The 144179-nt window shown below is 42.3% G+C and overlaps 1 protein-coding gene across 3 annotated transcripts; it reads left to right on the top strand.

Annotated features, from left to right (window-relative positions):
• Positions 1-40527: 40527 nt before the first annotated feature.
• On the top strand, positions 40528-122713 carry NPY (neuropeptide Y). Of its 3 annotated transcripts, none has more exons than XM_069960456.1 (4): positions 40528-40609; positions 41100-41287; positions 45631-45711; positions 122627-122713. In XM_069960456.1, exons 2-4 carry the CDS (start codon positions 41100-41102, stop codon positions 122658-122660), a joined length of 303 nt encoding a protein of 100 aa, XP_069816557.1. In that variant the 5' UTR covers positions 40528-40609; the 3' UTR covers positions 122661-122713. The 3 variants fall into 3 exon arrangements, with proteins under 3 accessions (XP_069816557.1, XP_069816558.1, XP_069816559.1); XM_069960457.1 differs by lacking the exon at positions 122627-122713 and adding an exon at positions 66655-68688; XM_069960458.1 differs by lacking the exon at positions 122627-122713 and having other exon boundaries at positions 45631-45715.
• The last annotated feature ends 21466 nt before the right edge of the window (positions 122714-144179 follow it).

The raw sequence follows: 144179 nt of genomic DNA, 5'->3' as shown, positions 1-144179 counted from the left end.
AAATTGTCCATAAGGGACAGCATGTTTGACATGTGGGGGGTGGTAACTAGTGTATTCAAGTAAAGTGTTAGTAGCCGTTGGCTTACGATAGCCACTTATTTCTAACCCATTCTCCGTGATCTCTATATGGGTATCCAGGAAGTCAAGCGTCTTACCACCATAATGAGCTGTAAAGGTCATATTAAACACATTATTATTAAGGTATGTAATAAACTCAAAAAAATCTGATTCATGTCCAGACCATACAATTAGTATATCATCAATATACCGTAAAAATAAAGCTATCTTGGAAATAAATCGGTTACTCATGTTAAACACTTTGTTGTCCTCTAATTCAGCCAGATAAAAGTTTGCGAATGTCGGGGCTACTGGCGTCCCCATCGCAGTCCCAGCCCGCTGACAATACCATTCGTCAGCGAGCTGTAACGCATTATGTCCCAAGACAAACTGCAATAGTTCACAAATATATTCAATAAACGGGGTTCACAGGTACCACAATTCTGCAATCGACGTCTAACAGCCTGTACACCGGCATCCTGCGGGATGCAGGTGTACAGGCTCTCAACGTTGATGCTCGTCAGGGACAAGTCCTTTCTCCACTCCAAACTTTCCAACACCTGTAATAATTCCTTGGTGTGACGTAACACTGAGGGTACATTTTTCAACAGAGGTTGTAAAATCCAATCAAGGTATTTGGATATTGGTTCCGTGACCGATCCACAACCCGCCACTATGGGGCGTCTTGGCGGATGCTCCATACATTTGTGGACTTTGGGAATCCAATACCAATGGGGACGTTTGGGGCACTCAATTATAAGCTTCTCAGCAAACCTTTTAGAAAAAAACCCGGCCTCTACTCCTCTGCATAATAAGGAACGGATACCAGACAAATACCCTGATGTGGGATCACCACGTAATTTTTCATATGTATTAGAATCGCCCAATTGGCGCATCGCCTCCCACATATAAAACTCACGTGTTAATAGTACTATATTTCCCTCCTTGTCTACCGGTCGCACGATAACATCAGATCTGGACTTGAGCCATTGTAAGGCTTTCCACTCAGAACAAGACAAATTTTTGTCTGCCTGAGGGTCCCAAACAACCGCCTGTTCAAACAAATCCAGATGTGACCTGGCAGGCAAAGGGGGATTAAAAGTGGAAGGCCCCCGCCCCTGAAAAATGGTTCCCACCTGTGTCTGACCCTCCTCACTAGTCACAACCTTTAATTCCATAAGGGATTGCAATATGTCACGGTTTTCTGCAGTAAAATGTGGACTCCTAAATCCAAGTATGCCTACATCTCTTTGCTTCTTACCTGTAAGTGTTTGCTTACTATCCCTAGATGGTCTTTGGTTAAAGAAACGCTTCAAAATCAATTTCCTGATACCCTTGTGTAAGTCAAACCTAAATTAAACATAGTTGATAGTCCGAGGCTCATAGTTGATAGTCCAAGGCTCATCTCACATGTGCGTCAAGTCCACAGAGGCGCTACTACTGACTTACGCTTCATGGGTCTGAAACAACTGCAATATGGAGGCAACAGACATGATTTGTTATTAAAAAAAAAAAGAAACAGAATTAATTTTAAAAACTGAAGCCTTGGGCTTGTTGGGACTTAACAATAGACTGGATCTTCACGGTATACATCTGTAATCACATGCTTTGTTTTTAATGATGCGTTTTTAAAATGTATGTCATAATATGTGTTTTTGCATTATTGATTGTTACACCTGTGTTGTGGTATTTAAGGGTTGGACATACTTGTGACGTGTAGGGCCTTGAGGAAGCGCGCTGCACATGTGCGTGAAACAGCTGTAGCCCAGTCACTTGTCAGCGTCTTCACCGAGCCGCTATACATTAAAGGCTTTTTAACTGCTATATGGGTGAGTGCCACAATTCTTCTATGGATATTATAAAACTGTTTATACTGTCCATGAGTATGAGGTCCTATCTATAAAAGATTTACAGATTCTCCTCCAAAATATATGCACAGATTAGTCTTCTTTACATAATTAGGAAGGAAAAGAAGCCGGCAACATATAGGCTATATATTTATACGTTTTTTTCAGCTCTGTTTTAAATGACGTCCCTCATTTTGAGTCTAAAATGACGGATGTTATTTAGCTGTCTGGCCTCCCCTTAGTGCAATAACAGCTGTTGGTACATTATTCTAGTTTGGGGTTACTAAATGGCCTTTGGGTGTGTCTTTAATTAAAAAGTCAATTAAATTTAATAGTAAAAACAGTGAAAGGACGGTAAAAAAAGAAAAAGTGACGTCCGAAAATAATTGACATGATCCTGTGGAATCTGTGAACCTATGAAAATCTTCTCTTCTTCTATCCTATCACCTCTCTCTTTACTTCTTCTACTGCACTCTTCACCCACTCACAGCGCACCTTAGATACGCTGAGGAGGGAAGTCACATGGTTAGAGGAAGTGCATGAGTCTTTTGTGTTGGACATTGTAGAGGAAGGACGCAAGCTAGAAAGCTCTCTACAGTATTCCTCTCTGGGCCCTGGCCCTCTGCCAGGTCCCCCTACTCTCAAGAAGTGCAGTATTAGTCAGGTCCCCGTATGGGTAGAAAGCAAGACAAGACACAGCTAACAGTTTCTCCTCTGTTTATTATACACAACACTATGCAGGGTTAAGCCCTCACAGGAGAGAACAAGTCAGAGACAACCCCAACCCAAGCCTTGGAATAGGATAGTAACACAGCAGTAAGCTAGGAAGTGATCCGGATAGAGCAAAGTTGCTAAGAGCCTAGGAACTCTATCTCACAGCGCGGTTGTCAGCAGGGAACCCTCAGCATTCCACTCATCCCAGGTAACAAGGTCTGGAACCTTGTGTCACCCTCATAGGACGGGTCGCCCGACTCTGGTGGGCATTAGGTGGTGTGAAGAACCAAAGGTCAATACACGGGCACACGTATTTTCTTCTTCTTCTAAGTATTGTTTCACTTCATCCTCCAACATCCCGGCAGAGCACAGTACTACTTGGGTTGGGACTCTCACAACATCCTCCTCTCTGCTACTCTGATTCTTTGTATCTCTCAACATGCTGCTCATTTAGCACAACTGTACTCCTCACTGTATTTCTATCACAGATCTGGTTGCTGTATTGTCAAGTGTCTTATCAAGTGTTTTATCAAGGGAACTATCAAGTGCTGTCAAGTCACAGCTGTATAACTTGCTGCACACAAGTACTTTTCAAATAAAACAAGATTATTTATGATAAAGAGACTCGGTGATTCTTCACCTTATACCGACACAGTGTACACCACAACCTTGGGACATTTCTCCTTTCTTTGCGTGGCATTTCCGATAGTCCGGGAGGGTCACTACACCACTGTGGCCAACCGTGACTACACTAACCCAAGGGACCCCGTAGCAGCCCTGCAGGACACTGTCCACAGGGGAACAAGGTACAACTGTCCTTCTAAACTAAAAGCAGGCATACCATCACACCTGTGTTACCAACCGGCACTGGCGTCACGACATAACATCTTAAGGCCCGGCTGTATCTTGGCCAACCACCACAGGAGTGGCATCACATTTGACCACCTAGCAAGTGACCGGCCGATCCTCCAAAGTAACACCCCGGGGGAATCCCACAGAATTTTTGTGCATTGGATGTCCATCAACTCATTGACTTCAATGCATTGCACGGCAAAAACTAACATCTTTTAAATAGAAAAATCAGGTGCCTTTTCTCTTTTTTTGACGTTGTTTCACATAAATAGCTTGAAACATTAAAAAAAATGCTACTACCATTACTTATTGAGTGGGAAGGAAAGGGAGAAGGTCCAAAGACACCTTCAGGGCAGGGGGCATTACACCAGCAGATATCTGACAGATTTTTGAAGCCAAAGCCAGAAATGGATTTAAAAAGAGGAGAAATCTCAGTCTTTCCTTTATGACCTGTTCTCTGTTTATAGTCTGTTCTTGACTTTGGTTACAAAAATCTGTCAAATGATGACAGATGATGAATAAAGTAAATTTCTTCCTGGTCCTGGGCCCCCATTACTCTCATTATAATTCACCTCTGACTTCATGAGGAATAAAAAGTTGGTGATATTTTAAACTAAACTGAATGCAACATAAATCCTCGAGTTCATCTAATTGTTGTAGTGATGACTGCGTCAGCTGAGTGTTTTATATTTGATATATCTGACATAATTACTTAGGCTGCATTCACGCGTTCCGGGAAGTTGTCCGTGCTCACGGATCCGTGCGCACGGACAATTTTACAGCCCATTGCTTTCTATGGGGCTATTCAGATGTTCCGTGATTTCACGGATCCGTGATCCGTTCCGTTAAAAAATAGGACATGTCATTACTCGGAACGGATGCACGGAAAGGATTCCCCATAGAAATCAATGAGATCCGTGTTTTTCACGGATGTACACGGATGTGACATCCGTGTTCATCCGTGAAAAACACGGATGTGATGTAATCAATGTAATTTAAAATGCTGTAAGACAGATCCGTGAAAAAAACGGACACAGATACAAAACGGATGCAAAACGGACTGTTTTGCACGGATCACGGAGGTTGCTGCCGGACCACAATCACGGATCGGGAAAATCAATGAACGTGTGAATGCAGCCTTATATTACTTAAAACAGTCCTAAGCTTTCTTATTTCTTTTGTGCCATTTGTAAGCTTAAAGTAATGGCTTTCCCCCTCATTTGGAAGATAGAAGGCTCCTGGTAGCGATATATTAGCAGAGCCAGTTCATTGCTGATCATTTCTTGTCTGCATGCTGTATTGTTTAATCTAACACAGGTTCTAATCTCAATAGTAAAATAATTCAGTGCTACTTGTAGGATGAAAATAAATCAATGTTTCAATATAAGTTCTCTATCAGCATCTATTACTTGAATAGTTTGTTGGCAGCTATAAGGCAAACTTGATGTGCTACATAGAGGGCTTCTTAAAGGACAACTCCGGTGCAATATAAAAAAAAAAACGCCCAGAAATAATTTTCATACTTACCCTCCACATGTGGATGACAAGGATGAATTTAATTTAAATGGCCACATGGCCGTCTAGCAGTTGTCCATGTTGAGCGAGCATGTAGATACCCTTGCCTGTGGGGCAGAGCACCTATAAAGATGAGGGGGACACATTGTCATTGTATTCTGCCACTTCAATGTTAGGTGGTATTTGCCAACGGATTTGTGATATTGGTGTACGATGTGGTCAAGCACCAGCCAGTATAGTAAGTGGCTTTGTCAAGGGCTAATGGAGAATTCAAAGCCACTGGTGTGGTGAAACGTCAGGTAAGAGAGAGCTGGTGGAATTGATTACATCACTCTCCATCCAAAAAAGTTAGCTGCTGTTGTATAAGTTAGACTGGAAAAAAAACACTTTCTTTAGGGCATAAAGCAGCTGATAAGTACAGTATTTTCCAGCATATGAGACTACTTTTTAACCCAGTCAGGGGTTGTCTTATACGCTGGGTATCATCTTATTGGACATGTGCTGAGAAGTCTCGGAACCAGACTGGAGAATTTGTGGTCGCCACATATGGTGGAGGTAAAAAACAGCCGCATTCCCTGATGTATGCGGGGACTGTAAGGGCAGCGCAAGCTGCAGGCATCCGAGGTATGTTAAAAAAGAGATACGGAAGAGTGGCGCTGTGCCCAGAGAAACACAACTCTATCACCCGTCTGGCCGCCCTTGTATCCTACCAGTATTACTATACTGTAACGCCCGGAGTAGTGGATCCACTGGACCGGCACCAGCGATGGCACAAACCTCACCAGGGAGCGGAGTCTAAGGGGCCGCTGGTTTTCACCAGAGCCCGCCGCAAGGCGGGATGGACTTGCTGCGGCAGACGACCCCCAGGTCGCTACCCCTGGCTTGGTTGCTGGTGACGGCAGGCGAGGCGTGGCAGGAGCAGTAGGCAGGAGATGGCACTGGCAAAGGTCTGCAGGTGAGAGCGCACGTGACAGGCTGAACGCAGGAACAGATGGAGTGACAGGGAAACAGGAACCAGGAACAGGGACTAGGGACCGGGTAACGGATAGGACTCAGGAACAGGGACTGGGACCAGGTAACAGATAGGACTCAGGAACAACAGGGGGCTGGGCCAAACGCTATGGGAAGCATGTAGAGGCTCCAACACTAAGGACAGGGCATGCTGGGATTTATAGGGGAGTGATTGGATGCAACTACCAATTAGGGGCGCACTGCCCCTTTAAATCTGAGACAGCCGGCGCGCGCGCGCCCTAGGAGGCGGGGGCGCGCGCGCCGGCCGGCACAGCGGGAGACAGGAGCGTGGAGAGGTGAGGCGCCCCCCGGGGCCGAGGTGACAGCAGCGCCGGGTCCCCGACTATGGACACCGGCTGCTGCATAGGGCAGGTAGCGGTCGCGGCGGCGGCCCGGAACGCGGGACGCCGCCGCGGCCGTTACAGTACCCCCCCCCTTTGGCCTCCCCCTCTTTCTTGCCTGCAAATGGCACAGGAAGCCACAAAGTCTTTGACATCTTGGGATAGGCTGGGCCACCAGTAGTGGCGAGAGATCCGTTGGCCGGTCTTACGGACTCCCGGGTGCCCGGCCTCCAACGAGGAATGTCCCCAGTTCAAAATACCTCTTCGAAGCGCAGGGTGAACATGAGTCTTTCCGGGGGGTACTCTCTGAAGAGTGGAGGTGACGACTGGTACTAGGCGATCAGGCGGTATAACGTGGCAAGGGACCTTCTGTAAGTTCTTCCGGTGGTGAGAGGACACGACCTTAGTCTTGGGTACGGGGAGAGGGTACACCTCGGCAGAGAAGGCATCCGCCGAGTCTTGGTCTTCTGCCGGTAGGCCGGATAGAGGCTTGGCCGGGACAGGAAATGACAAAATACACTTGGTCTGAGGTGACTTGAGACACTGGTGGGAACAGTCCTGACCCCAACTGAGAATCTCCCCGGTTCTCCAGTCCAGCTGAGGGGCATGTTCTTGTAGCCACGGGAGTCCCAGGAGGACCGCGGGGGAAGAATGGGGCAGAACGTAGAAGGATATCTCTTCTTGATGTGAAGGACCCACCTGGAGGACTAAAGATGCGGTCTGGTAGTACACACGGTCGGTAAGAATTTCGCCCGTGACCGAGGAGATAGTCAGGGGCCTGGCTAGTCGGGTCACGGGTAGCCGCCATCTTTGGACCAATGTTGCCGCAATAAAACTGCCTGCTGAGCCAGAATCGAGGAAGGCAGTAGTCTGATGATTTTGTCCTGAGGGAGTCCGGATGGAAACAGGCATAGACAGACTTGGAATGGTGGCATTCGCACCTAGGGACACCTGTCCCACCGGACCTAGGTGCGAGCGTCCTCCGGATGTTTGGGGACGTAGGGAACATCCCAGCCGGAAGTGATCGGAACCACCGCAATAGAGACAGAGATTCTGCTCCAGGCGCCGGATTCTTTCATCAGGCGTCAGGTGAGCCCGTTCCACCTGCATAGGAATCTCAGGAGAGGGCTGGGACATCGAAAGGTCAGGATTCTGGAAAACCGGCGCCAGCTGGGGGTGGCGACGGGAATGGGTTAGTAAATGTTCATGCCGAACCTCCTCCTCCCTCTCCGAAAAACGAGTATCAACTCGGGTGGCCAGTAGAATGAGTTCGTTCAGGGAGGTAGGCAGGTCTCGGGCAGCGAGCACGTCTCTCACTCGACTAGACAGGCCCTTCTTGAAGGTGGCCAACAGGGCGGCCTCGTTCCAGTCCAATTCAGCTGCCAGGGTGCGGAACTGGATGGCGTAGTCACCGACAGAGGAGCTGCCTTGAGAGAGGTTGAGGAGAGCAGTCTCGGCCGAAGAAGCACGGGCAGGTTCCTCAAAGACGGAGCGAAACTCGAATAGGAAGGCCCGGAGATTGGCAGCAACAGGATCATCACGGTCCCACAGTGGCGTGGCCCAGGCCAGGGCTCTACCCTCTAATAGGCTGATGATGAAAGCCACTTTAGAGCGCTCGGTGGAAAACTGACTACTCAAAAGTTCAATGTGCATGGTGCACTGAGTCAGGAATCCTCTGCACAACTTAGAGTCCCCAGAGTACTTGCTTGGGAGAGCCAGTCGGAGTGAAGAAGCAGCGTCAGGAGATGGTGTGCGCTGGGCAGTAGTCTGCTGCTGTAAGGCGGCAGTGAGTTGCTGGATCTGCTGTGACTGTTTCTGGATTTGTTGAGCCTGTTGCGCGACCACTCTGGCGACGTCACGGAGATCTGGCACCTCGCCGGGATCCATGGTTGGAGCCTACTGTAACGCCCGGAGTAGTGGATCCACTGGACCGGCACCAGCGATGGCACAAACCTCACCAGGGAGCGGAGTCTAAGGGGCCGCTGGTTTTCACCAGAGCCCGCCGCAAGGCGGGATGGACTTGCTGCGGCAGACGACCCCCAGGTCGCTACCCCTGGCTTGGTTGCTGGTGACGGCAGGCGAGGCGTGGCAGGAGCAGTAGGCAGGAGATGGCACTGGCAAAGGTCTGCAGGTGAGAGCGCACGTGACAGGCTGAACGCAGGAACAGATGGAGTGACAGGGAAACAGGAACCAGGAACAGGGACTAGGGACCGGGTAACGGATAGGACTCAGGAACAGGGACTGGGACCAGGTAACAGATAGGACTCAGGAACAACAGGGGGCTGGGCCAAACGCTATGGGAAGCATGTAGAGGCTCCAACACTAAGGACAGGGCATGCTGGGATTTATAGGGGAGTGATTGGATGCAACTACCAATTAGGGGCGCACTGCCCCTTTAAATCTGAGACAGCCGGCGCGCGCGCGCCCGAGGAGGCGGGGGCGCGCGCGCCGGCCGGCACAGCGGGAGACAGGAGCGTGGAGAGGTGAGGCGCCCCCCGGGGCCGAGGTGACAGCAGCGCCGGGTCCCCGACTATGGACACCGGCTGCTGCATAGGGCAGGTAGCGGTCGCGGCGGCGGCCCGGAACGCGGGACGCCGCCGCGGCCGTAACATATACCTCATTCTCTGCCTCTCAGATCTCACTGCTGTCTGATGTTTTTTTATTAATTTTTATTTAGTGTGCTTTGGAAGAGGGGGTAGTCTTATACGCCGGCAAATCGGTCCTGGAAGAAATTTTCAAAATTAGTTTACAAATCTTTATAAATTTCTGACACCAGTTGATTTTAAATAAAAAATAAATCACCAGAGAACTACTTTAATTTTAATAATTAGAGTGAATGAATATTAGGTGATGGGTGCGATTATATGGCGAGGCTGGGTGAATGCTTCCCAAGAGGGTCGTGTATGCCTAACACTAACAACTCCCCCCCCCCCAACTGTATAATCATATCCATCATCCATCATCTAATGATGGATCCGAAGACTTCACTGACATAATTGACTGATATAGTTATTAGGCGCAGGATCAATAACATTTCCTTTTCTTTTATGTGTTGTCTAACAACCATTTAAAATGAGTGACCTAATAGGAATCCCGCATTTTACCTTGTTATGTATACATGTCAGTATAGAACATACCAATCAACTCCTAATGGGAATGTCATTAAAATAACATTATTTCTCAATAGAAGATTAACTTGCAGTGCCAATGTTCATCATAAGACATGTTTTCCCCGAAGAGCATAATGTATTGGTGATTTATTTGCATATATCTATAATTCATTGTAGCCAAAAGGAAAATTATCACAATAGACGGTGGTTTTTATGTGTATTATCACAGTTTCATATAATACTCAATTATTTGTGATATGATTGAAGATTCTTCTTTTACCTAGAAGGATAGTCCTATAAACCTGAACACATTTTATATACCTAAAAAACCTTAAAGGGGTGCTGACAGTGTACCGTAGTTGGCAGTTCCCTTGTGAGCATGGTACCTTTTGGTAATTTGTCTGTGGAGTGGATTATGCGCAATCTTGGGTCTCCTACTGTAATGATGAGTCAAAGAGGAGTTGTGGCTCAGCATCTGTGCCCCACTCTAGAAAAACTCACCTAAAAAAAAAGAATTTTAAAACTAATCTTGACCTGACTGGGAATTCTTTGCACTTTTACGAAATATATAATATTAACCCCTTCATGCTGCAGCTAGTTTGGGCCTTAATGACCAGGCTAATTTTTCAAAATCTGACCTGTCTCACTTTATGCTCTTATAGCTCAGTGATGCTTTAACGTATGCTAGCGATTCTGAGACAGTTTTTTCGTCACATATGGCACTTTATGTTAGTGGCAAAATTTGGTCACTACTTTGTGTGTTTTTTGTGAAAAACATCAAAATATCATGAAAAATTAAAAAAAATTGCATTTTATGAACTTTGAAATTCTCTGCTTCTAAAAAAAGAACGTCGTAGCACATAAATTAGTTACGAAGTCACATTACCAATATGTCTTCTTTATTCTGGCATAATTTGGTAAACATATTTTACTTTTTTAGGGTGTTATGGGGCTTAGAAATTTATCAGCAAATTATCAAATTTTTCGTGAAAGTTTCCAAAAGTGATTTCTTTAGGGACCAGTTCTTTTTTTAAATGAATTTAGAAGTCTGGTATCCTGAAAACCCCCATAAGTGACCACATTTTGGAAACTGCACACCTTAAAGAATTAATCTAGGGGTATAATGAGCACTTTAACCCTACAGGGGCTGGAGGAAAGTATTCACAATTAGGCAGTAAAAAAATGGAAAATTTAAATTTTCCTTCTAATATATATACATTTAGATTAAAGTTTCTCATTTTCAAAAAGGAACATGAGAGAAAATGCACCCCAAAATTTGTAATGCAGGTTCTCTTGAGTACAACGGTACCCCATATGTGGGCATAAACCATTGTATGGGCACACAGCTGGGCTCAGAAGGAAGGGAGCGCCAATTAGCTTTTCCAATGCAGATTTTGCTGAAGAAGTTTCTGAGCGCCAGGTGTGTTTGCAGCGCCCCTGTAGTGACAGCAGAGAGGAAACCCCCCATAAGTAACCCAATTTTGGAAAGTGCACCCCTCAAAGAATTCATCTTGGTGTGTGGTGACCATTTAGACCGCACAGGTATTACAGGAAAGTATTCAAAAGAAGACAGTAAAAATGAAAAACTCGAATTCTTCCAATAATATGTTCCTTTAGTTTGAAAATTCTCAATTTCACGAGTAACAAGAGGAAAAAGTACCACAAAATTTGTAACGCAGGTTCTTCTGAGTACAATGGTACCCCATATGTGGGCGTAAACCACTGTATGGGCACACAGGAGGGCTCAGAAGGGAAGGAGCGCCAATTAGCTTTTTTAATGCAGATTTTGCTGCAGAAGTTTCCGAGCGCCAGGTGCATTTGCAGTGCCCCTGTAGTGCCATCAGAGTAAAATCTCGCCATAAGTCACCCCATTTTGGAAAGTGCACCCCTCAAAGAATTCATCTTGGTGTGTGGTGACCATTTTGACCCCACAGGTATTAGAGGAAAGTATTCAAAATTAGACAGTAAAAATGAAAAACTCAAATTTTTCCAATAATATGTTCCTTTAGTTTGAAATTTCTCAATTTCACGAGGAACAGGAGAGAAATGTCATCCCAATATATGTAACGCAGGTTCTCCTGAGTAGAACGGTACCCCATATGTGGGCATAAACCACTGCATGGGCACACACCCGGGCTCAGAAGGGAAGGAGCGCCAATTAGCATTTTCAGTGCAGATTTTGCTGCAGAAGTTTCTGAGCGCCAGGTGCGTTTGCAGTGCCCCTGTAGTGTCCGCAGAGTAAAATCTCCCAATAAGTCACTCCATTTTGGAAAGTGCACCCCTCAAAGAATTCATTTTGGGGTGTGGTGAGCATTTTGACCCCACAGGTATTAGAGAAAAGTATTCAAAAGTAGACAGTAAAAATGAAAAACTCGAATTTTTCCAATTATATGTTCCTTTAGTTTGAAATCTCTCAATTTCACGAGGAACAGGAGAGAAATGTCACCCCAATATATGTAACGCAGGTTCTCCTAAGTAGAACGGTACCCCATATGTGGGCATAAACCACTGCATGGGCACACAGCCGGGCTCAGAATGGAAGGAGCGCCAATTAGCATTTTCAGTGCAGATTTTTCTGAAGAAGTTTCTGAGCGCCAGGTGCGTTTGCAGAGCCCCTGTAGTGTCAGCAGAATAGATTCCCCCCAAAAGTCACCCCATTGTGGAAAGTGCACCTCTCAAAGAATTCATCTTGGGGTGTGTTGACCATTTTAACCCCACAGGTATTAGAGGAAAGTATTCAAAATTGGCCAGTAAAAATGAAAAACTCGAATTTTTCCAATAATATGTTGGTTTAGTTTGAAATTTCTCAATTTGACGAGGAACAGGAGAGAAAATGTACCCTAAAATCTGTAACGCAGGTTCTTCTGAGTAAAACGGTACCTCATATGTGGGCATAAACCACTGTATGGGCACAGAGCAGGGCTCAGAAGGGAAGGAGCGCCAATTAGCATTTTCAATGCTGATTTTGCTAGCTAGTAATAGTTATTAGAATAGCGCAGTTACTAAAATAAAATAAAAAAAATGAGATTACAGGTAATGTGGGGTGGTTACGGACAGTCTGGGGTGGTTATGGGCAACCTGAGGTAGTTACAGGTAATCTGGGGTGGTTACGGACAACATGGGGTGGTCACGGGCCACCTGCTGTGGTTACGGCAACCTGGGGTGGTTACAGGCAACGTGGGGTGGTTATGGGCAATGTGTGGTGTTATGGGAAACTTGTGGTAGTTTCGGGCAACCTGCAATGCTTACAGACAATCTGGGGTGGTTACAGGCAACGTGGAGTGGTTATGGGCAACGTGTGGTGGTTATGGCCAACGTGTGGTGGTTACGGGCAACATGCAGTGCTTACAGACAATCTGGGGTGGTTACGGGCAATGTGGGGTGGTTACGGATAAACTGAAGTGCTTATAGGTAATCTCGGGTGGGTACCTGTAATCTGGCATGGTTACCGCAATCTGGAGGGGGTCATTGGCAATTTGGGGTCAGAGGCAACGTGCGGTGGTCAGAGGCAACCTGCGGTGGTCAGAGGCAACCTGCGGTGGTCAGAGGCGACATGGCGTGGAAAGAGGCGACATGGCGTGGTCACGGGCAACCTGTGGTTACAGGCAACGTGGGGTGGTTACAGGCAACGTGGGGTGGTTACGGGCAATGTGGGCTGGTTACAGGCAACCTGCTGTGCTTACAGACAATCTGGGGTGGTTACGGGCAACGTGGGGTGGTGTCGGGCAACCTGCTGTGCTTACAGACAATCTGGGGTGGATACGGGCAACGTGGGGTGGTGTCGGGCAACCTGCTGTGCTTACAGACAATCTGGGGTGGATACGGGAAATGTGGGGTGGTTACGGGCAACCTGCAGTGCTTACAGAAAATCTGGGGTGGATACGGGCAACGTGGGGTGGTTATGGGCAACCTGCAGTTCTTATAGGCAATCTGGGGTGGGTACCTGTAATCTGGCATGGGCACCGCAATCTGGAGGGGGTCATTGGCAATTTGGGGTGGTCAGAGGCGACGTGTGGTGGTCAGAGGCGACGTGGCGTGGTCAGAGGTGACGTGTGGTGGTCAGAGGCAACGTGCGGTGGTCAGAGGCAAGGTGCGGTGGTCAGAGGCATCGTGGCGTGGTCAGAGGCAACGTGCGGTGGTTACGTGCAATCTGGGTGGTTACATGTAATCTGGTGTGATTACGGGGAACCTGGGGGTGTTATGTGCAACCTGGAAGGGTTACGGACAATCTGTGATTGTTACTGATTGAAGTGCTTATAGGTAATCTGGGGTGGGTACATGTAATTTAGGGTGGTTACGGGCAATCTGGAGGGGGTCACTGGCAATTTGGGGTGGTTATGGTCAATGTGTGGTGGTTACGGGCAATGTGCGGTGGTTACAGGCAACGTGCGGTGGTTACGGGCAACGTGCAGTGGTTACGAGCAACGTGCGGTGGTTACGGGCAACGTGCGGTTGTTATGGGCAACGTGCAGTGGTTACGGGTAATCTGGGGGGGGGGGTTAGGGGTAATTTGGGAGTAAACTGCAATTATTACTATAATAAAAAGTGTGTGTTTTATTTTTTTGTATGTTTGTCACTTTTTGTTTTACATTCATTTTCACTACATTCACATACACGCATGCGCACTTCACAACACGCCAGGACGCCGAAGAGGAAGGAGCTCCAGGATCAGGTAACGTGTAAGGGGTAGGGGGGGTGACTGGGGGACGGGGGTGACAGGGGGGGTGGGGGGCGACTTGGGGGGTGGGGGGACATCACTTTTTATCCCCTGTCACCAATCATTCATGGTGACAGGGGATAAAAAGTGCCGGGATGCACGTGGCACAAGCGATCAGCGGTATATAGTATATACCGCTGATCGCTTGTACCGGGACCCCACAGGGGGGTCCCCGATCACTGCCCCATGCTCTCCGCTACCTCTGGTGGGGGGGGGGGGCTATTTTAGGCTAGTTGGTAGGATAACGGTGGTGTCTTATTTTAGGAGAATGTCTTATTTTCAAGGGAACATGGTAAAAGGATGAAACTGCTGAAAAGTGATCTATACAGAATTGGAAGTCAAAAAATAAGAAGTTAGTCTGGTTTTAGAAATACTAATGGTTGCTACTACAACTACTAAAATAACAGTTCTGCTACTAATATTGACTCAACTATCCATGTGAAATGATCTGAAAATGCTAATAATAAATATTTATATTATGCATGTATAAATTATTGCAGTCCTACAGCAGCAATGTTTCATGGATATACACGATTACATGAACTGTTGCTTGAAGCCAGTATTGCATGAACTAACTTGCCCCTGGATATTTATAAAACAGGCATTATACTACAAAATACTGCATCAAAATTCATGAAATGTAAACTAACATCTGTTCTGGAAGATACTTTTTGCTTGGCCTGTAGGCTACTTCTTCTGACAAAACTCATGTGTTTACCTTGTAATACAAATGATCATAATACAGGCAAATAATAAAGAAACTTCTTAAGTGGAGAAAAATTATATTGCTTCCATGACACTAGAAACCGGTAAGCAAACATGGTATTTATCTATTTATCCTAATTGTTTGTATGATTACTTATCTATTTCATTTCTGTTAATAACATTAATACCCCACGGGTTGTCCATCCCAGTAGTAATTTTATGAGCAGCCCACAGTAACATAAAAATGAAAAAGAGAGTCGTATACTCACCTGCCCTGCTTCCTGCTGCTCATTGCTGCTTCCTGGTTCTTGTGATGCATTAACCCCTTGGGAAAGTCCATTAAGTCAATCAGCCTATCCAACCTTATCCACTGGTTGGCTGAGGGGGCAGTTCTAGTGGGGTCAACTCATCAGAATGCTGGAACCAGAAAGCAGTGGTGAGCAACAAGGAACTGGACAGTGGAGTATTGTACTTTTTTTTCTAGAACAACCCTTTATTAATAAAGAAATAAACATTAAAGGGGAAGTCCCACCAAAGAAAAAAATCTCAGGCAAATAGGGGGTACGGGAACATAAGAAAGTATTCTTACCTGTCCAAGTGCCCCCGTGGCGCTGCTTTCACCCGCCACTGTCAGCCACTGCAATGCATTCTCATCCAGTAGCTGGGTATGTCACATACACAGCTCCTCCAGCTGCAACATCATTCCCTGGCTTAGGGATTGCCCGCTCAGCCAGTCAATGACTGCAGTGCTGTCCCGCCCTGATCACTGATTGACTGAGCGGGCAGTTCATTAGCAGGGTACGTCATGTTGCAGCTCCAGTAGACCGGCGGCTGAAGAGAATCAGTAAGTCAGTGCTGCGGGGGCAGGGTAATGGGTAAATATGCTTCTTTATGTTCCCGCACCCCACTGTCTGCCTGGGTTTTCTTTTTTTACTTTGGTGGGACTCCTTTAATAGAAAATTCAAATGCTTACAATAAACACAGAGCAAAATCAGTGATATTAATGGTATGCTACCTACATATACACTCATAAACAAGAAAATGCACCCAAATAGAAATGTCGGATTGGTGCAAAACGTGACATGGAGTTATGTCTCGGGTAGATAAATAAATTGTTACAGGTTGGGGCTGACAGTAGCAGGTTGGTTATTTTGATGAACTGCCTACTATCTAGGCCATGGGTCTCCAAACTGTGGTCCTCCAGCTGTTGCAAAACTACAATTCCCATCATGCCTGAAAAGGTAAAGCTTTGGATTTGGCTGTCCAGGCATGATGGGAAATGTAGCATTGCAACAGCTGGAGGGCCGTAGTTTGGAGACCCATGATCTAGGCAAGGGATGTCAAACTCAGGCCCTCCAGCTGTTGCAAAACTACAAGTCCCATCATGCCTGGACAGCCAAAGCTTTAGCTTTTCAGTGCTGTAATAAACCTTTACTACTGCAGACTGGGACAGCTCTGTTAGCGTTCGGTTCAACTATGGAAGCTTTATGCTGAGTGCTTCAAAACAGCCTTTGTTGTGGAACATCAAACTGCCCCAACTGCTAGTCTGATTATAATCTATGGGGCCATTGTATATGATGGCTGGTCATCCCTACTAGTGATACAGTGCACACTAACAGGTCAGCATTGTGAGCTTTTAATGTTTAGCAGGATAATGCTTGCCTACACACAGCAATGGATTCTGAGGAATTACTCCACCAGGTTAAAACATTTTTTCGGCCTGGTCATCTGTTTTATCTCCAATCGAGCATTTATGGGATCAGCTGAAATACTTAACATGGACCTAGAATCCTCTTTTATGTATACAAATTTTCTTAATAGTTTCTGTTCACTCTGATATTGTAATCACTAACATATATCTAGAAAAAAAGGAGAACTTTTTCTGTAAGCATAGACAATCCCTTTAAATGTGAAGAGGAACTATTCAGATGATTACAATGTTGACAGAAACAGGTAATGAGGTGTTTTGTTTATTTTTGAGTCTTGGGACAAAGATCTTTCCCACTGTAATTGAAGTTTAGGACGAGCTAACGTCATAATGAGAGGATTGGAAGAAGAAGTCACAAATAGGAGAAGGGTTTTATTTCCTCCAGAGAAATAATTGTTAGTGTAAAGGATCAATGTGAAGGGAACATGAACTACAATTAATTGGAAACGGAGAAGTAGATGAAAGAAACGTATAACCAATTGGCAGGTGACATATATAAAAAAAAACTTGCAGAAGATGTTTGGATATATATTATTAATAAAATGACATCTGGGGTACTCATGTAGAGATCCTAAAAGTGCCAATATAGATATATATATATATATATTACCCAAGGCACAGAGTCTACAAAATTAATAAAAATGCCCTGGGTATGCTGTTGTGTTAGAAACTGGGTCGAGGTTGCAACAACTGGTTGATACTTTGATTTATTTTTGTAGAAAATGGTTGAAATGTTCCTATTCTGTTTAAAATGTAAATGTTTGAAAATGTTTGAAATTATTTTCTGGAAAAAATAGAGGATTTTATAGTTAGACATTTTTGCAATTTGGATATCAAAACTTAATACATGAATATACCATATTGACTGACTAATTGATACAATCAGAGAAAAGTTGTGTGAAGATTATATTCTCTGTAATGAAATGATTGTCTTTCTGATTTGAATCAGAGGTTTTTGAAGCAAAGAGGTTTTTTTTTTTACTTGCAGCTGTGGGAACTTTGATGGGGTTCTCGGCAGTGCCAAATTTCTAAATGAACTGAAATTTCTAACTGAAACTAAATACATATTTTCTGCAAATATGAAATATGCTAAATATTGGTGAAGATTGGTGGGTGATAAGTTTGTGGCCTGGGAAGTTATGGAGAGGTTACTTGAATTTCAGATCTAAATGAATTTCATCATTATTAATTTTTTCTCATAAATAGTAGTAATAGTAATAGTAATGTAATAAGGAAAGATAGATTTGACATAAAATATATTCTAAAAGCAAATATTGCAACAATTTATCTTTCGTTTAGCTTTTATTATTTAAATTATTTTAATGTTTGTTTGTCTCAGTCTGCAAGCCTGTGACTTGAAAAGGCACCAGGACGATTCACAGAAAATTAGTGTCTTGATGTGGGAACTGCATCATATTACCTGCACTGGTGGTCTGATATTACAGTCGTCAGATACTTGTTATGGGATTGAGGTAAGGTGAGTATAAGTTTTATCATCTTCAAGGGAAAAGGTAGACCTTTTTTTTATTGCAAAGGACGTTGTTATGTCTAGTTTCTAGAGTAGAAAGAGGCAGTGTTATTACTGAAACAGCAGCATCATTAGTGCCTAGGTGCCCAATTGGTTATTATTACAATGTTGTGTCACCAAAGAAGAATTATTACTGTGTAGGGGACACAAACTTGGATGTTATCATTTCCATACTCCTCAAGAAACCTGAGTGTGTGGAGACTATATTCTACATAGTTAGGCCATGTTCACATGGCATAAGAGAACGGCTGCTCTGTGACCCGACCAGGTCACAGAACAGCCGGTCTCTGAAAAGATCATCCCGGCCGTTACTGCGGGCACATCCGTGCGTGCCCACATCAGACCTCCCCCCGGCACACAATAGAGCAAGCGGTCAGAGCAGCTCGCTCTTTTGTGTGAACTGACAGGGTTTTCAAAATTCAGTGAATAGCGGCCGCAGAAAACTGACATGTCAGTTTCTCGCTCCGCCGCATGGGATCCCGGCCGGAGTGCCCTATGAGGCAAAAGCCAATTGCCCCATTACAGGGAGAAAATTCCTTCCTGACTTTAAATGGCAATAAATCCCTGGATCAACATTCTATCACCTGAAATCTAGTGCCCATAATTTTTAATAATATATTTATCAAGAAAAGCATCCAGGCCTCCATTGAACTAATTCCCATAGTCTCACTGCTCTTACAGTAAAAAATCTGCATCTGTGCTGGTGATGAAATCTTCTTTTCTTTAGACGTAGAGGATGCCTACTTGTCATGGTTACAAACCTAGGTGTAAAACAATTCTGAGCACAGGACGTAGCTGCTTCCTCCTCTATAGTTGTAACTTTACAATTTGCAAGAACTGGACCCAATCAGTAGTATAAGTGGGTCCACTAGAGCAGTGCTTCTCAAACTATGAGGCTAGCCTCACCAGTGAGGCGCCCCCTAGTTGCTGGTGAGGAGCAGCTTGGGAGGTAGTTCTCACCAAAGTGACCATAAGCTGCACAGTCACTTTGACTGCAACAATCTCAGGTTTAGGAACTTTATTGACTTATTTTGTACTTATTTAATGTCATTATTAGATTAGGAGACAAAATGGAGGGTAGGATGAGCAATAGTTTTTATATTTGCATGGACTTTCACCATTTCACCACAGATGGTGAGGCCTTGGCATCCTCTTGGTCAGTCTGGTGAGGCCTAGGCATTATTTTGTTGGTTGGGTGAGGCTCCAGTAGAAAAAGTTTGAGATGCACGGCACTAGAGGATTTCCAGTCCATTAGTGGGTTAGTTGTCAAACTATGAGACCTGTAATGATATCTCAGAAATATCTTATTAGGATATTGAAATACACATGCAGTATGTCTGGGTATTTTTATTTTTTTACTTATTTTAGTTGTCAGTAGAGTTGAGCGAAGCGAATCTGGCTAATCAAGATTCATTCGGAATCGCGCTGTCAATTAGCTTCATTCTTCTAAGTTCACACAGGCTAGGTTCACACTGCGTTTTTGCAATCCGTTTAACATATACGTTTTATGGAAAAAAGGGATGCAAAAAACGGATGCAATTGTATGTTATCCATTTGGATCCGTTTTCCATTGACGTCCATTATAAAAAAAAAAACTGATCGAAACGGATGCGTTTTTTTAACTTACAGAAAAGTAGTGTTGACGCTATATTTCTGTACGTTAAAAAAACGCATCTGTTTTGATCCTTTTTTTTTTTTTTATAAAGGAAGTTAATGGAAAACGGATCCAAATGGATGACACACAATTGCATCCGTTTTTTCCATAACACAGTGTGAACCCAGACTAAGCGAATTCCCGCCTATTTAAGAAAATTTGCACATGCTGTCTGGAGCATCACTGGGAGAAAGGGATTAACCATAATCCCTAGTGCCCGTACAATCAGCTGCAGGCCCCTCTGTGATGTCAGCACATCCCCTTCCTCCTCTACATGAGGAGGTTCAGTAACGGAGGTGGACAGTCGGCTCTGTGTGAAGGAGAGAGCAGGATGGCAGCAGGCAGTTAGAGCAGAGCAGGGAGAGACTAACAGTGATATAGGGACAGAAAGGAGAGGAATGGCGGAAATTGGGTTAATGACATTTTTTTGAAATTGTGATTTTCCAATTTTTTACACTTTTACAGCAATATGCCCCAATAGTCCTAGTATTGTAACTACTATAGTTTTGGCTGTTTTAATTCAATTTATTAAGATTCGATTAGCAAATCTTAACGAGTTTGACCGAAAATTTGCAAAGCTCGTAAAATGAGTTTCTGGCTGCTTCGCTCATCTCTAGTTGTCAGATATCTCAGGGTATGTATATATACAGCAAATCATACATTTATTACTGTGAAACACAGGTTTTACTAAACTCAGCAGATGTAACTAAATGCATTGTAGAAAGGGTCATTATTATTAAATATCTCTATTAGATGTGTTACATTACCCCTTTCATTTTTCTGATATGCATATGAGACATTTAATTAGAAAACTAGATTTCTAAGCTGTACTTGTTCCACATGAGTGAATGAATGTCTCCTTTGCAAGCTGCATTTTAGATCAAGTGCTTAGAGTGGAATATCCACACTGCTGCCTCAGTAACTATAACATGACATCTTCTGACAAATACAGAAAATCAAATTTGCTCCAAAGTAAATTGAATTTTTATTTGACTGCTGTGTATTTTAAGCTGACACACTTAAACATTCAGGAGCTAAGCATTCTCTAACCACCAACATTTAATTTAATAGAGACAACAGGAGAAGAAAGATGTACAGTATCTATCTATTTGTCTATCTACAAAAACAAAAAAGTCAGCAAATCCAATAGAATTATTATAGGTACACGAATGAAAACATAAATAATATAGCAGCACACTGCAACTAATAAGATGAAAAATACCATTTAATCAAATAGTGTATACCATGGTAAGGTGACCTCAAAGGGATAGACAGTATAGATATGCTCATGGGTAAGCAATAAGCCTTCTTTCTTCTTTCATCCTGGGCATATAGGATCCAGCTAATTCCTGCTTAAAACCACTTGGGGGATGGGTGGAGTGCAGATCCCGGGAAGCCACCTGGTGCTGCAAATGATGAAAGCTTGGGGGGCCGAGTGTATTGCAGAAGCAGGCCACAGGACCCCAGGATGCGGTGGTCCCCATAGCAGCAGATATGGCTGCTACAGTTGTAGTAAAACCCCTGATGGAGTGCACAATCTATCTATCTATCTTGCCTGTTTAAAATTGAATAAGGCAATGGGTCCAGATGGAGTCAACCCCAGAGAGCAATCAGCACTGATTGCTGCCCCCCTGACTGATCTGTAACCAATCCCTGCTAACAGGAAATGTTCTTGTTGATTGGAGAATGGACAATGTGTATACCCATTCACAAGAAGGGTAGTAGAAACTAGCCCAGTAACTACAGGCCAGTTAGCTTGACATCTATAGTTGTAAAAATCAACCAAGATAACTGATCACCTAAAAATCAACAATTTGATGGATCCAAGCCAGCATGGCTTTACTGAGGGATATCTTTGACACAGTTTCTCATAAATTGCTGATAGAGAAGTTAGTGAAGTTAGTGGACTTAATTCCCAGAGAGTTTAGTGGATTTGTTGTTGGCTGAAGGATAGATATCAGAAGTTGTTAATGATGTGTATTATGGGCAGAGTAGTGAATAGTGAAGCAGTGAAGCATAAAACATATCAGGAAAGACTTGAAGGAGAATTCCAGCCTAAAGCTATTTTAAAGTATGTTATTACACAAGAAAAGTTATATAAATTACCAATAGACACTTATTACAGGAAATGCACTTACATAATAGTGCTTTTTCCTGTACTTACTACTGCATGAAGTCTTGAATTTCTTGCAAAAATGGTGACGTCATGACTGTATGAATCCCAGACTTGTGGTCTGCTGCTAAGGCGGGCAGGACTGTGCCTAGCAGCTGCTTCTCTTGGTACACTTCTAACTGCCCCTGGCACAGTAGTGGTGCCTGTCCCCTGGGATAATACCATCGCTGGTGTTGGGGCAGCCCCTCCTGCCTGCATGGTAGGAGCAGCTATCCCAGCCTGCCCCTGCTCAGGGAAGCCTCCTTCTGCCTGCAGCAGCTCCCTCGGACCCTTCAGTGTTTCCCCTGGAGGACAAAGCGTTGATGCTCATGTAAACACATAGGGGGAGAGTTAGAAAACATGGTGTAAAGTAAAATTTTAAAGTTCAAATTCTATCTTCTGTGAGGAATGCGAGTCTGTGAGGAATGAAAGTTGGAATGTGATTGGTTGCTAGGGGCACCATGTTTGACAAATCTCCCCCATAAAGTGTAATAGGGCTCTAAGCTTCCTCTAGTGGCCCCTGCAGGTAGCCAACATGTTATCTTATACATCTATCCTCTATGTATGTGTGGTGTCCCACTGTTAGTGTTTATTTTATGCACCTGTCAAGAAGTTATTAGGTTAAAACAAGTGGTGGGTGGGATGTTTTAAAGTTTCCCCACTAGGTGTCAGTGTTTCTTATATATATTCTATTGCACAGCTGAAGGAAGTAATGGGTTAATTGTTTATGTGTTATATGCTGACCACTAGGACATACTTTTTCTTTTCTACCTATCCTTTCCTTACTCTATTAAAATTACAGCCTGGTAGTGCAGGACAGTCCCCTGATACTAGAGGAGCTGATCCCAGTAGGACAAAGCTACCGTTATACAAAGGTCTACGTATCCTACTGCACAGTGCAGGTAACTGAGAAGTCTTGGACACCTTGCTACACCCAGATAACCCCAGCTGGGGCTTGTGCTACCGACTTAGGATGGGTTCTACGACACTAGGGGGCAGAAGGCGGTCAGACATAGTCTAAATGTGAGTACAAGTATCACTTCACTACAAAGATATCAACCAAGGTTTCCGGCAGAGTGCAAGGCTACATTGGGTATAGGGATCCTTTAGCAAACTCCTCTCCTCTTCTCTCTACCTTCTACAAAGCACTTTTACTACTTCTACTCTTCTCAAGCACCTACCTCAAGCACTCAAGTCGAGCACTCAAGTGTGTGTCAAGATTTTTATTGACTGAAAAATGTCTACTGTTATCCTGCCAAAGTTATACAGTAAAGTTGTTCTATTTTTATATCAAACGCACGGGACTCTGTCTGTCTCTGCTCGCACCTGCACCTATACACACCACCGCACACCTTGGGTTATTTTTCCCTCTTCTGTGAGTGGCGGTGCCGACAATCCAGGTGGGTCAGTTACCACTCGAGTAGGGCACCACACATGGAGTTTGGAGCTCTGTATCAGGATATCGGAGCCCCATCCACATAAAATGAAATTCAACAACACTGATCTTAAACTTTTTCAGATATAAATCAAACACAATGATCTTCAAGGGTAAATATTTGCTTTGAAATACCTCCAGACTAGAGAACAGCTCCAAGACACAGACAAGACTCAGTCATCTAGTTGAATATCTGCATCGGCTTTTGCACATCGTATTTTCATACACATAGTTTCTGAGTTCATTTCTGTTATTCTAATTATTATAAAAGCTTTTCACCGATTATTTGCACTTTGCAATGCTCTTACCTTATGTTCTTTGGTATAAAATTACATTTTGTCGGGTATTTGTTTTCCTCCAGAATGTTCTAGTTACATGGTGTTCTTTGCCATAATATTTTCTAAAGCCAAAGTAAAACTTATTAAATTAAGCGATTTAAGTGTCGTGTCATCTATAGCTTTAATCTGATTCATCTGCGTCCCAGACCGTTTCTCTTATATAACAATAAGACAACTTACTGATGGTAATGGAAAAGTGAGATGTCGCATTCTCAAAATGTGTCCATATCCTAGGCAGATTTAAGGCACTAGGGGAGAGATTTCTTTCATTCTCTTACATAACGTAATATCCTCTTCAGAACATATTTTAATCACTATGTCTCCCAAACCAGAAATGTATAAATACACGTGATCAGAAGTGAATTAATCTCTTCCTTAAGAGATGCTTTCTTTCGCTAAATGTTAACATTGCTCGATGCAAAAAAAGGCGAAAAGGACTTTACACTTCCTGCTGCTTCATAGAAGAAATGTGTTTCTTCTCAGTAGACGTTCAGCTGCCTTTGGTAATAACCCTGATGTTATATAATTTGTTTCTTTGTCTGTAAGCAGTCTGCTTGTTAATGCTAGTTAGACTAGTATAGAACACAGCTCTATGGGGCCCAAAATATAAAGGAACAGAATGTCACTGGTCATAAAATGACTAAGAAAATATTCTTAAACGGTCACTGTCATGTTCAACAACATCCCTTGCTCCGTATAGCGATGTGCGGCAGCCTTTCATCAGAGCAGAGTCCGGGAACTGCAGGGCTGTCTGTGAATGTTGGTGGCAACAGAGGGGCTTGTGCCTCCCCTTACTGCTACTACTCAATGTAAGCTGACACCAGGTGCGGACACAGACTGCTTAGGGCCCCTGTGCAAAAAATGTGCCTGGGCCCCCTCATAAGCAAACCATGCCACCACGCTCCTCCCCCACCCAGAAGCATATAAAACTACACATTTATAGGTGCTCAAAAATTTTGACCTTTGAGGCGTTTTTTGCAAACATTTGAGAATAGTGTGCAAAATTTTCAGACTTTTTAAAACTGGTTATTTGTACTGGTATGTTTACTGACTATGATGGAGACCAACTCACACACACACACACACACACTGGCACACATACAGTATACACATACACACACACACACACACCACTGATACACATATACACACACACTAACACACATACTGTATACACACACACTACTGACACACACATATGTATACACACACCGCTGATACACATATACACACACACTGGCACACACACACACCACTGACACTTCGTAAAAGCCTGTACTTTTAAGATTAAGTGGTGATGTAGTAGTACCAAAGTTTTACCACAAGATGTCGCTGTTATAACTATGTATATCCAGATATTGCACGGCTGTAGTACCCAAAGGGTTATTGTTTGTTTGTGTACCACATGGATCTGTACACCAATGAGAATTCTTTCTTCTTCTCACCTATCATCTCTCTCTTACCTCTTAACACGCATTTTTTACCCACTCACAGCACACCTTACATGGGCTGTAGGAGGAAATCATATGGGTAGAGGAAGTCTGGGATCTTTTGCCTTTAGACTCTCCAGAGGTAGGACGCTCCCTACAGTTTCTTTTCAAGTAACCTCACTCCATACTATGCAGTGTTAAGCTTTCACTGGAGAGGACAAATCAGGGATCAACCTAATCAACGCCATGGACAAGGAGTAACACAGTGCAGGACAGTATCTATAAGGGTGCGTTCACACCTACAGGATCCGCAGCAGATCCGCAGCAGAATTCATGGTGCAGATTTGATGCGGTGTTCATTTATGTAAATTAAATCTGCTGCGGATCCGCTGCGGATCCGCAGCAGAAGATAAGCTGCAGATCCGGTAAGTGTGAATGTACCCTAAAGAAGTAAGGAACTCATTCGGATAGAGAAAAGTTGCTTGAAGCCAATGAACTTTATCTCACAGCGCAGTTATCAGCAGGGAACCCTCAGCATTCCGCTCATCCCAGTTAACAAGGTCTGGGGCTTGTGTCACCCTCTAGGATGGGTCACTCTACACTGGTGGGTAATAGGTGGTGCAAAGACCAAAGAGTCAAAACACAGGCACAAGTATTCTCTCTACTCTCACGTATTCTTCTATCTCTCCCTCCGAAGTTCCGGCAGAGCACAGTACTGCTTGGGTTGGGACTCTCTAGACATCCTCCTCTCTACTCTTCTGATCCTCTCTTTTACCTCTCATCACGCAACTCAGTCAGCTCAACTGCATCACTCCTTCTGCTCTCAGTACAGATCTGGACTACAAACGATTAAGTAACTTATCAAGTGTAAAGTATTGTGTCAAGGCAAAGCTGTATTATTTGCTGCCTATCTCAAGTATCTTCAGAGTAAACAAGATTATATTTATGCTTAAGGGACTCTGTGGTTCCTTGTCAAGCACCGACACAGCACACACAACTTCCTTGGGTCATCTCCCCTTTCTGTGGGTGACAGTACCAATAGTCCAGGTGGGTCGTTACTCCACTCCGGACCACCGTGATAAGTACCCAAAGGACCCCACAACAGCCAGGCAGGTCACTGTCCAACAGGGAAAAAGGTGTGGACATCCCATTAAACTAAAAGCAGGTGTGCTGGTGTCACGCTTAACCATCTGGCAAGTGACCGGCTGTACCTCCACACAGGGGTCACCACACATACCCACAATGACGCATCTCTCTCTTTCTCTCTCTCTCTCTCTATATATATACACACACACACACACACACAAACACATCTATACATACTCACACCACTGCTATATACACACAAATATATAAATACACACACAGAGGATCATTAACATATATGCACATACACTACAGACACGCGTATTTACACTAAAATGTGATTACACTAGTGCAGATGTATACACCATGAATAGACAGCACACAGGGAAATCATCTCCCAAGTATAATAAGGACTTAAACCAGAAACAATATCACCTGCTGCAAAACATCTTTATATGCAGATCTGTGAATCACCAGTTTGTTGGAATGAAAGACAGTATAAGCTGGGAAGCATTTTCTTTTAGTGGTGGGTTCTCGTATAAGAGTCCTGCATTAATAAAAGCTTCTGCAGAACAACCATATATAAATACACACAGATACAGCACATACTGTATACACAGCACTTACTTACAGCTTTCATTTTAGCTTCCAACCGCCCTGGATCCGGCTGGACAGTCCTGATTTTGGGGTGTTGTCCCACCGTCCCAGAACAGCACCCACGGTGTCCCACAATAAATTTGATCATCACATGTCCCGGCCTTCACCAATCAATGCAGGTAGCTGAAGCAAGTCATGTGATGGTTAGCAACAAATCAAGAACCAGCACCATCCTCCTGCTTTGTTAAGTAGAGGTTGGCCTTGTGAAGCCGTGTGGGGAGCAGCTCCAGCAGCCACCAGGACCCCCCAGACTGACCCCCCTCCTGCCCTGTTAATTAACGTCGCCACAGCCTATGCCCAATGCCCATTGTGATCACTAATTTTATAGATCCTGATACCAGTTATGTAATAGAATGGTTTAGAGATCCTGATACCAGTGATGTAATAGAATGGGGTATAGATCCGTATACCAGTGTAATAGAATGGTGAATAGATCCTGATACCAGTGATGTAATAGAATGGTGTATAGATCCTGATACCAGTGATATATTAGAATGGTTTATAGATCCTAATACAAGTGTAATAGAATTGTGTATAGATCCTGATACCAGTGATGTAACAGAATGGTGTATAGAACTTCTGATACAAGTCATGTAATACATTTTTACATATTTATAGATACATATTTATAGATCCTGATACCAGTGAAGTAATGGAATAGTGTATAGAGCTCCTGAAACCGGTGATGTAATATAATGATGTAAAGCAATGATACTAGTGTAATAGAATGGTGTATAGAGCTCCTGATACCAGTTATGGAATAGAATGGTGTTTAGATCTGATACTAAGGATGTAATTGAGTGGTTTATAGAGCTAATACCAGTGATATAATAGTATGGTGTATAGAGCTCCTGACACCAGTGATGGAATAGAATGGTGTATAGAGCCGATACCAGTGATGTAAATGAGTGGTTTGTAGAGCTAATACCAGTGATGCAATAGAATGGTGTATAGAGCTCCTGATACCAGTGTAATAGAATGGTGTATAGAGCTCCTGATACCAGTGTAATAGAATGGTGTATAGATCATGATGCAAGAAAATTAGTGTGGTGCTGCCCTGTGAAAAAAAAATGGAGAAAGTGTTTGGGCATAGTTAGGGGGCATGTCTTGGGATGTGGGTGTGGTTGGGCGTGTATTTGAGTGTGGTAGGGGCCAAATTGGGGAGGAATGGTTGTCCGTCCTCCCTCTCTTCTTCTCTGTAGTTGGGCTGATCTCCACACAATAGTACTGAGGAGAGGACCTGAGGTCATGTGACCCAGGTCCTTCAACACTCTTCTACTCTGTGTGCAGGACTCTAAACATTACAGCAGCGGGCTCCTCTCCCTCTGCAGGCCAGTTCGGCTGCACATGCATTATTTTTGCAACTGGCTAACACAGATAATTTCCCAGCAGAACCCTGCTCTCTATACAGTCAGGAGTACAGTGATAGATGACACACTCACCGCCGCTCACAACTCAGCTTTGCCCATAAGTTTTTCTCATTCATGTGAATGGGACAAACTGTATCTGATCAGTAAAATAACAATCTAGGTGATATATTATTTTTGAGAAGACATATGAATAATGATGTTTTATAGAAATATTTACATATCACATACTATATAAATATAATAATGATAATGTACATAGCAGACTGACACCATTTAAAAATACAAGCCTGCACAACCAGCTACTTCTGCTCCCATTAGGAAATGGAACCTCTCTGCGTCTACTCTCTCTGGACATTATGACAATTACAAGTCATCTACTTCTCAGCGTTTCACAGATCTCTCTAGTACTTTTCCTGTCATAATTGTATCTATAGTTATCATACATTCTAGTTTTAAATTGACTCTACATTCCATTGAAAATCTGCAGCAAAGACATAGTATAACCAAGATATGGCATTTTATGCAAATCAGTAAAATAAGACATAATGTAGAGTACATTAACGGTATGGTGTGTGGTCCACTCCATATACACACACGAGCTTACACTGAAAATGTACCTGTAACTTAATTTTATGTATTTGTGTATGTAGGTAGGTATGTGTGTGTGAATATGTTTGTGTGTGAGTATATGTGTATGTACTGTATGTGTGTGTGTGTGTGTGTGTGTTTGTGTATGTATGTATGTGTGTTTGCATGTACAGTATGTGTGTGTGTATGTATGTGTGTATCTTTAAGTATATGTGTATGTGTCTGTGTATATGTGAGCATGTATGTGTAAATATATTTGTGTGTTAATAGGTTTACGTTTGTGTATTTGTACAAATATGGAATCTTACTTTTTCTACTGAATTACTAAAATCCCCTTTATTACTGCAAAACTTGTTTCAGAAGTGATGAAAGTTGGACTTTATTTAGTTAAGAATGTGATATCTATTTTGTATAATTAGTGAAGCCATTACAATATGGCGCTGACCTTCTAAACACGTAGAGGTATTTACATTCCTTGAAGCTTACGTGCTAGTGCTACGCAAGTAACTGTTCTTGCACCTTAGCCAATTAAGTACTGACACATGCCCCCAGGGTATATAAACTGCATGCTATTTTTGACTAATTGAGATCTACCTTAAAGTGTCACTGTCGTTTATATTTTTTTTTAGTACAGGCGATTTTAACCCCTAGACGACCCAGGGCGTACCTGTACGTCCTGGCGTCGCTAGGGGTGTTAAGAGCGGAGCTGCACGCTGGCCCCGCTCTTAACCGTTGCAGTCCGGGGTGCCGCTTGTATTCCGGGACCGCGGCTATTAGGGGGCACGGTCCGATCGCTGTGCCCACTAATTAAGTTTTCAGATGCAGCTGTCAACTTTGACAGCTGCATCTGAAAACTTAATTAGTGGGCACAGCGTCTGAAAACTTACTGCAGCCGTTCCCTGGTGTCTAGTGGGGCAAATCGTCCCCCGAGATGCAATCGCGGAGGGGCGATCTTTGCTTCTGACCTGGGCCGGGGTCTGCTCCGTAATGGTGCTGATCCTGGCTCGGCACTCTATAGCTTTCGGCTGCAGCAATAGAATACCTATCTCATCGATCTATGCAATATAACTATACTGCATAGATCTCGATGAGAGATCAGTATACTTATACTAGAAGTCCCCAGGGGGTAAAAAAAGTGTAAAAAAAAAAAAGTGTTGTTATTAGTAAAAAGCCCCCTTCCCTGATAAAAGTTTGAATCATCCCCCTTTTCCCATGTTGTTTATTTAAATAAATAAATAAACATGTTTGGTATCGCCAATTCCTGATCTCGTGCGGTAAACGGAGTAAGCGCAAAAAAATCCCAAAGTGCAAAATTACACATTTTTGGTCGCATCAAATGCTGAAAAATTGTAATAAAAAGCGGTCAAAAACTCGCATATGCGAAATCAAGGTACCGATAGAAAGAACACATCATGGCGCAAAAAAGACCATAGACCATAGGCCAAAGGATAAAAGCGCTATAAGCATGGGAATAGAGCGATTTTAAGGAAAATATAGTTGTTACAATGGTTTCAATTTTTAAAGACCATCAAATAAAATAAAAGTTATACATGTTACATATCGATGTTATTGTAACCACTTGAGGAACATATATAACAAGACTGTTTTACCCCTGGGCAAACGGCGTAAGTATTTTTTATTCCATTTTCACCACACATTAAATTTTTTCTGCTTTTGCAGTGTACTTTATGAAAAAATTCATTTCAAAGTACAATTAGTAGCACAAAAAATAAGGGCTCATGTGGGTTTCTAGGTGAAAAAAATGAAACTGCTATAGCCTTTTAAGCACAAGGAGGAAAAAACGAAAATGCAAAAATTTAAATTGGCCCAGTCCTCTAAGGGTTAAGTAACTTTGTAATTGGGTTTATTAGCCAAAAAATTAATTTTTATCATAAAAAAGCAGTGAGGCACCAAAACAGGAGTTAACAAAGAGTTAATTTACAGCTACATCACTGGGCTCCTCTGACAGTCAGCTCTGACCTCTGAATACTGATTTCATGCAGCTCCTGCTGTGTAATCCTTTGTTCTCTGCTCTCTGCTGCTGACCAATATCCCTCCTCCCCCTTCCCTCTCCATAGAACAGACAGGGCCCGACTGTGTAAAAGAGTCGAGATTTCCTGATAATGAGCAGTGGATGAGAGAGAGGAGGGGGGGGGACCTGGGGAAAGTCTTTTTGAATGCAGATAATGGCATATTTGCCTACTAAACCCAATTACAAAGTTTCCTAAAAATCACCTGTACTATTGATTTCTGCAACAAAAAAAAATGTACCGACAGGTACACTTCACTTTAACCATTAGGGTGCCAGGGTATTTGATTCTCAGTGTGCACTATAAACTTATAACTTGTAATTTGGAACAGACAGTCAATATGACAACACTTTTAAGGGAGATGAGGCACCAAAACAGGACAACAACGAGTTAATTTACAGCTACATCACTGGGATATCTAATCTGAAGTCAGCACTGACCTCTCTGACCTCTGATTAGCCGCTTTCCCACAGCTCCCACTGTGTAATCCTTTGTTCTCTGCTCTCTGCTGCTGACTAATTTCCCTCCTCCATCCTCCCCCCTCCCCTCTCCATAGAACAGACAGGGCCCAACTGTGTAAAACAGTCGAGATTTCCTTATAATGAGCAGTGGATGAGAGAGAGGAGGGGGGGGGACCTGGGGAAAGTCTTTTTGAATGCAGATAATGGCATATTTGCCTAATAAACCCAATCACAAAGTTTCTTAAAATCGCCTGTACTATTGATTTCTGCAAAAAAAAAAAAAAAAAAATGTAACGACAGTGACACTTTAACCATCAGTGTGCCAGGGTGTTTGATTCTCAGTGTGCACTATAAACTTATAACTTGTAATTTGGAACAGACAGTCAATATGACAGCATTCTTGAGGCGCTTCCATAACACCCTTTAAATCATGTTTTGATCTCTCATTGAAGTACACTGCACATTCGGAAAACTTATAATAAAAAGCTGCAATGTGTCCCACTGTAAAGCAATACATTATTATGCTACCCACCCCCAGAAGGACAATAACGCTGCCCATAAACGCATAGTTTTGTCACTGGAGCCTTTAAAGGCATCAATTCAATTAATTTCTGTGACAGGTTGCATACATTGGTATCCATCACTCATAGGCTAGTATGGCATACTTTTTTTTAAAGTATCCAGAGGTATTGAACAACGTAGTCCACCATGTGTTCCCATACCTTATTTTTTTGTGATATAGTGATGTAGACTGGCCAGATGGAGCATAAAAAGACACTCTTTTTGCTTCTAATAATGGAAGCCTATGGACCTGTATAGTGTGTATGCTGGGAGTTTTTTTTTAGGTACATGCTAAATATGGAGGAAAAATGTGAATGGAGCCTTAATTTTCCTTTTGTATAGCACTACCTATACATAGTGTCAGACTTCTCTGCTGCTTTTGCACCCTATATAGCTATGCCATTGGTTAACAGGGATACAATAGAGTGTGTAAACATTATGTTGGTTGGTATAAAGGATGTAGCTGGTATTAGCATGCAAAAGAGCAGATATAAATGTTAAAGTCTAGGCAGAATTCAGGACATTTTAACAAACTTTGCATAAATCAATAGTACAAGTGAATGTAAGAAAATAAGTATTGTATGGTATTGGAGAAAAATGCATCTTTCTTCACTTATCAGCTCCTATTCTGCTTTCTCACACCTTTAAGGGGTACTCTGGTGCTTCACTATTAGGCCCCGTTCCCACTGAGCAAAAGTAGCGGAATTCTGCGACGGAATTGTCCGCCGCGGAATGCCGTTAGCCTCCCGCTCATAATGGGAGTCTATGGGAGGCGCGCGCTCCTGCTCTGTACGCGCTGAAGAATGAACATGTTCATTCTTCAGCGCGGACAGGGAAGGAGCGCGCGCCTCCCATAGACTCCCATTATGAGCGGGAGGCTAACGGCATTCCGCGGCGGACAATTCCGTCGCGGAATTCCGCTACCTTTGCTCAGTGGGAACGGGGCCTTACATGGAACATAATAAAGAGCCTATTGTCACCTATCCAAGCTCCTATGGGGTCCCCCTTCAGTGTCTTTGATCCACTTCTTAGATGGAAATGTCTCAGCCGCGACAACCTGCTCAGCCAATCACTGGCAGCGTCACTGCAATGCGTGATTGACCGAGCAGGATGTCATTGCCAAGGTTAGTCCATCTCAGAAGTCATTTAAATTTAATCTAGATAGAAAGATAGCTACCTGATGCCAAGCATTAATGTTTTTGCAATAATTCTTAAAGCAGGTTTGGCACCATGGACATTTACCCCTATCCATGGTGTATGATCATGGGGGATCCCAGAGGTTGAATCCCCAAGAACGGGACTCCTGAAGATCCAATCTGAATGGAGCAGCAGTCACATGTGTGCACTGCTAACACTGTACATTTATTGTAAATGAGACTGCCAAGGATATCTGAGTACAATGCCTACTCTGGACCACTGTGACGGAAGCTTAAGAGCCCCTGTCCTTTACATCACAAGGGGTCCAACAGTTCAGACTTTGCAGTCATACAGTACACTTATCAGGCCTCATTTACAAAGCGTCAATTTAAGACGTTTGGCTGTCGCTTGTGTCAGTTTTTTTCACATCAAATTCATTAATGTGGCACGTTCCCTTAGTAAATCTGGAAGGTTTTTCATAGAACAAAACTAAAACCCAACTATCCCACTATACTAGAAGTGGCAAGTTTTTAAAATAGAAAACCCGTAAAAAAAAAAAGCTTTATAAATCTGTTGGTCGTGGCGGATTTTAAGGGACACACCGACAACACATCCACATGATGTGTTTTTGGACAAAAATTACATTTTTATTTTTTTATTTTTTTTTAACTGTGTTTCAAATCTTTAGAAAATATGTCAGAACACTAAACCAAAAACCTGACAATTTGATTCCGGGAACATGCTAGTAAATCAACCATGTCAATGAGATATCTAAAATCTCATCCACTAGTTTTGTACTGTAATCTGCTGCAGATTTCAGCTTTTACACATTAAGGCTGGGTTCACACTATGTATATTTGAGGCTGTATTTGGTCCTCATGTCAGGTCCTCATAGCAACCAAAACAAGGAGTGGATTGAAAACACAGAAAGGCTCTGGTCACACAATGGTGAAATTGAGTGGATGGCCGCCATATAACAGCAAATAACTGCCATTATTTCGATATAACAGCCGGTGTTTTAAAATAACAGCAAATATTTGCCATTATACGGCGGCCATCCACTCAATTACAACATTGTATGAACAGAGCCTTTCTGTGTTTTCAATCCACTCCTTGTTTTGGTTGCTATACAGCCTCAAATATACAGCCTTAACCCCTTAGTGACCATCCAATACAGCTTTTTAGGGCGGTCACTAAGGGTCCTTATACTGCTGCCATCAGCTTTTTACGGTGATGGCAGAGAATAAGGCTGCGGGGTCGGGACGGCCCCCACCCTATCCCCCCAGCTACAGGAGGTAGCTGAGGGGTTGGGGCAGTGTGTGGGGTCCGTCCCGCCCCCCCCCCTTACCGGCGATCGCCGCTATTAACGTTATAGCGGCAGCCGTCGGTAAAGGGGATTACCGGGGCCGCTGCCGCCTTTCATCTCCCCCCGCCAGCGGGGGGAGATGAAATAAGTGTATATCAGACCCCAGATCAGACCCCCCTAGTGCCCCGATAACTAACCCCCCTCCCCCGGCGGCCATCATTTCCAAGATGCCGCCGCCATCCCTGCGAACGGGTTGGGGAATGGGCGCTTTGTCAGTTCTCGCCTCAAGTGGCAGAAAAGCTAGAATTGGCCCTGGTTGGTGCTGTGGTCTAGGGGTAACTCATCTGTCTAGAGACCTGCCAGCAGCATTCGTTGGTTCATATCCCTGTTGAATTTGAATAGATGACCGCCATTTAATGGCTAATAATTGCCGTTATTTTAAAGCAATGGCCGTTGTTTTGAAAAAATTTTATAAATAAAATGGCCGTTATTTACCATTTACTGATGGCTAACCACTAAATTTCAACAGTGTGTGAACATAGCCTTTCTGTGTTTTCAATCCACTCCTGGTTTTGGTTGCAAAATACAGACCAAAATACAGAACAAAAATACTGTGTGGGAACATAGCTAGAAAAAAAAGAGAACAAAGACAGCACTCCATGTGCAGGACCAGATGCGATCGGATGGATAGAATTCCAGTTACGTAGTGAAACCAGGTTGCCTCTCATTTGGCTAAGTTGTGAAAGTCCGTCCATATGAAGCAGCTATGTCCCTGTAGCCACTTATATGCAACAGAAGAGCCCATGGAGCCTCATCAAAGAGTCTCAAAACACAGGACTAGCCAGATATTCCTCCGGGAAGGACGCAGCCAAGGGGTGGCTCCTGTAAGGAAACCACCAAAATCACCATATTAAGTTGCCCTATAAGTCAATGTAATGACAAGGGAAAAACCAAGGCCAGGTATCCATCCACAAACAGCTGTTTCAGGGTGTTGCCCCTCATCAATGTGGAGCAGGATTCTGGCTAGGTGGGAGCAATGCCTAGTAGAGCCTTAAGATAAACAGATCACTGACCTCAGGGAGACCAGCCAAACGACAACACTGCTGGCTGCTAGTAAAAGCGCTCAATGCAGTGAAGTCCTAGGTGCATTGCCCCCTGGGAAACATAAATATGCAAAAAAAAAAAAGAGGCCCCCGAAACAGCTGTATGTGGGTGGATACTGGCCTTGGTTTTTCCCTTGTCATTATATTGACTTATAGGGCCACTAAATATTGTGGTTTTGGTGGTTTCCTTACAGAAGCTACCCCTTGGCTGGGTCCTTCCTGGAGGGATATCTGGCTAGTCCCGTGTTTTGAGACTCTTTGATGAGGGTCCACGGCTCTTCTTTTGCATATTCATGTTTCTCAGGGGGCAATGCACCTAGGACTTCACTGCATTGAGGGCTTTCACAAGCAGCTGGCAGTGTTGTCGTTTGGCTGGTCTCCCTGAGGTCAGTGATCTGTTTCTCTTGTTAAAATAATTAAAACATATATAAAAGGCTCAGCATTTCACGTTTCTAGACTGGACCGGTCTCTTCATCAGATGCTAGTTATATATTTAACTATACATTTAAATGCAGCTGTCAAAACTGACAGCTGCTTTTAAATGTATGGTTTCCCCCTTTCCCTGGTGTCTAGTGGGGGATCTCCTTTCCGAGTCGGGACTCAGCGTCGCACTGACGCTAATCCCGGCTCGACAATTCATCTATCTGGTCTGCTGCAGACCAGAGTAATACAACAATGATCTGATCGATCATTGCTGTATTAAGTATACTGCAGTGATCTCTATGGGAAATCACTGCAGTAACAGTAAAAGTCCCCCAGGGGGACTAAAAGTTAGTTTACAGTAAAAAAAAAAAAATGTTTTTATTACTAAAAAATCCCCTCCCCTAATAAAAATTTGAATCACCCCCTTTTCCAATTTTATAAATAAAAATAAATCATAACGCAAAAAATTACACCTCACATAGCCACATAGACTATTGGATAAAAGCGTTATAAGGCTGGGAATAGAGCAAATTTAAATACATTTATTTTTTTTAAAGGTTTCAATTTTTTAAAAGCCGTCTGATAAAATAAAATAAAAGTCATTTAAGTTACATATTGTACCGACTTGAGGAACATGAATAACATGGCAGTTTTACCATAGGGCGAATGGCGTAAACACAAAATCCCCCCAAATGAAAACAAATTCCTTTTCTTTTCAATTTCACTGCGCATATAATTTTTTTCTGGTTTCATAGCATACCTGTCATTGTAAAGTACAATTAGTAATGCAAAAAATAAGGGCTCATGTGGGTCTGTAGGGGAAAAAAAATCGCTATGGCCTTTTAAACACGTGGTGGAAAAGACAAAAACACAAAACGTAAAAACCCTGGTCCTGAAGGGGTTAAATTTGTAACAGTCCTATGAGCTTCATCAATGCACTGCTATCTTATAGAACAAAACACATCAGTGCTTCATGGGACAGGATGAGGTATGTAGTGCTTGTTTATTATGCTCCCCCCTGCTACTGCCTGCTCAAAAAGTTAGAATTTTGCCAGAATTCTCCATTAAAATTTTGGAATATATATATATATATATATATATATATATATATATATATATATATATATATATATATTTATTTATTTTTTTTTTTTTTTTTTTATTATTTTTATTTTTTTATTTACATGGTGTAACTTTAACTCATAACCTGTTAAGTGAAACAAGGAATTTAAACACTCATTCAATATTTTTCATGCTTTGTGCTAAAAAAACACATTCACCATTTCTGACATTCTGTGTTTTATCATTATAGTGCAGCAGTTACTGTATTCTAACAATGCACCTGTAGGCTGGGGGTCTATACCCTATGAGCCCCACCAATAGCCTGGGGTAGGTCAGTATAAACCCTGGTTCAGGAGGTGCAGTGGTAAGAAAATTGTAAAGGTTGTAGATGCAGTTCTTAATCCATCCCTAGATAAGACAGACAGTAGCTTAAGTTTCTGTCATATCTGTACCCAGGCAGGACTCAGCGCTAAATCTGACCGCATGACTCTGATCATGGCCACTATTTATCTTTGTAGAATGGTGAGACTCTGCATTGGAAGAGCTGAAAACCCATGTCACTCCCATACTATGGGGTCTCCTATAAAGAGCCAGGTTGGAAATTTTCCTGACTCTCAACAATCTGGGTCATGGAAACCATTTCAGCCGGAGTGTTCATTATAAAACACAGCAAAGAACATAGGGGTTGGCCACCTCATAGTAAAATAGTTCAGTGTACAGTATTAGTAAGTTTACTCACTGTATACTATATACTGACAGCAGCTCCCTGTGTACCTTATAGAGCTAATACCAGACTCCCCTCCTCCAGACTGCGCTGTCCTGCTCTGTGGTGAGTCTGTCCATAAGATGGCTGACATGGGGGAGCAGGTGACCATGCCCGCCCCCAGTGTCCCCCACTGAGCCTGTATACGTCTATACAGAACAGCCTGGAGGAGGGGAGTGTGATTTTAGCTCTATGAGGTACACAGGGAGCTGCTGTCAGTAAGTGCAGTGAGTACACCTACTAATACTGTACACTGAACTATTTTACTATAAAGTGGCCAACCCCTTTAAGTAAAGTAAGTTAACCTCACCACATGAATGTACAGTATACCCAGTATACATATATACCCATGTTGATCATTTCAACATTTATAACATTTATAAAAGCATGCCCTGTGTAATTTGGTGGACACATTAAGGCCTAACAGGTGTCACTGCCAACCTAAGTAACAAGTACAGTAGTCTTCAGACACTGGTGACCTATTACGGTCTGGGACAAAAACCCTCAAGGCCAGAGAAAAAGTGTCTCACTTCATCCTGCAACAGCAGCAGTCCAAAGCGACACATTAAGTTGCATGCAATCTTGTAGACTACAGCTGTCAGCAGTAGTAATGTACAGTAGTACCAGAAAAGTGTAGTGCCAGTCGCCGTATAGCCCTAATCTACTCATCTTTCAGTAGTTAGAGGAATCCCTCTGACATCCCCCAAGTTTGTCTCAATGGGAGTGGCTGGAAGGTGCAGTAGTACTGGGTTAATATTTGATGCAAACCTTTTGGACAACGGTGAAATTTCAATGTCCATGCCACAAAGTAAAGTTTTCATTCAGATTTAATATATACTGTGCATTCCACAGCCCATTTCTTAGCATGTTGTCCCTTTGTCAGGTTCAGCAGTATAGTAGAACACAATTACTACTACTTCTACTACTACTACTACTACTTCTACTACTACTACTACTACTACTACTACTACTACTACTACTACTACTACTACAACTACTACTTCTTCTACTACTACTACAGGGTTAAAGGGGTTTTTCTCTACTATAATCCTGGAAGGGAACCTGTCTCTTTAGGAGCCCCATAGAAACTATATTAACGGCCTCTACTTACATGGTTAGATGTTCATAAACAGAGATGAGCGAACTTACAGCATGTTCAGCCGAACCAAAACCTGATCACTTGGCCTTTTAATCCCGTTGCCTGGAAAAGAGATCCGCCTGGAAAATATGGATACAGCCACAGGTCCCCAGGGAATGTATCCATGTTTTCCAGGCAGTGGGTGACAGGAGCTGGTGCCTGTTGGCGCTCCCAACTCCTGACATCAGCAAGCTGCAGTGAACATTGCTGGCCGCAAGGACGCGCCAACTGTGTTCTTAGTTGCCAGTGTCATGGCCGGGCCACATCTCTTCCAGCTGCGATGCATAGCTGTTCTGCATCCTTGTGATGGCTGACTGGCAGATGCTGCTGCCAGTCAGTTCTGTTCTGAATAAGGGGCTGAAATCTCTGTCCCAATCCATCCCTGGGGCCGGAACTTAAGCCCCTATATACTATTTCTACACCCACCATGTCCTAGTGCCTGCTATGAAGCCTTCTTTGGAGTGCCTACACTAGCTATATTTCCTTTTGCCTTATAAACTTGTGTTTCTGGACCTTGGCTTAGTTTCTTAGACTTTCCCTCTTGACTTGGTACCTCGTAGCCTGACTGTTATTGACCTGGGTTTCTGACTTCTCTTTTATTGTATTACCGTCTGTCTTGTCTTTGTCTTGTGTTTTGCACCTAGACAGTGCAGTCTTCTGGTTGGAACTGACCTGTTAAGGAGTCGGGTTCCCCAAAAGTTAGGGACAGATTGGCGGGAGCCCCTGTCTCACCCTGTCTTTGTGTCTGTGGGTCACTGACCAGTCATCACAGTATGATTGAACAACCGAATGATCAGGTGTGAGTTTGGCTGACCTTGCTGTACGTCTGCTTATCTCTATTCATATACTATGATCAATATTTGTGCTACTATAGGACTGTATTTGTATCCATTGGGCGCAGGTTCTGTACAGCACCTAATCACACACAAACGTTTCTGAATTCAGTAAAAAGCGTCAAAACCTGCTTTTTGCTGCTGGCGTTTTATGACAGCGATGATTTCCCTAAGATATAAAATACAAATAAATGTTTGCCACCTACAACATTTACATTTAGACATATACTATGCGTCTTTCCTATGCTATATTTCATCCTCCAGCTTAGCTCACAGACACCTCCCTAGAAGCAAAAGCTTTGTAGTCCCCATCTCTAAACGCTTCAGACATTCCTTCTCCTGTTTCGTTACAAAGTTCAAAATTAATCATTTTCCAAGTCCAAATCTTCCAGCGTGATGAGTCACGGACGCGTCATAGTCTATATGTGTACGTTTGTGTGAGATTTGCAATAGTAATAGGTTTTCAACTGCTGCAGCTGCATGATATGCTAATGATCAGGAGCAGGAGGGGCGAGCGCCTACAACATCTTTACACTGCAAAGAACTGTAGATTTAAAAATAAAATTCAAATGTATCTATGATCATGGTGGGGTGATGCTTAGAGGTATGTGATGGGGGACGTCACTGGGGAGCTGTACCCTGGATATTGTATTAAATACTCCAAATCTTCAGCCATAACTCATTTTGACAAGTCAAACAATAAAAGGAATAATTGCCCTCCTTTCTTACATGACCCATGTCTGCAAGGTCTCACCTATTAGTGACGTGTTTGCTGCTCAGAGGTAGGAGGAGATAGTAGATTTTTAGTCATCCACTTTTGCCCCCAAGCCCCTCCTGTAGAAGAAAGACTATAAAAGCCACAGTATGGCAGGGAGCTGACTCAAGCAGGGGATCAGGGAGAACAAAGTCTAATTACAGAGAAGAGACATAAGAAGACTGTCAGGCAGATCTGAGAGAAGACACAGTCCATAGACAATGTAAGTACACAGCGGAGCTCTCCCTGGTGCTGAACTTGCTCCAAACCTTCATTCTCCTCTTACTCTTTTCTTTGTGAGTTTGATGTCATCACTTTACTTGCCTTTTACATATATTACATACTTTTATAGCCAGAATTATATTGTAACCTACAAATGTAAGCTAATACAGGTGGCTTTACTGCAAGTTGTTTCAATGGCATCTTTTCTTTATTATGCTATTTAGAATACTGTAAGTTATTAGATCTCAACAACCATCAACTTATTTTGCTTTAACATATAGGAAGAGTGCTCATTGTACAATATTAGCAATACTTGATTACATAGATGAAGTGGAGATGAGTTTGTCAACACCTGGTGTGTTTTACATAGGAATCCATGCAGCCACAAAGTGTTAATTTGCACATTTAGCACTGCTATGTCTCTGAAGTTTATGAGAGTGTATATTCTGCTTATCACTTGTTGAACTTCAGTTCTCTGTTATTTTTTTCAGATGCAGGGAAGCATGAGGTTGTGGATGTCAGTGCTGACTATAGGTCTATCCTTGCTGATCTGCCTGGGAACATTTGCAGAGGCTTACCCATCAAAACCAGACAACCCTGGAGAGGATGCACCAGCAGAGGACATGGCCAAATACTACTCAGCACTGAGGCATTATATAAACCTTATAACAAGGCAAAGGTAAGGTGTATACTCTCTTTATTAGGAAGCTTAGGAATTTGTTTGCAGTGAATTAAGTTCATAAGGCATGCCATGTTTCTACAAACAACAGGAAGATGTAGCAGAACTAACTTTTCTGCTGCACTTATTGGCACTATGGTCCATCCTCTATGCAATTTGATTACCAGCAGTGTTTTGTTAATATCAAAAACAGTTCTGCTGCGTGACAAGCTCAGCTCTTCTGTATGACATGCTCAGCCCTGCTGCATGACAAGCTCAGCTCTGCTGCATGACAAGCTCAGCTCTGCTGCATGACAAGCTCAGCTCTGCTGCATGACATGCTCAGCTCCGCTTCACGACACGCTCAGCTCTGCTGCGTGACACGCTCAGCTCTGCTGCATGACATGCTCAGCTCTGCTGCATGACAAGCTCAGCTCTGCTGCATGACACGCTCAGCTCTGCTGCACGACACGCTCAGCTCTGCTGCATGACAAGCTCAGCTCTGCTGCATCTATATTTTAAAAGTAAGGGATTGCTTATAGTCATAATAGCTTTCCATAATCTATATATTAATTGAGTAAAATCCTTAGTTCATTTAGCAACTCTGAAGATGTCATTGAACACTTTTGGGGATATGCATTGTGATATAGGGTAATGCAATAGGTGTCTGTAGGATACTATGTGCAGATGAAGCAGAGCTTAGTATCTCAGAGGGGGCAGTAGTAAAAGCTTTATCTGGTAAACATTATGGTAACACAGAGAGTTCTCATTAGGCTCAAACAGCTCATCTCATAGCATTACATCTACTCTCTGCCTTTAGGGATGGGACACTGCTCACTGAAATAAACTCTTTGTATATTAAACAGCAAGAAAACTGAAGTAACACAGACATAGTAAAAGCATTAATTTGATTTTTCTTCCTTTGTATACATATATACTGTAAGAGAGGAATATACCTGCAATGCTTAAAGAGATGTTTAACATATTATATGGGTGAGATAATGGGTGAATATACAATATAAATTGTAAGAGATGGGTATGAAGCTATATGAACTCTAAAGATTTATATACACATGATATTATACTACTTAAAGGTTGATGGAATACAGAATAACCAATAGGAGGTGGGTGAATATAGAAATTGATTATATAATAATATTTATTGTATATAGTATATGTTGTATATATTATAAGAGATAGTGGTTGTACAGGGTATATTATAATTGATGAGTGAATAAAAAATGTATACTATAAGAGGTAAACGGACATACTATACATACTATTACAGTTTAGTGGATTTAGGGTATATTTGATAGAGGGTGGGTAGAAATATCATATATTCTTTAGAAGATGAATGGATACATAATGTAAGATTTGTGTGGGTATATACACCATAAGAGGTGGAAATAGAGTATAGATAATAAATATTTTAGACATATGTTGTATTTATATACTACAAGAGGTGGATGAATATACAGTATATACAATACTTTTTATGTACATATACTTTATGTACTGTAAGAGGTGGATGAGCATGCAGTATATATAACAATTGATATGTAAATATATTGTATATATTATATATGATAGGTGTTATGCACATCTATCTTATATACTATGAGAGGTGGTAGAAAAAACAATATACACTAGTAGAGGTGTGAGTATATGTGATATAAGAAGTGGAAGAATATACAGTATATAAAGTTCCTTGGTTATATGGTATATAAGAACAGGATTAATATAAAGTATATACTGTATTATAAGAGATAATTTAATACATAGAAGGTGAGTAAATACATAATACTTATAAGTCAGGCAGTTATATATTATATCATTTAGGAGCTGAGAATACACCATATATACTATAACAGTTGGGTGAATATACAGTACATACTATAAGAACTAGTAGTACATATGGCAGTTGTATAGCAAATGGATAAATATACAGTACAAGCTTCAGGCAGATATATAGTATATACTATAAGAGCTGAATGAATTAACAGTACATGTTGGGTGATTATAGACTACAAGTAATAAATTTACATCAGGTAAATACCATAAGAGATGGGTAAAAAAAAGAGTATATCATTTATTATAAGTTACTTGTATACATAGAATTTAAGCCATTGGTGGATATACAACTTGGTATACACTATAAGGCGTCAGTGGAAGTCCTGTATGAACTTTAAGAGGTGGGGTATATATACATTTCCTATTTCCCAGCCTGCACTTATATAATTGTTCTGATCTGGTGATTGGGCGTGCGATATACTTCACTCGATTTTTCTGGGGATTCTGAAATGATTAGTGTAAAGTGATGAAGCGAAGCCATGAAGATTTATGCATTGTGACACTCCGCCAGCCAAACACTGTGATGAGTTGATTAAAAAATACAGAGGGAAATGGCACGTTCCGGAAAGTCAGAAGCGCCTGAGAGCACTGAAACATGGCGAGAAATTGTCCCCAATTTTAAACTAAGCTTTCTTCACATTTACAAGTGACCCATTATACAGAGGAGGGGGATGACAGAGCATCCAATAGATCATGATAGCTCTCAAGGGCATATAGCACCAAAATCGGTATGCAAAAGCAAACTTAAAAGACACAACAAGGGAATGAAAGTCTGAGGCTCCTTATTGAAGAAAGCCAAGTCAGCTCTACAAGCCTCAAAGCAGGTGGATCTCTATCTATGCAAAGGGAAATACTCCATGCAGCTAATAAATCTCCATATATATATATATATATATATATATATAGACAAATGCAGCTTTGCTATGTCTGTACAAACACAATTGGATTAATACATCCAAAGTCTTTATTATAAACGGATGGTTGGAGTTGAGTTTGTGTGTCTATAGTCTGGCAGTCAGTGACATATAGTAACAATAGACATGTCAAGTCCTTTACTTGCTACATTAAATTTCCAGCTTTGAAAAGTATTCATTTACATACGTAGCTGACATATTAGCATTTCAGTCATCTCAACTCCCTTGGATAAAAAGGCAGCCTATGGGTGCAACCATTATTGTCAGTTTTCTTATGCTTTGGAAATTAAGTTCTTTAAAAAAAAAAAAAAAAATTGTAAACAAACATTAATTTTATTATTTGGCCGTATAGAAGAACTCTGTCTCTAATGGCAGTTCATATAAAGGATGTAGAGCACAGTAAGGTGAATGATAAAACAGCAAGGTATAAATTATATATGGTCAAATAATACACTAGTAGAAATGAACAAGAAGAAGTAGGTATTACAATGTCATGATCTCTCTGATCACTATAATGCAGGATAATACATTAAGTATGTAGAAATATATATAATGAGGAAGGAGCTGAGTGATATATATGTGTATATAGTATGCTTTAGGTATTTATACTTCGCTTTTACAGTTTTTTACATAATAGTAATTTATGTAAGTAACAGGGTACCAGATGTAATTTTACATACAAAGACTCCAATATTACACCACTTATTTCCAGCCTATCTTCACGGGTAGTTATCACCACTACTCCATACATTAACTCTACTTTATACTATACTACATCTGGATACATGCATTACAAATATATTGTCACATATAGGACCAATTTTATTAAATTTTATGTGTTTTTTTTAAGATATCTTCATTTTAGTCTTTAGCAGTTCTTTATTAGAGCTGTAGCTAGACTTCTTACATCGGGGTGTAGATTCTGATTTTAATAATGGGAGTGAAAAATCTCCAGCACTCACCTTTGTAATAATGTAACAAACTTCCCCATATTGAGTCATAATATAGTAAAAGGTAAGTACATTCCAGTGGAAAAGTAGACGTAGCTCATTCCCCTAGCTTTGTCTGGCCAAGGTATCAGTATCAGCTTTGCCCCAGAATCTCTTCCATACACGTCCTTCACCACTGCAACATTCCTGTCATTATAACATAGAATTGTTTAGACTATTGTTTGTTTTTCTTTATTATTACATTGTTCTACAACATAAAATTATGATTAAAGATGTGATATTCTAGGGGGTTGAAGCACCCCTCCAATCAGTTCCAGTGGTTGTATTACATTACCATTTCTCCGCCACCTGTTAGCTATGGAAAAATTCTTTAATTTAGTGTCCTATATATTTATGCACTTGATAATACTCATAAACATTTATAGGTTTCAATGACAGATCAAATTAGTTACATTGGGATTCCCAATTATTAGGTTATATATATATATATATATATATATATATATATATATATATATATTTAAACCCCCCCCCCTTTTTTTAATTAAATTGTTCTACAACTAAAAATAAAGATTGAAGATGTGAACTCTTATCATTTCTTAGCCACCTGCTAACTTGTGGTATTATAACCCTACTCTTTATTTATCAGATATGGGAAGAGATCAAATCCTGAAGCAATGCTGTCAGATGTCTGGTGGAGAGAAAGCACAGAAAACATTCCACGATCTCGGTAAGAACACATCTGTGTTTGAAAATCTTATTAACATGATTTAAAGTTTGTTCTATGTAAATACACTGAAACATGGGAAGTAAATATTATCAGGATCCACCCGTCACCAATTAGAACTTCCATCCAAAGTGTTCACTGCATTTGATTTTAACCAAAAATAAAAGATGGCAGTTCTAATATGATATCAAACTGAAAACCTGGGTTCTTAGGCTACAGATCTGCTGAGGATTTTCTGCAACTGATCCGCAGTATGGGAATATCACCCTAATATATGTGGTTGGAAACAATAATGAATCAAATACAGTGATCAACTTTAGTCAAACATGAAATAACAAAGTTAAATAAGACTGGTACTCTGTAAGGCAACAATGCTAACCAATGGACCACATTAGTATCATTTTCAAGTGAACTTTTTCCAAACCATAGGTACAACATGCAAAGGATTTACAGAGACTATGTTCACACATGGATTTGTGCTATCCCTTTTCTGCTCCTTAACTGAGCTAAAGTGATTGGAGGAAGAATGACAAGTTGACATGAGTTTTTCCATTCATCGCCCATTGACATTGATGATAGAGCAGAAAATATGACCCGCGGCATCCTAAAAAAATAGAAGTCAGAATTGATAATAACAGAATTCATTCACAGATTCTGTTTTTTACACAATATCCGACTGAGTACTCACACCTTTGCTGCAGACCAGTGACATGATGTGACATCCTTCATGGCCGACTGGTTTCCGTTGAGTGCACATTTGGATTACAGCCATTGACTCCTTATTTTTGAGGCCAGTGAAATAGATTATATTTGCAGTATTTCTCAGTTGAACTGTGTATAATCTTGCTTGGTCTCCACAGTAACATATTTCCCAGCTTGTAAGCCATCTTTTGTATATCCACTCTGGTATATAAGACAGGTTAGCTTTGGTCAGCACATGCCATTGAGTCAGAAAGGAACCGTATCTAAGGCGATAACACTTATTACCATAATGAAAGAGAGTGCCGGAGGTTAGAGACATCCGGAAATATTAATGGAATGTGCAAGCGCTATATTTACTTCTGTTCATATCAGGACAGTTTGATGAGGCTGCAAACAGGAGATAACCAAAATTTCACAGAACTAAACCCAATGTATCCTAAAAGTCAACTTTCCTGATGCCTTCAATCCAGTTTATAAAAACCAAATCTTCATGCAGAAAATAAACTGGAACATTTCAGTCTATATGAACAGACACAATTGGGAAAAATATGGAAAATTGATTCGAGCATTTAGAATTTTTGAATTAGCTTCTAGAATGGGAAACAGTAGGATACAGTGCTGATTGAAGTCACTATATTAATTTGTTCCAGCATTGGAACAGTTGAAGTTCAGACCATATATCTATGGTCAAAATGAGAAAGATAAGGAAATATAGGCAAATAAATTATACAAGTTATAGAGAATCCTTACAAATACTAGTCAGAAGGAGCCGCTGGAAGATTTAAAGCATTTTCTGTTGAAGACAGAAGCATTTTAAGGTTCTATGGTGTTGCTTGATAGCCGATGAGTACTTCAGTGATATAGGTGTTTACCAATGAGGAGCCCATGCTGGTTGGATCCTCCAGAGTGGAGGTGGTTGTGGTTGTGCATGTCAATGTTAATGATGCTGCTTCATCAATATTCACAATGACACATCATGGAAGTGATCTCACAGTTTAATCATGAATACTGATGAAGCAGCATCCTCGCCCAGCTGACAAAGCGGTGCACTGGGAATGCTGGGACAACCTCCAGTGCACCTAGATAGCTCATTTACATATAAGGTTTTAGGGCAAGACTTTGAGAACCAGACCATTGATTTACAAACAAAGCACAGCATTCATCTCAGTTTTGCGGTGCTCATCTGCCTATACTAAAAGGTTAGTTTGAGCAAAGTTTCAGCTTCATTCCTTTAAAATAGTATATAGTGAAAGTAATAGATGATAAATAGAATCTTAACCTACACCTGCTGCATTGTTGTGGCATACACTGATCTTACAGTACTGTGCAACGAAATATTGCAAAGTCAGATTGCAGTTGGAGATTTGATGTGTCACATGATCAACAATCTGCATTCTTTTGAAAAGGTTTTTGATAATTTGATAAATTTTTACACAAATTTTACAGCCATTTTTTTTTTCCTTTTAGAGTGTGTCAGCCTGAAAGAAACATATAAATACATGTTTCCAGGTGATTAGCTAGAAGCAGACAGCTCCATCCATTTTTTAGTGGCCATGCAGGGTTACTGCAGCTCTGCTTCTGTGGAATGTGAGCTGTCCGATTTCAGCTCTACTATCTGTAAATGTGGGTAACAAGCAGCTGATCTGGGTGCCTGCTCTTACATATTCATTGGTCAGATTTTGGTGGTCTATTAATAGGCATCAACAAACATCCCAGAAAACCTTTAGATGAATCTGTCAGCTGTCTTATAAGCAAACTTTGGAGGTAGTAGAGTTCTGCCACTACCATCAGCTCCAGAAAAGAAACAATTTGCTTTCATACCCTAACTGTTATTCAATGGTGTCTGTAGCTCTTATTAGCTGGCAGATTCCCTTTAAATATGTGTAGGGCCAGAATGATATAACTTGTATAACCTTTTCAAAAAGCTTATTGTTTTTTACCAGAGTTCATAACACTTGGATTGAATATGTTAGAGAAACTTTCTCAAGACAAATGGCAAAAGATGGATAGGCCAAGAGATTTATGTAGAGTGACACACCAGTGACTTGAGCAGAAGAGAACATTTGAATTAGAAAAGCAAGTGACAAGCTTAGATCTTAAAATGTGTCTTTCTGGGGGAGACGCTGAGCTGGAGGATATTTGGTTTTTATGATTTAATTCAGTGTTTTCTTGTAAAATGCTGTTTAAGTGCTGACAGAACTACATAAGCTTTAATGTAATGTCTGTTCGGTTAAGTAACCAATATATTTTTCGCGGCTCTACACTAACCACTCAAACAATCATTGCAACAAGCGGAAATAAACACATCCAATGCAGAAAATCTATTCTAGAAAGTGTGTTTTATTATGAACAATTTTTTTCCTTTCATAGTTTTAAAGATTAACCATTTATGGGCTACAGAATGGCTACAAACATCTGTCTGGTCCGGATGTGCTTATTTAAGGATGTCCCTAAATGTCCTTGCAAAGTCTGAAATAAGGCAACAACAGGAGAGAATAGTCGGCTGTCAGAGAGAGCTGGATTCTACAAGACAAAAGGCAAAGATGGTTTATTACCATCCCTACCTTCAAAATTTTATATACACCGCACAAAGTGAGCACTGCATACATACTTTAGCAGGTAGCCATAAGACTTCTTCTGTCTAATAAATAACACTATATGCAGACACTGATCAGTTCTGTGACAATGGTGAAAGAGAAGCAGAAAGACGGCATTACCTGGATCACTGTGAGCTTACTGATCCAAAGTCCCGATAGTGCTCTGCAAGCTAAGCAGCAAATGCATACAAGTCCACTCAAATCCAAACACCTCAGAAGAAACTTGCAACACTCACCAATCGGACAATAAGAAGGCATATTAGGCAATAGCTGTTTCACGCAGCACACCATGCTTCCTCGGGCCCACTGATCAGCTCTGTAGTGAGTGTCAGGGATCTCTAGGCAGCATTGTTAAAATAAAACTTCCAACTAATGCAAGGTTCTTACCTATGTTCCCCCTGGCACTTTTCATGTGGTTTTACAGTCGTTTTGTTCTTTTGATGCATTTTTTTTGTCGGCTCTGTATATATTGCTGTTCCTCTTCCCATGCACTGCTATCAGACTTCATTTCCCAGTAGTCTTTGTGATGCACACTTAGTAGGTCCTGTTTCTCCCACCCCCATAACCCCGCCCCCTCCTGCCCATTGTCTCTGTTTTGATTTTTTCTCTCTGTCACTCTGTTGCGGCACAAACTATACTTCAAATATGGGGCCTATACCCAAAGAGGTAACTGGCCCAAGGCATGTCCAGGCATGATGGGAATTGTAGTTTTGCAACAGCTGGAGGGCCTGAGTTTGACACTTGTGTTGTAGATTTACTAACCACATCTGCTAGAAGTTTGTTACAAGCATCTGCTACTCATTCAGTAAAGTAATATTTTCTCAGATTGCTTCTGATCTTTCCCCCAACTAACCTCTTACGGGGTCCTCTTGTTCTTGAGTTCATTTTTTTCCTGAACTTTATTTAGTCCGATAACAAACAGGTTACGATCATGTCCCCCTTTGCTTTCTTTCCTCCAGACTATAAATATTCAAACCCTTAAGTCTTTCCTGATATGTTTTATGCCTGACCCTCAACCATTTTTGTAGCCTGTCTTTGGATCCGTTCCATTTTATCAATGTCCTTTTTGAGGTGAGGTCTCCAAAACTGGACACAGTATTCCAGATGTGATGTCACTAGACCTCTATACAGCGGGTTCACAATCTCCCTCTTCCTACTGGTTATACCTCTAACTATAAAGCCCGGCATACGATTTGCTTTCCCCACCGCCTGGTTGCACTGGTGACTCATTTTAAGGCTGTCAGAAATCACTACCCTTAAATCCTTCTCTTCTGAAGTCTTTGCAATCACAGAACTGCCAATATGATACTCAGATAAAGGGAGGATTCCTCCTCACCAAGTGCATTATTTTAAATTTGGAAACATTAAACTGCAGTTTCCATTGTTTAGACCACTTACCTAGTAAAGCTAAGTCATTTTACATATTACTGACACCTCCTGAAATATAAACCCTATTACAAACTTTTGTGCCATTGGCAAACAGACAAACCTCACATACCAAACCTTCTCCTATGTCACTTACAAACATATTAAAAAGAATAGGACCCAGAACAGACCCTTGTGGCACACCACTTGTAACCAGTCTCTGCTCGGAATATTCACCATTAACCACAACCCTCTGATATCTATCCTTCAGTCCAGATAGGTGATATCAAAGGCACCACCTTCATCCAGCACTTTTGTGACATAATCAAAGAAATCAATGAGATTAGTCTGACATGATCGTCCCTCAGTAAAGCCATGCTGGTTTGGATCCATCAAAATATTGGTTCTTAGGTGATCCATTATCTTCTTTTTTAAAATCTGTGATGGGTGGATAAAAAGGAGTAATTGTATAAGTGAACCTGTTGTTATAACTTTCAACATTTAAATCAACAGTACATGTGAAACAAAGCAAGTTTGCAATATACATTTATTATTACTTTTGTTGTTATCATGCTGTAAAACAAAGCTGAACTTACCAGAAATGCAGGTCCAGTCTCCTGAAGGCAGATTTTCTGACTTGTGCTGGTTGAAAAAAATAAACTGAACACAGAAATTCCGGCCAGTGCAGGGTGTCATGGCTCAGTGTTTCCATCAATCACATGACTGCCTTCTCTCTGTAAGCGCTCAGATGGCCTGGGATACACAGGACTTCCTTTTTTCTGACTGTTTCCTGTTTTTTTTTTTTTAGAAAAAAGAATCAGTAAACAGGAAGTGCTGTGTTTTCCATGATAATTAAAAAATGAATAATAAATGTATATTGCAAAATTGCTTTATATCACATCTACTGTTGATTAAGATTTTGAAAGTTGTAACGACAGGTACACTTTAGGTCTTTTTTTTTTCATCCCTGACTCTCGAGGGAGGTGGTGGTGGTGGGGGGTGGGGGGTTGTATAGGGGTATAAAGCGGTATAGAGCTTAAAAACTAGAGGATTGGTACATTGCAAAGGCCGAGGCCCTACTTAGATTCAGGGGTCCCTTTGAGTGAGGGAGCATAACTATAATAACAACTAGACAGATGGGCAAAGAAAAGGGAAGGAGAGTAAGATGGGGAATGTTAGAAGAGAAGAGAGGTTTAGTATCAGGGTTTGGGGATGGGGGGGAGAGTGAGGAAGGGAGGAGAATTGTTTTCTTTTTTTTTTTAATGGTAACCACCTTTAGATTCCCGTGGTGATAATATTTAATAAAACTTTAATGAAAAAGATGAAGTACTAGAGTATTAGAGAAGTTCATAAACTATAAATATATTTTGGAGATGAGCTGCTTGCACTGGGGATGGGGGGGGGGGTAATAGCCCCCCAACTGAGGGTCGTGAGAAAAAGTCTAGTGGGTTGAAGGGGTAAAAAATTTTATAAAGAAAACTAAGTAAAGTACTTAAAGTAAAATAAACTAAGAAATTAAGAAACAGTCCACTTTTCCCTTATTTTATTAAGTTCCCTGCTCCTTCTCTGAATACCCCATGCTTCATAGTTATGTGGGACAGGTACATTAAGTGTAAAACATGGAAAGTTAGTTACCCGGATCGCCTCCTGACACTTTAACAGGTGCCGCAGCTTACTTTTACACTATAGGGGGGGATTTACACCAACAACTGGTGTAAAGTAGAACTGGCACAGCAACCAATCAACCAACCCTAGCAACCAATCAGATTCCCCTTTTCTTTCTTTCGATTCTTTGGAAAATGAAAGGCGGAATCTGATTGGTTGCTAGGGGCAACTGGGCCAATTCTACTTTCCACCAGTTTGATAACTCTCCCCCCTAGGTTTTCTCAAGGTAGTCTACAGATTGAGCAGCACAGGCAGGGGTGTAGCTAGAATTCATACAACTCCATAACAAAAAACTATATACCTCCCACCCCACATACTTATACAAACACATACTTACCTGGCCTGGCGCCGCCCCCAAGCATTTCTTCTTTTTCCCAGCTCTTAAGGGTATGAGTGACATCACTCGTGCATCAGGGAGCTGAGACAGAGAGCGGCCTCTTGTGGCTGGAGGTGCAATGCTGCCTCTGGCAACAAGAGAGACTGGCAGGGCAGGAGGCTAATGGCTTCTTGCTTTATCAGTTAGAGCACCACAGCATTTAACTATGAGCGTTTATCATCATGAAAATTCACAGTTATGGTGCGTTCACACCTACAGGATCTGCAGCTGATTTTCTGCAGCAGATTTCATTTAAATATCTGAACACAGCATCAAATCTGCTGCAGATCTGCTGCAGATCCTGTAGGTGTGAACGCACCCTTAAAGGGCCAGATGCCAGTCCAGGCCTATGGGCCACCTTAGTGCACGGGCCCTGTAGCAGTTATGTGGTCTGCCTTCATGGTAGCTAAACCACTAAGCACAGATCTCCTGATTTCAAAGGCATAGCCAATATATTTCACTTTGTAGTAATTTTTTTCCTAGCATCTAAATGTTTAGACTTGCTCAAAAAATGTTGTGTCACTGTGATCAACTCAATATTAGATTACCATTTTATTTTCATTTTGTTTTTCACTGTTTTTCATAGTTAAAAATCTGATCTATGTTAATTTAATACAATATTATTTCACCTGACTTAAACATGTGTCCCCACACAGGCATTTTAGCAGGTTTACCACAATCTTGGTCATACACATAAAGAATCCCTTTAAAGGAATCTTTGTTCTTTTTGTCAGATGATAAATCGCATCACCTTTAATTATAAGACTGCAGATTTGACACAAGAATGAATTTTCCCTTTTTGTCTCAGTTACTGTTTGACAATCTTTTCTTCTTGTTTTAATGTCTGCCCTGATCAGTCTATTGGGAATTGATCATCACTGTCAGAATATCAGAAAATAGATTACTATATTTTTCCTAAAAAAAATGCTGCATTGGATGTGCATGTATTCATTTGTAATGCCCATGGGTCTTTCCTACCTCAGCCCACACACAGCGACTGACAGCTTATCCTGATCTCAATACAGGGAGAGCTGCCAATCATCCAAGTGTGGGCGGAGGAAGCAGAAACCCTAGTCGTATATAAACAGCTTTTCATACATGAATAGTGAATCAGATCATTAAAAAAAAGTATATATCTGGACTAACCATCCATTTTCTATCCTGTGTTGTCTTAAAAAAAAAACATTAAATTCTGATTATAGTGCATCTTATAAGGGAAAAAAAAAACTTTGTTAAACCCCTCTAAGGATTCTGTTGTTTTCTTTTCGGCAGCTTTTGTTTTTTCCTAGTCTTCTGGGGGACCATAACTTTTTAAAAATTTTTTATTTCTATTGACATAGCACTATGAGGGCTTGTTTTTGCTGGACCTTTTACCAGAAAATGTTATATGATATTTGTGAAAAAGGGGGAAATATAATTCTGCGACTTTTTCTTGTTTTTATGCCATTTATCATGTGGTAAAGCCACCTTATGGTTAGAAAAGGCAGAGAGAGCTGCTAAATTACTTTATTAACTATATTGTACGGTATACACAGTATGCCAGAAAAATAAGTGGATATATTTTGATCTGGTGTCCAAAATTAGGCCCACTTACAGGTTGCTTAATGAAACACTAAAGAATGCATGATGAAGGTGACTAGAAGAAAGAGAAACCCGCTGTGTTTGTCCGTTTGCAGTGATTTCTGCATGTTCTGCATTGAAGGGGTACTCTGGTATCAGAAAATTGTATTTAAATAAAACTATCACCCCAAAGTGTATAACTTACTGTATGAACATAGTGTTATCAGAAATAATACTGGGTTCAGTGAAATGTTACATGATTCACCCCTGACAGGAAGTTAAAAATAAAAGAACTACATAGTGTGGTGTTGTATACAGCTCTCCGACTCCTCTCTGTCTCCTGAGATAGCACATCATCTCCTGATGTCACAGGACGCCTGGCTGGATCCTGTTTCTGAGCTCTTGCCCCACCTCCTATAACCAGCCCGTACAGCCTACATCTCCATCTCCCTGCCATATGCACAATTACATATCTTTATTGGAACATTTAGGGAGAGGGAGAAGTGTTTACAGCATGTTGTCTTATGATGAGTGAAGCAACAGAAACAGCAGACAAGGAGTGACTGCAGCAGGTGCTGCAGCCTCACAGGTGGTCTGTAATGCAGAGCTGAAGGAAAGCAATGTGTTCTGGAAATTTTATTACAAGGAAACTGCTCAACCAGGAAATACACAACTAAGACTTGGTTGAACTTGATGGACATGTGTCTTTTTTCAACCGTATTAACTATGTAACTATGTAAGACCTTCAAAACTAATGGAGTTTTTTTGTGGGTTTAAATCTGGGGTTGACAGGGAAGCTATATGTATATGCCTGGGCAGCATGTTCATTTTTTTTACCTGATGTACCAGTTTAAACAGTCTTTTAGAAATCCTTTCCTCCTTTAGTTTACGTTGTTCACTGTACGGGAATAGTATTGTTGTACCTTAATAGATCGGACAATTGTACATGCTACAATATATAATATGTTTATTTATTTTTATGTGTTTTATATATGCAATGGTAAAGTGATTTTAACTTTTATTGGGGGAGGGGCAATGTCATATTTTAAAAACTTTTTACATCCCCCCACCCTATTTTTAGATCCTCCTAGGGGACAATTACTTGTAATCACTAGAGTGCATACTCTGCTCAATTATATGCCATTGTATAGCATTGATCAGTGTTGTCTGTGTTTTCACATAGAGTCTGCATGTGGCAGACTCTGTGTGAAGATTGCCAAGCTGACTGTGCGGAGTTATATGTTAGACCTCTGGCCCTCAGTTAAAACAATCGGGACTTATGCAATCACACTGTGGGAATCCTGATGGGACAGTGACAGGACAGGCTACTGTCCCTGACATTTAAATGCTGCAATCATCGCAGCCCATTTGGTGCCTAAATAGTGCCACACACAGCAGAGGTAGGGAACCTTGGCTCTCCAACTGTTGCAAAACTACAACTCTTATCATGCCTTGACAGCCAAAGCTAAAGCTTTGCCTGTCCAGGCATGACGTGATTTGTTGTTTTGCAACAGCTGGAGAGCCAAGGCTCCCTACCCCTGCCATACAGTGTCTGAATAATATCACTTATTATACCTCTATATTACTCATAATACTTTTTTACTCATAATACTGCCATATGCAGCCCACATAGTACCGCTGTATAATGCCCAAATAAGAAGCAGCATAGCTTGCATTGAATATTTCCCTAGAATGCTATAAGGTATGCAATTGTGATTATTAATAACAATTGGAAATAGCTTCAATCCACAACTTCTCCCATCATAGTTATTTAACAAAGGATCTTAGAAAAACAAATAAACTAGCATCTTATTGGAAAATGACATACTTGTCAGACACATCTTTTACAACTTTTAAGAAGTCTTCAGCAAAAAAAATCTCTCTTAAATCTAGATTGTAGAAAGGAAGATTTTTTTTTCTCTTAATGGGAAGAAGTAATTTCCTGTAGTTACAGCTAAGAGACTAAAAGAGCATTATTACTTCTCACAGCAGACTATAATCTTTTCGCAGAACTTACCGTATCAATACTTTTCACAATGACTGCTGAGGACCATAATTATAATACTTGACTGAAGATTTTTTGCAACATGATAATGGAAAACAATGTATAAAACTTTAAAGCTTTTAATGTTTTTTTTCCCACATTTTTTTCCCCCTATTCGCTACATTACAGCCTGATATTATGGTTTCTGTTCTGCCCTCTGTAGGTTGTTACATTACAGTATTGTAGATCTCTTAATAATCACCAACAAGGTTTAGACAGCTTAATAGATACTTTACAACATGTCTGTACATTCAGAGGTCAAGATGTGTGTCAGCAAAGCCTAAGGCTTATTATTATATACTGATGTGGAAATTGTGAAGGAGGAGAGTCTAATGATATATACCATATAAATTAGAAGATTCAATGTCATTTCTTGCTGTGAGAAGCACTATGGACTTGGGTGAATGGTTTTAATCACTTTTTGATAACAGTTTTTTTTATTAACATAATCATTGAGGCTGGGTTCACACTACGTATATTTCAGTCAGTATTGTGGTCCTCATATTGCAACCAAAACCAGGAGTGGATTAAAAACACAGAAAGGCTCTGTCCACACAATGTTGAAATTGAGTGGATGGCCTCCATATAACAGTAAATAACGGCCATTATTTCAATATAACAGACGTTGTTTTAAAATAACAGCAAATATTTGCCATTAAATGGCGGCCATCCACTCAATTTCAACATTGTGTGAACAGATCCTTTCTGTGTTTTTAATCCACTCCTGGTTTTGGTTGCAATATGAGGACCATAATACTGACTGAAATATATGTAGTGTGAACCCAGCCTAAAGGGGTATTCCACCCAAATTAAATTTTCAATATGCTGCTGCCCTTGGGGAGAACATAGCAAACAGCCTATTGTTATCTTTCCACTATTCCCCGGTGTCCTCCTATGAGATCTCAGCTCAACGATTCTGCCTCTGCTGACAGTCTAGGACAGACGACACAGCACCTTTGCCAGTGACTGGCTGAGTGAGCCGTCGCCTATGAGGCTAGTCCATCTTGGAATTAGAGGCAGTATTATTATGCCGGGGATTCAAAAATGCTGTATGAGGACCAGTGGAGTGCAGAAAAGTAAGAATAGGCTGTTTGTCATGTTCCCCTTAAGGGTAGCAGTATATTGAAAGTTTGAGTGGAATACCCTTGAAAGACATTTTTAGTGTTTTTTGATTTTCGTTTTTTTCCTCACCTTCTAAGAGCCATCTGCAGACCTTTACGATTGTTGATTTGACTAATTGGTGATTGATGATCAGCAGATCACTGACTTTAACCATGGAGGCCTTTTTAAGGCCTTGGGCTAACCTAACAATGAATTGGCTCCCTCTGATCACATTGTCCCTTGAACAACCAAACTAAATGTGTTGTGTGCTGAGAATGCTCAGCATTTGCAGGGGTATTCCAGAGAATTGTTTTTAATTAATTGATGTCAGAAAGATTTGTTACACAGATTTGTAAATTGCATCTATTTGAATTTAAAAAACCTCAAGCATTCCAGTACTTACTAGCTGCTGTTTATCCTGCAAGTGTATTCTTGTCAGTCTGAAATGGTTCTTTCTGCTTCCACCTCTTGTCCTTGTTAGGAACTGTCCAAACAGGAGAGGTTTAAAAAAAAAAAAAAAAAAAAGTAATTGATGCTGCTTTGTACAGTTTCCTACACTGACAGAAATGGCAGCAAAGAGCAGTGGGTCAGACTGGATAGAATACACCACTTGCTGCAGGACATACAGCAGTTAATAAGTACAGTAAGGTTAAATCTGTATGACACCAGTTGGTTTAAAAAAAATTGTCTAGAGTACCCTTTTAAGCCATCAAGACAGTCCACAGATAAGGTCTGGGTTACTGGCCAATCAGGTAAGAGCTTCATTTACAGCAGTGTAGCAGCATGTCCTTCATCCAGAGGTTGTCACATTTCTCTCGCTACCCTTCATTGGGTACATCAAGTTACTATAAGGATCTGAGACACACTTTTCAGGGTCGCTTGTTTAATATAAATTATGGTATTGTTCCATTTAAATGTTGCCAGACTCTGCAGTCAAATTGGCCCCAATGTCATATGTCTTAGGCCTGCGCAGGAGATTGCTGCAGTCCTGGTAATCTAGTGCATTATAAGAGAGTGCAGAGTAGTGGATAATTGCCCATCTTATTCTGGTCTACAATAAGAGTCTATAATGCTATTATGTTACCTGTAATTACATATACCTTGTACAGCGAGTGAGCTGATCTGCAGCTGAATGGCATCACCCGATGACTGCTATGCCACATTATAGGTTAGATTTATGACATTGACATACAATCCCCACTTTCCTTATGCAAAAAACACTGTTGTTGTGGGTGTGCTGTTATTTACTGTTTTTTTTATGCTGCCCGTTACAGAAGATATTAAAGTAGGGTCTTACCATTTGTATATATTCATATGACTAAAAGGTAATCCGTCGCATCGGTAAATGCAGCAGATTGACATGTAGTTTTGTGGGAAAATTCGCTGGCCATTTATTGATGTAAATCTCTACTCAATGTGGGCCATGTCGCCATGTGGGCAGTGCTGCTTGTAGACTGATGACAATCTGTGTATTATTGTTCCTGTAGAGAGCTTCGCACAAACTTTATTTCTTAAGATATATTCATTTACCATTCCTGAATAAGATTATGTGAATTATATTATATTATATTGTGACTTATGGTAGTCACCATTCCCCTCATCTATCATATAACAGCACCCTTCCCCACCCCACCCACCTCCTACACATCCCCCTTCTTCCTCTCTTTCCTTTTTCTTACTCCTACTTAGTACCTTTTACCTTATTAGTTTATTTTAGGTGATTTATTCTTATTATTCAATGTTTTTGTACTGTCATCCCCCTATAGTCATCTCATAGACATTTGGATTGTATCTAACTGCTTGTATGACCGCCACGAGCAGTGTTTTCATTTTTTTTTTCTATCTCATTGTAAATTCTGACAAAAAAAGGTATGAACCAATATTATGGCACAGCAATCCCATTCCAGATATGATAAGACACCCAATGCTTGCGCACCATGGGTAGAAACACACTATTCGAGCATGGTTGGGAACTGTGAGAAGAAAAAGTCATGATCTTAATCAGAGATGAAACCTTTATCATGGATCTCTCCGATGCTTGTAAGAATATTGGGTTGAATTGGCAGCACTAAGTGTCCTTCAATGAGTCTAGGCACTTATTACAATATTCTGCCTGATCTAGGACTACCACATTAACAAAGGACCACCAAATTGCCCCATAATATAGGGCTTGATAATAAAAATAATAATTTCCATCTCTGGAGATCATCTTGTCTTATCTGTCAGGGTTGGGCCCTCATCTTCACTTGTGCTCCTGTGGCCGATAGTTGGCCCGTGTAAATTTGACAGAGATCGAGGAAACTCGATCGCATCTTTTGATAATGCTTAAAAATTAATTGCTATTGGCCACACATCTTCTGTGTAAAAGGGTTACGTGTGACCGATAACATTAAGGGGAAACTGACAGCACAAATATGCATATATCCACAGTCTTATATCCATTAGCGCTGCTTGTGATCCGGTGTCCTGTTCTCCTGTCCTCAAACGGGGTCTATGTTCAGGCTGTCACCTCCTCCAGATTGATTGACAGCCGGAGGAGGCAGGGCCTGAAGATACAGCCAGAGGCTGGAGGACTGGAGAGCTGGATGCCGGATCACAAGCAGGGAGGATGGTGAGTAGGGAAAAGCGAATCACTGATCTCAATGAAGTGAAGTGCTTTGTTTGATCAGCGCTCCGCTCATCAAGCCCGCAGCCTTTCAGCAATGCTCCAGGGTGGAGCAGAAGGGAGCAGGGCATTGCTGAATGGCTGCAGGCTTGATGAGCGAGTGCTGATAAGATGAATCGCTTTGCTTTGTTGAGATCAGCAATACCCTCATCTCTATCTGTAAATATACACTGCTTGTGATCTGAAAACTGACAGCACAGATATACTGTATACATATCTGTGCCTGCAGTTTCCAGGGCTGCACAAACGATACAAGGATCATTCGTGCAACCCGGCCGCTCGATTTCTCATTCTCTGTAAGGGAACTGAAAACCAGTGTAGATCTTGCTGATCGGTGCTCATTTGGGGCCACATAAGGTTGAGATATCGTATCATGTAAAAGGATCTTAGGACCTCTCTTTTCCATCAATCCCATTGGCATTCAATGGAAATCATTTTAGTCTCAACTGATCTTACTATTGGCCGTTTTTAGTTTTAATTCGCTACAACCTCTGATGAGGAGACTCTTTGGAGTTATTCTTGATAAGAGGACATAGGCTGCATTTTTATGAAATTCCCATAAGACCCAAGCAAACTGTGTGTCAGTAATATTCAAGGCTAGGTTTATCTTCTTCAAGAAGAAATGTCAGGAAATATAGAGTGCCTTTCTGACTTTTGTCTGTGAGGTTTGTTAACCTCACTCAGATAGCAGGGATCATATTATTATGTAGTCTTTTCACATCTGTAATGTAATGTATCATGCATTCCAGTGTGTTGGTCAGTTTGGTAAAAATCACTATCATACTTGTAAGTGTAAATTATTGTATAAATTTTCTTTTTAAAGAAAACTCCTTGTGCTTTATCTAATATAACCATGCTTTCTTAGTTGGCATTCTCAGGTTCCATGCACAGTACAAAAATATGGCCGATGTGTTACAGAATGGAATTCGGAGTTCCAAAACTAATTAAATCTTGGTGTTACTGTACTGACATGGTAAACAGTTTCGGATGAATGAAAACATTTACAATGAGTGATGATGCCAGAAACTCAGAATTCCATTCCGTAGAACATTGTCTGTATTAATGGACCGTGCACAAAACGTGTGAATGCCCCCTTGGGCTATGTTCACACAACGTATGGACAATGGCCGTTGTTTGGCACTCAAAAACAATGGACTTTGTATTAAGTGTCAAACAACGGCTGTTGTAGCATTGAAAATTGCATTCACAGTGACACAGAAGGGTTCTATTTGTATACTTTCTACCAATTTATAAAAAAAAAAAAAAATCATGTACAGTTTTTAAAAAGAGCATACAGCCATCCCTACTATTTTTATAATTAAAGATATAACACAACCTTTCAAATACATATAACTGTATACTAAAAGGGTTTGAATTAGAGATGAGCAAACCTTGAGCATGCTTGAGTCCATCCGAACCCGAACTTTCGGCATTTGATTAGCGGTGGCTGCTGAAGTTGGATAAAGCCCTAAGGCTATGTGGAAAACATGGATATAGTCATTGGCTGTATCCATGTTTTCCAGACAACTTTAGAGCTTTATCCAAGTTCAGCAGCCCCAGCTAATCAACAGCCGATCGTTCCGGTTCGGATGTACTCGAACCCGAACCCGGTTCGGTCATCTTTAGTTTTAATCAAACTATATTGGTGCCAGTTGGGAGAGGGGTACTTATATTTACCCTCCTGGGATCATACTTCCATCTTCATCTACCTGCACCAGACCATGTAGACTTGCTATGTTTGGGATCGACATGTGCTGTCTCTGTTTAGCCAATGAATGTCTGAGGCGGGACACCATTGCAAACACCAACCCAGCAAATGCTGTCTACTGTGAATGGTACAAGTGAATGGAGGTGGTGACGGGAGTTCAGGAGGTAAATATAAGAAGTATGGCAGTGGTCATGTACATGCACAATATCAAGCATTTAAAGGGGTTGTTCAAAGAATCCTTTTTAGAGTAAAATGTGGGCAGGCTTGTGTATAAATCAAAAAAATAGCTTTCACCTGGCCCAGTCCCCAGCCACTACTCCTCCAACAGTGTCCACGACTTCCTAGCCATGGTCTTGGCACTTCTGAGTCAAACATTTTTCACCTTTATTTATATTAAGCTTTTACTACTGTGGAATAATAATAATAATAATGATAATAATAATAATAATAATTGTTACAAAACAGACAATGGGGGGGGCATCATTCTGCATGCTAAGCGCAGACTGTTAAAAGTAGTAATATTTCCGTGCAAATCCCCACCAAAGGGGCAATTGTAGCTTAAATCTACTCCATCTCTCAGCTGGCATAGATTTTGCTTAACATGTATTCACGTAGAAGTGCACTTAAGGGGGTAGTGCGTCCTTTTTCTTTTTCTGCCTAATTAACACACATTACAAAGTTATAAAACTTTGTATTGTGTGTTAATAAGCTGTCTGGCCTCGTTCCCCCCCTTTTCCACCCATCTTGGGTCGATGTTGTCACAGCAGGGGGCAGTCCTGGTCTCCTTCCTCTTCGCTGTCTTCCACAGCAGTGAATGGGAGAGGAAAAGGCTGCTGGTGCACATGCAAACCAGCAGCCTTTTCATTGGCTGGAGCGCATCACATGGCTTCCAGCTTGCTCAGCCCTGATTGGCTGAGCTTGCTGGAAGCCATGTGATGCGCTCCAGCAGCCTTTTCTCTCCCATTCACTACACCCGGAGCCAGTAGTGAGGACGGCGGCCGTAGATGGCAGGGACGCAGCCGGCGGGAAATTTGAACAGCGATCGTCACCAGAGGGGATGGTAAGTATATATTCTGTGTGTGTCTGGTTTTTTTTTTTTTTTTTTGGGGGGGGGGGGGGGGGGGGCTGCACTATCCCTGTAATATTCCAGACAACAGACTGGAGAAATTAGGTGAAATGGGGAAATTAGAAATTGTTGTGTCTCTGTGTGTGTAGTATTGCAATTCAGCTCTGTTTACTGCAATGCAACAGAGCTACACAAGCACACTCAAACTGAGCACTGGAAAGCTGCTGTTTCTGGAAGAAAGCATCCATTGTTTTCTGAGCCTGGATAACCTGTTGTAGTATTTCCCTGCTGGCATCACAGCAATCAGCTGCAATCTGTTCAGAAGCCTGGCATAAATTTTCATTCCCTTTTACTTGCTTTGTTTTACTTAAGCAACTTTTTACTGTCTTACTTTTTACTCACTTTAGAAAGCTTATGTGTAATTTTCTTTTCTTTTTTTTGTACCTCTACTAAAATGTTCCCAATGTAATAACATGATTGGCAAAGTGCATTTATTCCCTGCAAACTTTAAAAAGTATAAAAGACTTTTTTCACTAACTCAGAACTGAGATTTCAGAATTAATGCAAATGAAGCGGCCAATTAGGTTGCACACTTCATTTTTCTAAATAAATAAGAGTTGAAATCTGATTGGCCGAGATGTGTGATAATGAACTTCCTGTATTGTTAACTAAAATATGGCGACTTGAGTTTCCAATTGTCGTGCATGGTCTGAACCTCACAATTCAAAAATACACCATGTCTTATTGATTTAATTTATAGTAACTGGCTGGACTACTTTTCTTATTACTTGCAGATACATTGTCACATGTATTCCTAAATTGAGTATAGGAACTGCAGCCAAATTATATAACATGGTATGTGATGGTATGAATTAAGTACAGAGATCCCTAGCTACTACTATAAATGCCTATCAGCTGCCTCATAACTTACAATGTCTTACAGCACAGTAGTAGTGTTGATCCACTCAACATGAAAATGTACTAAGCAAAGTCATTGGACTGTATATGTCAATCATTGTCATTGGACTGTATCTGTCTGTATCATAGCTTAGAGCTACATACTGTATATAAAGCATGTTCTGTACACGTGTAATTAATTACATAAAATTGTATATAGGAGCCACATATTCAAAGCCAATGAGGGGATGAGTTGCATGCTGGTATCTCATAGAAGCCCTAACCATAACATGGTATGTGCGTTTCTGATCTCCCAGGATGGGATACATGCTTCTTCTTGGCGCTAAAACTCTTGCACAGAATGTGCTGATATTAAGGGACAGTAATTTGAATTTTCACACGTGTGATGCCCACCCGTCTTAAGATCAAAGCTTCCTGGCCCTCCTCAGCCTGCTTGGGCCTGCTGAAGGTGGTTGGTTAGATGAAAACAGCCACACCAGCTAGATTACAAATTGTGTAATAGTGTACTTTTATCTGTATTAGTGATGAGCAAACATGTTCGTAAATGTTCATATGTTCGTACGAACATGACGCTAATTGTTTATGTTTGCCGATCACAAATTTTTTTAATGATCGGTAATGGTTATAACGATCATTTTCAAACTTGCGAATGTATGCAACTGCGTAATTTACTCTTTGCACCTGATAATCTGTACACATGTGCGTAGACCGAAATGTACACTTCTACTGTACGCTCGTTATTTGTTCGTGAATGTTCGACCAACACAAAAACAAACTGATCACGATTTTTTTTTTCGGGATCTGAACCGAACATCAGGATGTTTGCTCATCACTTCTCTGCATTATGTGAATGGGAGTTATGTAACCAGCTTCACGCGTTACACCGTTTACAGAGTTACAGAAACATTATGGCTTGTGGTGTTTCACTGTTTATAAAAAAACACCCATTAAAGTCAAGGGGGGTATTGTAGAAAATTGCATAAAATGGCTGTCTTTGCCTTTCTGACCAGCTCCAATAACTATAAGCAGGTCGGAGTGCAATGAAAAGTTCAAGTTCCCAGATGGCAATATCTATTTTACATATCTGGTTTATTGCCCTTTTGAACAATGTTTCTAAAATAGAACCTATAGTAGTACTATAGTATAACATGCATTGATTTTTCTCACGTTTTATATTAAAGGGTTTTTCCGCCTAAGTGACTAATGTATGCTGAGGGACACAAAGCAATGATACATACTTACCTGTCTCACTCCACCGCAAATTCCGATTCCTGGGCCGCCAACTGTCCTCCGCTTCCCACTTCTTAACCTCCTCTCACCACTGCACTGTAAATTAACATCGCTGCAGCCTATGCCTGATGCTGCAGCGATGTTAATTTATGCTGCAGGATGACACAGGCGCAGAAGCTATCAGTGATAGCCGGAGACCTGCCGCAACTCTTAGCACCGGAGCTGCACGCCCGTGAGCTCTGCCCCCCCCTCTCTCCCCTGCCGCTGTCACAAGATTGTGACAGCAGCAGGGGACAGAGGAAAGGGGGTAGACATAGGGACATCAGCTTATGGGATCATTATGATCCCATAAGCTGATGTCCTAAAACGACCTGGGCATTGATGTATCAATGACCCATGGTCGTGAAAGGGTTAACATTTTTGGGTGATGTACTGTACAGGCAAATGCATTACACTAAGGCTAAGAATCCTTTTAAATTGTGAGGAAAAAAGATTTGCATGCTACTATATTAATTTAAGGTTATAATATGGGTTGAAAACAGATTACAGACATTACAGATCTGTACAATAGGGACCCATTATTTGCATACACGGTAAGCTGTATATTTCATAGCTTTCCGTTAGTGAATTATTTACACAATTTCCCAAATATATGAGTATATTATATGTGGCTTAGTGGTCAGCAGTGTTGCCCTACTGCATTGAGGTCCTGCGTTTGAATCCAACCACGGATAACATCATAATAATTTTTGTATGTTCTGCCTATATATGCAGAGGTCTTCTTAGGGAACCCTAGCCTTCTATATTTCCAAACTATATTGAAAGGTTAATTGGCTTCCTAGAAAAAGTTACCCCAATATATTTGTTAAATGCTATCAAACATGGCTATGTTTACACCCCATAAAATAAACAAAAATACGGCTGTAATTTTAAGGTCAAAATATGTCTGTATTTTCAATATAATAATGGGTTCCATTGAAGTCAATAGAAAGTTGGCCAGCAATGCACAAAGAATATAGAATATATTCTATAAGAGCTGTAATTGGTTACAAATAATTAACATGCTTATTATTTTCCACCTGTTTTTGCAAAATACAGCCATTTTTTTTCCATCTGTTCACATATTGTTTTATTGTCACTCAAAGTCGTGATTGCATTTAGTTTTTATTTACTGTATATGAACCTAGCCTAAATGTCTAAGATATATGTGAAAAGTTATTTTAACTTTCTCTGAGGCTATATTCACACATAGTATTTCTGTCAGTCTGTTCAATAAAAACAAGGAGTGGGTTGAAAACATAAAAACTGTAAAAACTGGGCAAATCTTTCTAATATAATTTTGCCCTGTCAGTGCCACACTTTAAGTTTAACCCTTTCACGACCTGGGGTCATTGATGCATCAATGCCTAGGTCGATTTTGGACATTAGCTTATAATGATCCCATAAGCTGATGTCCCTATGTGTGCCCCCTCTCCTCTGTCCCCTGCCGCTGTCACAAGATTGGGGAGAGAGGGGAGAGCGCAGAGCGCATGGCTATGATTGGGGCTCTGCGATTACTTCGCAGAGCCCCGATGGTCACCAGACAGAGAACTCTCCCTCTGTAAAGGGAGAATTCTCTGTCAGGAGCAATATAGATACTGCGGTTGTGCTGACCGCATTATTTATAGGGTTAACTCTCAGCATCGGAGTGTGGCCGGTCCCCAGTTATCACTGATAGCCGGGACCTGCCACGGATGACACAGGCGCAGCTTCTGCGCCTGTGTCATCCTGCAGCATAAATTAACATCGCTGCAGCATCAGGCATAGGCTGCAGCGACGTTAATTTACTGCCCAGTGGCGGGAGAGGGTTAAAAAAGACTGATGGAAATACTATGTGTGAACACAGCCTATATAAAATTTCCAGCAGCAATATGTATTCATTGTTTCTATGTTTTTATTTTATTTTATAGGTTTGAAGACCCCCCAATGTGGTGATGAAAATGGGATTCCCATCTTTTACAAAGTTTTTCGATTCACATTTCATTGCTATATGACAAATCAGACTTTTCTCAACCCTCCAAAAATAAGACCAATGCATGCAGACATTTGCTGAATTCTGTAGAATTGTTTTATTCTTCCACTACATTTGTTTAAAGATATCTATTGTTGAAATAATTTGTGCTTTGAAAAGTGCAACAAAGAATACGAGAGAGGAGGCTCATATGTGCTGATGCGGAGAACAAACCTCAGAGGGATGAGCGATTTGCTGTAACACTCCTGGCAAGAATCTACAGATGTGATCAAATTATCATTCATTTCAGTCCACTTATGTAACATCAATGACTGGATTTTCCTCCATCATGTGTATCTTTTCTGTGGAAAAAGTAAGATACTGTATGTTAATGGTAATTATGTCAAACAATTTAGCAAAATAAAAACCTTTAAAACCCTTTTCAAAAACAGCCTTAAAATATAGTGTTTTTATGTGTTAGATCCTCTGTGCTGAAATTAGGCCTCACCAACATTTTGTTCACTAAAATTTTTATTTTAATTAATTTAAATTTCTGCTAAAATACTATATATCTGGTAAATGTATGTGCACATGGATGACTCACTTCATATTTGAAAATGTTAACTGACAAATTTTTGTATTACCAAATTGGTGACCAATTGAAAAAATCCTTTTGAAAAATAGTTACCTCAAAGCCTTAAAGGGATATTCCGGAAGAAAAAAATGTTTTCAAACCAGGTGGTGTCAGAAAGCTATACCAATTTGTAAATGAATTATGTTATAAAAAAAAAAAAAACCTTAAGCCTTTCAGTACTTATCAGCTTCTGTATGTGCAACAGGAAGTGAATTTTTCTTTCCAGCCTGACACAGGTGCTCTCTTCTGCCACCTCTGTCTGTGACAGGTACTGTTTAGAGCAGGAGAGGTTTTCTATAGGAATTTACCACTGCTCTGGACAGTTCCTGACACAGACAGAGGTGGCAGCACAGTTAGGCCATGTTCACACAACGTATATTTTTGTAAAAGTACGGCCGTTGTTGCTGATTGCAACAATGGCCGTGATTAATACTAAAATATAAGTTACCTGGCCTCTATGGAATCCCGGGTGGAGCGTATACTATGCGTATACTCTAGTGGCGCCATAGAAAACTGACATGTCAGTTTTCTGTGGCCGCTATTCATTGAACACATTCAGTGCACACTATGGAGGAAGCGGCTCCGGCCGTACGCTCCATAGTGAGCAGTGGGGAGTTTTGATGTGGGCGCGCATGGATGCGCCCGCCTAAGAACTCTGCAGTGCCAAAGATCATCCGGCCAGGTCACGGAACTGCCGATCTCTTACTAAATGTGAACATAGCCTTAGGCTGGAAAGAAAACTCCACTTCCTGCAGGACATACAGCGCTGACTTCTCTGGAGTACCCCTTTAAAGGGATTGTCTGCAGAAAAAAACTCTTTATGGCTGGTGGTTTGGCAAAAATACCACAGCCAATGATTGGCTGAACAGGGCAATTTCTGCATGGCCATGATATCACAGGAAGCAAGAATGTAACAAGTTTCTTACCTACATTCTCACTGCCGTTTTTGGTAAATCTTCAATATATTCAATATGCAAATTAAATGGTTTGGTGCACTGGTGCACTGACCCACCCCTCTGGCCCAGCCCCTCTCTTGAATATTCACCTGGCCATCTGCAGTGGTGGAGTGATGCCTTTGCACAGCACTGCCTTCCTATTAGTACTTTATAGTGGACAGAGCTTTGGTTTTATGATACAGACCTTCACTCACCCTACATAGATATATCATTTAACCACAACATGGTTACCTGAGGGAGTTTGGGGCCTTACTGAATACTTCATAAAACAGTATACAGTAAGCTAGGAATTCTGTGCATTACATATTCATCCAGAGAAATTTGCAACTAGAGACCTTTACATGTGAACGATGACACTGTTCTATTCTATTATTATTTTATCCAATTATTTAATAAGATACAGTTTACATGCATCATTTGGAAGCTATCCTGATAATAAATCATACTAATGGAAGCATTTTCATGTTGTCTTCAGGTGTTCAATTCATTGTTTGTCGTAAAATGTTAATTTGATGTGTTCCATAGTCATAATGCCAATAGCTTTCCATCTATAGAACAATGATGTACAGCGCAGATATCACCTATAAGGCTATGTTCACACTACGTAAATTAACGGCCGTTGTTTTCACCCGGCCGGACGTGTGCGCGTTAAACTGTGGCCGTAGAAATATGGCTATACGGGCTAGTCGTGAAACTACGGCCGTTGTTTAATTTTGCTTCCTAGCCTGTTTCTAAGCGGGCTGAAACAGGTCATTCATTTGGAATTCTGCGCCCAGCCCAATAAAGCACACAGAAAATTTTTTATTTCAAAATCAAGTTTAATTCGGCTGAAATAATTATTCCGTGCGCGGCCGCATTGAAATCTACGGCCATTGTTGGAGCATTACCGGGCGGAAATAATTGACATGTTCATTGTTCACATGGCCGTGTAAACAACGGCCATTGTCTGACACGTAGTATGCATTGTATGACCGTAGTTCGTATATATTGCAGCCATGGTATAAACAACGGCTGTAGTTTTGCGGCGAGGACTACAGCCATAGTTTTACATAGTGTGAACATAGCCTAAATCTGTTATGTATTTTCTATGGAGACTTTTGACATTGATTACATTGATACCTCTATAAAGTCACAGTGAGGAAAATGAATTTTTTTAAAGAAGTGTTTGGCTGATCTTATTCTCATTGGCCCCATCCATAATGCATGCAGCAACACATTTATTTTGTTTCCTCGTAGTACCGTCCCCATGGTGTAATTTATAAGTGGATAATGCTATCGGATACACCATGCAATGATCTTCACTTCCTCTTATTTAAAATATTCTTTCATTTGTATTGGAACAGAGCTTCTTGAGTCATAAAACTTGGTGTACCCTCAAATAGAGAATACCGAAAGTTTCAACCAAGTAGATTTAACTTTAAACATAAATTACTGAGATACAAAAAGAAATCCTTATAAGGTAACAATAGAGGCCATGTAGTCAGGGACAAGGTAACCAGGAAGGGGGTGTATTTTTGTAGCTGAATATAAAACTGTCTTTAGGGGGAGAAAAGGTACACGAATAAAAAAATTAAAAAAAAGGTGACAAAGAGTGTCTGTAAAAGAATAAAAAAAAAACTGCATGGTTTTATTGCATTTTTCTTTCAGAATGCTGACAAGGAGATTTTAGTGCTAAAATTAAAGGGGCACTTTGACTAAATGTTTTTTCTTTCAAATAAGCTGGTGACGGAAAGTTATATAGATTTTTAATTTACTTCTCCTTAAAAATCTCAAGTCTTCCAGTACTTATTAGCTGCTGTATATCCTACAGGAAGTGTTGTATATTTTCCAGTGTAACACAGTGCTCTCTGCAGCCCCCTCTATCCATAACAGGAACTGTCTAAGGGGATTTGCTACTGCTTTGGGCAGTTCCTGACATGGAGGTGGCAGCAGAGAGCAGTGTCTGACTGGAAACAAAACATCCCTTTCTGCAGGACATACAGCAGCTGATACCTACTGTAAGACAGGATTTTTAAATAGAAGTAATTTATAAAACCATATAAATTTTTGAAACTAGATGAACCACAACTTTGAAAGAAAAAATTTTCGCCGGAGTACCGGTTAAGCTCACCTTGTGAACAGCTATTTCTATACTCTCTCTATTTTAAAGGTCGGGTGTAGAGCTAAGCTGTTTGTCAGAAGTATTTACACCTAGACTTTCTTGACCCGGCCGGGGTCATGGAACGGCCGGTCTCTTACGACGGGTGAACATAGCCTAAAGTTTAACTGGGGAACATTCATAGGCAATCATTACATTGCTTATGTCGATCCATGCAATGCATAGCACTGTATCAAATATGAGAGATACAAAAGAAGTCAGCAGAGAGTGCTTCTGTTCCACACTTAAGCCCCTATTACACTAGAGGAGCAAACTTGCGCGGTCAGCAATAATCGTTTCATGTAATAGGGCCTTTAGGCAAAAAATAGGGAACCTTGCCCTACTGGCAAGTCCAGAGTGCAAAAGGTCGCATTGTAGCCAGAAGGTCACAGATAAATAAAGGGTTTTAGTCTACCATCTCGAGATACAATGTTTCGGCAGTTATAACCACCTTTATCAAGCATCAAACATGATAAAGACAGTTAGATCCACTGAAACATTATATCTGGAGATGGTGGGGGAAAAAAAAATTATCTGTGACCCTCTGGCTATGCTGTGCCCTTTTGTACTCTGCAATGCATGGATCAGTTAGTGATGCTAGCAGAGTCTGGCTGAGGCAGACTCTATTAGCAGAGTCAATTTGACAAACGCTGGGGATAAGTAAAGGCCTTCAGCTGCAGAAGTAACCGATTGGACATCTGACAGGTGAAGCACCTGTCATTTGAAGCAGTAGCCACCACGCTCAAGACCAACATGGTTTATTTCTTGAATGGTGGTTCACTACTTTGACTGTAATGCTGGAGACAAGAGCCTCATATTAAACATCCGCTGATCCCAGGTGCACTCAGCCAATCGTTGTATGTGGAAGTGCATCTGTCATTTGGACATTTAAATGCAGTGATCAATCGCTTAAATGGTTAAATTAGTGACATCAGCCAACCAAAAGCATAGAACTGATCAGAAAAAACATCCTGCTGATGTCAGTCATTAGTGGGTGTCAGCTGCACAAAGCAGCAGATACTCACTGTGCATGGAGCTAGCTCAGCTCCTGAGCCCACTACATACTTCCCTGCATAGTCTGTTAACATAAGGCAGTCTGGAATGGATTAAATAGTTTTAAAACATGACTTTAGATTATCATCCGTCTGCCATAAAATTGTTTTGGAGTTGTTTAACCTAATCACCTAGTATGGTTTTGGATGGCTGTGCAGGACTATACCACATGCAGGGCCGTATTTACCATTATGGTACAAACACACTAGGCTTATCTGCAGCGGATCGGGAACCCCCAAGGCAAGCCGGAGCGTGGAGAGGGTGATGTATACGCTCTAGCGGTGGGGGGTTAACGGGGCGAGCTGCTGACAAACTCTCAGCGGGATGTCCATACTGGTGCAAGTTTGTCAGCCCATGGAGGTTACAGGGCACGGATCCGCAGCGGGTCTCGCTGCAGATTCGCAGAGAGAAATCCGCTGCGGAAAAACCCAGTGTGTTTGTACCCTTAGGCACTTAGAGGGTTTGTGTAAAAAAGCAAAGAAGGTAAAAGCAGATGTGTATCACATTCATATATGTAAAGCAGAACAAATTTGCTTTTTTAGTAAAGTAGCGTCCATCCCAGTACTGTTTTTTTCCCCTATGTATCTGACTATTTTCAGACTGCTCTCTAGACTGTGACTAGTGAAAACCAACTGCCAGTACTAATGAGACAGATCAGGAGACGGCAACTGAACTGAGCATGTGCGACCCAAAGTAAGGCAATAACCAAGGGCAACAGGGTATCAAAACAAAACAGGAACATGTAGGATAAGCAAATATATTTCAAATTATAATTTTTAAGAAATGCTTGTATATTTGAAATATACATATATGCACATAATAGAAACAGTGATCAGCACTGCGACTTTATAATGGAGTGTCAGTCGGGGATTGCACAGGAATACAAGCAATTTTGACATTTGGTGCTCCCTGTAGCTGAACAAAAAGTGCACTTCCAATATCCAATAACAAACAGATTCAAGAGGGCACTCCACTGCAAAATGTATTCTTTTATTTCTCAGCAGGTATTCCACATTTCATGCTGTAACAGGTGGCTGCTCCAGCATGAGAACTGGGATACCTGCTAGGATATAAAAGACAATCTCTTTTGTTGTTATCAGTATAGAACTAGTTTTCTATGTGACACAATCCCTTTAAGGACACATGATTAGGGCAGCAGGAATGAGGGGCATTCCACTAGGTAATTAATTAAAGGGGTTCTTCAACATCAGGTAAAAAATTTACATGCCACAAAGTACTGCTTAACTGTCTTAGTTCTATATTTTCTGGTTATACTTTTTAATTGAGCAGAGGCTTAAAGTGATACTGTCACCCCCCTTATTTTATGTGTGGTTCTCCGCACCATTCACAAGCTTAGATGCTGCAAAGCTCATCTGTTTCTTCTTCTTCTTTAAAATTGCTTCATTTAATTGGTGAACCCCTCTCCCCAGCGCGGCTCTGTCATTACAGAATCATTCAAAGAGTTGCCCCACTGCCGGCATGATATTGGCACAATGGGACGAACCCATTACTTTGTCTGTAACGTCCACAAAATCATGGAGGTATGAATGTAGCCTAAATGTGCCAACCGTCCCAAGGATTTTGCCTGAATAGCAGATCAGTTTCCATTCAAAGTCCAACCCCGCTACTTAGGGATAAATATTGTAGCTGACCTTAAAGATATCTTCACTGCAGACTTGACCTCCCCATTACAGTCCATTGGATGCAACTTACAAGCGTGAGGACACCTCACCCTTTTGTGGTTTGGTAAGATGGCTGTCCTAAAAATGGACATCTTTCGTTTGAATGGGGCAGTTCCAAATATTCGACACTTGAGTGTGGACACTGTCCAACAACTGATAGTTCATTTCACATCAAGGGATGGAGTGAGTCTGATCTGACTCACAGCCTCTGTACCAGCCTATTTGCCGGACTCACGATTAAAGCAGTACACGTGAGAGTAGTCAGTGGTACACGTCAAACCAGCCGGGAACATATAAGCCACAAACCAGAACCAGAATAATAGTCCAAAACAAGCCAAGGGTCAAAACCAATGTAGCAGAAAATCATAACCAAAGGAATTACTGTATAACAAACCAAGGTCAGAAGAACAGTCAGGAGCACGGTACAAAATCAGAATGCAAACCAAGGTCAGAAGAACAGTCAGGAGCATGGTACAAAATCAGGAATCAAGCCAAGGTCAGGGAACACTTGCAAAGGTTTGGTATACAGGATAAAGGAGCACAAGATAAATACTGGTGAAGTCAGGCATACCAAAACTATCACTGGCAGCTATGGAACATCAGCTGCTTGTTTAAATCGCCTGGCAACTCGTCTTGGCTCATTGGTGTCATCACGTTTTGTTAAAAGGAGGGAGCTGAACCGCTTGATATATGTGAACACAACCTTAGTAACCCTTAATTCCATATAGTCCCCAACATAATTTCCCTAGGGATACCCATGCATTCAAGACCACATCTTTATAAAGTTCTCTCTGGCTCACATTTACTTCCTCTGACAAATTGTTATCTCACCTACCCCTGGCACCTGGTTCCTCTACAGCAGATTACAACACTTTTTGAGATCCAAACTTCATAGACAGCTCACTCCCTTTGAACTTCTCTGAATCCAGTCCATAAGATTTCCTTGGTCTAGTTTTACTTACTTACAAGGCTTCTATCTTCTGCGGGACATAGAAAGTTATTACAAAATATTGACACGCGTTCACAGATGCCCAGAACAGAGGTGGCATCAGGGACCACAACTGCAGGACATACAGAAGCTGATAAGTATTGGAAGTTTTGATATTTTAAAATAGACGTTAATTACAAATCTATGTAGTTGACAAACACTAGTCAATTTGAAATAATTTTTTTTGCTGGAGTACCCCTTCAATGTCTGTTAGCTGTGTACCTGTGTCCACAGAAAGAAATTGCATGTGTTTGATTTATTTTATATATTATTGTAAATGCAATTAAATAATATTATGGTTCAATTATGTCACATTTATCTTTTTATACTGTTTGAATGAAGATCAAACATTGATATTTTCACACGTCCCCAGTTTTCCTTTGACTATACATGAGAAATACATTCAGCTTTGTAACATTTGATTGAAAATGTCACTACCACCATGCTTCACAGCAAAGAACATATCGGATATTGTATGTATAACTGTATCTTCTCCCCTCTGTGAACTGTGTCCGAAATGCCACACACTTGATCAAAACCTTATGAAGTTCTCTGTGCCGCTACAGATTCACTGGGTGATATTTAAAAATTTTTTGCAATAAAACTGTACATGTATACTATATGAGGGAGATTTACCAAACATGGTGTGAAGTGAAACTGGCTCAGTTGCCCCTAGCAACCAATCAGATTCCACCTTTCATTCCTCACAGACTCTTTGGAAAATGAAAGATGGAATCTGATTGGTTGCTAGGGGCAACTAAGCCAGTTTCACTTTACACCATGTTTGATAAATCTCTCCCTATGTGCTGAAATTCAAAAGAATAAAGTTCTGAGCAAAAGGAAACTTTTTGTCTGTGTGTTTGTTGGATAATGGTAACTTTCCTTATGTCCCATTGGCATCACAATGTATGGGACATTATCGCCCCTCCTACAGGAAGTATATAAAAAAGTCCCCCCCCCCCCCCCCATCTCCAGTTAAGGATATTGTGAAGGCAATCAGATTATGACCCAGGATCATTAGACCCGTCAGTAGCTGGGAACTTTTTATCATCCTCCGTCTGCTGTGTTCCCCTACCTTTGAGCCCTTGGAGGAAGTGTGGGTTAAGTACATACGACTATATTTCTCCTAGCTATTACCTCAGCAAATAGGGTTGGTGAAATCCAAGCTCTATGGTCTGAACCACCTTAGACAGTGGTATACAAAGTGATATTAAGATTTCTCCCAGGTTTCTTACTCAAATGTACATCTTTTGATAACACACACTACCGTTCAAAAGTTTGGGGTCACATTGAAATAGTAACATAGTAACATAGTAAATAAGGTTGAAAGAAGACAAGAGTCCATCAGGTTCAACCTAGGGAAACCCTACTGTGTTGATCCAGGGAAGGCAAAAACCCCTATGAGGCAGACGACAATTACCCTACCACAGGGAGAAAACTACCTCCCGACTCCAATGGCAACCAGAACAATACCTGGATCAACGTATCACCGGAAATCTAATGCCCATAACTTGTAATATTATATTGTTCAAGAAAAGCATCCAGGCCTCCCTTGAACTTATTTAAAGAATCAGCAATGACAACATCATGTGGCAGAGAGTTCCACAGTCTTACCGCTCGTACAGTAAAGAACCCGCGTCGATGCTGATGATGAAATCTTCTTTCCTCTAGACGTAGAGGATGCCCCCTTGTCATGGTTACAGAACTAGGAGTAAAAAGATCACTACAAAGATCTCTGTACTTTCCATTCATATATTTGTACATTGTGATCAGATCGCCCCTAAGACGTCTTTATTCTAGCGTAAATAACCCCAAGCTTGATAACCTGTCCTGGTACTGTAACCCACCCATTCTCTTAATGACCTTTGTTGCCCTCCTCTGCACCCGCTCCAGTTCAGCTGTGTCCTTCTTATATACCGGTGCCCAAAACTGTACACAGTATTCCATGTGTGGTCTGACCAGTGATTTATAAAGGGGCAAAACTATGTTCTCATCTTTAGCATCTATACCTCTTTTGATGCATCCCATTATTTTATTAGCCTTGGCAGCTGCTGCCTGGCACTGATCACTAAAGTTGAGTTTACTCTCCACCAATACCCCCAGGTCCTTTTCGGAAGTAGTTTTACCCAGTGTTTTATTATTTAGCACATAACTGTACTTATTATTTCTATGGCCTAAGTGCATAACCTTACATTTATCCACATTAAACTTCATTTGCCATTTCACCGCCCAAGCCTCTAGCTTCTCCAAATCCCTCTGTAATATGATATTATCCTCCTCTGTACTGATTACTTTATCCAGTTTACTATCATCTGCAAAAATGGAGATTCTACTCTGTAGCCCCTCAACAAGATCATTAATAAAAAAATTAAAAAGAAGTGGACCCAACACTGACCCCTGTGGTACCCCACTAGTAACTAAAACCCAATCTGAATATGTTCCATCAAGGACCACCCTCTGTTTTCTATCACACAACCAGTTACTTACTTATTTGCATACATTTTCCCCGAGTCCCAGCATCCTCATTTTGTAGACCAACCTTTCATGCGGTACAGTATCAAATGCCTTTGAAAAGTCCAGATATACAACATCCACAGCCTCCCCCAGGTCCAATCCATAACTTACCTCTTCATAGAAGCCGATCAGATTAGTCTGACAGGACCGATCCCTCATAAATCCATGCTGGTGCTGCGTCATAAGATTATTTTCATTAAGATACTCCAGTATAGCATCTCTTACAAACCCCTCAAATACTTTACCTACTATAGATGTTAGACTTACGGGCCTGTAGTTTCCAGGATCCCTCTTTGACCCCTTCTTGAATATTGGTACCACATTAGCTATGCGCCAGTCCTGTGGAACAATCCCTGTCGTAATAGAATCTTTAAATATTAGGAATAACGGTCTGTCGAACACAGTATTTAATTCTTGCAAAACTCTAGGATGGATACCTTCTGGGCCCGGTGACTTTTATTTTTGGATTTTAATGTTTTTAAGGCGTCTCCCCACTTCTTGTTGTGTTAGGCAGGTGAGATTTATGGGAGGATTTATATTATCCCTAGTCATGTCATCTGTTATGGGATTCTCCTCTGTGAATACAGTAGAGAAAAATGTATTTAATAGATTGGCCTTTTCCTCTTCCCCCTCCACCATTATACCCAGATTATTTTTGAGGGGACCAACATTTAAGGTTTTTTAAGTCTTTTGTTGTTTATATAGGTGAAGAACATTTTGGGATTCGTTTTACTTTCGGTGGCTATCCTCCTTTCTGTTGCTATTTTTGCTTCTTTTATTTGCTTTTTACACATTCTATTCTTCTGTCTATAGTTGCTCAATGCTTCCCCACTACCTTCTTGTTTTAGTAGTCTGAATGCTTGTTTCTTATCATTTATTGCACCCCTTACAGCTGAAGTTAACCACATTGGATTTCTCTTATTTCTACTACTTTTATTCCCATATGGTATGTTTCGTTCACACGTCCTTATCTTTGAAGGAAAAGCACTGTACTTTTCAATGAAGATAACTTTAAACTAGTACTAACTTTAAACAAATACACTGTATACATTGCTAATGGGGTAAATGACTATTCTAGCTGGAAATGTCTGGTTTTTGGTGCAATATCTACATAGGTGTATAGAGGCCCATTTCCAGCAACTATCACTCCAGTGTTCTAATGGTACAATGTGTTTGTTTATTGGCTCAGAAGGCTAATTGATGATTAGAAAACCCTTGTGCAATCATGTTCACACATCTGAAAACAGTCTAGCTCGTTACAGAAGCTACAAAACTGACCTTCCTTTGAGCAGATTGAGTTTCTGGAGCATCACATTTGTGGGGTCAATTAAACGCTCAAAATGGCCAGAAAAAGAGAACTTTCATCTCAAACGTGACAGTCTATTCTTGTTCTTAGAAATGAAGGCTATTCCATGCGAGAAATTGCTAAGACATTGAAGATTTCCTACAACAGTGTGTACTACTCCCTTTAGAGGACAGCACAAACAGGCTCTAACCAGAGTAGAAAAAGAAGTGGGAGGCCGCGTTGCACAACTAAGCAAGAAGATAAGCACATTAGAGTCTCTAGTTTGAGAAACAGACGCCTCACAGGTCCCCAACTGGCATCTTCATTAAATAGTACCCGCAAAACACCAGTGTCAACATCTACAGTGAAGAGGCGGTTTCGGGATCTTGGGCTTCAGGGCAGAGTGGCAAAGAAAAAGCCATATCTGAGACTGGCCAATAATAGAAAAAGATTAAGATGGGCAAAAGAACACAGACATTGGACAGAGGAAGACTCTGTTGTGGACGGATGAATCCAATTTCGAGGTGTTTGGATCACAAAGAAGAACGTTTGGGAGACGCAGAACAAATGAAAATTTTATGGAAGAATGCCTGACACTATCTGTTAAGCATGGTGGAGGTAATGTGATGGTCTGGGGTTGCTTTGGTGCTGGTAAGGTGGGAGATTTGTACAGGGTAAAAGGAATTCTGAATAAAGAAGGCTATCACTCAATTTTGCAACGCCATGCCATACCCAGTGGACAGCGCCTGAGGGTCTCAGGCAAGAATTCCTGGAACTTTCTATCTTAAATATATGCAGATGTCTAAGCATCTACCTTCAAAGTGTCAAAGATTTCAGGAAAGAGGAGAAACTTTTTGTCTTGTTCCACTTGAAGAATAATTTGTTACTTATATACTTGAGATTAAAATTATTCATTCGTCCCAGGGGATCCCAATACATTGGGCACCCCATACATTGTGATGCCAATGGGTCTCAAGGTAATTAAATTAACCTAATAATTTTTAGCTTGGGCTTCTGTGATGTAATTTTTCTGATCTGGTAAAATGTAGAGTTACAATTTCCTATTCACACATCCTACTTGTCCTGAAAAACTAGACAGAGTATATTTTATTGGCTAATAGAAAAGATTATGGCTCATTACAAGCTTTTCGGGCTACCTAGGTCTCTTTATCATACATTGCAGTCTTGCTATTTGTCATCCTTTCAGTTAGCCATTACAGGGCTGTTCCCATCTCAGTTTGATATCCTCTATCCATAGAATATAGGTGGGAGTCCCAACAGTTTGACCTCCACTGATCCCAAGAAACCATTAATCGATCTATTAATTTCTGGGATGTTTGGGTCCCTATGCTCTGGATCACAAGATTGTTATTCCCAATCCTATGGATAGCAGTCTGAGACTTGTCACTTAGCTTTTAAAGTGCACCTGTAGGTGCACATTTTGGTAATTTTTCAGGGTAAATTGTATAAAAGGAACACCTCTATTTGTAGTAAAAACTTATAAAGTACATGCAATATTTCACTAGTTCTCCCTCTGTGGGTTATACATCTATTTTTCTGTTCTCTCTAAACTAGTTGATGATAACTAGCTTCTATAATGACGCCTATAGACTATGTGCACACACAGTCAAAAAAACTGAAAAGGCATGACTTCACAGCAATGTATTGAACACAATGAAACAACCGACGTCCAATGCACACAGTGTACAAAATGACGGACGTTCTCTGAGCGGACGTCAAAATAATGATCATGAGCTGTGCTCAAGTACGCAGTAGGCTCAACTCTATATTTAGGTGTTTCAATAAGCTGTGGCAGATGGTATCTGTGATACATTAAATCCAGGTGCCTTTCCTGGTGGAGTTTTTAGGTATCATGCAGCAGTGATGGGGCCATTATGGTCCATATACCACCCAAGGTGGATACAGCAGTTCCAATAATATTATGTGGACATTTTATTAAAGCGAATGTACCACTAGAGGGAGTCAATAAAGATTTCCATAGAACCTAATTGGTCAGTTACATCACTGAGGGGAGGAGATATTGGTGCACTGGGAGCGCACATTTACAGATATACAAACTGGAGGAGAACCGGATGGAAGGGAAGGCACCATTAAAATGTGTGCTGCGGTGCTGATCAAGTTCTATAAAAATCTTTATTGACTCAATATAGCTGTAAATTTCCTTTAACCCCTTAAGGTCAAAGCCAATTTTCGTTTTTGCGCTTTTGCTTTTTCCACTTTATGTTTAAAAGGCCATAGTACTTTTTGCGACACCAATTGTACTTTGCAATGACAAACTTTATTTTCCCATAAAATATGCTGCGAAGCCAGAAAAAAAATCATTTGCGCTGTCAAATTGAAAAAAAAGGAATTTGTTTTCATTTCAGGAAGTTTCGTGTTTACGCCGTTCACCCTGGGGTAAAACTGACATGTTATCTATGTTCCTCAAGTCATTACAATTACAACTATATGTAACATGTATAACTTTTATTTTATGTGATGGCTTTTAAAAAATTCAAACCATTGTTAACAAATATATGTTCCTTAAAATCGCTCCATTCCCAGGCTTATAGCGCTTTTATCCTTTGGTCTATGGGGCTGATTGAGGTGTCATTTTTTGCCTTGACATGTACTTTCTATTGGTACCTTGATTGTGCATATGTGACTTTTTGATCGCTTTTTATTACATTTTTTCTGCATTTGATGCGACCAAAAATGCGCAATTTTGCACTTTGGAATTTTTTTTGCGCTGACGCTGTTTACCGTGCGAGATCAGGAATGTGATAATTTAATAGTTCGGGCAATTACGCGCGCTGCGATATCAATTATGTTTATTTATTTATTTATATTTATAAACTGGGAAAAGGGGGGTGATTTGTACTTTCATTATGGGAGGGGATTTTTTTTAATAATAAAGAAAAAAAATACTTTTTTTTTTACATTAACTGAAAGTCCCCCTGGGGGACTTGTATATACACAGCACTGATCTCTCATAGAGATCAATGCTGTGTATATACACAGCAATGATCCATCATATCGGTGATCCATTGCTATGGCCAGTGCAATGTATTGCCGAGTCGGGATCAGCGTCATTGCGAAGCTGAGGCCCGGAACGGGCAGAAGGACGGGTCTCCCCCCCCCCCAGCGATCACATTGCGGGGGTGGGGGATCCGACCCACTAGATACCAGGGACATGTAAAGCAAAGCCTCTAAATGCAGATGTCAGGTTTGACAGCTGCATTTAGAGGCTTAATTAGCCGGCACAGGGTTAAAGTCTCATACAAAAACAAACCGTTTCTGTGCAACTCAGGCCCCATCATCAGTTATAGCATGAGACTGTCAGTGTTAGGGAACTGAATGACAATAGACAGATGCTGCCCTGGTGCTGGCACCCGCCCCCCTGTCCACGCATAATTGCCTCAATTGCCCTAGGTGGCAGCGGACAACTGGTCTACAGTCCCTAACCTGTATAAGTGAACACTGAATGCAGACAAGACAATACAAAACACAATAAATCAGGGTCAGAGGTCAAGGTCAGCAACTAGCGGTCAGCACAGCACAAAATCGTAATCCGAAAGAGTAGTCTAAGGTCAAGCCAAGTAGTCAGGGATACCAGTACAGCAATTCAGGAACAAAAAACTAGGTCAAGAAACACTCGGAGTACAAGGCTCTATCATAGGCAGGGAACACCACACAGGAGAAGAAACTTATAGAACCTGGAGTTCCAGCTCTAGGGGTGATTGGGGCTGAGACTCCAGCTCTAGGCTACTACTTGCAGCTGACTGGTGGTGCTGGCCGCCAGTCAGTAAATTGTAATTGACTGCCGTGATCAAGGGGGTGTGTTTCCCCGAAACATGTAGGCCTACGTTTTTATCTTTTGTAACTTTTTATATGCCTCATAATAAAGACAACAAAACTTTTTTTGGACGCTGTGGATCTTCTCCTCCTTCTTACTAGTAAATTGTAATGAACAGCACCTTTGTGGCTACAACAAAAGGATACGCCGCTGCACCCCCTGCAACCAGCCGGCCGGTTACTAGGGACACCATCAACACGCTCCCTCCACCTGGCTGGGCCGGTTGCCAGGGATGCCATCATCGAGGGGCCGGCCACGCAGTCCGGAGATGAAGGCACCTGGGTTGCCCAGAAACAAGTTTTTACATGAGTCTTGAAACGTCTTCATAATTGTACTGTTGCCTCTTTTGGTCTCCATTCTTAAAGCTATATGGACCATACTGGTCCCTATCCCGGCTGCATGATCATGTGTAACAAGGAGGGATGGGAAGAGGAAAGGAGCCTGATACAAGGAGAAAAAGACGTTTTTCTTTATTAAGATAAATTACAAAGTTTCTTACATTCCCTTGTACTGTTCATTTATACTAAGTTTGTACAAAGGTTAGTGACCATTTAAGCTTTAATTCAGGGGAAAAAAGATGACTCTTGGATGAATTGGCACTTCAAACTACGTTCACATCACGATTCCTTTAGAAGGGACTACTCTTCTGAATGGAAGAGCTGATTGAGCCTGCATCATTCCGATACCATTCTATCTATAAATATTCAACAATGATTTCAAACAAAGGACGATTTCCGTCATCACTCGTAAACAGGTCAATTAGCAGTGATATCCATTCTTTGGGAGCCGTGACTGAAAATAGCGTTATTAGCCCCCGGGACTATTCCGGATTGTGTTTAAATAAAATGAAGATAAGAAATCCATTATTCTGATGACAGAGAAATTAGCTTGGTGTAAGAAATGTAATCTGTAAATTCAACACTTTGAGGTTAATTTAAATCTACATTTGAAATGATTTCTACTTATGTAACTGGTTGAAATAAATTGCTTAAATTGACTGGCTTATCTTCCCCAGCCAGAAGTATTTTACATTCCTTAATGCACATGAATGTGTCCACATGTTGGCTGCTGCCTCTTTACAATGCGTAAGCTTCAAAGTTTATAGAAATTGTCATCCGGTGTTTGGAAATATATATATTTTTTTAACAGACTCCCTCGGTACTGAGCCCTGTTAAATAAGATACATTGACACATTCAGAACCCCCAAGAGAAGAGCTGCGCATGGATATTATTGACATATGATGTATACTTGACAATGCAGCAGCCATAGCTCACCAGAAAGCATCATGAGTTGACCAGTCATAAATATAGAAAATTTTTCATTAGGATGTTGGAATTTCTTTCATGGTGAGGGATTTATTATAAGAAGAGATGATATGGAACATATAATCGCTCTACCTTTTATATCCCTGACAAATGGATTGACTAGTCTAGTATTAAAAGGTCACAATGCTCATTGTTATGTATGACATTTGGGTAAAATATATATATATATATATATATATATATATATATATATATACTCCCAAGCAATATAGGACTAAGTTCCTCACATTAAATTTTTAATTCTAAATGAAGGTTTCTCCATAGTTAAAGGATTGTTTCGCTAAGACAACTTATTAGGTTCATTGGCATCTGAGAATGGGTTCCGACTGGGGACCCCCCCCCCCCTTTCTATATGAGCCTGAATCATGTGCTGGTATCATTGGTTCAGTCTGACGTGATTTAAATGCCTGCCATTTAGTATTCCATGACTTTAGAAAACCCGTTTGAGAACATGATCTAACGGTAGAGAAAACTACAACCATTAATTAAAATATTATACAAGAAAATACTACAACCGTTAGCCCTAACATTCAGATCACCTAATAAATATTTGTGGGCCCCCTGTAGCACCGAAAGAGCTGTACTAAGTGAAGTCATAGGGGGAGATTTATCAAACATGGTGTAAAGTAGAATTGGCTCAGTTGCCCCTAGCAACCAATCAGATTCCACCTTTCATTTTCCAAAGAGTCTGTGAGGAATGAAAGGTGGAATCTGATTGGTTGCTAGGGGCAACTGAGCCAGTTTCACTTTACACCATGTTTGATAAATCTCCCCACTAGACTTATGTCAATAGGATAGAGGATAAATGTCAGATTATGAGGGTCCCACAATAATCTCCAAAATGTTTCAAATTGAGCAGTTACACATGCACACCATCACTTTATTAATTGGCCATGCAGCTATCAAAGCACAGTGTGCAGCCATGTTCAGTAGCTGCATAGACAGTGAATGGAGCAGCGGCTCACACTGAACCACTCCACTTGAGTAATTGGGGGGGGGGGCAACAGCCTCTTCACATGCCCATTTCACTTTCTACTGTCAGGAGGCTGCAGCAAACGATCAGTATTTCCTGACAGTAATCATTATTTGCGTTCAGGAAACCATCATTTCCTGTTCATGGGAAAAAAATGCATTATAGCATCTGGAATTCCAGACATTTTTTGAATGTGCATCAAAGACTTTTATGGGGGCATCTGTAATGGAATTCTGGACGAAAATAGGACAGAATGGACAGCCCGTGCCCAATACAACCAGAATAACATTTCCAGAATAACATTTTCCTGATGTGTGAAGGGGCCTCAAATTCCTCGAGATCTGACACATGCACGTCCTGTGGATAGGGATAAGTGAATTTAAAGCGACTCTGTACCCACAATCTGACCCCTCCCCCCAAACCGCTTGTACCTTCAGATAGCTGCTGTTAATCCAAGATCTGTCCTGGGGTCCGTTCGGCAGGGGATGCAGTTATTGTCCTAAAAACAACTTTTAATCCTGCAGTGCTGTGTCTAACGGCCGGGGCTTACATTTGTATATGCATTAGGCTGGCACAACCTCTCTGTCTCTCCTCCCCGCCCTCCTCATCATTAGGAATTCTCCAGGCAGATTGCTTCAAATTCCCATTAATACACCTGTGCAAAGCTCAAACAGCAGTAAATGTTCCTGGTTCATTCCTAATGATGAGGAGGGTGGGGAGGAAGGACGGAGAGGTGGTGCCAGCCTAATGCATATACAAATGTAAGCCCCGGCCGTTAGACACAGCACTGCAGGATTAAAAGTTGTTTTTAGGACAATAACAATAACAATAATTTTTTTTCTAATTTAATCCTACCTCCATTACAGGTATTAGTGTCCTATTTATTTGCAAAATCTTTGACCTGCCGCTGCTTAGGTGTTCAGACCCCCAATGATTGCCAAATAGGAGAAGCACATGGCTGATCACCCGCCTTGCTGCAATCTTTTCAGTCTATGGAGCCCATCTGCTCCAGTGAAACAAATACAGTGAAACAAGGACAACTAACTTTATTTTAGAGCGTTTTGCAACACAAACTAACAATTAAAAAAAAAAGGTAAATAAGCAAGATTTTGTAATACAAGCCCCCCCTGTGCTCCCATCCTGATACTTTAGTTGGTAGAAAACCCTCTTATTTAAACTTTCTGTTACCTGATCAACTCTGCCGGTGATGGGGTGCCTTCTGGCTCCTCTCCGGTGGCGATCTGCATCAGGTACTCTGTAGAACTGTGAAGATCCTCCTGTGGAGGCGAGCAGCTTGGCCCTATCTCCTCTCCCTGCTGCAGAAAGACTGTGAGTAAGGCTGCGGTGCCTTCCTACTTGAGTGTTCAGGCCGCCTAGATCCTACTTCTACAAATAACCCAAGTGGTGAGTGCTTTAACTCCCCAGGGCCTTTTCCAGACATCCCCTGCTACTCACTTGTCATGACGTAGCATTGGATGGTATATGACTGCTGCTTCCCTTTGACCCCTGAATTAACCCCTTCACCAATATCTGCTCCAGACAGCACTAATACCAGCATCAGCCATTTTGCAGCCACCTGGGGAGTTGTGTGTGGAGGGAGAGTAAACTGATTAACCCCTTCTTTACCGATACAGTGTTCCTTATTTTTGGATTGTGAAACAAATGTACTGCATTTCAATTATTTTTTATGGAAAACTCTGCTTTGATAGCCGAGGGATTAGGATTACAAGCACATTCCTGGAATGAATTATATTCGGAATCGAAGATTTCACTGTATTATGGTTCTCCCATTATCTGAGAATTGGTGGGGTCTGAACACCTTGATCCTGACTGACATGTGTCTGTGATATGTTAAAAGTTTTAGCAAAAAACAGGGCTACACAGAGCTACAAAATGTGTTTAGAGTACTGACTCAAGAAATAGAAATAAAGTGAGATCTTAATAATAATATGAACCAAGATTTCACCTGTTTGCTCATTTCTGTGTCTTTGCTTTTCACATAATCCACCTGCAGAGTTTGTGTGTTACATTTTGTAAGTGTTGTTGCATTACGTAATATTAAATTACACTTCCTTCACAGAGGTCAACAGGTTTAATTATTTTATGTAACAGGCAGTTTGCATTATGTTACACTGGAGCCGATGGGCAGATTATTATCGATAGGTTACAGGTGTTTTCTATTTGGTTCACTGTCTAAAAAGATCAGAAACACATTAGACAATAGTAAAACATTGCATGCGAAATTAAATATTTACTATTAATTAATTATTTAAATTTACTATTTAATAATTGCAATGCAATGTAAATAATACTGATGTATAGATAAATAGATCACTGTTTAAGGGTACAAACACACACAGCGTATACGCAGCAGATACTCAGCAGATTTGATGCTGTGTTCAGTTATTTAGATCTAATCTGCTGCGTATCTGTTGCGTATTTGCTGCGTATCGCAGCAGTAAATACGCAGCGTATATGCCGTGTGTGTTTGTACCCTAAGGCTGGGTTCACACTATGTTTTTGCAATATTTGCAATACATTTTGGTGATCCATTTTTGGGAAAAATATTGGGGGGGGGGGGGGTAAAGTTGTGTCGTGGTTTGGTCTTCCAGCATGAAAATGACCTGAAACACACAGCTAGGGCTACTAAGGAGTGGCTCCCTAACAAGCATTTTAAGGGCCTGGAGTAGCTTAGCCACTTTTTTGGCTGCTTAATTGCCAGATATATCACCAGTCAAGCATTTATGAAACCAGCTTGGAGCTAGCTTTGCAACTTAGGATTGTGCAGGATCTACAGCCCAGGTTGCAAAATCTGTGGACAATTGTGCCACAGGATGCCATACAAAACTCGTATGCTTCTATGTCTGACAATATCTCACATTGTACTGTATTTAGGCTAGAGACAATCCAACAGGGTGCTAGAGCCTCCTTTATATTGTACAGTTGCCCCCCAATAAATTGATACAGCCATAGGCCATAAGCCATACTTGTAGGGATGCATCCAACTTCTTCAGCCACCGGTATTCAAATGCCAAACAATCGGACTTGAGCATGCTTGAGTTGCGCTCATCTCTAAACAGGTTTCATAACTCTGAGATACTTCATTGATTTCCAGGTACAGCTCTATACTTTTAATAATGGTTGTGCTTGTTAATGCATCTCAATTGGGTTGAATGGTACTGAGCAACAATAAGCTGCAATACCAGGTACAGACACTGAAAAAAGTGTATCCTATTAATTGGCCAATATTATCAACATCCCAGAAAGTCCCTTTAACACCATCATCCTTTTACTCAATAGACGCGACAAGGCGGGAGGAGGCGAGGCCTCGTCCTGCGACTGATTTATTAAGGCTTATGCCTGGGAACAAGGAGTAAACCAGGCAAAAATCTATACCTGCTTCAGAGCAGGTGTACTCTTCTGCGCAATGCCTGCATGGGGCGCAGGGCTGGCCGGCTCTACTAAGAAGCATGCACCTCTTAGTAAATCTGTCAGGGAGAGGGATCAGGGCATTATTTAAGACTGGCTTACTCGTACGCCAGTCTTGATCAATGTCAATGTCCCCCTTCATATCTATATCTGCACAGATACTGTCTGGGTGACTGGCTCATGCAGTTTTATGTGTCCTCCCCTATTTTGCATAAAAGATGGATGGACCATTGTATAAATCAAGTACTTTTGCCATTCCTTTAGACTGGCACGCTCATTTGAGCAGAGCCACTGTCCATCTTGTTTTTTTTTTCTGTTCCTCCCTTCTAGATAGATAGATAGATAGATAGGAGATAGATAGATAGATAGATAGATAGATAGATAGATAGATAGATAGAGATATATTTATTTTTAATTTTTTTTAGCTCATTCCATCAATTAATCCACTTTTCATCTTTTACCATGTCCCCCAATTTAATGTATTTAGCTGTTTTAAAATTGTAGGACCTCAATCATAGTATCTTTATCCTGAATATAATGTGACTGGCACTGTGTCAGACTAGAAAGAATACACCACTTCCTGCAGGACATACAACAGCTCATAAGTTCTGGAGGACTTGAGATTTCTTAATAGAAATAAATTACAAATCTCTGGCACTTGCTGGGACCAGTTGATTTGAAAGAAAAAATATTTGGGTGAACTATCCCTTTAATAAAAAATCAGAAAGATACACAAATGTTCTGGGCCCTTACAGTATGTTTATGGTTACATATCGAAGTCAGACTATATTCTGGAATAAGTGACCATGATTAGGGCACAGTAACATTTCTATGACTATTTTACATAAATTACTGATTAAAAAACAGCACTGAGATATATGATATCACCACAGAACCTCTGATCACATAGTGACATAGCAATAAACGTGTTAGAGATCTAGAACCATGATGAAATATGATGCTCCCAGAGGTCTGACCTGTATCTCTCAGACACTTATGGAATTTTCTGTCATAAATATACAAGATGGGAATAACCCTATAATATTGAAGTTATTGAATTACATTCCCCTTCAGCATTCTCAGTCATGTTGTGAAACTTGGAAAACTGAAATCTAATGTGAAATCTAAACTGATCCGGTTAAATAGACATTTAGAGAACATGTATGCATTAGCAACAGGTCACATATTTTATCTGGATATTAGTCTGCCCTCTCTGTGTTTAATACTATAATATCAAATGTTAAAGGGGTATTCCGGCGAAAATATTTTTCTTTTAATTCAACTGGCATCGGAAAGTTAGATAAATTTGTAATTTACTTCTATTTTAAAATCTCAGTAATTAGCTACTGTATGTCTTGCAGGAAGAGGTGCATTCTTTCCAGTCTGACACAGTGCTCTCTGCTGCCACCTCTGTCTTTGACAGGAACTGTTCAGAGCAGTAGTTTTTTCTAATGATAGCAACCCTTTAAAGGGGAACTCCTCATAAGGAAAACTTGTTTTCTATTAAAAGTACATTAAAAGTTATTTAGATTTGTCTATATAATGTACTACCATATCTGTACGGTTCTGCCACACTGATAGCTGATTGACATCCAGAAAGGGAAGAAAAATGGCCTTGGTGCCAATCCACATTGTCTCCTGCTCCCACTGTGCTCCCATCTTAGGAGACAAAAATTACAATCTTCTGTCTCACATTGTGTGTGTTTGCTGAGCACAGGCTGATGATGCAGAAAGGGGGCAGGGCGTGATATCACAGGAGGTTTGGTTGGATCCTCCAATCCCCTGAGTGATTCACCATCTCTGACCAGCCAGAAGCAGATGCAGCAACTTTGCTGATTGTGCAGAAGTGTGCAGTGAAATTAGGGCTTTGTTCACACATGTTGGAGTTTCATTGCAGTACTGAAGCGTATTCTCAAAAATCTAGCAGTAACACAATTATATGATGCCAAACAGCAGAGAGGATCAGAGCCGGCACTGCCAATTGCACCTGGACAAAAAACAAGGCATATCCCATGTGAGAAGTCGGATAAAGTCCTTATTGTGGGGCCCAACTTCATAGATAAAAGATGTTTGATCATAATATGTGCGTGGAGATGATGACAATTTAAAAAAAAAAAAAGTTCTGTGTGTATAGGAACACAATGAAATGATAAAGTACTGCAAATAATTCAGTAACACAATGAAACTGCAATGTGTGAACACAGCCTAGATGTTCTGCAACAGCTTTGGGCGTGGAATAGGCAGGGTGGGGACTGTGATTAACAGCTGAGGGAAAGCAATGCATTCTGGAACCTGTAGTACTGTGTACAACTGATAAACCAGGAAGTACAGACACACAATAAAGAACAAAAAACCCCAAAACAAATGGATTTTTGATATTTTCAAAACTGGGATTGATAGGTAAATAATGCTATTTGCTTCTGCAGAAGTTTAATTTTTTTTTATCTATACCTGGAGTTCCCCTTTAATAGAACTTAGTAAACCTCACAAAATATATTTTGACGGGATTGGCTGAGAATCAGCTATTGCGTACAGCATCGCAACTTACTTCTGGCCCAGTATACAGGATCTGCTCAGTATGTACAGGATTTTATTTTGACAGGTGTCCCTGTTCCTGTATCTATTCATCACAAAGAAAAATCAGATTCTTCAGAATTTTGGGGTAAATTTGAAACGAATAAAAAAAAAATTGCTCATCTACTCTTTATTTGTTGATTAATCACTGGAGATGAGCACAACTCGAGTATGCTCTCTATATCTATGTTTTCCCAGGCTCCTTAGGGCTGCATCCATCTTCTTCAGCCACCAAACGATCCGACTTGGGCATGCTCCAGTTGCGCTCATCTGTATTAACCACCATTATCACGTAAGTTTATTTTATTAGACTAGTAGAACATTTCAAAGACCTAGGTATATGAGCTGCTTAAATATTAGTAGTAATATATTATGATGATGTGTATTGTATATTGCGTAACCATATTCCATGGCCATAGATGACCTCTCTGTTCAACATACCTCAACATTTCCCACTAGTAGCATTAAAACATGGAAAATACATTCTAGTGCTGTAGCTTTGCTTTATAAAGTCTACAAATCACCACACACTTGCTTACTATGTCATTACTGTCTTCAGCTGTCACCTTTTTTGTGATCTGCTTTTCAAAGGAACTTATAATTAGTAGTGACAGAACTACACAAAAGACAAAAGTATTGCAACGCTTTAACCACTCACAGGCATTTCTGATTGAATTAAGCAAAGCAGAGTCCCACGGCTTTCTGAAACACTAATAATTAAAACGAGATAATAATCCTTAGTATCTCCTAATAATGGACAACTGTAACCTTAACAACAAAGCCAGTCAGTGTCTCCGCTGAATACCGAGTTCACGTTGTGACAATACAGTACTTTTTACCTCATTGAACGTACAAGACAGAATAGTTTAGGGGCACTTTGAAATAATTAAGACATTATAGACATTATAAAATGGGGGCTATTCAGCGGCATGAAAACTACATGCACAATGAACTAGAATGCAAAAGAAAGAAATTTTTTTTTTTTGTGTATGTGTGAATAGTCCCTGGTGACTCATCAAGGTGCAGTGAGAATACAATGATTATTAGCTAAGGAAGAAGAGTTATATATTATAAGCATACTGGGTGTGCAAGCAGTATGACTTGCAAAATTGAAAGCATACCTGTCACTAACCTGTCATAGCCACCTGTAAAAAGTTTTTATCGATCAGGGCTTCACTCCCTGCTCCGTGTCTATGTGTGTGACACCTATAGGCTGGAGGACGCCAGTGATGGCATCCTCCCAAGTTTGATTCCCACCAGAAAAAGGGCAGAGAGTAGTGACGGGGTTAACCTTTCTTCTCTTCCTGAGATGTGGCTTATGCCCAGGTCCAATCAGAGATGGCCGCCTCCTTCAATAGCCGCTCCCAGGCATTTTTTTTAGTTTAGAGCCTGTCGTCAGTCTCCCCATTATCCACAGACCCAGTGGTGCAGCTGGTTTGCCCATCCTCCCTCCCTTTTTGTGGAGGTGTTACGCCATGAGATGTGTTTTGCTCTTTTGCTGACTACTAAGTCACAGCTGGCAGGGTAATTTGTGCTAAGCAGGCAGGGGGAGAGCAAGGGCTGTATCAGATTGTCCAATCACTATAGTAAATAGTTCTGCTCAATCGGCGCTCGTTTACTAAGCCTATTACATGGCTTAATTATAGTGCACAGACATTATTAGTGATGTCCATGCAGCCATTGCTGCATATAGTAAATAATACATACATTACCTCTACAAGATCCCTGGTGTTCTCTTCGCTTCTGCCTGCTGTCTGCAGTCTCCAGTGGAACTGCAGAGCCAGTCTCTGAAGTGACAGGCTGCTCAGCCAATCACTGGCCATGGGGCTGTCCCATCCTGGTCAGTGATTGGCTAAGCAGCCTGTCACTTAAGAGACCGGCTTCAAAGTTGCACCAGCAGCTACAGGAAGCTGGCAGAAGTGGAGAGATCATAAGGAAGAGTGGACAGGTAATGTGTGAACTTTATTATCTATTTACTCTATGGTGACCCCCAAGTTGTACGTTTATCCTTTATTAATTCAGATCCAGATACCATGAATAAGAACCGGACAGGTTCGAAAAGCTTCAGTTGTTTTTAAAGATTTACAACCATTAATGAATGAAGTTTAAGAAAGCTGAAGGGATCTGGTCTTTTCTACTGTATGAATATCCCAGAATCCAGGAGCTTTACCTTCGTGCTCAACAAACAGGTTAACGTGAATATATTGACTGGGTGCTGACCACACATTTTTTTCTCTATATATAACACTTACAATTCCTCCCCAGAGTTCTGCACTAAGAAGCTGTTATGTTTGTAATTTTATAAATTATATTAAAAGCTGCGGCCGATCACCACCGAGCAAAAGAAATTGAATTATGTTTCTAAGTTTTCATTTGGCCTATATGCTGTGTTACATTATGCTGACATCTCTGGCACTTTATATAGAGACTAGAGAGAATGCACTCAGGGCTTGTATACTTCATTGGCTGCTATATTATGTTGTTATCTCTCTAATAGTACACTGTGTGGAGACACTGTTAGTGCTCTTTAATATCTCTCTTTTGCCTTGCATTTCACTATGATCAGTGAAGAAGGGTTGCTGAACATAGACCACAAGGACAACACTGGAGAGGTATGAAACGCAATCGAAACATGGAATGAAAATCCTGGCATACGTCAACCATTAGCCACAATGAAAAAATCCTATTGCACAGTGTTTTTTGCAGTGGCCCACTGTATAAAAAAATCGCAGCCTGTTGCACTGTATTATACAGAAAATCGGTATGGCTGTACAGCAGTGTACATACCGGTTCGGCTGCACAGGGGCCCGTCTCTTCAGCCGGCTCCCTGTAATGTAGGGTGAGCGGGCTGAACAGTGAATTCAATTTTGGTCCCCTCCCTGACATAGGCTCCGTCTCTCACACCGGAGCTGGCAGTAAGGCAGGTGCAGGGTACATGTGTAGTCTAAGTACAGAAAGAACCTGTCAGGTCTGTGTCCTGCCAAGTTAGGGCCCTATTCCACCGGACAATTATCGTTAAGATTATCGTTAAATCGTTCGAATCTAAACGATAATCGTTTGTTTGAATAGCAGTTAACGATTAACGACCGAACGAGAAATCGTTGATTGCTTTATAAGACCTGGACCTATTTTTTATCGTTGCTTGTTCGCAAAACGTTCGCAAATCGTTCGCATTGAATAAGACGTCGTTCGGTCATTCGCAGTAGATACGAACGCAATAGCGAGAAATAGCGAAGAAAAAACGATCGCAAATACGATCATAAGTAACGATTATCGTTCCATGGAAATGAATGAACGTTTTCAGGTCTTTCACAATAGTGGTCGTTTGAGATCGTTAATCGTTAACAATTATGCGAACGATAATCGTCCGGTGGAATAGGGCCCTTACGGTACTTTTACACGGTGCGATAATTCGCCCGATCGCACGATTAACGATTTTGAATGAACGATGTTTTTTTTTATAACGATCAGCGTTTAGACGGAACGATACATCGTACGAAAAATTCGCTATGCGATCGTTTTGCGATCGTTTAAGCCTATCTCACACATAGGGGAAATCGTTGAAAGAATGTTTACACTGAACAATCTGCGAATTTTTTGCGAACGATCAACGATGATTTGTGAACATGTTGAAAGATCAAAATGAACAATATGTTGCTTGTCGTTTGATCGTTCGCTGCGTTTACACGTACGATTATCGTTCGAATTTGACCGTTATCGTGCAAAAACGAACTATCAATCGTCCCGTGTAAAAGTACCATTAGTGTGGAGGAAAAAGGGGGAATTTAAGGAGATACATCTGCAGCCGCTCCCACATACAATTTGCTGGACACATCATCACATTAATCAGTCGGCCGCTCATGGTGGCAGCTGTGGTGTTTTCTGTAACACAGGACGTGTTTTCCCATCAGTGTGGTGACCTGTGACCTCTGCACGGCCTGTGTGTGTCCTCCCTTCATTCCAATCCTCCCTACCTGTGCACCTGCTGGTTGGTAAGTAATGGTACTTTTACACGGTGCGATAATTCGCCCGATCGCACGATTAACGATTTTGAATGAACGATGGTTTTTTTTATAACGATCAGCGTTTAGACGGAACGATACATCGTACGGAAAATTCGCTATGCGATCTTTTAAGCCTATCTCACACATAGGGGAAATCGTTGAAAGAATGTTTACACTGAACAATCTGCGAATTTTTTGCGAACGATCAACGATGATTTGTGAACATGTTGAAAGATCAAAATGAACGATTTTTTGCTGGTCGTTTGATCGTTCGCTGCGTTTACACGTACGATTATCGTTCGAATTCGACCGTTATCGTGCAAAAACGAACGATCAATCGTCCCGTGTAAAAGTACCATAAGATTCTTTCTCTATCTCCTCCATATATACATCTATTCTATCTACCCATCTAACTCCTTTCTCCTGCTATACGGGGTACAAATAATACCTCTGTGCTATACAGTGTTGGTGATCACAGTACTTGCACTACTCTTTAGGGGTGACACAAGAGCTTACACACTAGGAGGACTAGGACTGTGGGTGACACAACAGCTTACACACTAGGAAGACTAGGACTGGGGGTGACACAAGAGCTTAAACACTAGGAGGACTAGGACTTGGGGTGACACAAGAGCTTACACACTAGGAGGACTGGGGGTGACACAAGAGCTTACACACTAGGAGGACTAGGACTGGGGGTGACACAAGAGCTTACACACTAGGAGGACTAGGACTGGGGGTGACACAAGAGCTTACACACTAGGAGGACTGGGGGTGACACAAGAACTCACACACTAGGAGGACTAGGATTGGGGGTGACACAAGAGCTTACACACTAGGAGGACTAGGACTGGGGGTGACACAAGAGCTTACACACTAGGAGGACTAGGACTGGGGGTGACACAAGAGCTTACACACTAGGAGGACTAGGACTGGGGGTGACACAAGAGCTTACACACTAGGAGGACTAGGACTGGGGGTGACACAAGAGCTCACACACTAGGAGGACTAGGACTGTGGGTGACACAAGAGCTTACACACTAGGAGGACTAGGACTGGGGGTGACACAAGAGCTTACACACTTGGCGGACTGGGGGTGACACAAGAGCTCACACACTAGGAGGACTGGGGGGGACACAAGAACTCACACACTAGGAGAAATGGGGTGAATTACTATATTAGATGAACCTTACCAAAAGTGTTTTTTCCTTTTAACTGGGGCCATGCAATAACTCTGTTGCTGTTTTGTTTGTTTTAATTTTCAAAAAATAGATGTTTACCTGGTTGTCTTCTGTACTTTCCATAAAACTTTCAATATGAATGTCACTTAGAAAATAAGAGATTAGAAGACAACTCTAGAAACATAAACATATCAGGAAAGACTTGATATATGTAGCCTTGGGGGAAGAAGAGAGAGATGAGATATGATTGAAACCTTTATATATTTAAATACACTTTCCAAAGCTAGTCCAACGCAAGAATGAGGGAGCATGATCGAAAACAAACATTAGAAAGCATTTCTTTTGTAGTTGTAGCACTTAGAAACAAGCTTTCTGTCAAGGTTGCAGAAAGATCATGAACAGTAATTTAAAGGGAGTGTATCGCCTAGCGTCAGATACTAAAAGCTGTTCTTTTTTTCTAATCTGTTTCTGTTTTCTGACTGTAATTTTTTTTATTTCTCTCTTTTTTAAATTGTTATGTGTGCTGCCATATAGCCTGGGTTGTTCTTATTTAACAACATGCTTTACAGCAAGACTCATGGACATAGACAACAATAGACAGACCCTGTCCCCTTGAGATGAATGTGAAACATTACTGAGCATGCTCTGTGACCTTTGAAAAGATCATTCCACAAGGAGCTGCTATTGTCTCCTTTATCTACTCGTTTCACATGCTGAAATGCTGTACAGATCACTTTACAGCAGCCTTCTCTTATCCCCACAGACAGAACAGGAAGGCTCAGCTTAGTTTTAGCCCCAAAACTCCCCCCCCCCCCCCGCCCCCTCCATAAAGCTACTGCTGCAGCCACAAGTTGCACAGTGTGCTGCTTGGAACCATATCCCTTAAAACAAACCATTTTCCCTTTAAACACTTTCCTGATGACACACTCACTTTAATTCCAGCATGCCTAGGATACACAGATACAACATAAGAATTTTTTGACACAAAAACCTATATTAGGGTCTCTGACCAATATTAACTAATAAGGGTTCAATTCATATACAACCAAAACAAACAACCCCTAGATAATCAGATAAAGAAATCACATGCCAAAAATATGATCAAAATCTAAATCCATTATTCATATATAAATCCCAAACCTATCCCATAAAAACTACATATACACATGAGACACTTAAAAACAGGGTGCAGGGGACCATACAAATATCCATAGCAAGATCACATTAAATTACACAAAGAAGGGGGAAAAATAGAAGATTACATAGATAATGGGATTCCAAATGGCTCAATTCATATACTTTAAAGTGCAATGTGCAAAAAATATTATACCTAGCTGGTACTGAGTTTGGAAACAGTATACATCATATAGCTGATATTGCCACCAAAAATTTTTTAAACCCTCAGACCACTGCCAAACACATGGAATCCCATACCCCCTTGTGATACGACCCCTGCACCTCACCCTCCAACGCGCTTCGTAGACCTTTCTCAAGGATTGGTGAGATGTGCAGAGCTGGGCACGCTTATATATCTAGTGCAGTAGTACATTAGCCAATAACATACCGTGATTATGATTACCGGGCGCTCCGACGCCATGCCGCCCCCTTCCACCGAGACCACGCCTGCCACGAGGCCGCATCACAGAGGACGCACATAGTGCGCCGTCAGCGGTGCGAGCGTCGGACCGGAAGTCGTCACGGAGGAGGGGGCGCATGCGCACCGGAGCACTCAATCGCGGCGGCCATTTTAGATAAGGGAAAGCTCCAGATATGCCCATAACATGTCACTCTAGATAACAACAGTAGTGTTCAGGTTATATCATTTGAATAGATTCCATGTGTTTGGCAGTGGTCTGAGGGTTTAAAAAATTTTTGGTGGCAATATCAGCCATATGATGTATACTGTTTCCAAACTCAGTACCAGCTAGGTATAATATTTTTTGCACATTGCACTTTAAAGTATATGAATTGAGCCATTTGGAATCCCATTATCTATGTAATCTTTTTAATCTATTTTTTCCCCCTTCTTTGTGTAATTTAATGTGATCTTGCTATGGATATTTGTATGGTCCCCTGCACCCTGTTTTTAAGTGTCTCATGTGTATATGTAGTTTTTATGGGATAGGTTTGGCATTTATATATGAATAAAGGATTTAGATTTTGATCATATTTTTGGCATGTGATTTCTTTATCTGATTATCTAGGGGTTGTTTGTTTTGGTTGTATAAGAATTTTTTGCCCTGGGCATTACTGATCACAACTTTTTAAATGTCCCTATGACAGTAAAATTTGGTCAAACAACCATGGGTTTGCAAGTCTGGGTGTATAGGCTTAAAGGGACACTCCGGAGGAAAACACATTTTTTCAAATCAACTGGTGTCAGAAAGGTATACAGATTTGTAAATTACTTCTATTAAAAAAAACTATCAAGTCTTCCAGTACTTATCAGCTGCTGTATGCCCTGAATGAAGTGGAATTTTTCTTTTCAGTCTGACACAGTGCTCTCTGCTGCCACCTTTGTCCATGTCAGAAACTGTCCAGAGCAGTAGCAAAGCCCATAGAAAACCTCTCCTGCTCTGGACAGTTCCTGACATTAAAAGAGGCAGCGGAGAGCACTGTGTCAGACTGAAAAGAAAAATAAACACTTCATTCAGGGCATACAACAGCTGATAAGTACTGGAAGACTTGATAGTTTTTTTTAATAGAAGTAATTTACAAATCTGTATACCTTTCTGACCTTTCAGTTGATTTGAAAAAACAAATTCTTTGAAGTACCCCTTTAAGAAAGTAGAGGCCAATTTAACTGCTGTAGCTATGTCTGATTAAGTGCACTCCTTAGCAGTAAATTCTGAAATTCTTAACTGGTTTCTACAGTGTATTTCATTTAAATTTATCCTATCAGTAGTAATATAAAGCACACAGACCAGTAAACAAGTAAAGTAGAATCACCGCAGGACATGCTGTGTATTATATTATTCAAATGTGTTTGCCTTTAGTGATTCAGATAGTATATCGAGAGGGAAATTTATTTGATAACCAAGGTTGGGGGGGGGGGGTGCAGAAAAATTTAGTCATTTACCACATATAAAAAATTTTGTATTTTCATTTACATTTTAAACTTTCATTTTACTTAGTAAACACCATTTTTTTCCCTTTATATATTTTTAGCCTTAGGGCAAAGTAAAAACTCACTCACTCACTTAAGGTTAAATGTGATTGTTCTACAAATTTGTTGACTTTTATTGCATATTCTAGTTTTTATAATATGGCCAGGGATGATGACTAAAAAATCATACAGAAAATGCAATTATTTTATCCTTAAAACCACTTGGAGCAATGACATTCTAGTTTCTAATCCTTTTAGTGCCAGGTGTTCAGCAATAAAGATTCCTGGATTGAAGCCATAGAGGCGTTGGGTCTGTTGTCACAGAAACCATTACAGTTTTCCTCTAACAAACTGATATATTTTAGTGTTATATTGTAGCCTAAAGTATAAAGTGCCTATCTGTAATATGTCGTAAAGTGCAGTACATACTGTGTGCAGCTATGTGCGGCTGCTGGGGGGAAAAAAAGCAATTTTGAATCTTTCTGGATTTGCTGTCAAGTATTTCACTGTTTTTATAATACGTACAGCTAAAGCCAATGTCAGAACGTGTTCTTCTGTAGTTTTTAATCCAGCTCCAAGTCCTGTACAAAGAGTGCACTGGATTGTGGCCTTAAGTGGTGATACTGGCAGTCCTCCTGACAGCTGCTAGAACATTTTCAAGCTCAAAGCCAGAAAGGGATGTGTTCCTTGGGCTACCTGTAAATCCTACAACCTAAGAACGTTCACAAAAGGTACAAAGTATAAAAATATAAACTGTATTTGAAGTAAAAAAATACTTCTACATAAGCCATAATGTAAAAAAAACATTGACATGAAGGAAGATCCGTACAAAAAAAAAGAAGATAGGTATTGGTCACACCATAGTAACAACCAGCAATAAATACTGTGTAAAAGGGAAAGAACTAAAGTGCTTAGCTAGCAGAAAAAAATGATTCAGTACTTACATGCAGTATATTCACTCAAAAGTCATAGGGCACATACAGCGTGAAACAGCATCTCAGTACCCAACCAGACATAACACGTTTCACCTAGATGCTTCATCACTTGGTTGGTTGACGATCAGGTTACCAAGCAATATAATAGACTAAGTAAAGGGCAGATCTACCAGATTGGCATTCGTTTACACAGAGTCTCAGGTCATATAATGTGGCCCTTAGAGGGCACATTGCCCATGTGTGCATTTTCTACAGCATGTTATACCTGGGTCTATTTCAGTTTTGGGGGCAAGGTTGCAGTCACTTATTAGGTTTTATATTAATTTAACAGAGAATGAATTGAATTTATATAATAAAGCTGTAGATTTCCAATTTTTTTTTAGGTGAAGTAACTAGGATGGAGAAATCAGTTGCTCGTACAACTTTGGCTATGTTCACACATGGCATTTGATTAGTGTTAAAGGAGAAGTATGGCAATTTTTTAAAAAAGTGTCAGCTGGCAGGGGGGGGGGGGAATTGCATAATCACTACTTACCTTCCCCCTGCCTCTGCAGTGCTGTGCACTCCAGGATCACCTTTGGCTAGAGCGTCACAACCTGGTTGATGTGTGGTGTCCTACTACAAGTGTTACTATTGGTTACACCAGAAAAGCCTGTACTTATTATGTAAAAGTGATGATGAAGGTAGTAATAACGTTTCGCCACTAGATGTCACTGTATTAGATTTGTGTATTCAGATGCTGCACAGCTGAAGTGTGTAAGGGTTATTGTTTGTTTGTATGTCACATGGATCTGTGAACCAACAAGAATCTTTTCTTCTTCTCTCCTATCACCTCTCTCTTTACTTCTTCTATTGAACTCTTCACCCACTCACAGCGCACTTTAGATACGATGAGGAAGGAAGTCACATGGGAGATAGGAAGAGTAGGTTAGTCTTAGTCAGAGCCCTGTATGAGTAGGACTTCAGGCAGGACACAGCTAACAGTTTCTTCTCAGTGATGATAAACAACACTATGCAGTGTTAAACCCCTCCAGGAGAGGAGAAGTCAGAGACAACCTCAACCCACACCGTGGACTAGTAGTATCACAGAGCAGGACAGTATCCACAGACAGCAGTAAGCTAGGAACTGATCCGGATAGGGCAAAGTTGCTAGGAGCCTAGGAACTCTATCTCGCAGCGCGGTTGTCAGCAGGGAACCCTCAGCATTCCACTTATCCCAGGTAACAAGGTCTCGGCGTTGTGTAACCCTCTAGGACGGATCCCCTAAATCTAGTGGGCATAAGCTGGTGTGAAGACCCAAAGGTCAATGCATGGGCACAAATATTCTCTTTTACTTCTAAGTATTCTTCTACCTCATCCTCCAACATCCTGGCAGAGCAAAGTACTACTTGGGTTGAGACTCTCACAACATCCTTTCCTCTGCTACTCTGTTCCTTTGTATTCTTCAACACGCTACTCAGTCAATGCACAGCTGTATGTCTTGCTGCACACAAGTACCTTTCAAGTACCTTTCACACACTACCATCTAGCAAGTGACCAGTCGATCCTCCGACACAATATTACCGGGGATCACCAGTGTGTCCACCACAGATGGAATGCCCTCTCAACCAATCAGTGACTGGGGTGGCTCGGGCGGCCGCCCGGGGCCCGAGGCTCTGGGGGGGCCCATGCCGCCGCCCACACTATTGGTATGAAGGATGCTACACGGCAGCAAACCCGTTTTGGGCCCAGCGGGCCCCTGAGTGATGTGCTGCACCTGCTGTGGTGTGCATCCCCTTCAGGCCCGCTGCTGCGTTTCAGCAGCAGCGGCGGTACTGACAGAGAGAGAGCGCCATTGGCTCCCTCCCTGTCAGTCACTCTTGTGGCCGCACTTCCTGCGGTCACAAGAGGCCGCACTCTCCCTCTGGCGCCCGACGTCAACGGAGCGTCGGCGCAGGGGAAAGGGAGTGCAGCCTCTTGTGACCGCTGCAGTGCGGCCACAAGAGGGAAGAGAAGAGGAACGCGTGGGCCCAGGTGAGTATAATTGTTTGTTCTTTTAATGTTATATGGGGGGAGGGGAGCACAGCAAGGGGGCTATATACTATTGGGGAGAGCACAGGGGGACTATATACTATTGGGGGAGAGCACAGTAAGGGGGCTATATACTATTGGGTGAAAGCACAGGGGGTCTATATACTATTGGGGGAGAGCACAGGGGGGCTATATACTATTGGGGAGAGCACAGGGGGGGATATATACTATTGGGGAGAGCACAGGGGGGCTATATACTATTGGGGAGAGCACAGGGGGCTATATACTATTGGGGAGAGCACAGGGGGCTATATACTATTGGGGGGAGAGCACAGGGGGGCTTTATACTATTGAGAAGAGCACAGTGGGGCTATATACTGCTGAGGGAGTGCACAGGGGCTATATACTACTGGGGAAGGGCACAGCAAGGGGGCTATATACTATTGAGGGAGAGCACAGGGGGTCTATATACTATTGGGGGAAAGCACAGGGGGGCTATATACTATTGGGGGAGCGCTAATGGGGCTATATACTTCTGGGGGAGCGCACAGGGGGCTATATATTTTTGGGGGAGCGCACAGGGGGCTATATACTACTGGGGAGAACGCACAGGGGCGCTATATACTACTGGGGAGAGCGCACAGGGGGGCTATATACTACTGGGGAGAGCGCACAGGGGGGCTATATACTTCTGGCAGAGCGCACAGGGGGGCTATATACTACTGGGGAATGCACAGGGGGCTATATACTACTGGGTTAGCATACGGGGTGTCTATATACTACTGGGGAGAGCACACAGGGGGGCTATATACTACTGGGGGAACACACGGGGGGTATATATACTAATGGGGGAGCGCACAGGAGGGCTGTGTATAACTGGAGGAGCACACAAGGGTCTATATACTACAGGGACACCTTAAAACTATGAATGCACAGAGGGGTGTAACCAGATAGGGGTACGAAGGGGTGTAACTACTATATAGGGGTACAAGGGACCTAACTACTGTATGTGTTGGAGCCTAAAATATTCGTCTGGCAGATTCTTGAGAGAAGATGCACAGCCAGGAGAAGACTTCAAGGTGGCCCGTGCTGAAGGTGGCCCAGGCAGGATGGAGAGAAAAAGAAAAGGTGACAGACTCTGATCGGAGAAGACGCCCCCAGTGAGTCACTGGATGTAACTGCAATATGTTTATGGGGGGGGGGGGTTAGGGGCCCAGGTTGGGTGGACAGCCCGGGGCCCAGGGTACATTTAATCCGCCACTGGGTACAGTAAGCAGTGATTGTTTATTATCTTCCCCCCTGCCCCTACAGCCTGACAAATTTTAAAAATCGCCAGACTTCTTCTTCATCTAATTATGTGTTGTTGCTCCGATTTTGATGCTAATTTGTAGGGAATGGTGCAATTGTGGAAGAAAGCACTATTTTTGCCGCTATTTAGCTGGGATTGCTGCAAAAATATAACTATTTGACTGCTTAAAGGGGTTATCCAGCATTAGAAAAACATGTCTGCTTTCTTCCAAAGACAGCATGACTCTTGTCTCCAGTTCAGGTGTGGTTTAAAGTTATCCAGTGAAAATCTTATTCTTTCAGATCAACTGGTTTCAGAAAGTTATATAGGTTTGTAATTTACTTCTATGTAAAAAGCTCAAGTCTTTCCATACTTATCAGCTGCTGTATGCCCTGCAGGAAATGTTGTTTTCTTTTCGGTCTGATACAGTGCTCTCTGCTGACATCTCTGTCCGAGACAAGAACTGTACAGAACAGTAGAAAATCCCCATAGAAAACCTCTCCTGCTCTGCTCAGTTCCTGTCTCGGACAGAGGTGGCAGCAGAGAGCACTGTGTCAGACTGAAAAGAAAACAACATTTCCTGCAGGACATACAGCAGCTCATAAATATGGGAAGACATGAGATTTTTAAATAGAAGTAAATTACAAATCTATATAACTTTTTGAAACCAGTTGATTTGAAAGAAAAAGATTTTCGCTGGACAACCCCTTTAAGCTTTATTCACTTCCATGGAACTGAGTTGCAGAACTCTACCCAAACTAGAGAGAGAGTTGTGCTGTCTCTGGGAAAAAAAAAGGCTGTGTTTTTTCTCACGCTGGATAACCCCTTTAAAGCAGTAGTAGGGGCAGGTGCAGCCCCAAGTAATTGCAAGAGCTAGACGCGGCTGCAAACACCACATGTGTGAGCACCCTTAGCCTTTAAAATATCCCCTCCAGCTTTCCAGAGTTCACATGGATAATTTAGTCACATACTGCTCATGGTATCTGGGTCTGTTATTGCTTCTGGTTATACAACCTTATTAACTCATCTATGTAAGGAACTTCACTGAACGGCAAGAATATTGTGAGGGAATACCACAGAGTTCTTATAAATTACATTAGAGGCCTATCTACAGTTTATTCATATTCAACATCATATAACATCCACTTGTTGTGGCAGCTTATAGATGATATAACATAAATGAAATGTATTGCATATACTATAGACAGACTCTCTCTTTAATGCGAATCACAATGTAATTTTAAAACTTAGTAATATCATTTGATGCCAGCACCTCTGTTCCATGCTTGTCAGAGAATAGATGCATTCTAGTCTAGTTTATATCCAGAGAAGGATATACAAAAGTAGTGGCGCAAGCTTTTAAGGTAGTCTTCCTTTCAAGTCAATGGTTGACTTTAGGAAGCCTTAGAACATGACTGGGGAATTAATCTGTTGGCTGTATGTTATAAACGATCAGGGCCAACCGGTGGAATAGATAGAAAGACACGGACAGTGAGCCCTACGCTGTTCCCACCCACTGTCTCTGCCTACTTGCCATTGACAGCCCTAGGCAGCTCTGGACAACCACAACGACGTTCCCTGCTCTGGTATAGGTGGTACACAAAACACGGACAGACAAACACAATAGTTCAGGGTGGACAAACCAGGTCAGCAACGTCGGGCGGCAAAAGTACAAAATCAGATCTTAAAGAATAGTCAGGCAGTAAGATCAAGTGTTATATTGGAGGCCAGGGGTCAGGTCCGGAATACAATTAGATCATCCCCCTGAACTCCAACCACAGACACCAGACCACAAAACACATCCACTTAGCAGGTGAAGTTGGGTGTGTCCATGAAACCAAGTGAGCAGGCAAAATCAACCAGTGTTCAGACTAATACGTAACAAACCACAGAGCCAACACAAATTCAAGAAAATCAGTGCCTTCTCGGCGGCACAGCATGAGCCGGGGTGTGCACCAAGCTCCGCAAAAATACAGTCCTGACAGTGTAATTTGTGTTCCACACTGCAGACACTGTTAGAAAGTTGTTAGATTAAGGAGACATGTGTTACCTTTCATATATCAGTCTGTGCTTCCATAGTGTAGAAAAATGTTTTTATTCTAATGTTCTCTTTCTACAGTCAAAGAGTTTTTACCGAGCTCCTCAAGTGCACAAAGATATTTCACCTCCTCCTCCCTCCCCCTCCTATACCTGACCATGCTTGGGACTCAGCTTCAAGGTGTCAATCAAGCAGAAAGGAGGCATTACTACTTGCTGCATATCAGAAGCTTTGAAAAACTTTGTGCAAGAAAGTCAGGGCCGCTTTAACCAGAGGGCACATGGTGCACGTGCACCGGGCCCACTGGTTAAAGGGGCCCCCCCGAGCAGGCCGGCCGTTGCTATGTGCGACCAATGCGGTCGCACAGTGCTGCGGCCACCAGCCTGTCAGGGGGGAGCGCCATGGATGGGTAATCTACTTACCCCTCCATGGCGCCCCCTGCAGGGCCCCCCCGGCGTTCGCCGCTGCCCCCGTCCGCTGCTGCTGCGGCGCTTCAGCGCTGCAGCAGCAGCGACACTGACAGAGAGAGAGCCATTGGCTCCCTCCCTGTCAGTCACTCTTGTGGCCGCACTTCCTGCGGTCACAAGAGGCCGCACTCTCCCTCTAGCGCCCGACGTCACTGGAGCGTCGGCGCGAGGGTGAGGGGAGTGCAGCCTCTTGTGACTGCAGGAAGTGCGGCCACAAGAGAGAAGAGAAGAGGAACGCGAGGACCTAGGTGAGTAAGTGTTTGTTTTTTTCAATGTTATATGGGAGGGGGAGCTATATACTATGGGGGGGGCACAGGGGGCTATATACTATGGGGGGGGCACAGGGTTCTATATACTATGGGGGGCACAGGGGGCTATATACTATGGGGGAGGACAGGGGGCTATATACTATGGGGGAGGACAGGGGGCTATATACTATGGGGGAGCACAGGGGGCTATATACTATGGGGGAGCACAGGGGGCTATATACTATGGGGGAGCACAGGGGGCTATATACTATGGGGGAGCACAGGGGGCTATATACTATGGGGGGCACAGGGGGCTATATACTATGGGGGGCACAGGGGGCTATAAACTATGGGGGAGCACAGGGGGCTATATACTACTGGGGAGCACAGGGAGCTATATACAATGGGGGAGCACAGGGGGCTATATACTATGGGGGAGCACAGGGGGCTATATACTACTGGGGAGCACAGGGGAGCTATATACTATGGGGGAGCACAGGGGGCTATATACTATGGGGGAGCACAGGGGAGCTATATACTATGGGGGGGGGGCACAGGGGAGCTATATACTATGGGGGAGCTATATACTATGGGGGAGCACAGGGGAGCTATATACTATGGGGGAGCACAGGGGGCTATATACTATGGGGGAGCACAGGGGGCTATATACTATTGGGGAGCACAGGGGTCTATATACTATGGGGGAGCACAGAGGAGCTATATACTATGGGGGAGCACAGGGGACTATATACTGCTGGGGAGCACAGGGGTCTATATACTATGGGGGAGCACAGGGGAGCTATATACTACTGGGGAGCACAGGGGAGCTATATACTACTGGGGAGCACAGGGGGCTATATACTACTGGGGAGCACAGGGGGCTATATACTATGGGGGAGCACAGGGGAGCTATATACTACTGGGGAGCACAGGGGCTATATACTATGGGGGAGCACAGGGGAGCTATATACTATTGGGGAGCACAGGGGGCTATATACTATTGGGGAGCACAGGGGAGCTATATACTATTGGGGAGCACAGGGAGCTATATACTATTGAGGAGCACAGGGGTCTATATACTATGGGGGAGAGCACAGGGGGGCTATATATTATGGAGAGCACAGGGGGGCTATATACTACTGGGGAGCACAGGGGAGCTATATACTACTGGGGAGCACAGGGGGCTATATACTACTGGGGAGCACAGGGGAGCTATATACTATTGGGGAGCACAGGGAGCTATATACTATTGAGGAGCACAGGGGTCTATATACTATGGGGGAGAGCACAGGGGGGCTATATACTATTGGGGGAGAGCACAGGGGGGCTATATACTATTGTGGGAGAGCATAGGGGTCTATATACTATTGGAGAGCACAGGGGGGCTATATACTATTGTGGGAGAGCACAGGGGGGCTATATACTATTGTGGGAGAGCACAGGGGGGCTATATACTATTGTGGGAGAGCACAGGGGTCTATATACTATGGGGAAGAGCACAGGGGGGCTATATATTATGGAGAGCACAGGGGGGCTATATACTATTGGGGAGAGCACAGGGGGCTATTTACTATTGGGGGGAGCACAGGGGGGCTATATACTATTGGGGGAGAGCACAGAGGGGCTATATACTATTGTGGGAGAGCATAGGGGTCTATATACTATTGGAGAGCACAGGGAGGCTATATACTATTGTGGGAGAGCACAGGGGGGCTATATACTATTGTGGGAGAGCACAGGGGGGCTATATACTATTGTGGGAGAGCACAGGGGGGGCTATATACTACTGGGGAGAGTGCACAGGGGGGCTATATACTAATGGGGGAGCGCACAGGAGGGCTGTATATAACTGGAGGAGCACATGAGGGGCTATATACTACAGGGACACCTTAAAACTATGGAGGCACAGAGGGGTGTAACTATGTAGGGGTACAGAGGGGTGTAACTACTGTATAGGGGTACAAGAGACCTAACTACTGTATGTGTTGGAGCCTAAAATATTTGTCTGGCAGATTCTGGAGAGAAGATTCACAGCCAGGAAAAGACTTCAAGGTGGCCCAGGCTGGATGGAGAGAAAAAGAAAAGGTGACAGACTCTGATCGGAGAAGACGCCCCCGGTGAGTCACTGGATGTAACTGCACTCTGTTATAGGGTTGTAGTGTTAGGGGTCATGATGTGGCGGTATTATGTAATGGTATCATTGGTGATATCTTTCTGTTTTGTTCAGTGCAGTTTTTATGTAATATGTAATCACTGTATGGTGGAAATAGTGTTATAAGGTAACTACTGTATGTATTGGGGCTCTTGATACAGTGTGGGGGCAAATTCAGTACATTATACAATGTGCCGAAAGGGAAGGGGGGGCCCACTCTTGAGGGCTGTGCACTGGGCCCACCAATGTATTAAAACGGCCCTGAAGAAAGTGAAAGCATTTTCCAACACTGTCTGTACCATTGTATTTTGAGTCCGGTCTCAAATTACAATGGTCCAGATAGGTGTATGTTGCAAATATTGCAACCTGAGGCCATTGTAAGTTGAGGGACAACTGTATATTTATAAAGTCAATGCACTTATATGCACTTATACTTGCCCAGAATGTATAAGAGTCGTAAAATGTATAAGAGTCGTAAATACCCACTGTGTTTTTAATCCGTGAGTTCAATAAAGATTACATTTCTTTTACATCTACTTGGATGGGCGCTCTTATATTTGTGTTAGGCTTTTTCTTGTTCACATTAAGGGACTGAAAACTCTTGAAGACCTAGGCATTCTTGATGTGATCATTCCAGTTATGGATGCACAATGGCTAACAATGTTACTGGGCAATGCAAGTGGTTGTGATCATGGTGAACAGTTTCCTATGATATTTCTCGGCAAAACGATTTAAGCTATATCAAGATGCAGCCGGGCTGTAAATGATCATCTGTGCCCAAACTCTCACTTGGATTGAGGTCAGGGCTCTGACATTTTCACTTTGTTCATGATCTTCTGCAAGAGATCTTAATGGTTGTACAGAGGTCATGGGCAATTATATCATGTATAGAGAGTATAGGGAGATAGGGACTGACAAGCCTCAGCCAGCCTCTGTCTCTTACACTTTTGCTTAGATAAAACACACAGATTCATGCTTCTTTACAAATCTCCTTTTACTGCAGGATCTTTTTTGTGTTTTTGTCCTTGTTTTACCATGATGACAATTAAAACCAAAAGACTTAAAAGGAACCTGTCACCGGGGACACGGGCACAGAGCCCGTCCGACCCCCCGGTGCAGCCCCTGGATACTTACCTTTTCCGACGAGTCTCGTTCCTGGAGCCGGTCCCGGGACAAAGACATCAGTTCCCGAAGCCGTGCGCGCACGCCGCTGAGATGAGTCCGATGCCCGTAGAGAATGATGGCTCCATTCATTCTCTATTGGCGTCGGACTGATATCTTCGTCCCGGGACCGGCTCCAGGAACAGGACTCGTCGGAAAGGGTAAGTACCCGGGGGCTGCCCCGGGGGGTCGGACAGGCTCTGTGCCCTCGTCCCCGGTGACAAGTTTTCTTTAAACAGAGGGTTTTTTTTTTTGTTGTTTTTTTTTTCTCATTCTAATTCTCATACTTTCGTCAAGAAAGGTGTTCTCTGGGACCGCATAGCCACCTGTATGTATGCACGCTGGGCCAGTATGGAAAATAAAATTGACATAGCATTCTCTTTATTGTTCTGATTGGCACGGCATCGGAGGTCACCGATCAGACATCGATGATCTAGCCAAAGCCCCCAGAGAACCCATTTCTTACAAGGTGCTCTTTTGCCTCCTTAGTTTCCTCTTTCCTCTCTGAGCATCTTCATACATCCTGACAGGAAACAAAAGAGAGGGAATTAAAAAAAGGAAAAAACCTCTTGACCTCTCACTAGTAAGTCCCTGAATCAATATAGCATTATTAATGCCAGTAGCTCTTGAAGGAAAATGTCAAACCTGTTGTTAACTCTTTCTGCAGTTTCTGTCAATTCTGGCTTATGTGTGACTTCAATCTAAAGCTTAAAGCCAGTGTACCAGGGGTACATTGCTTTTCTGCTTTTATTATGAACAGATGTTGGTGCCGTTTTCCTTTTTTTTGAACCGTTCCCGGTTCCCATGTATGGCGCCGGTCTGTTACCGAGCACCGGCCTGGCCTGACTGTTGGGTGCTCATATCCTAAACCCTGTTCACTTCAATGAAGCTGAACCTGTATGAAGTATGAAACCAATTGCTTACTTCCCTGCTACTTCTGTATTATTGACACTGAAAAGCTAATCGGTAGGGATGTGGGTGTCGGCATCCTGACGATCAGCTATTGATAACCTCAATTATCAATTATTAGGCTACTATTATTTTTTCCTGGACCAGCTCTTTTACTTTGTTATAAGTGAATACATGATAATTAAGCTGAAAGCCCTGGAAATATAGGCTGCCCTAAATCCAAGGGGTCTCAAAAGTAGTAAAACATCCATATAAAAACTAGAGATGAGCAAACCTCGAGCACCCTTGGGTTTGTCCACACCTGAGCATGCGGCATTTGATTACTGTTTGCTAAAGAAGTTGGATGCAGCCTTAGGGAGTCTTGAAAAACATAAATACAGACATCTGCACCCATTCAGGCTTCTGCTTTACCTTTCGTTCATAAGATATGGCTGAGGATGCATGTCCACACATGATTTTGTGCTTTTTTGGTATCTTGTATACTTTTGTGAACACAGCTCTATTCCTCTTTGCTGTGGTAATTTAATCTCCCACACCCATCTCTTCTCCTTTTTCCTTTAGACAGTTAAGTTGGGTTTTGCTTCTGTGACTGACATCTTCCCTTGCCACTCTTATTCCTCCTGTTTCTTTCTGTGTGTGGCTAGAATGCCAGGGACCAGTAGAAGGTTTACTAGCCCAGATTCTTATTGTGTGTATTCTGACCCATTTGCTATTGCTCTTGACTATTCTCCCAGTTCAGATTTTTTCTTTGTTGCCCAATAAGTTCCCAATATTTATTTATAAACAGGGACAGCAAAAGAAAGAAAATATAAAGGACACAGGAGGAGGATAGAGAAAGAGAGAGAGGGAAACAAACAATAAAATGCTGTTAGGACTCCTGTATGTAACAACCGCTAGGGGCGCACCGGAAGCGTCCATAGCAGCCAGACTACTTCTTGTTTTCTGCTCTGCTATTCCTTGATGTAGCAGTGGCCAGGGTGTTCCCAAGCCTATCAGCATTAGGTATTGGTAGTCTCAGTAATTTTGTTTGACGGCTGACACTCCCAGTCAGCTGTCGGTAACTGGGCCGGGCTGGGACTCCTAGTTCCACAAGTACCTGCACTTGTACCAGGTCCAGTGCCTGTGAATAAGCCTAGTAACCCGAGTGTATCTTGAGCTAGCATTCCTCTGACCTGTTTATCCTGTTTTCCTGACCTCTGGCTTCTGGACCTCGACTATTCTTTTTGGACTCTAATTTTATACCTGACTATACCGAACGTTGCTGACTTGGACTGCTGACTACCCTTTATTGTGCGTATTCGTCTTGTCTTGTTTTGTTTGTTTCACTTTACCGCAGGCGAGGGAATGCGCCAAGTTGTCCGCTACCGCCAGGGGCGTAGCTAATGTCTCTTGGGCCCTGGTGCAAGAGGTCAACTTGGGCCCCCCCTTACCACATACTGACTAATAACACCACATACTGACTAACACCACCGCTGCTACTGATTAACACTACCACATACTGACTAACACCACCGCTGCTACTGAATAAAATCCTCTGTACATAGACCAATATCACTTCATACAGTCATATAGAGGTGGACGCACTGTACACAGGCTCTATACACCATATATATTACAGTGCAGTTATATCAAGTGACTCACAGGGGACCTCTTCATCTTCTCCATCTGCCCTGGGCCGTTATGAGAACTTCTCCGAACCACGAATCCACAGAATCTGCCAGAGAAAGATATTAGGCTCCTCGCTCTGGCACCATCTTCATCTCTCTACACACTACACATCTGTATTGGCCCCTTTACACCCTCACTTAGTAGGTAGCCCTGACACTATGTGATCACACTTATAGTACATATCCCCCTATTGTATACACCCCCCGTGTAGTCCACCTTACAGATGCCCCCCCCCCCATTTTATCCCCCTTACAGATGCCCCCCATGTTGTCCCCTCCTCCTTCCCCTCCATCATCATACTACAACCACCTCCATCATAATACTACTACGCCTACATCCTCCTGCCCTTTCATCATCATACCACTACACCCCTCATCATCCTCTTGTTCCTTCATCATCATACCACTACACCCCTCATCATCCTCTTGTTCCTTCATCATCATACCACTTCACCCCTCATCATCCTCTTGTTACTTCATCATCATAACACTTCACCCCTCATCAGCCTCTTGTTCCTTCATCATCATACCACTACACCGCTCATCATCCTCTTGTTCCTTCATCATCATACCACTACACCCCTCATCATCCTCTTGTTCCTTCATCATCATACCACTACACCCCTCATCATCCTCTTGTTCCTTCATCATCATACCACTACACCCCTCATCAGCCTCTTGTTCCTTCATCATCATACCACTACACCCCTCATCATCCTCTTGTTCCTTCATCATCATATCATTACACCCCTCATCATCCTCTTGTTCCCTCATCATACCACTACACCCCTCATCATCCTCTTATTCTTTCATCATCATACCACTACATCCCTCATCATCATACCACTACACCCCCATCATCCTCTTGTTCCTTCATCATCATACCACTACACCCCTCATCATCCTCTTTTTCCATCATCATCATCCCACTACACCACCCCCCATCATCCTCTTGTTCCATCATCATACCACTACACCCCTCATCATCCTCTTGTTCCATCATCATACCACTACACCCCTCATCATCCTCTTGTTCCATCATCATGCCACTACACCCCTCATCATCCTCTTGTTCCATCATCATACCACTACACCACCATCATCCTCTTGTTCCTTCATCATCATACCACTACACCCCCCATCATCCTCTTGTTCCTTCATCATCATACCACTACACCCCTCATCATCCTCTTCTTCCATTATTATCATACCACTACACCCCCCATCATCCTCTTGTTCCATCATTATACCACTACACCCCTCATCATCCTCTTGTTCCATCATCATACCACTACACCCCTCATCATCCTCTTCTTCCATCATCATCATCATACCACTACACCCCTCATCATCATCCTCTTGTTCCATCATCATACCACTACACCCCCATCATCCTCTTGTTCCTTCATTATACCACTACACCCTCATCATCCTCTTGTTCCATCATCATACCACTACACCCCTCATCATTCTCTTGTTCCATCATCATACCACTACACCCCATCATCCTCTTGTTCCATCATCATACCACTACACCCCCATCATCCTCTTGTTCCATCATCATACCACTACACCCCCATCATCCTCTTGTTCCATCATCATCATACCACTACACCCCTCATCATCCTCTTGTTCCTTCATCATCATACCACTACACCCCTCATCATCCTCTTGTTCCTTCATCATCATACCACTACACCCCTCATCATCCTCTTGTTCCTTCATTATCATAACACTACACCCCTCATCATCCTCTTGTTCCTTCATTATCATAACACTACACCCCTCATCATCCTCTTGTTCCATCATCATACTACTACACCCCTCATCATCCTCTTGTTCCATCATCATACCACTACACCCCTCATCATCCTCTTGTTCCATCACCATCATCATCATACCACTACATCCCTCATCATCCTCTTGTTCCTTCATCATCATACCACTACACCCCCATCATCCTCTTGTTCCTTCATCATCATAACACTACACCCCCATCATCCTCTTGTTCCTTCATCATCATACCACTACACCCCCATCATCCTCTTGTTCCATCATCATCATACCACTACACCCCTCATCATCCTCTTGTTCCATCATCATCATACCACAACACCACCCCTGATCATCCCCTTTAAAACAAAAAAATCTATACTCACCTGAATTTCTCTAGTCTCTTAGTCACATGCCCTGGCGGGCTTCCCGCGGCGGAGGGCGGAGCTTCCATTGGAGGGGGTGGAGCTTCGCAGGACCTGGTTTTTTTTCAACGCAATGCTCCCTCCGCCGGAAGTACTTCCCACTGGCGCACACAGAGCTCCCTGAGGAGCCGCAAGACAGCCGGGGGCCCGTCCCAGCCTGCCTCTTGTGATCGCAGGCAAAACATTGCTTGCGGTCACAAGAGGGAGTGGGAGGGGAGCAGTACAGTGGCAAGAGGAGGGCCTCGCGGCCCCCTCCTTGGCAGCATGAGACAGCATTCGCTATGCCACTGGCTACCGCCTAGGGCAGAGTGTGGCAAGCAGGTAGGGACAGCTGGGGTGGGTGGGAGCGACTGCACCGTCTATTGTCTTCCCAGTACCCATCCTAACAAATGCACATTTAAACATAGTTTAGTTACTATATTCCTTCCCAATGACCAAAGACGTGCCCAATTTTCTTTACATATAACTCCTACTTTGCTCTCCCACTTTCTTTTCCCTATATGATCTTTTTGCATCTTGGGAACACATGCATGTTAGCCGAGTAGTGGTACCCGACCAATAGCTTATCATAAATCATGGGGATCATCAGCAAAACTCAAAAAGGACCCCCACTAAGAAGGATGCCAAATAGAAACTCTCCAGCATTACTGTTCCATGTGAACCTGTGCTAAAATGAGATATTCGGTTCTGCTAAATTTGCCTGTATAGATAAAGATGCATCTAAAAATGTAAGTTGGATAGAGATGAGTGAACCTCTAGCATGATCAAGTCCATCCGAACCCGAACTTTCGGCATTTGATTAGCGGTGGCTGCTGAACTTGGATAAAGCCCTAAGGCTATGTGGAAAACATGGATATAGTCATTGGCTGTATCCATGTTTTCCAGACAACCTTAGAGCTTTATCCAAGTTCAGCAGCCACTGCTAATCAAATACCGATCGTTCGGGTTCGGATCGACTCAAGCCTGAACCCGGTTCGCTCATCTCTAAAGTTGGATTCTCAACATAACAAGCTTGGTGATATTCAGAAGCCCCATAGAACATGAATGGAGTTCTGACCACACACAAAATGCACTCTATTCCTTCAAGGGACTTTTCTTAAATTCCTGGGATGAGTTGGTGACCCAGCAGTTCACTGATCAACTTGTTATCTCCAGTCCACTGGACAGTTCAAATGGGAATCCCTATTTAAAGGGGTTTTCCAGGCTTAGAAAAACATGGCTGCTCTCTTCCAGAACAAGCAACACTCTTGTCCTTAGTTTGGGTGTCGGGTTTTGCAGCTCAGTTCAATTGAAGTGAATAGATCTGCATTGTAATATCACACAACCTAGGGACAGGGGTGGTGCTGTTTTTGCAAGAAAGTAGCTTTGCATTTTCTAATCCTGGATAATCCCTTTAATTTCTGGGGGGGGGGGAAGTTTCACCAACTGATAAAGACATATATGCAAACACAATACAGGTGTGAGAGAGGATAACTTCTTACATGAGGAATACCCATTTGACTTTGACTTGTAATTCTTCTCACCTAACCACTTAAAGACAAACCCTATTAGTGCCCTGATGTCCGGGTCAAATTAATGCAATGTTCCTCCCCACCTTCTAAGAGCCATAGCGCTTTTATTTTTCCAACTACAGGGCTGGTTGGTTGTCATTTTTTGCGCCATGATCTCTAGTTGTTATTAATATCATATTGGTGTAAAAGTTTTGATCGCTTTTTATTATTTTTTTTCTCTGATATATAATTTTGAAAAATCAGCAATGCTGGTGTGTTTATTTTTCCGTTTATGCCGTTAACTGTGCGGGAACAATAATGTTATATTTTAATAGATCGGACAATTCCACACGCTACGATATATATAATGTTTATTTTTTTATATTTTTATTTTTATAATGGGAAAAAAAGTTAAAAAAAAAATATTGGGAGGGTTTATAAGGTTTTTTTTTTTTTAACTTTAAAAACCTCTTTTTTATTGCACATTTTTTTACACTCTTATTTTACAGTTTAACATGCAATCAATAGATTGCATATACTGATCTATGCCATGCCATAGCATAGATCATTGTTATCAGCGATCTATGGATCGAGCCTGCCTGAAAGTAGACTCTATCCATAGATAGAGAAGGGGTTAAACTCCATTAAAGAATTGAAAAAAAAAAGTCCTTACAGGTGCACTGCTCTTACAATAAAACCTGTGTAAAAGGCTGATATCCCTATTTATGACCATTTATTCATTGTTAGGGTGCGTTCACATGTACAGGATCCGCAGCAGATCCGCAGAAGATTTAATGGCGCAGATTTGATGCTGTGTTCAGTTATTTAGTTACATTGATATCTGCCCCATCAAATGTGCTGTGGATCCTGTATGTGAATGTATCCATAAGAAAATTGTTTTTCTTTTAGCAGTAAAAGATTTGCAAATTTGTCAGTCTTGATTAAATGCTATTCTTGCATTTAGTATTGTATTTTAGTTTTGAATAATCTAAAGAAATTAAACCAGTCTAAGCATATGTTATAATGCATATAACTAATAAGTCTAAGGTTCCTGTGCATGTGTTTTTGCATTACAGTCTTTTTACAAATAGGACAGCAGCGCCCTCTGGTGGAAATTAAAGAGTTTGTATTTCAAGGCATTTTTGGTTCTGACAATTAATATTTCCTTTCTATATCAGTAATGTCTTGTTATGGGGACAGGTGTCTCTTGGGGAAACAGGTGAGTTTGGAGTAAAAAATCAGGTCAAGCTTTTAAACATTCAACACAGGAATAAATGTGTCACGGATTTATGTTTTTCTGCATATGCTTAAAAAAAGCTTTGGGGGTATCTATTCATGAGACCTTTATGAAAGGGTATTGAAACATTCACATTTCTCTACTATAAACTTTTCCAACAAAAAACTACGCATTTTGACTGCTTCTGCTCAGTTTACAGTGTACCTGTCATTTTGTTAGCAAACTGAACCAAAAACGGTTTCTGTGTTAGTGGCGGTTAAATGTGCCATGCGCCCGGGCTGACCTTTCTTCGTCTGGGGTGACCGTGTTCTACAAAAGTATTTGTCAGGAAGTCCTTCAGCTGTCCAGACTATGCCTAGTGGTTGGCAAAGAGCAAACAAAGCTGAAGTACCCCACTGAACCCTCAATTTATCTCTTAGGGTATTCTTGACGGATTAGTTACACCTAGTTGTTCAAGCTCATGGTCCGTGTTCCTGGATCTGGCACACCGGGATCTCTTCCAGCATGAGGTAGTATTCTCTAAACCATGAGTACTTGCCTCATGATATTTTAATTCTCCATCTAAAGAGCTATGTAAGTGTACTATACTTTTGCAATGTTTGGGGGGGGTTCACGTTTCTATGCACTTTATGGTAAAAGTGACATGATATCTTAAATCCACACATTAGTCCAAACACAATGATATGCATGTTTTCATGCCTTTGCAAATAATTATAATTAAAATGGCCCTATTGTGGCCTTTATTTTTTCACCTACAGGGCTGTATGGGGCGCCATTTTTTATACATTAATCTCTAGTTTTTATTCGTTTTGATCACTTTTTATAAATTTTTGTTATATATAAGTAACAAAATATCCAAAATCCTGGGGTGTTTTTCCCTTTTTTTGTTTACACTGTTCTCCATAAGGGAACAATATTGTGATATTTTAATAGATCAGACAATTACTGATTAATCTAACCTGCTGATAGCTCCCTAATACATACGGAGTGCTGAGGATGAAGGTGTGTCTGTTACCTTCATTCTCTGTGCCATTCCCGTGCCGTTTGTTCTGAAACCCTTTGTCCAAGAAGGCCATTAGGAGCACTGGGGCCTGGGCTACCTCCCTCTGAGCACCCATGCAGCCCGCCCCCATTGATTAACATTAGGGGACAGGGCTACCCCGACAACCCAGCACCCTAAAGGTTATCAATGGAGCATGGACGCAGTGGCGTAGCTACCATAGAGGTAGGGCAGGCAGCTTCTATGGGGCCTGTGCAGCAGGGGGGCCTGGGGGAGAAGGTAAAAGCCATCCTGTTTTCCTTCTGCTTAACCCCTTATATACTGCAGTGTGTAAGTGACACAATGTTCACTTACATGCTGCAACACAAAAAAAAGAGGAGCAGATCTCTGCTTCACTGCTCTGATAACCCCTGACCTATGCTCTCCAGCTGCAATCAAGTAGGAAAATGAAGCTCCCTGTGCAAAGGTCAGAGGTTATCAGTGCAGGAGCAGTGAAACAGAGATCTCCTTGTCTTCTGCTTTTTAACCCTGTTTTGTGTTTCAGCATGTAAATAAACTTTAGGTCATTTACACACTGTAGTATATGTGGGGTTAAGCAGAAGGTAATCTGCTCCTGCACCTATGTATTTAACCATAAGGGCTCCTAATGGGCCCATATAGTTAAATACAGTGGACTGACAGACTGTGCTCTGCTGCTCCAGTCCACTGGCTGTGTTCCTGTCTCAAGTCTCAAGATTCTCATCTGGGTGTCGATTCTTCAGTTATTCCTCTCATCATCTTCTCTAATCATCAACAGCAAGTATTTCATTTAAGTCTCATTCCACCCAGCATCTCAACTTTAGTTTCACTACTACTCCCATCATTCAGCACGCTACTCTCACAGCCTATTGCAGCATCACCTATTACTCTGCTTTATTCAAGATTGCCTTATTCCCGGTTGCATCCGGAGAGACTGTTGCTACTAGTTACCACCGTTACAATAAATATACAACTACCGTTGTTTCTGAACCTTGGCATTGGTGTGATAATTGGTGCCCTGACTAAGGACAACGAGGAATCGCATGCCCAGTATTCCCGCATGGTCAGGAGCCCGGTTTCCAGCTGTATCACCCTCGTGCCTACACCGTGACCACATTATCCTACAGCTGCCCCGGTTCCTGCCTGTTAGCACCACCTATACTGCGGAGTGGCCCCTAGCGGCCAGGGCATCGCATTTTGGCGTCACGAACAGGATATAGCGATCGCAGTGTGTGTCCCCCAAGAGTGTGCCGCAACCCCAAAGAGACTTTGCCATATCACCATGGGTGTAATTGAAGTGCCTCGGGCCTTAGACTGTCCACAAAATGGCCGCTGTCTTGTTCAGTTTCTAACTGCGCCATACCCCGGAGAGGAGGGGGTTAACCGTCATGCTGCCAAATCGCGGGAATCGCCCGGCGCCAAAGACTTTGCGTTGACTGCTCCTCATTGGCTGCCTGTGCCAGATGACGTCACTGTTGCTGGGCAGACTGCTGGGCCGGAACTTCAGCCTCTGCGCTCCGCCTCCTCCCAGGTCCTCAAGACCACGCCAGTGCGCAGCAAGATTGCGTCCTGTGAGGAGTGTAACTCCGCGGCTGCCGTACATCCTCTACCGGAGCTTCCTACGCTTCTGCCAGAACTCAATCCAGCCTGTTTGCTAGCCCCGCTGCCCTCGGACAGTGACAGTAGCTGGGGTTCCGTCCGGTCCGGAGACGGGCATCCAAGCCGGGCCTCCACACCAAGCTCCCCTGACAGAGACAAGGAGACTTCTTCTGGACTCAGCGGTGCCTCCAGCCCCGAGCATTCCGGCTCCTCCCGCTACACCTTCTCCACCGGACCATCGATTTCCTCCAACGATGACCGGATCGTAGACGGGTCCTTGACAGTGCCTCCAGACTCGGAGCTCCGGGGTAAGACTCTCTCTAAGGGCCCCATCTCGCCGGGCCTGTGGCGACCCCCTGGCCGGGATTCTCCACCTCTCCCGCGATGGGTATTTGGCCGGGAGCCTAAGGTCATGCAGTTGGTGGACGAGATCCAGTGGGCTCTTACTCTTTTACCCCCTGCCACTAAAGCTGCGCTCGCTATGGCTACCATGGCGCCTGCAGCACCAACCACCACCCAGCAGTTCACAGCAGCCCCTACTGCCGGTGATACCTTCTCTCCCCGACCCGGGCTAGCGCCGGAACCACCTCCATCTGTGTCTTATCCAGATTATGCTCCGCTGTGGGGTCACCCATATACCCCCTATCTGGAATCTCATGCTGCATCTGAGCGGTTGTTCATCCGCAAGCTGGAAAAACCTCGACCCAGTGCTGCCCCCCTAGAAAGGAGGAGAGGAACCGTGACCAAATTTGACAAGCGACGGGGGTATGGCCTGGTCATGGATTCGTACACCGGGTTACTAGTGCTGGTGAATAGACGAGCTGTAATGCGGGACTACCAACCCGCCTATCTCAATAACCTTGTTCCTGGAGAAGTGATTGAGTATACCCTGGTGGGATCCCCAAAGGGTCCATGTGCTGCAGCAGTTAACCGGCCTAAGAATCCGGTACAGCGGCCCTTCCTACCAACTCCCTCAGAGAACTGGAACAAAGATTGGCAGGATTTTAAACCGCTGGGTTCTATCACTGCTTCTTCCAGGGCTCCAGGTTCAGCTACCACCGCAGCCTGCTCTACTGCTCCTGCTGCTGTGGCTAAAGCCGCTTGCTCCACCACTACGGTCACTTACCATGTGGCGCCAATCATCTCTCCCGTCACCACAGTGACCCCTAGCGTTGTGATTACCACCGCGTCTGCAGACGCCTCTGCTCCAGGGTCCCCACACTTCTATTATCCGTGGGAGAAGAAAAAGCAGAGGAAGGAGAAGGGGCCTAATGAGGTTCCTCCTGCCTCTTCGCAATAATCCGCTAAAGAGACCAAAGTCCTTAAACTGTTCCTGTTTTGTTGTTGTTCCTGTGTGATTAAAAAGTTCTATGCAACGTTTAAGGTTTGTGCCTGGTCCTCCTGACCAAGTTTCCTTATTATCATCCAGCTATGTGCTGATGGACACTCATTGACCAAACTGTTCTCTATTGCCTGTCCCAGAGCCTTTACATGGACAAAGTTCTATTTTGCCTAAAGAGACTCTACCAAACAGAGACACTTATCCAGTTCTTCCTAAAGCACTTTTCATGATTATGTGATTGTCAGAGGTTTATTATTGTATTTCATGATTGCACTTCAGTATTGCACTTCAGTAGTCAAAAGTCTATTTTCTTGTCAGAGGTATTCCTACCTCTGAGTAAGCAGAAAAGTCATTTAGATAGTCTCAGAGTAAAGTGTGTCTTTAGAAAAAGTATTTCTTCTCACAGTGTATATTTTCATGTCAGAGTCAGACAGTTTCCTCCTCCTCTGAGTAAGAAGTCAGTATGTATCTATAGCCTCAGAGAAAGTCTATTTCCTAAAAGAGTATATTTTTCTAAAGGAGTATTTTCTAAAGAGTGTATTTTTCAGAAGAATCTTCTATTTTCTCCATGTATAGTATTATTATATCTACAGCTGGAAAGATTATTGGAGCCAGTTTTCTTCAGATGTCTTCAGAGTTATGTGAGCCAATCCTCCTCCAGACCTTGCAGTATTTGTTGTCTTTTGTATTTCCCTTCCTTTTGTTTCCAGTGTCTGTTCACCCCTGTCTTGTCCCTACACACCGTAGTTGCTACACATAGTCATACTTAACATTCACACTGGTTCATACATATTGCATCTTGGATACCTTTTCGTGTGTTTGGCCTATGGAGTGCTTGTGTGGTATGATTGAGTGGTGTGTATTAGGGTACCCAGATGTATGCTTGCTTTTGTTATTTTATTCTTTCTCTTTCAGGTGTCCAAGACACTTCACACAGACACCCAAGGCAGTACACAGGTCTTCACAGTTTTCTTTCCAGTAGGGTAACTCATTGTCATTGGAAACCTACTGTCAAACTGACTGGAATATCGAGGGTCGCCCGCCAGCAGTTAAGTAGTCCTGACTTCCATGTCAGATGGTCCACGCACTAACTACCTGTAACCAGAGTACGTTAGGCACCCCTAGGTGAAGTCCTGCCACTAGGGTTTTCTTTCTCTTCATATTTTCTCTTGTCACCTGTGCCTTGTGCGTGGGAAACACACATCAACATACTCACTCATACTCACTCACACTAACATTCCTTCCTCTTCTCTTGTTGTCCTGATCCTCTATGTTCATTCAGCCACATCTACCTCAGCTTGTGGTTCGCCGAGGTTGGCTCATTTCTAGTAGGGAGGTATGCAGTGTCCCAGAACAGCCCTTCTCATGCTCACACTTTTATTATAAGCAGTTCTGTTCTGGAAAGCTATGGTCCACTGCAAACTGTGTGTATTGTGTCCCCCTGCAGTATTCAGGTCTGCTATTTCATTCATTTATTGCATGTATATTCAGGTATCAGTGTCTAATGGTATTATGTTGCCCCCCAGTGTTCAAGTATGGTACTTCTCATGTATATTTCTCTGTATATGCCTAATGGTGTGATAATGCAATGGCTGGATGTCACGTGACTTTGCCCCTGCTTCCATGGTAACTCCAACGGTCATCGAGCTTTGGCTGGGGTTACCATGTGACTTCCTGTTCTACGTCAGTCTATCTCCTGCCCCAGAGGGGATAGGGTGTGTTGCTCTGCTGTTCAGTCGAGTCTTGTCCTCCACCTTCAGGAGACAAGTTGTGTGTCTATTCCCTGTCACAGAGGAGACAAGTTCTGTCCGTCCTCTCTCCCTGCTAAGAGAGAGGCCTGTGTGTGCTCTGCTGCTCCAGTCCACTGGCTGTGTTCCTGTCTCCAGTCTCAAGATTCTCATCTGGGTGTCGATTCTTCAGTTATTCCTCTCATCATCTTCTCTAATCATCAACAGCAAGTATTTCAGTCAAGTCTCATTCCACCCAGCATCTCAACTTTAGTTTCACTTCTACTCCCATCATTCAGCACGCTAATCTCACAGCCTATTGCAGCATCACCCATTACTCTGCTTTATTCAAGATTGCCTTATTCCCGGTTGCATCCGGAGAGACTGTTGCTACTAGTTACCACCGTTACAATAAATATACAACTACCGTTGTTTCTGAACCTTGGCGTTGGTGTGATAATTGGTGCCCTGACTAAGGACAACGAAAAATCGCATGCCCAGTATTCCCGCATGGTCAGGAGCCCGGTTTCCAGCTGTATCACCCTCGTGCCTACACCGTGACCACATTATCCTACAGCTGCCCCGGTTCCTGCCTATTAGCACCACCTATACTGCGGAGTGGCCCCTAGGGGCCAGGGCATCGCATACTTGTAATCCATACTTCATGAATTTATATAGAGTGCATATAGGATGTGACCTTTATTTATTCTGATACTGATCTGGACATATATATTTGTCTTTTTACAGAAAATACTGGACTATTCAAATGAACCTGAACTAGACAAGCCTACCCAACTTGCCAAAATCCACTGAGTGTCCACCACTGTAACTTCCACGTAGATTTGAGATCCACTGTTCCGGAGATTTATTTCAATGTCCATATTGGGGTCAAAAATAAAAAAAATAAAAAAAAAACAAATTTGGTATTGCTGCATACATATTTGCACGAACTATTAAATTATGGCATTCGTGATCTTGCATGGTAAATGGTGAAAGCGCAATTGCACATTAAATCCGGAAAAATTGTAATAAAAAGTGATCAAAAAGTTGCATATAAACAAGCAAGTGTTTAATGGAAAGTACTGATCATTGCGCAAAAAATGACACATCACACAGCCCCAAAGACCAACAAGCATTATAAGGATGGTAATAGAGCAATTTTAAACGCATTTAGTTTAAAAAAAAAAGTTTTTCATTATTTAAAAGCTGTCAAAGAAAATAAAAGTTATATAAGTTGCCTATCATTGTAATCATACCGACTTGAGAAACATAGACAACATGTCAGTTTTACCATAGGGAGAACAGCTTAACTCAAGGGTGGGGAACCTCCGTGCCGCGGGCCGCATTCCGGCCCCTGAGACACCTCGATGCGGTCCGCGGCTCTCCTGTAAGGTGCACTGCTCTGGTGAGGCAGGAGCCGGCATACACAGCATCCTCCTGTGTCTGTGATGGTTGCCAGATACAGGAGGATGCTGTGCGCGCCGGCTCCTTCCCTACCAGAGTGGCGCACATCTTCTTTCTCCTGTGGGCCGTGCGCAATGACGTCATTTCATTGCGCGCCGCCTGCAGGAGACCGGCAAAGACTAGAGAAGTGAGACAAGAGGACCTGGGCAGCGTGGAAGCGGAGGAAAGGTGAGTGGGATGTTTATTTGTTTACTTGGTACAGAAACTGTGGGTCAACATTAGCTACTAGGGGCAAAACTGAGGGTTAACTTCAGCTACAAAGGGGAATCCCTGGGGGTTACCATCGGCTACCAGGGGCATCACTGGGGGTTAACATCAGCTACCAGGGGCATCACTGGGGGTTAACATCAGCTACCAGGGACATCACTGGGGGTTAACATCAGCTACCAGGGGAATCCCTGGGGGTTAACATCGGCTACCAGGGGCATCAGTGAGAGTTGACATCATCTACTCCCCTCCCCCTATCCCCCCAAATGAAAAAATTAGCTTTTTTATTTCTTCTCCAAGTTCACTGCTCAAATAATCTTTCTTGGTATCGCAGCATATTTTATGGAAAGATTAAGCCTGACATTGCAAAGTACAATTGGTGTAACAAAAAGTGCTATAGACCTTTAAACATGAGGAGGACAAAATAAAAGTGCAAATACGAAAAGTGACTCAGGAAGGAACCACTTTGTTTTGGCAAGAAACTTAGAGAAGGAACACTGGTAGGAGGCAACCTTCAGGATTAGTCAACGGAACTTGTCGATTTGCAGAGGAGCAACTTCTCTAACCTGATTGGAACACTTTGGATCACAGGACTTGAGTGACTACTTTAGAGAATGACCTGCCTTAGTGTGGACAGGTTTGATCTCTGGCTGTAGTCACACCTCTGGTGACTTAGCAATCCATGCTAAGCAGGCTCATGAACACAAGAACTGGAGCAGACAGTACAGCTGCACATGCATAGGCACTGACCCTAGACACTCTGGCTCTTGATACAGCTGATGCAGCATACACAGGAACAGAAGACTGTCTGGAACTAAGAATCCAGGCCAGCACTAACCACTGTTTTCTGCTAGAGGGACCCTTTATGACCTGCTTGTGATTACAGAATCTTTGTCCATTACTTTGAACATTTGTCACATTTTGAAGTAATAACCTCGGATTATACAAGACTTGAAGTGTTCATGCATATGTATATCTTTGCAGTTTCTTCTTTATCACCTTATCACCTTATGTAGATACACATAGGGGTCCTATACTATATGGGGGCACAGAGGGGGCCTAACTACTATATAGAAGTACAAAGGGGCCTAAATACTTTATGGCAGTGATTTTCAACCAGTGTGCCGCGACACATGGTCGGGTGTGCCGCGGGGAAAGTTCCCCAAACTATGGTGCCCCTGCAGATCTCCCCGCTGCTGCTGTCCGCCTCACCTACTGGTCGCTTGTAGCGCCCGGACGTGCTCCTCCTATCCAATCAGCGGAGACCGGGAGCGTGGTGCGCTGCGGCAGGCCTTGATGCACGCATCCAATCAACGTGTGCGCTACGGCCCGCCGCAGTGCACCACGCTCCCGGTCTCCGCTGATTAGAGGAGCACGTCCGGGTTCTACGGGCGCCCAGTAGGTGAGGCGGACAGCAGCGTCGACCATCTCGGAGGAGGTGAGGAGGAAGGGGGGGAGGGAAACCTGGGGATGGGGGAGAGAAACATGGGGATGGGGGAGAGAAGCATGGGGATGGGGGAGAGAAGCATGGGGGATAAACAGGGGGGAGAGACAGGGAGAGAAGCATGGGGGAGAGAAACCTGGGGATGGGGGAGAAACAGGGGAGAGAAGCAGGGGGGAGAGAAACAGCGGAGAGAAGCAGGGGGGAGAGAAGTGCAGGAGAGAAGCATGGGGGAGAGAAGCAGGGGGGAGTAGCACAGGAGAGAAGTAGGTGGGAGAAGTATGGTGGAGAAAAGCAGGGGGGAGAGAAGTATGGTGGAGAGAAGCACAGGAGAGAAGCATGGGGGAGAGAAGCACAGGAGAGAAGCAGGGGGGAGAAGTATGGTGGAGAGAAGCACAGGAGAGAAGTAGGGGGGAGAAGTATGGTGGAGAGAAGCACAGGGGGGAGAAGAAAACAGGCCCAGGTTTCACACTGAGTGAGTATAAATACATCTTAGAATCTATATTATTAACTATATGTATAATATGTACTGTTTTAGTGTCATTTTGTGCCATTTTGGTTGGTGGTGTGCCCCGGGATTTTTTAAGTATAAAAAGTGTGCCGCGGCTCAAAAAAGGTTGAAAATCACTGCTTTATGGAGCACAAAGGGAATCTATCTACATTGTGGGGCATTGCAGACACCTAACTATATGAAGGCACAGGGGTGACCAAACATTCACTACCTTATCACCTTATGTGAGCCTTACACTATATGGGGGCACAGTGGGGGCCTAATTGATACTAATATGGAATCCAGACATTTTATCTCCTGACGGGTTTAAATCTATCCTGTCAATTCCAGTTAAATTAAAAGCGATGTTCAGATAACCTAAAGGGGAACTCCACTAAAAATGTTACTACTAGCAGTGCATAGAACAGGAAACGTCAGCCTAGGGTCAAAGGTAAAAAAACAGTGACAACTTTATTTATTTCCTATTAAGAGATAATCCTATAGGTAATTGACTTTACATGTCAGTGGCCATGAATATACTGTTCTATTTCTGATTCCAATAATCATAGGCTAAAAAACAATGGGATACATAGGTGATAGGTGCTTGGTCTGGCAGAAAGGAGGTGTGTTTATCAGAAAGAGGGTATGACTTCAGTGCAACTTTAGCACCAAAAAAAGATCTAGAGTCAAGTTGAATTTAAAGGGGTTATCCAGAATTAGAAAAACATGGCCGTATTCTTCCAGACTCTTGTCTCCAGTTTGGGTGTAGGTTTCCCTTCGCTATCCATTGATAACTATTTTAACTGCACAACCCCATCCCAACTTGAGACATGAGTGCCGCGGTTTCTGGAATAAAACGGCCATGTTTTTCTAATCCTGGAAAACCCCTTTAAGTTTAGACAGTCTAAAGATGTGCCAGATGTTTAACACAGGGTTTTTCAGTTTCCAGTTGTCTCTCAAATTTTATAATGTCTATGAATTAGACAGTTGCAATATATCTGGGCCAATGAGTATATAACAAATGAAGCATTATAATATAATACACTTATGTAAACAGGTTGGGCTGTTTCCCTTTGGTCGGTCAATGTTAAATTAATTACCAAGGATAATATCTATGTTGGCATGTTAGTAAAGTCTACTGACCGGAGGGGAACCTAGAAGACAGAAACTGACCCATAAAACTAGGATACAAAGCCACATAGAAAATGCAAGGTCATGATCAAAACATTGTCCCCAAAGCTTCATTTTTCAAATTGTAAGACTTTACTTTTACTGATTATTAAAGGGATATTATTACAATGTTTTGATTTAGAAGAAAAAAAAGGAAACATAATAATAATACAGTAAATTCACAGTAACTGTACATTTATTAATGGAAAAGGGAAACTATCAGCAGGTCTGTCCATGTGAAGCAGCTAATATGTCCTTGTAGCCACTTACCTCCCCTTTCCGGTGCAGCTTTTATTATCTTTGTATGTCCTGCTGTTTTTGTAAAATTCCATCTAAAAGAAATATGTTAATTAGCTCCTTTGGTGCACCAAGCGCATTCCTTCCATCTCCCCCAGTGCACTTTTCTACCCGCCCATTCGCGGCTTCTATGCTCAACCCTACTTATGCATATTCAGCAGTTATACATAACAGTCTGGTCTCCTGTATGGGGCTGCTGTTCCTGTACATGCGCGTTAATGAGACAAGCCTGCTTATACATACCTAAATATGCATAAATGGGCGTGAATGTAGGAGGCAGTGGGCAGGCAAAACGATGCACTGGGGGGAGGTGGGGGGAGGAATGACCCCAATTAACCAAAGGAGCTAATTAACATATTTATTTTAGATAGAAATACAGAGATAGCAATAGATTTACCAGAAAGGGGAGGTAAACAGCTACAGGGAGATATCAGTAGCTTCATATGGAAGGACCTGCTGATAGTTTCCCTTTAAAATTTGTCTCACTTTAAAGCCCGAGCTTCCCTGGTGACACTGCTGTCTAACAGGTAAATGCAAAAGAAGAGCCCGTGGAGCCTCATTGAAGAGTCTCGAAACACAGGACTAGCAAGATAGTCTAACATGTATGTCTGGATGATCCTGTGTGGTGTGCGCCCGCGCGGGCATTCGACCGTTCTCTTGCCAGATGGTGATGTGTGACGCCACTACTGTGGTGGTTGGTCGGAATACAGCTGAGCCTGTAGTTGTACTTTTGTGCCGCCAGTGAGGCACACAGATATAGGAGCACACTTGCTTTTGTTTTAGGGAGACTGGCTCTACCCTTTCCCCTGTGGTCGGTGACCTGCCGGGCTAGGATGGGGTCCCTTGGGTACTTATCACGGTGGTCCAGAGTAGAGTTGTAACCCACCCGGAATATTGGTACTGCCACCCACAGAAAGAGGAGATGACCCAAGAATGTGGTAAGGTAAGGTGGTTTGGCGTCTGCCCGCATGAGAGATGTCTGCACGGACTTTTAAACTGCACATCTTTTGAATAATAAAGAAGAATTTTGCCATATATGGGTGAGTGCCCTTATCTTTCTTTCTTGCACACTTGGATTTCCCAAGAATGTGGTATCTACTGTGTAGATGCTGGAACAATAATCACTGAGGCCTGTTACCATAAACAAATCCACAAAAACACAAAAAAAATGCAACAGCTCACCGGAATGGCATGATACAGACCCACTACAGACATGTAAATAGTTAAAAGTAGCCCCCCAACTGCTAAAAAAAATTTCCACAAAAATAATGAGGCTCTTGGTTACTATTTGCAAACAGTGTAAAACACCCCACCACGATAAGGTGGCCTCATGCTCAGGGCAGACCCTACAATGTACTATGGCCTCTGCATGGCCTGTAATACACCAATGCTCTGGGCATGCAAGGTCCATCTTATACCAGCAAAAGTAATTACACCACCTAGGTGGGATGGGTGGAGTGCATGACCAAGTAGAGGCAGCCACTCCCCCATCTGAAACATAAAAAAAAGACAAATTCGGTCATCTCTCCTAGACCACCATAAATACATCTTTATTACTGTGAGAACACTTTATACAATAGTTGACCAATAGTAAACGTGTCTGAACAGAATCTGTGCTGAGAGCCGTAGAATAGAAGAGCTAAACTGACTGAACCAGAGTGAGCTGAGAACAGTAGAGAGGAGTTTGTACTTCACTCTACAAAGTACAGGGCAGTGTCATGATATACAGAGGAACTAGCTTGGATAGAACTAAGATACCAGAAGGTCTACGTATTCTATCTTGCAGTGCAGGTGACACTGGGACACCCTTGAACACTTAGCGTCACCCAGGTAACCACGGCTGGGGCTTGTACTACCCTATTAGGACGGGAAACTCGACACTGTAGGGCAGAAGGTGGTCAGACATCAGTCTAAACACAGGTACAAGTTAACTTCTCACTCTTAAGTCTCAAGTATTTCTCTCAAATTGCGACAGAGCACAGTACTACATTGGGTTATGAATCCCTTGACAAACTCCTCTCCTCTACACTGCTCCACTCTACTCTAAACTTTCTAAGCACCGCTGCAACTACCTCTATATTCTATTCCTTTATGTATCTCTGCAGCACAACCAAGTTTAAACACTAAAGTCCGTACAAAAATTTATCTACTTGCTGCCAAAGTGTTTTGTATTCTCAAGAGACTGTACAGTAAAGCTATTTTATTTTTTTCATCACTGAGACTCATCCTTTCCTCTGCACCAGCACCCATACACATTACCCACAGGTCATTTTTCCCCTTTCTGTGGGTGGCAGTACCGATAGTCCGGGTGGGTCAATTGCCACTCCAGACTACCATGACAAGAGCCCAAGGGTCCCATCACAGCCCGGCAGGTCACCGACCATTTGGGGATATAAACCTTCCATACACAAAGCAGGGACTAACATCACACCTGTGTGCTGGACAAGCACTGGCATCATGACAACTACCATCACTAGCCGTACACCACAGAATGGGCGTCACTGTTAGCTCAACTACTGGCCGCGTACCCCACATATGCTCAGCTATACATCGGTTGAGTAACACATACAGAAAAGAGCCAAACTACATAAGGCTGGATCTTATCTGCTCAGCCATTTTAGAGAGAATTATAGGAATGCCCAAATGCCCAGGCGCTGTCTTACTACATAGTGAAAAGAGGGTGGCCATATGAAATGTACAAAATAAGTGGGGAAAAACAACGCATGCCCATCCAGTTACTGTCCAGACTACAAAAGGACATTGTCATAACCATTAGTCCAGAAACAAAGTCTGTGCATGGCACGATGAAAAACGGCTTATTGAATGATGAATACACTGGCAAAACATTCTGTAGTGGGATAACATTTAAATATTTGGACAATCCCTTAAAGGATAAGTGTATCCATTAAAAAAAAAAAAAATCTGTCACCATCAATGAGACTCCTAAATTACAATAAGCAAGTTGGTGCCATAACTTCCATTCAGTGATCCCTTTGACCTGGACAGAAGGTGTTAAAGATGGTGGTAAAGATGTTAAAACACCAACATGTAAATATTACTTCATGTGACTCTCTATATCTAATTTTTTTAGGGGGAATTCACAGTGTTTTTTTTTGGGGGGGAGGTACCTTTTGTCCTCATTTAAAAAAAAATATAGCCAAAATTTAAAGAAAAGATAAATACTTTCCTACTACTACTACCACTACCACCACCACCACAATTTCTACTCCTTGACTGAGTAATAGACTCCAAAAAGGGAGTCCCTGGTTCCCAGTAACTTACTCAATGCAGGATCTAGCTGTCTCTACAAGTCAGGTTTTCTCTCTCCCAACATGTTTCCACCAGAATTCATACTGTAGATGTCAGGTTCATCGCACAGTAGAATAGAGCACAGCAGAAATCAATGGACAATAAGTTGATCCATGATTGTGGATCTGTGAAAGAGCAGAATGTGTGAATAGCGCAATAGAAAACAACGGGCAATACATTGATCCGTGATTGCAGATCTGCAATCTCTGACAACTTTAAGGGATGTCTAAAGCCCAGGAGTAGAACATAAACAGAAATATTACCACCTCTTTGCTCTCTTGGACCCACTGCTGTTACTCGCTTGTAAATATTAATGCAAAATAATTATTAAAACACAAACGTGTGAATAAGGTCTAAGAATGTTACACTGATCTAAAGAAATCAGTGTCAAACACCAATAAAAAAAATTATTCATTGCTTAATACATTTGCTGCCGTTTCAGTAATGCTGTTCCCTGAAGTCTTTCTTTACTGTGCTGCTGTGATGATATGCCTCTACACCACCCATATGTCTGGAGTAGCCAATCACTGGCCTTAACCATTACAGGTCAGAGACATCTGAGGTTAGTGATGGGCTGCTGCATATATGTATGTGTGTATATGGACATGTCATTGTTGCATTACAGTAAAGACTGTCAACTATGTAATGCTGTGTGCAAACTGAGATTGCAGTGCACATTAAGCATATATTAGGTATGCTACAATAGACATTAAAGGGGAACTCCAGTGGAAAAAAAATATTTTCAAGTTAATCAGTGTCAGAAAGTTATATTGATTGGCTATTACTTCTATTTAAAGATCTCAAGCCTTCCAGTACTTATCAGCTGCTGTATGTCCTACAGAAAGTGGTGTATTATCTCCAGTCTGACACAGTGCTCTCTGCTGCCACCTCTGTCTGTGACAGGAACTGTCCAGAGCAGTAGAAGTTTACTATGGGGATTTATCACTGCTCTGTACAGTTACTGTCACAAACAGAGGTGGCAGCAGAGAGCAGTGTGTCAGACTGAAAAGAATACACCACTTCCTGCAAGACATACAGCGGACGATAAATTCTGGAAGGCTTGAGATTTTTTAATAGAAGTAATTTACTGATCTGTATAACTTTCTGACCGCAGTTGATTTTCTTTTCCTCTGGAGTACCCCATTAAAAATATCTATAGACTTCTAAGTATGACAAAATAGTGCCCTTTATGCATATGTCTGGGAGACATGCAAAGTAGCACTGTGAGGCTATGTTCACACTGCGTATGAGTCCGGCCGCATTTCGTACGCCGCCGTACATGTGCGGCTGAAACTACAGGCGTAGGAAGAATCGACATGTGGCCGGATGCGTACGAACCGTGAACATACGCCCGTAGTAGAGTTATGCTTCCCTAGCTTGTTTCGAAGCGATCTGAAACAGGTCATTTTCTTGAAAATCTTCGCCCAGCCCTATAAAACTTACAGAGCCTTTTGGATCGAAAAATCAAGTTCAATTTGGCTGAAATAAGTACTTCGTACGGGACCGCATGGAAATCCACGGCCGTGAGTTGGAACATTTCCGTCCTCAAACAATGGTCTTGTTCATTTTTCACGGCGCCGTATACGATCCGCCCGTAAGCTCATATGTAGTGTGCACTGTGCGGGCGTATATCGTATACTTTCAAGCGAACTCATCAACCTCAAAACTATGTGCGTATATTCGCGGTTCGCACTACGGACGGATTCATACGCAGTGTGAACATAGCCTAAAAGTGTAACTCAAGCCTAGCAAACATGCTATCCCTTTCTGATTACAGAAGTCTGATAAACACTGGTCTGTACTCTTTCTTTCTGCTCCAGCTGAAATCCCTTCAATGTGCAGATAGATGGCAATATTACACAAATGTTTCTGCATTCACTGTAGAGCTGAAACATCCATAGTGTGTGAGTATGCATATTCAACGTATTCATAAAACACATGGATTTATAGAATAATTGGACAACAATGCATAAGCCAAAACAGAGTGACAGTGAGGGCTCCTGCACATAAGCACACCTCCATGGGGGCCTGCTGTACATCTGTATGCCTAGGATATCAAACAGAATTTGTATCTGTTCTACAGTATGTATACTGATATACATTGTACTATATTACAGAGTTAGGCTATGTTCACACTATGTAAAACTACGGCCGTAGTTCTCGCCGCAGAACTACGGCCGTAGTTTTGCAGTGTGTAACATAGCCTTATTTTCAATGGCATCCCGGCCGGATCGTACACACATCGCATACGCTCCGGCCAGGATCCCATGCGGCGCCAGAAAAAACTGACATGTCAGTTTTCTGTGGCCGGAATTCAGTGAATTCCGGCTGCAGAAAGCCCTGTCAGTTCACACAGTGAAGCGAGCGGCTCCGGCCACTTGCTTCACTGTGCGCTATGGGAAGCTCTGATGCGGGTGCGCGCTGATGCGCCCGCATCAGAGCTCCGCGGCCGGAAAGATCACCCGGCCGGTACTTAAGTGAACACCCAGCCTTTCCGGGGTCACGGAACGGCTGGGTGTTCACATAATGTGAACATAGCCTTACAGAGGAATATTGTGTTACACAGAGGCCCCATGTAATACATGGAGACATTAAAAATACATTCATGCTCTTAATATGCAGCTCTGCTATGTGCAAGAGACCTTTGAGTCGTGCTGTACCCTCACATACACAATAAACAATATATTATACCATTGGGTTAAATAGACAATTAACCCAATATAAATACTGTTGGATACAACATAACATCTGATAAAACAAACATATACATAAATCAATGGATTAAAAAAAAATCTGTTAAAACATAACTTTTAGTGATGGCTATCCAATAAAACAGCAAATAATGGCTGCTATTTTATAATAGTGACTGTTAGTTGCCACTAATAAAATCTGCCGTCATTTTAACGGTGTGTGAACATAGCTTTAAAGAGTACCTGTCATTAAAATTTACTTTTAACATGTTACCAGAAGAGATGAGCGAGTACACTCGTCCGAGCTCACTATTTGCTCAAGTATCGCTGTACTCGAAAGTACTCGATCAAATACAGCATGGTGTTCAAATGAAATTGATAGTCTCCTCCCCTCATGTTTCATGGCTTTAATCAGCCAATAAATATGCATGGAAGGGGCTGGGAGATCCTGCTATGCAGCAGCTATGTTGGCTGCTGTCATAGCACTGATTGGACAGCTGCATCAGGTGACCTATACAGACCCAGGTCTTCAGATGCTCGAATCATTTGCGGTCTGGTAGGTGGCAGGGAGAGTTGCTGGAGTAGGGACAGGGCCAGTGTAGGACTTAGATTATATAGTTAGGTCAGTAACTGATTAGCTTCCAAACATACCCAGAAGTCTGACCATGTAGTGATGGGGATTGATAGATAGATAGATAGATAGATAGATAGATAGATAGATAGATAGATAGATAGATAGATAGATAGATAGAAATAGATACTCTGCAGCACTCCAGGTAAGTTGAAAAACGTAAAGTGAATTTATTTCATCATAAAAAAAAGTAACACAGCAACCAAGCAAAAAGTGACACTTTTTGCTTGGTTGCTGTGTTACGGTTTTTTTGTGATGAAATAAATTCACTTCACGTTTTTCAACTTACCTGGAGTGCTGCAGAGTATCTATTTATAGCTGAATTGGAACTGTGGTCCCGGTCCGGTCTGCTGGCACCTACCTTCGTATACATCCTGGCGCTGCCTATATTATTTGGATATAGATAGATAGATAGATAGATAGATAGGAGATAGATAGATAGATAGATAGATAGATAGATAGATAGATAGGAGATAGATAGATAGATAGATAGATAGATAGATAGATAGATAGATAGATAGATAAGAGTCAATGGTCAATTGATCAATTCAAAAGGAAGCAACCTGGTATTTGTGGGGTATTCAGCCACACAACATTTTTTCCTTGGCTGCAGTGTTGTCCTTTCTCCGCCAGTGATTGGCTGAATGGGAAGTTTTTTCTCTGACATCTGGGGGACTGACGTAAGTTTGACCTTTTTATTCTTTTTTTTTTATTATTATTTTTACAGCAAACTATAAATTTACTTTTGTGCTGAAAAACCCTTTTAGGGTGCCTTCACACCTACCGGATCCACAGCGGATCTGACTTCTGCGGATTCGAAGCGAGAAGCAATTCACCCGCTGTGAATATGTGCTTTATCTCCCTGATGCCCGCAGCCCCGCCGTCGCATCCCCCATCCCCGGCGGCGGCACATCCCCCCATCCCGGCCACATCCCCCCATCCCGGCCACATCCCTCCATCATCCCATCTCCAGCCCGCCGCCGCGAACATACAGTACCTGCTCAGCGGCGCGGCTGCAGTGAGGCTCCCGGCTCCGTTCCCGCTCAGCTGATCTGAGCGGGCCCGGAGCCGGCAGATTCACTGCAGCCGCGCCGCCGAGCAGGTTCTGTTAGCTAGCGGCGGCTTGATGCAGGCGGGGGAGGGCTGGGGGTGGGCTGATGGGGGGGATGTGGCCGGGATGGGGGGAATGCGCCAGGGATACCAGGGAGTTAAAGCACATATTCACAGCGGGATGTCATTCCCGCTGCGAATATGTGCTATCATAGGGGTGAATTGATACCAGATCCGCAGCGGTTCTCGCTTCGAATCCGCAGAAGTGAGATCCGCTGTGGATCCGGTAGGTGTGAAGGCACCCTTAAAGTGATATTGTCACTCATGATTACATGGATGACGTTCACAGCAGCATCCACAACAGCAACTGCACATTGCAGCTGTAACTCCGGGGTCATCCACAGGTCAAGAGAGTCACCAAGGCAGGGCATCTCTGCCACCTCTCCTCAATTTGGTCTGGGGATAAAAAGAAACCCTGTACCTGCCTGACAGAGATATAGTTAATCACAGGTAAAATACAACCACCACTCCAGCGATAACACTGGTTTTTAAGCTGTAGGTCACAGGGAAAGCCAGAGGGCAGCAAATTACAATAAAATATGTGGTTTATTAAAAACATTTGTAAAAACACAACTCGTTTCGAAACTGCTCTGGTTTCTTTAGGGTTCAAGTTGTGTTTTGGAACCATCTGGTTTCTTTTTCAAGTGTGAAGGTTTCAACATGTTTCAAGGTTTTGAAATGTGTCTCGTTTTTACCTTAGTTTTTACTAAAGTTTTTAATATTTTTTTTTTTTAATTTGCTGCCCTTTGGCTTTCCCTGTGACCCGCGCCCAAAAAACCTGTGTTGTTGTTGCAGTGGAGGTTGTATTGCTGCTGTAGAGAGAGATCACACAGGAGGAGATGCAGTCCTTTGTTTTTGGTTGAATTAACATCTATACTACGGAGTGTTATGTGTCTTTATCCAGGTGAGGAAATCCACCTACTCCCTATGCCATTCGACTGAAGTCAAGTTAGCTGCTTTTTTAGCATTTTATGTAATCACACTGTTTTAAAATAATGGCCGTTAATTCCTGTTAAATGACATCCGTCCAATAAACATGGACATCATTTTGACGGTGTGTGAACAGAGCCTATGCATGAGTTAAATTATTATGGTGTTATTGATGTGAATGAAATGGAAAAATAAAGGTATTTTCTGGCGTATAAGGAAACTGGGTGTATAAGACGATCCCTGACTTTTAAGAAGATTGTCAGGGGTACGTCTTATACGCCGGTCAGGCAGAGGTTAACTGCAGCTAAATGTAAAAAAAAACCCCCGGGTATCTCAGACACGCGAGTGTTTCATTGGAAAGGCTCGGAGACACTCGGCTGCCAGGAGAGCGTCGGGAGAATGACAGAGGCTATGGGAACTTCCGGCACCTCTGTGATTCTCCCGAAGTTCTCCCCGCAGCCGTGCATCCCTGAGCTTCTCCAGTGGGACGCTCGGCTGACTGGGAGAGCTTCGGGGACCTCCGGCACAGGCAGTGTTCATCACACTGCCTGCCCCGGGAACAGGATACAAGAAGCGAAGCTGCTGGAACAGGCCCCAGGTGAGTTAACTGTTGTTTTTTTTTATAGTGGTCGCCCCGTACAGTGGAGATGCGGCCATTTTTTAGCTCCCCCACCGTATGGGGCGACCATACCCGGCGTATTAGACGACCCCCAAATTCTAAGAAGATTTTTCGGGGTTAAACAGTCGGCTTATACGCCCGAAAATACGGCAGATCCTTCATTTTAACCAAAGAGAGCAGAAAAAGTATCCATATTATATTGCATACGGTAGTTATCCTCTTAATATACTTTAATAGATACGTATTAAATATTTAAAGAGGACTGGGTAATTATTAAGCATCTTATGAGCAGGATATAAAGTTGGGTAATTAGATTTTTTACGCTTAGATTAGATTGCCTTCCGCACATCGCTACAGTTGTATCTTAATTAGTTGTTACCATTCTATACAACACAATAGGACTATGATAATAAATGTAAATTGTGTAAGCTCCGTCCTTTCACATCACAGATATTCATTAAAAGTTAGTAATTAGCATTCTCATAAAGTACGTCTATATCTCATCTTGTCCCAGTCCTTTATTATATTGATTAAGTACATACAGTTTGCCATTTGTGTGCAGCGCATGTTTCCCAAACACCCACTTTGTTAATAATTCATCGCACGTTATGTCACGTTTCACAGAAATCAATGGACTAACAGACAGATATATTGCACAACAAGTTTACAATGCTGCTCCACGTTTTTTAGTACTTTAGGAGTCTACAAAAATCAATGGAGTCAGAGACAAATATAGCACAACACATTTTACAATAATGCATCTGATTTTAAAATAATACAGAGCACTGAAAGTTAATCGATGGTGTCTGGGATCATTACGAAGGGCAAAAACATCACAATGAACTGAAGAAGTACAACATTTTTTGCTTAAACTTGTGCTCTATTTGTATGCTCCTGTTGGGCATATGGACGTTGGCTTGGAACTCTTTTCAATGTGCCAGAATGTTAAATGGCCTAGCCATCAAAGTCAATGCCTTTGAGAAAATAGAAATACTCTGAAACTGTTACGAGCCGGCCGTCGTGCTCGGCTCCCAGCACTGCCGGAACGTGTGGCCAGCCTTCTGTTAATGCCGATGGCATCCCAGTCAACCGGTCCAGCTGATTGCGGGGAGCACGCCAACAACCCCCCTGGCGACTGGTCAGCCAATTGCAAGGGGGGCGCTGGTAAAATCGTTTCTTGATCTTGCCGCGGCCAGGGCTTTCTTGATTGGCCCCAACTGATTGGCACAGGTGTCTAAGATAATGGCACAGCCAGTCAGCTTTGTATATTGTTGGGGGGCGGAGTTTCTGCCTCAATCAGGTGCTAGAGCTGGGACTCCAGCCTCCATAAAACTTCTACCCCTATCAAATCTCCTTGTCTGCGATCTTTGAGGGTGACTAAGCTAGCGTTGTATGCTGACTGTTATTCCCTGGTTTCCAGATTTTGACTTTCCGGCTATCCCTCTGACTTCTAATTTTGTACTGCGACTACCGATAGATTCTGATCTGGCTAGCTGACTCTAAGTATATTTTGTTTGTTTTTTCTTGTCCTTGTCTATGTGTTCCACTTATACTAAAATAGCGACCAGTCTTTAGGTTGGGGCCGATCAGTCCAAAAGAAAGGGACAGCAGGGCGGGTGCATTAGGGCTTCACTTGTCCTGTGTTCCTGGGTCCCAGCCTGACAGAAACATTCTAAAAACAAGTTATAAATTCTCTGACACAAAAAGCTGTAAATCTCTTACAGAGTGAGATTCATAAGTGCCTATACAGATTGCCATATGGTTATGGAGATACCAGTCATCTAGTGACTTCACTGAAGGGTCTATATAATTCCCCAATGGATACTCAATTACTGGGGTTTTTTTTTTCGAAAAGGTTATCCAGCATTTATATATGTTTTAAAGTAGGACACTGCTCGCCTCTTCCTGGTCCTCATCTCGACATCCAAAAAATGGCCACTGAGCCCAACATTGGCAGAGATGGATGACAACTACAGACAGAGATTTTCACAGTGGGCATCTGCTATGTGTTAAGATGGGGACAGGTGAGTGTGGAAATGGCAGCAGAGAAGGATACGCCATGTGAGTGTATGCTCACTTACTGTATAAACTTACTGTCTACATTGCGAATTGCAGGTATAACCTTTAATATTTATATACTGCAAAGTATCCAATATTTTTTTTATATTACACCTCCATGTATTGACTTTACTATTCCAAAAGCTATATAGCCTACAATAAGGTTTGTGTAATTTTGAGTACAGGGCTATGCGGTTGCCTTAGTTGACCTTGGGCACTCAGTGTCACAGAGACTTAGCCTGGTTAAATAGTTGCTATTAGGATGACTACCCTATATTCCTACTGGTGTTGATTTGCGGCAGCATTATTGCCGTGCACTAAACTGTAGCTTTCTCTTGGGACCGTGAATAAGTTCCAAGTTGAATCCAGCCAGTGGAGTATAGTAGCTAGAGGCCTAGCTGGAGTATTAAAAATTCCATATGCATTTTGCAACATGATCCTGAAGGTGGGGAGAGAAACACTACAGGCCTAGGGCATGGTTGCTGTAGGCCCTGCCTCATTAACACCCTGCCATGCCATCAGAATAAAACTTGTTTTTTAGCCAGAATACCAGCCCCAGGAGAAAGGCAGACCCCAGGAACAGACATGGCATGAAGAAGTCTAGAGACAACGCTACCAGCGGTTTGGAGTGGGTGGGGGCCAGTACAGATTCACTTTAATGCATTTATAATAATAAATATATACTCACTTGGACTTTCATAGTCTTATTTTCAATATATTTTTTTTCTGGTATAACTTCTTTAAGGTTGGGTTCACACTACGTATATTTCAGTCAGTATTGTGGTCCTCATATTGCAAACAAAACCAGGAGTGGATTAAAAACACAGAAAGCATCTGTTCACACAATGTTGAAATTGAGTGGATGGCCGCCATTTAATGGCAAATATTTGCTGTTATTTTAAAACAACGGCTGTTATATTGGAATAATGGCCGTTATTTACTGTTATATTACGGCCATCCACTCAATTTCAACATTGTGTGAACAGAGCCTTTCTGTGTTTTTAATCCACTCCTGGTTTTGGTTGCAATATGAGGACCACAATACTGATTGAAACATACGTAGTGTGAACCCAGCCTGAATGTGCATTTTTTCAAGTTGCTTTTTACAAGATAAAACCTGATTAGGGGAGCAATGTAAGAAAAGACTCTTGTAACCTTTGAATTAGAAGGGCTCGAAGGCTGAAAATATGATCAGTTGAAATTCAAGTTGATGTGTAACTTAAGGCTAGACGTTTGTAGAACTTTTTATGAGTGGAAAAAAAGATCTTTTTGTACTATTAGAATACCAATGTCCTGTGTGGCTCAAGAATAGATAACTATAAAGTGGGCATTCTACATTAAAGGGGTATTCCCCCCAAATTATTTTTGCATTAATACATTGCCCACCCATAGCTTTCCATCTTTTCAATATAAAGTTTTTATGGATTCTGCACAGTTTTGCTGTTATCTAGATGCACTCACCCCCACAGAATGCATAGAATCATCAAGTCTCAGTCCAACCTGACACGCTCCCTGCTCCTGGCCCCGACCCTCTGAGACGGCATCACGTATCCTCAGTCTTTTCAATGGGCCGGGTTAGTGCTTCTAACCCAGTCCACTGAAGAGAGGGAGGACGATGACACAGTGACAGCTGCTGCTGATCACTGTCTCCCTCCTTGAAAGCACCCCCCACAGTAAGTAGCCCGCGTCACCCCCCCCTTCCCCACACACACACACACACAGCCCCAGAAGATAGCCAGACGGACGTAAAAACCCCCCACCCCCCGGTCTCAGAAGAAAGCGAGCCGGTCGCCCGCAGCCCCCCGCCCCCCCCCACCCTGTCTCATAAGATAGCCAGCCGCCCACGGTACCATCCCCCCGCCTCAGAACATAGGCAGCAGGTGACCTGTCCCCAGTGGCCTGCGGCACCCCCCCGTCCCCGTCTCATAAGATAGCCAGCCGCCCGCGGCACCATCCCCCCCTCGCCTCAGAACATAGGCAGCCAGCCGCCCGCGGCACCCCGCCCCCCCCCCCCCCCCCCGTCTCATAAGATAGCCAGCTGCCCCCGTCACCATTCCCCCCCCCCCCGCCTCAGAACATAGCCAGCCAGCCGCTCGCGGCACATCCGCCCCCCGGCACATTCCCCCCGGTCTCATAAGATATCCAGCGGCTGCCCGCAGCACATTACAGCTGGACTTTCAGGTCTTCAGGCACTAGTGTATATTTACCTGACATGCCACAAGCCGGGCACAATGAGTGGCCAGTGCCGGGGGGACTGAGCTGGGGGGAGCGGGTCTGTGTGCAGGCTAGGGACATGGCACCAGTCCAGTGGTCCTAGCAGTGTGTGGCCCGCGGCACCCCGCACCCCCCCCCCCCCCAGAAGATAGCCAGCCAGCCGCCTACACTAAACAGTGCTGAGTGAGTTTTGCCAGATGTAGTAAAGCTGTCAGTAAAAGTGAAGTCCAGTGTATGAGTAAGAGTGTATGAGTGCACCCCCCCCCCTATCGGCTCTGCAGCATCATCATCAACTCTAGTACAACATCCTCGGCTCTGCTGCAACATCAGCTCATCAGGGAAGGAAGAAGCAATGCATGATGGGAAATGTAGTTTCCCTGCCAGCACCTTTAGAAAAACTTGTAACACAGGAACAGCGGCAGCTAGAAAGACAGGAAATGGCTCAAAATACTCAGGGGGACTTGTTGAGTGAGAACAGCTAGGTTTAGGGGCATTTTATATTTTTAGCTCTAGGGGGGGAATACCCCTTTAATGCATAGCTCAGGCAACATGGATCAAGTAAATGAGATATACTTGCTTTACTCAGTTCTAGGTTGCTATGTAAGAGTACGTGTGTTCTCTAGAAACTAGCAACCTATACCAGATTACTTAAATAAATCTTATGTTTTACCAGTCATTGCAGGGAATCTGTCACCATTTTTTTAAGTACAATCAGTGTTCTTTTACAACAATATATCAACATTGGAGAATTTCATTATATAAGGTGTCCTACATTTATTGATCATCCTTAAAAGGGTTTTCAGGGAAGCAGAAGATGGCTGAAGCCTTCACCTACCTGGTACTCACTTCTTCTGAACTGATCAGGTCTAAGTCCTGATCTTTGTGTGTGTGGGCAACACTGTGTAGCAACTGGAAATCACATTTGGACGTGTTTCGTAATGATTGAGACTTAGACCTGCCCCACCGTGTCTCAAAAGCGGGAAGGAATAAAAGGATTTAGCCATCTACTTATTTTCAGACAACCCCTTTAAGTCCCTTTCAGAAAACTTTAAAAAATAATTAAAAAGCAGAGTTGACCTATCACAGATTTTAAAGGCTGAAACCTAATTAGGGTCTGTCACCGAGGAGAGACATTTTAAGCTACAGGTTGCCCCCAAACTGCAAATATCGGCCATATGGGAATAGCAGATGGCCGTGGTGTCCACAGGAGGATGTGACATCTCTCTGAATTAGCAGTATAACCACCAAATACACTGCACAAAGTAGGTGGCAATGTGGATGCATAATGTAAACTATAAAAATCTAATAAATATTCTTGAGAAGCTACTTAGACACAAGTTACATCTAAATAGTTATTTTCTCGTATGTTATGTAGCGGAAATATAACTAACACAGAGTGATATGACACACTCCTCAACATTAAAATTGCAACACCATGAAGAAGAAAAAAATTGTGAAATTATGGAAATCACAAAATCGATTGACATGTTGATAATATGCAAATGATGCAAAAATGGAAATCAAGTGCTCAAAACATCTAAATTTATTCAGTATCCAATATAAGCACCCCATGCAGAAATAGACACACTTACATGGCTTGGCATGATACCAATGAGGTTATTAATGGCTGTCAGAGAAATGTTCTGCCACGCTGAAGGCATACAACTCATTTGCGGCTGGCAGCTCCCTTTGCAATTGCCAACCAATGACATCCCAGATGTGTGTGAAGGGAAGCAAGTCTGGGGACGCTGCAAGCCACGGCTAATCATGGTAGCACAACCAGTATGTTGCCTGCCATTTTTGTTAGTTGATATGGCCATACCACTAGTTCCATGACAAAATTAAAGGGGTTATTCAGGGCTACACTTTCTTCCAGAGACAACACCGCTCTTGTCTCCAGTTCAGGTTTGGTTTGCAATTAACCTCCATTTCCTTCAGTGGAACTGAGTTGCAAAACTCCACCCAAACTGGAAACAAGAGTGGTGCTGTCTCCGGAAGAAAGTGGCCATGTTTTTGTAGCACTGGATAAGCCGTGGATATAGTAGAGCTGTAAGTGTACCTGGAATGAAGACTAGAGGAGTTTGACTACTGTACATTAGGTTACCCCATGCCATAATCCTAAGAGTTGAACAGGTGTGATATTCCGTTCTCAAATTACAACATCATAAGGGATAAGCTGTAAGGTTATGGAGCAATGAAGGCTGGAATGGAGGTCTATCCACATAGAAACAAGGGAATGTCACACCTGTCCTACTGCTGGGGTTATGGTGCAGGGTGGCAAGATGTACGGTAACCAGACCCTCTAGTCTTCATTCCAGGCACACTACCAACTCAGAATTACATTGATTTGGTTGTAAAAACCAGCAGTACAGTAGTTTCTTAGAGGAGTCAGGTTGCTTGTACAACTGTGAGCAGCCTGTGTGACCTAAACATGATATCATGGCCTGCAACGTCTCTAGACTTGTCTCCTATCAAGCACATCTGGGACATCATTGGTCAGCAATTACAAATAGAGCCGCCCGCAGCAGATCTTGATGATTTGCATGCCCAAGTGCATTCTTTATTTCTTCCTCTTCCTTCTTGGTGTTGCAGTTAAAATTTTTTAATGGTTGGTCCAAACAGTGTTGTTGAGATGATTCAGTGTTTTATGTATTCAAGAAAATATATTCCTATATAATTACACAAGATAAATAGAGGAACTAACTGCCTAAACATAAAGTAATTTCATCCTTTAGACCAGCGAGGGCCACACTGAGGAGAGTAAGGACAAGTTAATAAAATATTTCAGCAGTACTCCAATATGTGAACTGGTGAGTTATGAGTTTGGAGAACAATTATGGCAGCATGCTATTGAATAGCAAGAACTTCTATGAGGAGGAGTAATAAAGCTCTTTACGCTTCCACAAGATAGGCCTACAAAAGTAACACATTTACAGGGAAGAAAAGTAAAAAAGTCAAATGCAATATACACCTGTGAGCCATAACAGTATAACAAAGCAAATTACATTGATTATCTCAGGATAATGGTGCTTGACAAGGGGTGGGTAGGTAGCGGGTAAGCAGACAGTCTTTGATAATGATTCTGGGAATCAAGAAACAGACAAGCATAAAGATTTAAGAATCTGTGACAAGGCAAAAATCTAACATCTGGGTAAAAATTTTTTCCAGAACTGGTTACATACAAAAGACTAATGATGTGGATGGGGTGTGCACCCCAGTCTGGCTGGTCCAATGCACGTTTTTCTGAACATTAAAAAATAAATAAATAAGTTAAACACAAAGCATCAACGCAGTGTGAACCTAGCTTTAAATCCAACCACTAGGAACACCACCAGTCTAAAACGGGTATCGCCCAGCTTTGGATAAATAAACTGGCTGCCACTGCCCTTAAATTATAAGGCAGGTGAATTAAATGCTTTGTGCAGAATCAAATCTACTATAAAAGTGGCTAATACAGAAACAGCTTGCGGTTGCTGACTATAAAAACTTTTCAATAGGAATAATGGTCAGGACACCTCTATTCTCCAGAAGGCTAAGGGTCCTATTAGATAAAAAAATTTTAACGATTAATGACTAACAATAAACAATCGCAAATAAGATTGTTTATCGTTAACCGTATTGTTACAACAACCGTTTGTACGATCATTTACTCCATCTTATCCCAGCAAAA

The sequence above is a fragment of the Dendropsophus ebraccatus genome, chromosome 2 (genome assembly GCF_027789765.1).
Source record: "Dendropsophus ebraccatus isolate aDenEbr1 chromosome 2, aDenEbr1.pat, whole genome shotgun sequence".
NCBI lineage: Eukaryota > Metazoa > Chordata > Amphibia > Anura > Hylidae > Dendropsophus > Dendropsophus ebraccatus.
This window is presented reverse-complemented; position numbering and strand designations above follow the sequence as displayed.

Excerpts from the sequence above, each read along its gene's own strand:
- NPY (XM_069960456.1), top strand. The coding sequence starts at position 41,100 with ATGCAGGGAAGCATGAGGTTGTGGATGTCAGTGCTGACTATAGGTCTA. Across the intron at positions 41,288-45,630 it reads AACCTTATAACAAGGCAAAG|ATATGGGAAGAGATCAAATC; the intron begins GTAAGGTGTATA and ends TTTATTTATCAG. Across the intron at positions 45,712-122,626 it reads GAAAACATTCCACGATCTCG|AAAATACTGGACTATTCAAA; the intron begins GTAAGAACACAT and ends GTCTTTTTACAG.